This window comes from Camellia sinensis, chromosome 12 (assembly GCF_055761805.1).
Source record: "Camellia sinensis isolate YWXY chromosome 12, ASM5576180v1, whole genome shotgun sequence".
In the NCBI taxonomy this organism is placed as follows: Eukaryota; Viridiplantae; Streptophyta; class Magnoliopsida; order Ericales; family Theaceae; genus Camellia; species Camellia sinensis.
Genome location: NC_138972.1, coordinates 124,762,445 through 124,906,623, shown reverse-complemented (window position 1 = coordinate 124,906,623; position 144,179 = coordinate 124,762,445). Strand labels below are relative to the sequence as shown.

The 144,179-nt window shown below is 34.9% G+C and overlaps 8 protein-coding genes and 3 long non-coding RNA genes across 15 annotated transcripts in view; 6 read left to right on the top strand and 5 right to left on the bottom strand.

The window, feature by feature from the left end:
* The window catches only part of LOC114277090 (transcription repressor MYB5), a 1,877-nt gene extending 1,861 nt beyond the window's left edge, over positions 1 to 16 (bottom strand). Inside the window, exon 1 of the mRNA XM_028218910.2 lies at positions 1 to 16. This exon is cut by the window's left edge and continues 434 nt beyond it. The gene's annotated coding sequence lies outside the window, so the exon portion shown is untranslated.
* The window catches only part of LOC114277091 (uncharacterized), a 12,764-nt gene extending 12,705 nt beyond the window's left edge, over positions 1 to 59 (top strand). The window contains exon 4 of the long non-coding RNA XR_003634471.2: positions 1 to 59. This exon is cut by the window's left edge and continues 451 nt beyond it. This is a non-coding gene — a long non-coding RNA (uncharacterized LOC114277091).
* An 8,192-nt stretch (positions 60 to 8,251) lies between these two features.
* LOC114277089 (uncharacterized) lies at positions 8,252 to 17,938 on the top strand. Its single transcript, XR_014345666.1, has 2 exons — positions 8,252 to 8,515; positions 16,257 to 17,938. It is a non-coding gene; the product is annotated as an uncharacterized LOC114277089 (long non-coding RNA).
* Positions 16,011 to 17,572, bottom strand: LOC114277088 (uncharacterized). Its single transcript, XM_028218909.2, has 2 exons — positions 17,247 to 17,572; positions 16,011 to 16,996 (listed from the first exon to the last, which is right to left on the bottom strand). The coding sequence occupies exons 1-2, from the start codon at positions 17,570 to 17,572 to the stop codon at positions 16,267 to 16,269; spliced, it is 1,056 nt and encodes a 351-aa protein (XP_028074710.2). The 3' UTR covers positions 16,011 to 16,266.
* A 2,331-nt stretch (positions 17,939 to 20,269) lies between the features above and the next one.
* LOC114302524 (Peptidyl-tRNA hydrolase family protein) lies at positions 20,270 to 32,389 on the bottom strand. Of its 4 annotated transcripts, none has more exons than XM_082897633.1 (9): positions 32,319 to 32,389; positions 31,461 to 31,615; positions 31,271 to 31,355; positions 31,067 to 31,134; positions 23,512 to 23,562; positions 23,347 to 23,420; positions 21,241 to 21,299; positions 21,070 to 21,146; positions 20,270 to 20,584 (listed from the first exon to the last, which is right to left on the bottom strand). In XM_082897633.1, the coding sequence occupies exons 2-9, from the start codon at positions 31,587 to 31,589 to the stop codon at positions 20,471 to 20,473; spliced, it is 657 nt and encodes a 218-aa protein (XP_082753759.1). In that variant the 5' UTR covers positions 31,590 to 31,615; positions 32,319 to 32,389; the 3' UTR covers positions 20,270 to 20,470. The 4 variants fall into 4 exon arrangements, with proteins under 4 accessions (XP_082753759.1, XP_082753760.1, XP_082753758.1 ...); XM_082897634.1 differs by having other exon boundaries at positions 32,315 to 32,338; XM_082897632.1 differs by lacking the exon at positions 32,319 to 32,389 and adding an exon at positions 31,834 to 31,921.
* Positions 32,390 to 40,714: 8,325 nt separating this feature from the next.
* LOC145803855 (uncharacterized) lies at positions 40,715 to 41,161 on the bottom strand. The gene has a single exon (XM_082897232.1). The coding sequence runs from the start codon at positions 41,159 to 41,161 to the stop codon at positions 40,715 to 40,717; it is 447 nt and encodes a 148-aa protein (XP_082753358.1).
* A 42,524-nt stretch (positions 41,162 to 83,685) lies between these two features.
* On the top strand, positions 83,686 to 86,728 carry LOC145804075 (putative serine/threonine-protein kinase PIX13). 2 transcript variants are annotated; one of them, XM_082897631.1, is made up of 4 exons: positions 83,686 to 83,848; positions 85,384 to 85,519; positions 85,630 to 85,772; positions 86,442 to 86,728. In XM_082897631.1, the coding sequence occupies exons 2-4, from the start codon at positions 85,483 to 85,485 to the stop codon at positions 86,694 to 86,696; spliced, it is 435 nt and encodes a 144-aa protein (XP_082753757.1). In that variant the 5' UTR covers positions 83,686 to 83,848; positions 85,384 to 85,482; the 3' UTR covers positions 86,697 to 86,728. The 2 variants fall into 2 exon arrangements, with proteins under 2 accessions (XP_082753757.1, XP_082753756.1); XM_082897630.1 differs by lacking the exon at positions 83,686 to 83,848 and having other exon boundaries at positions 84,888 to 85,519.
* A 2,148-nt stretch (positions 86,729 to 88,876) lies between these two features.
* LOC145804076 (uncharacterized) lies at positions 88,877 to 92,984 on the top strand. The gene is made up of 4 exons (XR_014345665.1): positions 88,877 to 89,757; positions 90,258 to 91,195; positions 92,122 to 92,283; positions 92,637 to 92,984. It is a non-coding gene; the product is annotated as an uncharacterized LOC145804076 (long non-coding RNA).
* Positions 92,985 to 103,144: 10,160 nt separating this feature from the next.
* EMB2734 (ARM repeat superfamily protein) lies at positions 103,145 to 118,382 on the top strand. Its single transcript, XM_028207439.2, has 20 exons — positions 103,145 to 104,650; positions 104,878 to 105,081; positions 108,875 to 108,979; positions 109,084 to 109,149; positions 109,235 to 109,399; positions 109,743 to 109,817; positions 109,921 to 110,075; positions 112,106 to 112,241; positions 112,334 to 112,403; positions 112,495 to 112,622; positions 112,728 to 112,784; positions 114,421 to 114,606; positions 114,724 to 114,816; positions 115,028 to 115,113; positions 115,204 to 115,270; positions 115,354 to 115,420; positions 115,503 to 115,639; positions 116,288 to 116,379; positions 116,483 to 116,549; positions 117,726 to 118,382. The coding sequence occupies exons 1-20, from the start codon at positions 103,421 to 103,423 to the stop codon at positions 117,888 to 117,890; spliced, it is 3,351 nt and encodes a 1,116-aa protein (XP_028063240.1). The 5' UTR covers positions 103,145 to 103,420; the 3' UTR covers positions 117,891 to 118,382.
* Positions 118,383 to 121,682: 3,300 nt separating this feature from the next.
* Positions 121,683 to 123,358, top strand: LOC114266541 (ethylene-responsive transcription factor ERN1). Its single transcript, XM_028207441.2, has one exon. The coding sequence runs from the start codon at positions 122,286 to 122,288 to the stop codon at positions 123,213 to 123,215; it is 930 nt and encodes a 309-aa protein (XP_028063242.2). The 5' UTR covers positions 121,683 to 122,285; the 3' UTR covers positions 123,216 to 123,358.
* Positions 123,359 to 125,334: 1,976 nt separating this feature from the next.
* On the bottom strand, positions 125,335 to 129,123 carry TUA5 (tubulin alpha-5). Its single transcript, XM_028207440.2, has 5 exons — positions 128,783 to 129,123; positions 128,020 to 128,234; positions 127,728 to 127,927; positions 126,605 to 127,113; positions 125,335 to 125,871 (listed from the first exon to the last, which is right to left on the bottom strand). Exons 1-5 carry the CDS (start codon positions 128,893 to 128,895, stop codon positions 125,559 to 125,561), a joined length of 1,350 nt encoding a protein of 449 aa, XP_028063241.2. The 5' UTR covers positions 128,896 to 129,123; the 3' UTR covers positions 125,335 to 125,558.
* Between the last annotated feature and the right edge of the window lie 15,056 nt (positions 129,124 to 144,179).

Below are 144,179 nucleotides of genomic sequence, written 5' to 3'. Positions count from 1 at the left end.
GTTAACATTGCATTTGAATAGATATAAATGATGATGGTCCTGTTATACATTTTTAACCATTATACACCTCTTCTATGTATTCTGTTTTTTTTTTATTATTTTATAATTATGACTATTTTTTTTTTTAATTATGATTTTATTTTATTTGTGACTTGATTATAATTTTTTTTAGTTATGATTCAAAAAATATAAAATTATATCATTTTCTTTTTTAATTATAAGGTACATACGGTACACCAGTAACTAAATGGTGTGTACCATATATACCTTATAACTAAAGGCTGTGGGAAAGTTTAAAGGATGCGTACCATATATACCTTATAACTAAAATATAAAATTATATAATTTCATATTTTCTGAATCATAACTAAAAAAAAAATTCATAACCAAATATCACAGGAGGTATAATCAAAGATTTCATGAGTTATAAATATTATTATAACTAAAGAAAAATAACATAATTAGGTATGTATATGGTACACAATTTTCAAATGGTGTGTATAGTAGAATTTCTCATAAAAAAAAATTATGAACAAAATTAATATAGAGAAAAATATTTTAAAAAATAATGTATGATTTAAAATTCAATTTGTACGTGGTGAATCGACATATTCCAATAAATTTGCATCACACATTGACATTTTATTTGGTTTGATTTTCAAATTTTAGTTTTTTTATTTTAAAAAATAAAAAAATCCCACCCACCACCCACCCCCCAAAAAAAAATTCTATGAGTTCTTCTATTTTAAATTTTTTTTATTATCAAAGTTTAGATTTTTAATAAAAATTCAAAATTTTAAAAACAAAATAGAAGTTAAATAAAAATTTTGAATTTTTTCTATTCACAAATTTTGTGTTTTAACATCACTCACAACAACAAAACTATATTTTTAAAAATATAGTTATAAATTACAATTATTTTAGGCGTGGTCCACGCACTTTTCAGGTAATTTTCAAGACAAATATCATGTTTGCAACAAAAAAGAATATGTGATAATTCTATCTCTTTATATATTTTAATATGTTTTTTCTTCATTTTTTTAAATCTTACCGACGCCATTTGTGGTTAGCAATGCTTAATTATTGATGTGTTGTATGCATGTTATATATTCTTGTGTGAAAAAATTATCAGTAATGCTGGGACCCCCAGTGGGGTGACCCCAGCACCCCCACCTCCACGTGGGGTCTGTGGTAGCAAGGTTTAAAGAAAACAAAAAAAAAAAAAAAATTTGAGCAATCCCGTTATGTCACATCAACTGGGGGTCACTGGGGGTTGGAAGGGATTGGGGGCAGGAAGCATTATACAAAAATTATTTTGCGATTCTAAAGTAAGTCCAATAACATTAAGGCCTGTTTTGGTAAATTGGTTAAAAGTTAATTTTTGTTTTTTGACTTTTTTGATTTATTTTTTTAAAAAAAAATTCAAAAAAAGTCAAAAATAGCCAAAAATATCAACTTTTAACTAACTTCTCAAAACAATTCTAAATTTGATATTACTTATTAAAATATATATTTTATTTTATTTACCTATTTTTAAAGTAAGGGAATGGTACACAAATTGTAATTAGTTGAAAACGGGGTGCACAATTTTGGATGCTTTTCGAATATATGGAGTCTATCATTTTAGATCAATCATAATTTTATTTTTTTAAAATAATAAAATTAAGCATTTTTGTTGGATTTAAAATATATGTATATATATATAATAGTATCAAGTGATAAATGGCGTGTGCCATTGATCTATCACCATCAATAACTTCCCTCGTGTCTAGAGTTGCAAATGATCTGAGCTGAGTTTTGCTAAGTTTGAACTTAACTCATTTGTTTGTCGAGCTCGTTTATTGAGTTCGAGTTTGGTTCGACTCGTTAATATTAATGAAACTCAAACTCGACTTGATAAAATTCTTTTTATTATTATTTACATATATTTATATATTATTTAGTATATAAATAATATATTTATTATATAATTTAAATAAAACTAAATGAGTCGAGGTTATTTAAACTCGAATCAGCTTGCAAATAAGAGTAATGCTAGAGACTCCAAATATTCTACCAAAAGTTTTACCAAATGTCTCACATGGGTGTGGGACCCACACAATGTGGGTCCCATGCGGGTCCCACACCCATGTGAGACATTTGGTAAAACTTTTGGTAGAATTTTTGGGACCTCTAGCATTTTTGCGCAAATAACTTACTCGTGTGTGTTGGTAGGTGCAAAGCTTTAATAGTTATTTATGGGAGTCTAAAAAAACTAAAAAGCAAAAAAAATGATATACCTCTTTTGGATACACAAAAAATAAGTTAGCTTATTGACTTTGGCTACACATTAGCTCTCTATTTTTTGAAAAATGATACAGACCATTAATTAGTGATTGCATTAGGGATGTGGCAGTGGGTCCCACTTACTGTCACATGTATTTTGTGTCTTAGTTTTTGTGTTTTTTTTTTTTTTTACTTGCCACATCATTAGTGATGGTGTTAGTGGTAGAAATTTAGTGATCTGTAGCATTGTTGCTATTTTTTTATACGTTATTTTCTAATAAGTAAAAAAAAACAACTTATAAATCATTATCGCATCATTTTTTTCTTTTTTCTTTTTTTGCATATCTTCTATAAAAAATCAAAAAAAAAAAAGGAAAAGAAAATAAGCAAACCCCACTCGACCACTTAGAAAATAATACACAAGTTTATTTTTTTTTTTATCTATTTTCTAGACTCGGGGCAAGTTTGGAAAAATAAAATATTCAAAAATCTAAAAAGTCACTAACTACTAAAAATTCGTTTGATTTAGTTTTAAAATCATAATTTGAATGTGAAATTGTGTTTTAAAAAATAAAATTTTAAAATGAGTTTTGAAAAGAGAAAACTTATTCGGTTATAAGTTTTGAAAAGTGTTTTGAGTTTTAAGTTGTATTTTAAAATTGTTTTGGGTTTATTTTTTAAAAATATTTTTAAAAATTCTTAATTTTATTTTTTAAAAGTAAATATTTTTTATGTAAGGTCCTAATGTCCCACATCAGGAATGAATGGGGAGTTCCTGTGTTATAAAAGTAAAAACCTAGACCCTTATATAGTATTGAGTCATTTTTCCCGAGTGGTAAAATCCGTAGCAGAACTCCCCAGTTAAGCGTACTTAGGCGGGAGTAGTTCTGGGATGGGTGACTCACTGGGAAGAACAAATCCGTGCGAGCGTGACCCAAAGCGGATAATATCGATGACATGTAAATAGTTGGGATGTTACAAATGGTATTAAAGCCGACTCTCCAGAGTACCGAGTGTGGTCCCCTGATCTCTCGATGCATGTGGGCAGACTTGTGAGCTGACAGGCTACTGTATGGGGACGTGTAGCCCTAAGGAGATGGATTGTAAGGTCCAAGTGTCCCACATCGGGAATGGAGAGGGAGTTTTTGGATTATAAAAGTAAAAATCTGGACCCTTATACAGTGTCGAGGCCTTTTTCCGAGTGGTGAAATTCCTAGCAGAACTCCCCAATTAAGCGTACTTAGGCTGAAGTAGTTCTAGGATGGGTGACTCACTGAGATAAACAAATCCGTGCGGGCGTGACGCAAAGCGGACAATATTAATGACATGTGAAGGGTTAGGGTGTTACATTTTATTGTAAATGTTTTTTTTTTTAATATGCGATGTATTTTGTGTGTTGTATTTTTTAAAATATTTTATTTTATTTATTAAATTTTTTTTACATTTTTTAATTTTTAAAATTTTTTAAAAATTTTGGATCACTCATATATATCTAAATAATAACAAATTATTTGGTCAATGCTTAGAAAAATAGCAAAAATATTTTTTTGAAAAAATAAAAAAAAAATGAAAAATATTTTTCAAAAAAATAAAAAATATATCTTCTGGAAAAAAAAATTCACAAAAAAAATAATAATTTTAAAAAACGAAATATATTTTTTGATTTTTTTTTTTAAGAGTTTTGAAAAAAGTCTAATTAACAGTTTTAAAAAGAGTTTTGAATTAAGTGTTTGATTATGAATTTTGAAAAGAATTTTGAAATTTTCTCACTTTAATTTTTCTCTTTACTTTTCTATCCGTCTTTCCGTAAAAAATAAAAAAGTCAACTAAAATAATCCTTAATAATATGTAAAAGATATACTAATAATTAGAAAAAAAAAATATGAAAGAGAGAGTATGAAAGAGGGAGTTAATTTAACAATAATGATTCCTCCCTCTAAAATTAGAGTTCTTATTGAGCTCTAGTGAGGTGAAAAGGAAAAAAAAACAATAAAGCAAAAGAAAAATACTTGGGAGCACTAATTAGTGCTCCCACTAATTAGGTGGCAGTGGGTCCCGCCATTAATGATGTGATATTTTGGTCTTGGGGTTATATTTTTTTTTTTTTTTACTTTTTTAATGCATTAGTGCTATTAGTGGTGGTGTTTTTAGTGGGATGAATCATTGTTGAAAGCAAAAACATCACATCAAATGAGTCTTATATACACATTAGAGCTATTAAAACTCACAAATTACAACTCTAAAATATTTTTGTTAATTTAAATATTTCACTAACATATTATCACATTAGTAGAGAAGTTATTGGTTGGTTATACTATTTATTGAATGATAAATATTCAATTTTTTTTTTAGAAAGACACAAAAAAAGGTAATAAATCTCATTATTTTAATCAATAAAATCAAATTTAAGCACCACATCAGCATGCCCCGAAAACAATGAATAATTTCCCTTGAAAAGTTCGTCCTGCAGATAATGTAATTCATGAATTATGTGAGCTCCCATCCCGATAACGAAAAATTATGTTTATTTTTAATTTTTTGAAAACACTTTTCAAAAAAAATTGTTTTCTTATTCTTTATATTTATTTTTATTAAATTTTTTTAATATTTTAAATAATATTTTTAATTTTTAGACACATAACACAAATATACTTAAAAAATATAATTTTCATAAAAAAAATATTTAAAAAATTCACTAAATACCAAAAATATAAAAAAAAATATAAAAATTCAGTATATTTTTTATATTTTTGTATATTTATTAATTTTTTAAAATATTTTTTCATAAATATTTTTTCTTTTTAGATATATCTAAGTAAGGTGCATCTAAAAAAATTAAAAAAAAAGTTTAAAATTTTAAAAATATTCACTAAAAATAAAAAATAAATAAAAAAATTCAGTTTTTAAAAAATTGAATTCAAAAAATTGAAACCAAGCACACTGATTAGTGGGTTGCATCATTTTGTCATACTCTAGACCAATCACAAATTTTCATATCTTTTCATATTTCTTAATTATCTAATATAAAATTATAAATTCTATTTTCAACACTAACCACAATATATATATTTATATATTTATATAGAATGCCACGTAGCATTCCCTGAACCAACCAATAACAGTTGAGAATTTTGTGTGGCTATGTTTCTAAAAAAAAAAATGTAATGCGATATGATTCTTTATTCTATTGTTAAAAAAATTATTTGGTACTTTCAGTGCATCATGTAGTGATACTCCTCATCAATCACAATATATATGTCTTCTATTATTTCTTAATCACCTAATATAAAATTGTAAATCTCACATTCTCCACTAATTATAACACTCCTAAGATACCACTTGACCGATCTTACCCAAGACCATCAAATAATTTCTACTTTTCACATTTTGTATCAATCCTTTGAAACTTGGCTCGAAATGGCACACCATAGTAATCAACAAGTTATCTTTATCAAATTGGTCTAATTTTTAATATCGATAAAATATATAAAATATTTAACAAAATAAACGTTTTTAATTATCAAAATAAGACCCATATAAATCCCACAAGCTCAAATAACACCTCCTAGTCTAATTTTTGGACTAACTATGCTCCTCCTTTAATTAATTGGAGCTAGATTCCCCGCCGTTTCTAACGTAGATTGAAGGATGCTATTTGTAGAGTCTGCCGTTAGTCACATTTTAAGCTTTTTCCAAATTTTTTAACCTGTTTTTTTTTTACTATTTTAATCTGATTTAAAAAGTTTCGTTTATAATGAACTTTTGACATTTTTATAATTTTGTGAGAGAAAAAAGAGAAATTATTATAATTTAGATGTGACATTTTATTTTACTAAGTTTTTAACCTATTTTATGTTTTAGTAGACTAATAGTCTCAACCATCTTGTCAAACGGTCCGAACATATTATCGTATTAGGCATTTTGTGTATTTTATTTATATAAAAAAATTATATTGATCCGATAATCGTAATTTATTTGATTTGTCATTTTTGTCACACACAAAACAAAAATAAAATTAGATGATTTATTTTTAAAAACGCAAATGTTATTCATTTTTTTAGTGACAAACACAATAAATATAAATTACAATTATCAAATTGGATTAATTTTTTATGGATAAAATATACAAAATACGTAACAAAATAAACAGTTATGATCATTCAAACAGAACCCATAATAGATCTTATGGACCCAAACAAACCCCCAATCTATAATCCGAAATCCTACTCATCAAAAAAAAAAAAACTCTATAATCTGAAATCGTCCTCACCTTACCCCAATTAGTTTCAATGGCAGAAAATTGCTCCCACCACGCCAAATAGGGAGTCTCTATTTGAACACCACAAAAACTCTAATCCCACACCAATTTTCAATTTTCTTTTTAATTACGAATTTGCCACTCAAGAAAATTGCCAAAGAGGACAAATATTCATCCATTCAAACTCGTCGGTGCCTGCGCTGACTATACCATCTCCAACCCTCGCAGCACCTCCCCAATGCAGCCCTTATCCCTCACCACTGCCAACCTCCAACCACCACCGCAACCCCCTTCTCTAGCCACCGGTGACTCCGAACAACCCTACTCTGAACAACCCTACTCTCCCTTCGCTACTGCTAACAGCCTCACCTCCACCCTCACCATCGCAGTCAACCCCGTCGCCCAGATACACCATCGCGATCCATTTCTACCTCCATCTCAACCCTTCATCCACCGTAGAGAGACGAAGACAGATCGCGAGCGAGAGAGAAAGAGAGAGATCGCAATTGAGAGGTAGCGGTGGTGGCAGTGGACGTTAGGGTTTTGAGACGAGAGAATGGGAGTTGGGGAGGGTTTTGCGACTGAATGGGAAGGGCGGCAGCGAAAGAATAAGTCGATGGCGAAGGGGCTGCGACGCAAAGGAAAGGAAGCTGCGGAAGAAGAAGCGGGGGGGGGGGGGGGGGGGGGAAGGGGCGAGTGGTTGGGAAGAGGGTGGCAGCAGGAGAAGGGGTAATCGACGCTAGTTAGGGTTAGGGTTAGGACTTCGGTGTCGAAGCCGGTGATGGAAGCGGCGGCAATGACAATGATTTGGGGTTAAGGTTAATGAGGATATTTTAGGAATTTGGTGGTGTGAATTGAGAAATAAATATTTTTAAAAAATGTGTGTGTGATGTGAACTAAGTAATAGTGTGGTATGAGAGTTTTGATTGTGTACAAATAGAGGCTCCCCACCAAATAACGGGAGCTTCTATTTGCACATCCACATTCCCCTCTTTGCATACACTTAATAGAAATTATTTTTATTATAATTTTATTTTCAAGTGAAATTACTATTATGGACATCAGATAAACACATTCGAAAGTTGAATGTCGAAAAAATGATAAAAATTGAGAATTCTACTTCCGAACCAATTGTTTATTTTCGAAATGCTACTTCCGAACCAATTGTTTATTTTCGGAATGTTACTTCCGAAGCAATTATTTATTGAAAAAGATGTATATAGAGTGTAATGGGTGTGTGCAAATAGATGCTACCCCAAATAACTAACAAGGAATACTTAAATGACAGAAATAGCCTTCAGCCGAAGGGCAGAAGGATAGGAATGGAAAAGAAAGGTTGGTGGAATTGGTTTGGTCTGTCTAACATTTTCTGACCCTACCCTAGTACTGCTGCTTAGAACGTTTGGTTGGCCCATTAACTTCTCCATTTTCATCCCCACCACAATGACAAACAGAGAAAGAAGCTACCAGTCAAGCCAAACAAACTGTAAGTTTTGATCCCCTCCTCACCCAATACACAACATCCACGTGTCCTTAATTTAAAAATTAAAAAAAAATAAAAAAAAATGCTCTATACATATATCACTCATTTTTTTGTTACCGTTTCATAATTATAATTGATTCTTTATTTAACAATAATTTTTAAAAATTAATAATAGAAACAAATAATATATATTGTTTTGTAATTTAGTGATATATAAAATACAAAGTGCTCTTTAAATTGAAACCGTGTATGCTGGGGACTATATATAAAATATGTCTGAGCCTTCTCATATGTAAAACTCTGCTTCTCTCTGCTCTCATGATTTCTGTTACTTTTTTTCTTTTTCTCTAATAAAATCTTTATGTAATTTGCCCAAGTGAGATTGCAGACCCCATTCTATCATTGTATTGTATCATTATCATCTTACAACAATGTAATCAGCAAAAGAAACCAAACAATCATTTTATGCTTTTCTTCCATGCACAACTTTTTCGGCTTCAGGTTTCCGGGTAAGATAATACTCTTCTTCTTCTTCTTCTTCTTCTTCTTCTTCTACTATGCGTTCTCCCTTTGCTTCAAACATGATATATATGCCTGTTTATGCATATTCAGGAACATGTTTTTTGTAATTTTTTTTAATGAACTTTAGTGGTTGAAGTTGGTGAGTGTAACATATAATCTAGCAAAATGACTATACAGTACTTGTTAATGTGTTCCTCTCTCTGTTTCTCAAAATTTGAGTGCTTCATGTCTGCAAAGCCAAACATGGCCTTAAGCGGTTCATCTCAAGTTTCTAAACTTCTATCAGACTTTGAAAAAATAAAAAATAAAAAATAAATAAAACAACGTTGTGAAAAAACCAAATTTTTCACGACTATTTTTGTATTTTTGTTTGTTTGTTGGTCTGTTCCTAGGATATTAATCATTTGAGAGGATTATGAGGTTGTTCAAGATTTTACAAGGACATGCATGCTTTGTTTTCTAAATTATATATTATTTAATAAATAATATGTACAGTTCAACCACCCATGGACACAGAGTTGGAATCTTCTCTCTGTTTGAGTTTTAGGGGATGCACTAAAACAATCTAAACAAGTAATAATGTTGTGATCGTCACATTATTGTGTTATTACATTTTGTTCATTTATGTAATAAATTTCACTACTTACATCTATTACCAACAATAATTGTAATGATTTAAAATTTGTTAGAACTTTGTCATGTGGAGGCTCACATTTGTTGAAAACTAGCTTTCATTCTATCGCATGGTATAGAAGAGTAGTTTTAGATTCTTCAAACTATGGGTTCATATATCTCACATATCGGAAAATTATTCAATAACTCAGATGGATGATTGTGGCGTATACATATAATGGTTCTCCTAGCCAATGAGGCCGAGCAAAACAAAATCAATGAGGCTGATGTTATTCCGTTCTTCTACTTGCACATAAATCAATTACAAAATCGGACACAATTATTTCACATTAGTATGGAACCCACAAAAAGGTGCGATTCAACTCATGTGAGAAATGTTGTGTCTAATTCTATATTTATTTTATGTGTTCTTAAATTTTTTTTGACTATATCTCCCTTCAAGCCGACCAAGATGCATAAGGTTAGTACCATTCATCTCACAACTATCTTGTTCTTATTTGCTCAAAAATATTATATGAACTTGTTAAAGTGAAGCTGCCAAGTAAAATCGAATCGTGTAAATTGGATATTGCGGTAACTTGGTCCACCACTAGTATGTAATGTACCACAACAAAGTGGTGCACCTTCTTGTGCATTTGTCCATATATATAAACATAATTACCAAAATGTCGTGGTGAACTATTGAAATGGAAAGTTTGTCACGTATGCCAAACAAAAGCTGTCATATTTGTAAAAATTAGATCAAATTGTAAACTCATTGATTCTTAAAATGAGAACTCATCCTAAGCATAACACTGTAACACATTCTAAGAAGGTAAATTTGAGATTCAAAGACCACCTTCTAAACCAGTGAACCAGATAGAATTCTTTTAATTATTTCGTATAACTGTCACCTTGACGAGCAAAAAGATAAATACATTCCAAAAAAAAGTTTAAAAAGTGTTTTGAACTTTAGAGACAATTAAATACATATGCCATAATTTGTCTATTATGACACCCTATGCAATACCCAATATCAATAACATACGAAGTAAAATTAAAGTTAACCCCCAAGGGTTGGTGTAGTGGTGTAGGTTTGGGACTTAAGAGTTTATTTCTCCTTAGGTTGCAGGTTCAAAACCTCTTAGGTACAAAACCTCTTAGGGTGATCAATTCTTATGTTGGGTCAGTTCATATGGAACTTTGCTCTGGTTTTAAATAGACCCTTTGTTAGGTTCAAAACCTCTTAGGTGCAAAACCTCTTAGGGTGATCAATTCTTATGTTGGGTCAGTTCATATGGAACTTTGCTCTGGTTTTAAATAGGCCCTTTGTTAGTAGACGGTAGGATTGGTCCCTCAGAGATTAGTCGAGGTGCGCGCAAGCTAACTATCAATTGGGTCAGGCCATACGGAGCTTTGTTCTAGCTTTAAATGAGCCCCCACTAGTGGAAGATAGGATTAGTTCCCCAGAGATTAGTCTAGCTCGAACATTCTGAGTTATCAAAAAAACCCAAAATAAGCCTGATATAATTAGTTTAAACCATCAAATTTTCCCAAGTTCATTGTGAGGTGAAAGAAAATACATTAAAAAAAATTTGCACAGAGTCGGTCATAATGGTAAGACGAAGAAATGAGATTCACATGTGTATGATAGAAAATATAAATAAATAAAAATTATATATATGCTTATAATTACAATAGATGCAGAAAATATAAGGAAATGAAAAGGTCAAACAAAAGTAGCAACTTGGGCTATTTTTAAAAACGGGGTGTGCAACAAGTCAACCATCTACCAATCACCACGAACTAAAAATGACTGGTAGCTAAGTTTGTGTTGAAAGTCAGATGTTATGAACATCTAAAAGTTCTTTTGAGTGTTTTTTGGGGAAAGATAAAAACACGGGAAGTTACAAAGAAAATAATTTTTAATGTAGTACTACTTGTTAACGTCAACGATTTTATACCAATTTTACCCAAAACATTTCTGATTACGGTTGATTATTTATTTTTAAGAATTCCTTTTTGTTGACATATATTTTTATGATATATGGTAATAAGAAGTTTACAATGTACATCATGTTGCATGAAATGTCTAGCCTTTTTTTTTTTTTTTTTTTGATCGGTAAAGAAAATTTTTATTGATGAAAGTATACAAGAAGGATACAGGACATCAATAAAGAGGAGCTTGAAACTTACAGAAGCTCCAAGGTCTAAGGAATTTTATAATACACAATTTTATAAAGAAATTTGTGTATTGAAAACTTTAAAAATATCTCAGAAAGTCATAATAAAATATAAAATACAATTTTAAAGGCCAAAAAAAGATAGAGAGGAAAAGTAATTAGGGGGGGGGGGGGGGTTTCATGTATTAGGTAGGCAATATGAAGAGAAATGGGGACATTCCACCTCAAGAGTAATTTTAAAAAATAATTATAAATAAATAATAAATTTTATAACTATTAATAATAAAAAACATAAAAGAAAAAAAAATCATAAATTTATAATAATTTTTAAAATTACCACTAATTAGTAATTTTTCCAAAAGGAGTCTTCTTGGTCCCACATGGAGCACTCAGGCACAGAGATGTGGACCACCCAAAAACTAGTACAAAATATGAAAAAGACAGTGGGTATGTTTGGTTTGTGTTTGAGAGATGTGTTTTAGAGATAAAAAGTACGAAAAGTTGTTTGGTTTGATTTTTTTCAAAAGATGTTTTGGAAAATTATTTTGAGAGAGAGTTTTGAAAAAAGTGATTGATTTGATGTGTGTGAGAGAGAGATTTGTTTGGAAAATTTGTTTGGTTTACAAGTTTTGAGAAATTTTTTTGGGAAAATTTGTTTGGTTTGATTACTTTTAAAAACTTATTTGTAGAGAAAATTTCCCAAAAATTTTTCAGAAATACAAACCAAACGAACCCAGTGCTTCCCTCCGGTCTCATATTGGATTAGGAGTTATTGGATGTATGGACATCGGGTTTTATTTTGATAATTTAAATTGTTTAATGTGTAGAATTTATCAAGTATTATATATTTGTAAAAAAATTACGTAGATCAGATATTGATAACTATCTCATCAAATCAGTTTTCTGTCAATCATTTATTTTTCACCGTTCATTTTTTTATACAAAACTAATCTGATTACGTAACTATCGATATCCGATCAACTTGATTTTTTACAAGTCTATAGTACTCGACGAGTTCTACACAACGAAACGATTCAAATTATCGAAACAACATATGTGATAGGTCCCCATGGATTCGATAACACTCCTCAATCCGATCCGACACTTAAGGAAGCCAGGCCTATGATGGCCTATGAAAAATTATTTGATGAATATGAAGCTACCCAATAAGAAAAGAATTGTTGGGATCTATCTTATCTCTTGGAACCCCTAAAAGTTAATTTATTGAATAAATAAACTTATTTTTGTTAGAAAATACAATTCCTGAAAAGCGAGCAAGCATGTCTCTGTACATGGATCAACTTCAAATGAAGCTCATAATTCCTCATCATCATATTCATCATTTCCAATGTAACGCGTAATAATTAACTTAATGGTAGTACTACATATATCAATTAGTATACACATTAGTATGTTTACTAATATTATGATATTATTAATGATCTTATTTATTATACAAATTATAAATACTCAAAAGTTTTAAAATTATGCCACATCATCTGTTAATACACTAGTGTGTATACTAATTAGTACATATAGTATTATTCTTAACCTAATCGTCATGCATATAACCTATTTTCAACCTCCAATTAGAGCATTAATTAGCAATTGTTAGGGGCATCCTCTAAATAATTGATAAATAATATCTTTAAATATACAAATATTAACAAGTATTCTTAGGTTATGTTTGATTCACAAGATTAATAGTGAAGTATTAATAATTCTATTAAATTAGTGTGGTATTCATTATCCAATTGGATTAATATCCATTGGATTAATAATCCCACCCATACCCCATTACTAATAATCCTACAAATTTGTTGGATTAATTATCCATTGGATTAATAATCCTAAACCAAAATGTCAAAACAAACATAGGATAATTGGGCCCACGGATTAATAATCTCAATCCCATGCTCTAATCCATCCAATCAAACATGCCATTAGAGTACTATGTAATATTGAGAATTATGTAAAAAATGTTTTGTAATTGGTGAAAATGTTTCCCAACAAAAATTCAATTTTTTTAAATTCATGAAAATTATTTTGTAATTTTCTATTGTCTTTTTGGTATGCCTAGGGACAGTTATAAGTTAGCAAGACACCAAAAGTATAGAACAAACTATATAGATAGAGAATAGGATTCTTGAGCAGTAAATCACAATGTTGAATAGTTGTGAACAATGTGGAAATCACTCAGCTATATGGAATAGTTTTATAATCTCAAGAGGTTGGTCTAGTGGTCAAGCTTGGGGTGTACTCTCTCCAAAATCTTAGGTTTGGAACTTTTTAAGTGCAAATAATTTCTTAAAGTCAGTCCATAGCATTAAATGAGCTCCTTGTTAGTGAACGGTGAGATTGATTTTCAGATTAATCTATCTATTGGGCTGCTGGACCGAGTTATCAAAAAAAAAAAATGGAATAGTTTCAATTCTGTATGCTTGAGGAACAATTAATTTAGGAAACATTAGGGTTCCAATATTTTTTTCTTGAAAAGAATACATGAGAATCATGAAGAGTTGGTTATACCCACATCCGAACTAATATAAGAGGATTCAAACATTAAATATTTGAAAGGAAAATGAACTGCATGTCAAAACCCAAAAGTGTGGAACCAACAAACCCAAGGTGAACGAACTCTTGTAAAATTCAGTCTTCTATTTTACAGGCAATACATTTATATGTAAGTCCTAGAGTAGACTAACAGTTATCGTAACATCGTAAACACACAATTGAATGTTAATCATAATAGTGAAAAACTGAACGTTGAAATTTAGTATTAGCTCATGGTCAACAAATGTGAACCAGGTTTTAGACAAGGTAATATGTAATGCTAGTATAATCAAGCCTGTGCATAATGCTCTAGCAAGTAGAAGCGTAAGAGTCAAATTTGGATTAGTTTAGTTTTTTTTTTTTTTATAACTTAGGGTATCTGGGTTAGCTTGCACGCATTTTGACTAATTCTTTGAGAATCAATATTCCACCGTCCAGTACAAAAGGGTCTAATTAAAGTCAGAACAGAACTCTATATGAACTGATCCAACACAAGAATTAATAACATTTAAGAGGTTTCGAATCTAAGACTTAGAAAGAAACAAACTCTTAAGTACAAAACTTATACCACTAAGCCAATCGTTAGGGATTAGATTAGTTTAGTTATTATATATTGGAAGAAGCTCGTGCATACCATATGGATACAAGATTTGGAAGAAAAAACCACTAAGCCAATCCTTAGATTAGTTTAGTTACTATATATTGGAAGAAGCACGTGCATGCCATATGGATGCAAGATTTGGAAGAAAAGACATGCAAAGTGCACATGCTTGTATAATAAATACAATTTTTTTTTTTTTTTTTAACGGCAAAAGAAAACTTTATTAATGAGAATAGAATACATACATATCAATAAAGAAAAGGAAAAAGTGTAAAAAGTATCACAGCAAGTAAATCCTAAAATTCTTTTCTTGCTTTTTTGAGTCTTGATTCTCTTACTTTAAGAGCATATACTGAAGTTCCTAACTCCAGAAATGTCATAAGATTCATCAACCTCTTGGTGAACATCAAACCGTGAAGTTACGTGCCTGTTTTGAGGTCCATATATGAACTACTACTATGCATTCTACACCACATCTAGGTGTAGTAATTACTCAATTGTTTCCCTCAATCTGATGAATTTGAATTTTGCTTTGTTTAGCCCAACAAATTATACTGATACAATGAAATTTTAGTTCCATTAACAGCCATGATTCAACTCTAGTGATTATTTTCATTAATCTGTAGGACTAGGATATCCAGTGATTATTTTCATTGTTCCATCATCCTTATATAGCATTGGAAGATTGAATCTAGCATCATGAAAAACAAAAGTTGCTACCACACATGGCATACGTAAATGTTTTTGTTTCAGCCTAGAATGAGATCCATCTAATATGATTCCCACAAGAATCACATAAACCTAAGACTGTTGTCTCTCTTGTCTGCAAAAATTGAAGTTTCAACATATATACTTTAACATGCTCCTTAATTTGTTCATTCTACAACTATATGTATCGTACTGTAAATTCCTCTTGATTTTATTATTTTCTTAGTCTTTATTTACAGCCTTTGTTGATTGCCAATGCATTTACTGATTTCCAGCTTTGGAAGTGGATATAAATACACCAATTGGTTTTCCATATTGTGAGTTTCAAACATAAAACAAGTTACACAAATCATAAGGCCTAGAAAATTTTCACCTCCTTTGTCTTCATCCACCTGCTCCTTAGCAACCTTAATATAAAGAATATGTATATGTGCATCAAAATTGAACCCATAGGTTTAATGTCAAATAATGGAAGTTCCAAAAGATGCATATATGTAACCGATTAGTAGTACTAAAATTTGTACATAAACTCAGTACGCAATGCTATGACACGTTTTGATTTCAACACTCTAAAACAAATGATCCATCAAAGTAGTTTATATTGTCAAAAATATCATCATCCATCATTCTCATCTCTAAATTTTGTATAAAAATTCTATCATTTTCCTATGTAGCCTAGAGAGTAGTGCATCATTTTACTTCTAACCCTTTCCTTAGCATTTTGTTCCTTTGTATAATAATATAATATTGACACCATCTTGACGAGTACCAATTATTACTGAAGCAAAAAATTCCAAAGGGAAGAGGAAAATGAGAATAAGGTGATTTACAAACAAGAAAACTTCAATTCATTTCAGCTTATGCAAATAAAGCACACTCACACAAACATATCACCAGATTGATATATGTTTTGTTTACAATACCAACAACATAGTATAACCACAAGCAATACCACAACTATAAGGAAAGTGGAAGAGGAGCACTGTAGACAACATTGAAATTGACACACATAAAATAATAGTGCAAAGCAAACCCTAGCCACAAATTCTAAAATCAAGTATGTAATTGCAGGTTTGAGTTTTCAGATCTGCTTTTCCATGTGATCACGAAACCTTCTTGGATCATTTTGGTTAAAAGCAGACATGATTGGAGCATCCCATCCGGCAACAAAGGCCAAACTCTGAGGAGGAGGGTAGATCAAAGGATCAGAAGAACCAGCAGCAGCAGGTGCAATTGAAATCTCATTAGATTGCTGTTGCACTTGGACATATTGTTGACTGTTGAACACATCTTCGTTGATCAGTGAATTCAAGAATGAAGAGAACACATCATTCGTGCCATAGTCAATTTCATAATCATCGTCCTCATTGCTACCGAGACCATTGCTGCCTCCCAACCCTATCCCACAAATATCAGAGTTATTCTGGATATTAAGGACACCACCATTTCCTACTCCCTCCTCCTCCTCCGCACCATGATAATACTGGCCGAGGTTTGCTCCCTCAGAATACCCATTTCTTCCCTTGTTGATGAGAATTCGACGGCTACTACTGACCGGCTGATCCAAGGCAGGAGGAGGAGGAGTAACAAGATTGGGGTTAGGGTTAGGAGGCATCTGAATTTGAATCTGATTGGCTTTTGAGGAAGAGGGTTTGTCATCCGCCGCCGCGGAGGAAGAATTAGGGCTTAATGGCTTGTGGGTTCTGGGATCAATCCCTTGGCTGATCAACTTCTTGCTGAGGTGAGTGTTCCAGTAGTTCTTTATCTCATTGTCTGTACGCCCCGGAATTCTCCCCGCTATCAAAGACCACCTATACAGAGATACAAACCAAGTTTAGACGCAGAACAAACACTATTATTCATGAGAACAAGATCATAGTAAGATTGAAACAGGCAGATTTGCAGGTTTGTATTTGAAAGAGAATTGCTCGTATGTAGTGAAAAAAAACTAAAGCTGAAAGAGACAGATTGAGCTGCATAGTGAAACCCTAATTGACAAGTAGTAGAAGAAGAAAACAGTGAAACCCTAAATAACCAGAGAGAGAGAGAGAGATTGTAGACCTGTTGCCGAGAAGGCGGTGGAGGCGGAGAATGAGATCCTCCTCGTCGGGGGCGATAAGGCCGCGCTTGACGGAGGGGCGGAGGTAGTTCATCCATCGGAGTCTGCAACTCTTTCCGCAGCGGAGGAGCCCCGCCCTCTTGGGAAGAGTGCGCCACCGTCCCTCACCTTCCTTGTTTATGTAATTCGACAACAGCTCGTCCTCCTCCGGAGTCCATGGCCCTCTCTTCATTCCCACTTTGCTGCAACACGGCGTCTTGCTCGTCCCTGTCCCCTTCCCCCTCCCCTTTGCTGCTGCTGCTGATAATGATGACGATGGCTGCCTCATCTCTTTCTCTCTCTCTCGCTCTCTCTCTCTCTCTCTTTCTTTTTTTGGGTGAATACTCTTACTCTTTCTCTTTGCCTTTCTCTGTCTCCTCTCTAGGAAGTAATCAAGTTATCTGAGATTTTTGTGCTGTATTCTTATGATTATCATATTTTCAAGATTTTCTGTAAAAAAATATTTGGGAGCTCTAGATAGAGTTTTAATGGTGGGTCTTACTCTGTAATGTGATATTTTGACTTTTTTTTTTTTTTTTTTTGCTTTGCTATTTCAGTAGAGCTCATATTAAAATTTTATTTTTAGATCTTTGTATAATTGCTCTTTTCTTTATTATTGGCTAAATAAAAATTATTATATGCTCTAATTTTGAAACTCTAGGAGGTGCTCTAATGGTGAGACCTACAATGTGATCTGATGTGATGTAATGTTTATATTTGCTTGTTTGTGTTTTTTTTTTTTTTTCCTATGACACAGTACTAAAACTCAAATTAGAACTCTAGTTTTTGAGTTCTTAATCACTACTCTGGCTAAATTGTGTTTCTTCATTTTTTTAATTTCAAGAATAAAATTACAATAAACTTTTAACACTTTTTTCATTGATAATTATGGATAGGAAAATAATTTTTTCCTTTTTTATTTTTTTTATAGGAGTTGGTTTCTCTTTATGTTCACAATCCAATTTGATAGAGCATTTAGGTTTAGTAGACCATTGTGAACCCAATCTCAATGATTCTAATTGTTCACTTTTTAGTATTCGTTGAAAAAAATATTCATGTAAAAAAACAAGATGATTGGGCTATATGCTTGAATCACATTTACCTTAAAAAAATATATAGCAAATATAATTTCAAGAATAACCGTTCATTTTTTTAAGACAAATGTGATTCAAACATATAATTATCGAAATTTAATCAGCATAATTTTTTATATGAATACTTTTCTCAATAAATTTTAAAAAAATGAACGGTTTGGATTACCGAGATTAGACTTACAATTGACTCACTAAATCCAAATGCTCTCTCAAATTGGATCCCCAATATGAGAGAAGCCAAACTCTTTTTGTATTGAAATGTGTATTTCATCAATAATTAATTAATAGATAGAAAAATGATTTATGTTTGTATCTTTATATAATTTATATGGATGAGTTTGTCTTTCTGAAAGGAAAATAGATATAATTATGTCAATTTTTTTTTTCTCCAAATTTTTTTTAAAAAAAATCAATATAATTTATCAATTATGATTTCATGAGTTATCATTGCATATGAGTCATAAATAATGGGATCAAATAAGTCTAAGAACTTGTACTTATATTCATTCAGATTTTTTGAGTAGTGGGTGGCAGTACAATAGAGATTAAATTTGTATGGCATAATATGCATATATAGAATATCTTAAAACAATAAGATGATAATTCTTGATAATTTTTAGATAGTTAAGTCTGGATTCATAATATTATTTTAATGGGACATATTATACAGTACACTTTGACCCACTATATTTAATAAGAAATACTAAAGATTTGTGCATCAAATTGTATCATGTGATTTATATTCAATAATGATAGGTTAAAACTCACATATTGAATGAAATAAAATTACACATTAATACTTCGTTTAGCTTGGCTTTTAAAATGTATTTTTTCAGTATTTTAAAAAATATAAATTAATTTGATAAAATATATTTTCATCTCATAAAAAACATCATATGAAAGTTGAGAATGTTTTTTATTATGTTTTTACCATATTAGTTTTTAATTTAAAAAAAAATCAAAAAAATTAAAATGAAATCAAAAAGTAAAATTTTTGAATATTTTGAGTAAATTACACTGACTTCTTCGGATTCAAAAAAAATACAATAAGTTCCATAATTTTAATATAATTACATTTAGCTTTCTTAATAATTTAATTCACTTTACACTACACTCATTTTTCATCAATAATTAGTTAATTATATATAGTTCAAAAAATTTATATCATTTATTTAACAATGAAATGTATATGTTTTTGTTTATGTTTATATTTTTACACTATTGTATTAATTTTATTATTTTAACCGTAATAAAAAAATTAAAAAAAGTCAAAACTGTAAAATTACTAATATTTTCTTTAAATTTAAAAAAAATATATCAATAAAATTGTTCAATAATTTTTTATGTACACATTCCGTGTCTTACAGTTACTCATAGGAGATTTTTAACATTATTTATTTATTCCACTACAAACCCATGTGAATTGAACATTTAAAATTTTATTCGGCAATGATTTAGACCATTAATTTTGTTACTCTAATAAAGCACTAATGGCATAGCAATAAACAAAAAAAATAAAATAAAAATAAAGCAAAACCAAAACATCACATCACTGTAGGTGAAACTCACTGCCAACTCATTAAAACTACCTTTAGAGCTCAAAAATTAAAGTTCCAAAACATTTTTCAATTTTATTTATTTATTCCACTACAAACACATATCATGGTTGTTTACTTTTTCTTTTCTTAATCGCAAAGCATCCCATTTTGGAAGACGGTCAAACTTGTAATCACCTTTTTGGCTGCGGGACCTGCGAATGGGTCTAAACAAAGTACTTTTTTTTTAATCTGTCGATGTTTGAAATTAATTTTTTTAGTAATTTTATGATTTTTTATAAAAATTTTAAAAAAATGCGTGAAAAATAAACAGAATTATTTAACAATTTGCAGTGCTTTCTTTGGGCTAAAAACCCACTTTCCCAAACATTCATTTACTTTGGTAGCATATACATGTCAATAGCAATCTAGGCTGCTTGCTACTGTTTAGCTCATGGTAATAGTGTATACTATATAGAAGCTAACAATGAGTAGTGATACACACAAATATCAACAGTTACAAAATTGATTATACTTCTGTCATTGTTTGCGGTCTTACTACAGTATATGCTTATACTTCTGCTCTTTGTTGAAGCATCTGGCGCTTTCTGTCACTCCTTTGTACATCAGTTGTTTCAACATGCCAACCCCCTCTTGCAAACCAGCATCAATCTGATCAAAACAACAAATATAAGACTAATATTATCAATGCAGAGATACTTGCTCTGTTTGGAAATAATCAAAATAAAATAAGATTAATATATCATAACAATAAAGAATCTGTTGGAAGTGACCAAACCAAAGAGATTTAACCCAAAAACAGGAGAGAAGAAGGAACTTTCACAACTAATACTCAACAAACAGGCATTATGCCAGTTCAAGACAAAATAAGCTAGACTGAAAACAAATCGTTTTATGAATTTCAGTTTTTTTTCCACCAAGAAGATGTTGTAAACCTTTGAAAATTCAAATTGGACTCTAATCATGCAAAATGGATGAACTTTAAGCTAACGAATCTAACATAGTGACACAGTTCTTAGAAAGTCTTGCAAGATATGCGGTGATCTATTTCTCCGGATAAGGAAGTTTCCATCAGAAGAGATTTGGTTGTGAAGAAATATAAAATGTTTCACAATTTACCATAACCACAAACCTACCCGTTTTTGAGCTGTAGCATTGAACTTTTGGAGTAAGAAAGCTTTCGGATCCATTTGTCCGGGAGGCCTCCCAATGCCTAACAAGAAAATTACAAATAATTTTTTATCAGCACTAATGAAATACGCTACAGCAACAGAACAAAATGTGGAATTTTGGGATTTTGAACTAACCAATTCTCAGCCGAGGAAACTCTCTATTCCCACGAAAATGGTAGATGACACTCTTCAGTCTAGTAAAACAACAGAAACACAATCCAGTTGGTCATAAAGCAATATTTCATAATGAAGCTGACACTCCTAGATCTTTTCATCCATAATAGACAACCCACTACCTGTAATGTATCTGATACATACGCATACTTGTTAAATTATTGTAGGTTCTACAATTACAAACAACTAATTAAAATATTTTCATGAGATTTTGATGTGCATGCAGGGACCTGTGGAACATTGTTTCAAAAAAAAAACTCATATTAGTATTTTGGGGAAAAGAACATGCAAATAACCTTCAAACTAAGGTTCATACAAGAATTTTGGTTAAGCTGCAACTCCTTATGCCACAAACCAAGGATATCACAATGTAAGTTTAGAGTGTGAAAGCTATGCAACAATGAATCCACAATTGGCCACCCTAGTAGTAACTTGTGAAAAACTATGAAATTGGCAAAGTGAGTTTGCTTCAATTTAATGACAAAAACAAGAAAAACATAAAGAAGCCATAATAGTCAAGCGAGCTATCAACCAAATCATATTTCAATAAACCCTAAAATGCACTATCATGCCAATAGTCTTATGACAAGTTGATCCCACAATGATAAGTGTGCAATTTAATGACCATTGGATGAGATGAGACTCTTGGTGAGGTGTCTTGCTATGGAAAAGCCACAGCAAGATCACAGCACAACAAATAACAGCAGAGGATCACGTCCAATTCCGTATGGTGAATCAGAGAGCTGGATACAACCAGGAACCAATGTCTCTGGTCTTTAAAAATGTACTGGACTCAACACCTTACCTGAGGCATATCCATGCTTCCAAGCCTAATAAGGGAGAACCACTGGATTTCAAAAGGCTAATAAATTCTTTCTTTTTCTTTTTTCTAAACTCCTGAAAGTGCCATAATCTTGTAATTCAAATTTCAATAAACTGTTTAGAAGCCATCAAGTTGCCAGGCCAGCCACATATAATTGTTAAGAATTTCAACTCAAAAAAGCCCTCCATAAAATTATTTTGTTCCATATTATCCGCAAATATGTCAGCATGGGTACATTTATGAATGAAGGTACCCATGTAAAGTATAGAACAATCAGACTGCAACTAGTATGATCTTTAAATTCTACTTTCTTTCTTCTATCATATCGTGTTTTAATATCAATATTTTTGCCAAGTTCCCCACATTTCATTTGATGAAGTAAAATCATTTACACCACCAAATTCTTTATAACTATTTCTTCTCTCTGTCTTAAATCTCCTCATATATGCATCCACAAAAAAGACTAGCAGTATTTCAAGTGGCAACTCTAAGCCTGTGTCCTCGGATCCAACTGCAAGGTTCACTAGAGACAAAGAAACGCACCCCATCCAGGCGATCAAAAATTAATGTTACCCCTCCTGGTAATGTTGTGATGATCCTCACAAATTGTAAATTCTACCCTCCTAGAATGATAGGTATGCCTTCCTGCTGTTATGTACCCCATCTGTTCCTCGAGCGATAAAGGATTTGGATTTTGGAACATGAAGACTAAATAGAGAAACAAAGAATGAGAATTTCCTCAAAAGCATCGCCATGATTAGCAGACTTTGTTCAACAAACTCTATTTAGTTGCAATTGTACTTTAAAGGCAGCAAATGAAACAAAACCATACTCAGTACCAATTGTCAGTTATAATGGAGAGGCATTAAGGCATGATGAGACAACCAGCATGGTGGCCTAGCATTATTGACTGCCCACTCCACTGAAAACCAATGGTTCAAGTTTTAAGACTTATGGTAGTAAGCACGGCAATGGACCAAGGTTGGGGTTGAGCACCCTTAACAAATAAGGCACAACAGCTATTGAACAACACCCATTCTGAATTCCATTCACAATGCCTTCAAAACTAGATGTGCCATCACACACACACTGGTAATCGTAAACAAAAATACAAAGAACCTATAGGCAAATATGCATACAATATCTGTCATAACAATCCAATTCTATGCTGGAAAGAAAATGCACTACTAAAAATCCTTTCAATAGTTCTGGAAAAAAAGTACAAAAAGCTTATCAGTACATACCCATTGTGGCTTCCATGACCTCCTTTGTCGTGAAGCCTAAGCACCCCACATGGTAAATCCATGTCATCGTGAAACTACAACCACAACATAATACAGTACAAAGAAGAATAAGAGCAGAGTGTACTCAAAGAACCAAACTAAGAAAGAAAAGGTAAGAGACCATACCACGACCACATGATTAAGAGGTAGCCTATAATAAGCAGCAAGAGGGCCAATCTGCAATCAAAAGAAGAAAGATGAAAGTTATTCATCATATTACATTTCCACGCAAGTTTTTATAGGTTACGAAAATGTCACAAAAAATATATCATAAGGAGGCAAATAGTGGTCATCAAACATAAAGATGTACATATCATTTTTAGTTTAAGATGTCAAACAGCAAATATATGTGTGCATATATACATAGTTTCTAGTTCAAGAAGTCATATTCTAAATATAAAAAAGCAAACCACTAGAAAGTTGAAGAAGAATTATGCATATCTTCTTTCATATTAATAGTTGTATATAAAAAACAAAATGATCGATAAATCACAAAAATTCTATGATACCTAGTTTGACTCATTGACATCCAAGATCTATCAAGTAATTGATCCTCAACAAACAAAAGCATCCCAAACTTTTTGGGACAATGGAAACATAAACTTCCATAATATGAAATAAAGGTGTTCCACATGTAAAAATTATTAAATTAGCCCAACAGCAGTGTTAAGATAGTTGACAGAAAAAAGAAGGGAAAAAAAAAAGTGCCAGGGCCCACTCAATTGCTCATGAAATGGAAACTAGGACCCCAAAGTATTGCACAATAGGCACACCCCTTTAGGAGCACTGACCAGCAAATGTTTTCGCAAGGGAGCTATTTTTAGAGCAGCAGCAGCTGCAATATCACTGTCAGTTGAGCAGAGTCTGAACTCAAGGAGAAGGAATAAGTTCCTAAGTGAAGCCCAAGCTACTATGGAAGTCGGCAAAATACTAGGCTTGAATTGTGAAGGTAAAGAGCAGGAGGTGATTAGTAAATTAATTGAACTTGAAGAGAAGGACCTGGAGAAAATTGATGGGGAGGGCATTACTCCCTAGGCCAGGTCAGGAAAAGGAGAGGGGATTTGGGACCTGTGAACAGTTTCTGTATGATTATTCTATCCTGGAATGTTAGAGGTCTGCGACGACCTGAAAAGAGAAGAAAAATTAAAAACTTAGTTTGGGAGAGGAAGATTGATGTCTTGCTGCTGCAAGAGACAAAGAGGAGTAAAGTAGACGAAATGTTCCTTAAGTCATTATGGCCATGGGAGGAGCTAGAGAGCATGGAGGTGGGGGCTGAAGGAAGTGCTGGTGGATTGCTATGCTTGTGGAACCCACAAATTTTTGAATTAAAGGAGTGTTGCAGTAACAGAAACTTCGTACTTTTATCAGGTATGGGTCTTCATAATTTTAGCTGTGTGATTATTAATATTTATGCACCCAATGAAGTGTTGAAAAGAAGACAGTTATGGCATACTTTAGCACAGCTTAAATCAGCTTTCTCAAGTCCCTGGTGTATAGGTGGAGATTTTAACGAAATAAGATTCATGAGTGAAAGAAAAGGATGCTCGAGAAGGGAAAGAGGGATGAAGGACTTCAATGAATTGATTGAAAAGTTGGAACTGATTGATATACCAATGCTAGGCAGAAAATTCACTTGGTGTAATGCGTTGGATGGAGATAGATGGAGCAGGATTGATAGATTCCTTCTAGAACCTATGTGGTTGGAAAGATTACAGTTGAAACAATGGGGGCTACCTCGAAGAATTTCTGACCATTGTCCCATACTCCTCATGGAGGACGAGCGGGATTGGGGTCCAAAACCCTTTAGATTCATAAATGCATGGTGCTTGCACCCTAAATTCAAAGAAGCAGTAAAGAATTGTTGGGAAGGAACACAGGTCAGTGGGTGGGCTAGTTATAAGCTATTGAAAAAGCTAGGAAATCTGCGAGTACATCTAAGAAGATGGAACTACGAGGTGTTTGGTAACCTTGATGAACAGCTGAAACAAGCAGAGGATGAAATTCATGAATGGGATTTAAAAGCTGAAGAAAGGATTCTCCATGATTCTGAAGTTAAAAGAAGGGCAGAAGTTCGAAGTTTAGCCTGGGATTTGAGCAAGAAAAAGGAATGGTTGTGGCATCAAAAATCTAGAATGGTTTGGGCGCAAAATGGGGATAAAAATACCAGATTGTTTCATATAATGGCAAGTAAAAGGCAAAGAAAAAACTTATTGAACTCAGTTAATGAGGATGGAGTACTGCATGATCAGCCTGGGATGATTAAACAGGCTGTGGTTAGCCATTTTACTCAGCTGTTCACTGAAGGATGGAGGTGTAGACCAAAGCTGTCAGGTGTTTTTGCCTCAATTAGTCAAACAGATTCAACTGAATTATTGGAGGCAGATTTTTTAGAGGCTGAAATCTGGGCAGCAATCATTGACTGTGATGGTAATAAAGCCCCGGGGCCGGATGGTTTTAATCTAAAGTGTATCCAAAAATGCTGGGTCATCATGAAAGGGGAGATTGTGCAGATGATGAATGAGTTCCACTCCAATGGCAAGTTGGCCAAAGGAGTGAACAGTTCATTTATTACCTTAATTCCCAAGAAGGAAAATCCTGTGGATCTATGTGACTATAGGCCAATCAGTTTGGTTAGCTCCATGTATAAAATAATTGCCAAAGTCTTATCAAAAAGGTTGAGGCAGGTCCTACCCAAGATCATTAGTGAAGTACAAACGGCATTTCTAAGTGGAAGATACATTCTAGATGGAGTCCTAATTGCCAATGAGGTGGTGGATTGGTGGAAAAGGTCAAAAAAGAAAGGAATCATACTAAAATTGGACTTTGAAAAGGCATATGACTCAGTAAATTGGGAGTTTTTGTATTCAATGATGGCCAATTTTGGTTTTGGTGAGAAATGGGTGGGTTGGATTAAGACGTGTATATCTACAGCTAGAATTTCAGTACTAGTTAATGGTTCACCTACTTCAGAGTTCTCCCCTATGAAAGGCCTTAGGCAAGGTGACCCACTTTCACCTTTCCTTTTTAACATTGTTGCAGAGGGCCTTAATATACTCATGGAAAGAGCCAAAGAAGAGGGTTTGATTAGAGGAGTCACAGTAGGACCAAATGAGCTAAAACTATCACATTTGCAATTCGCTGATGATACTATTATCTTTTGTGAAGCTGATTGGGAAGAAGTCGTTGCGTTGAAAAGGATCTTAAGATGCTTTGAGGTGATGTCAGGACTCAAAATAAATTTCCATAAAAGCAAAGTGTGTGGGGTGGGTATTCAGGATGACTTAGTGAAGGTCTTTGCAAAGAAACTTAACTGCCTCAGCCAAAAGCTGCCATTAAACTATCTGGGTCTTCCGTTAGGAGCAAGTCCAAGAAGAAAGAACACTTGGAAACCAGTAGTGGACAAGTTTAAGAGTAAGCTAGCTTCATGGAAGAGAAGGTATTTGTCTTTTGCAGGAAGATTAACACTGATAAAGTCTGTTTTGTCAAGCTTGCCAGTCTATTTCCTATCCATATTTAAGCTACCAGTGGGGATTGCAAAATCTCTAGACAAAATTCAAGCCAATTTTCTTTGGGGAGGCTCTGAAATCCAGAGAAAAGTGCACCTAGTTAGCTGGAAGGAGATTTGTCTAAGCAAAGATCAAGGTGGGCTAGGTGTGAGAAACCTAAGTCAAGTTAATGAGTGCCTCTTAATTAAATGGTGGTGGAGATATGGTAAAGAGGATTCAGCTTTATGGAAACAAGTGGTTTGTAGCAAGTATGGAAGTTTGGGTGGCAGATGGAGCATATTTTTAGGAGAGGTTCAGCCTATGTCAAATTTGTGGAAGGGTGTACTTTCAGTGGCTGCAGAAAATCCTGAATTGCGAGATTTCTTTTTGCAAAATTTCAAGGTAATTGTTGGAAATGGCAGACGAGTGCGGTTCTGGATTGATAGGTGGATTAATAATCAAAGTCTGAATGAGGTATTTCCCAGATTATTTTCCTTGTCAGTTGAAAAGGATGGAACCTTGTTTGAGCATGTTCATAGCAGAGGTGTGGGTACAGCCTGGAATATTGAATTTAGAAGGCCTCTTCTTGCTTGGGAAGAGGAGGAAGTGTTGAAACTTAATGATTTGGTACAGAGAGCTCCTACACTAAATGATGGGGCTGAAGACTATTGCTATTGGTTAGCGCACCCTTCTGGAGTCTTTACTGTGTCATCAGTATGGAAGTGGGTGGTAGCATGTAAAGGGCCAACTATCCCAGTCACTAAAAGCATTTGGAATAACTTAGCTCCTCCCAAAGTACAGTTTCTGAGCTGGTTGGCTTGGAGAGGTAGGATTAAGTCCTATGAGTTTTTACAAAGGATTGGAGTATTGAATTCTAATGTTAGTGCACTGTGTGTGTTTTGTAAAGCTGAGGTGGAGTCTTTAAATCATGTCCTCCTTCACTGTCCTAGGATATGGAGAATATGGGCAAGTATTATGTGTTGGTGGAACTTGAGCTGGGCTATTCCTGGTTCAGTGGAGGCAGTACTCCACTGCTGGGTAGGTCCAATAATGAAGAAAAAGGTAAAGGAGATTTGGAAGATGATACCATTGGCAGTAATGTGGTCTGTGTGGAAACTCAGGAATGAGTGCTTATTTAATGAAGCACAACCATCTTTGAATGAGTTGGCTGATCTGGTTAAAACCAGAATTGCTATATGGGCTGTTTCTTCCTTGAGAGAGTTTAATTACTCGGTGCATGATGTGTTATATAACCTGAAGCAGGTCTGCAACTGTGTATAGATAAAGGGACCTAAGGTTGCTGAATTGTTGCTAGTATGCTGGTGCTGGTGAAGCACAACCATTTTTTTGGTATTTGTTTGATTGGGAGGGGTAGGACTGTATATGTAGCTTGCTGCTGGTATTGGGTTGTTTTGGATTCATCGGTCTTATGGGCCTTTTGTTTCATCAGTTCATATCTGGTATGTTGGGCCCATGTCTTGATCTGTGGAAGCTAATCTGATATGGTTTATCTGGGCTGTTTTGGCATTGTCAAAGTCCACTTCACTTTGCTTCATGAGTTATGTGCTACTGTGATCATGCATTATTCAGTGCATGAAAGCTGTGTTTTGGCTGAATTCTACTCTATAGGTATACAACAGTAGTGCCTCACTGCATCAGGTGTTTGTATTGGAGTCTTGGGGTCCTGCTAATGTGCCTAATTGCTCTGTTGCTGATCTGTATGCTATTTGGGAAGGCTCTTACTTGCTGCTGCTTTTGCTATTCATTGGTGACTACTAACTCAGGGTGGTTTTGGATCCTCACCCTTTTTGTTCATGATGGTTGTGAGAACAGGTGCTCTGTGCTGATATGTATGCTGTTTGGGAAGGCTGGTTTATCTGCTCTGGGCTGCTCTTGATTGCTGTTGCTTTTGCTATTGATTGATAACTACTAAACCAGGGTTAACTTGGCTGTTATGCTGTAGGATTTTGCTGTGGTTCTGCTTCTGGCTTCTTTATGTGATAGCGTGGAAGGACTATGGACTAATGGAGGGGGCTGCAGATACTACACTAAGGAATCTAAGGATAGGGTTGATAGTCACAAAGTTGATGCAGTTGACACAACAGGTGCAGGTGATGCTTTTGTTGCTGGATTACTGAATAGTTTGGCTTCAGACCCTACTTTGTACAAGGAGGAAGAGAAATTAAGGGAAGCTCTTGTCTTTGCGGATGGCTGTGGTTCATTGCCGACAAAAGAAAAGGTTCTCAAATTTCTGAAATAATGCCACAGCATGACAAAGATGAATGTTTTTTGCCATTGTGTTCAAGTGTTGATTTGCAGCCAAACAGACTGTCAAAGTTGCAGGTTGGTGAATTCTATTGATGTATGGTGCCATCTAATTCCCCCACTGTGAGGCTGATCTGTGTTGCTCTTGGCTCTAGGTAGGTTGTGCTGTTGTGCTTGGGGTATTGAGCAGCTGTGGGTTTTGAGTGTTAGTGTTTTTTCTGCAGTCCACCTGAACAGCCAACAATTGGAAGTAATGGCTTGAAGTGGTTAGGTTGACCATAGTGTGTTTCTGTGTTTTTGTTTTAGGAGGGAGCTTTTTCTCCGCTCTTTTTGTTCTCTCTCTTTTGTTGTTTGCCTGATTGGTTTCTCACCAATCTTGGGTCAAGTGCTAGCAAATGATTTTGCTTCCTTTGCGGTGCCAACCTAGTTGGGATTGTAGAGGGTAGCTTTGATGCTCAGTGCACTTCCCTGCTTTATTGATGTATTTTTGCTTGTATTTTGCTTTCCCATCAATAAAGTTTTCTTTTGCCGATCAAAAAAAAAAAATAGGCACACCCCTTTTAGCTTCTTGGTTAAACATACTGCTTCATTTGCTTTCTTAAGATTCGATGCACCTTGAACGCTATCAATCAAAGTAACAAAAACAATCTCAAAGCTCTCAAATAAAATACCCAAAACCTCCAAGAACCCTGCCAATCTAACAACCAATTAGCCATTGATAACATAATGACTTCTACTTATCTTCAGCCCAATAATGAAAAGGAGGAAAATGAAAGGAACCTCAGTTATCAAAATCTTACGATTCGCAATTCGATTCACAATTTGATTCGCAATTTTTGCAAAATCGATACGAATCTATGAGTGAATCTATTTTAGAAGTGAATCTCTAGTGAATCGCACAATTCACAATCGATTCACGATTCGATTCACTTTTTACGATTCATGCAATTCTTAAAACTGTTGTATCTGACATATTTTCAACTCTCTTTTTTTCTTCTTCTTTTAGTAAAAATGACATAACGTAACTTCTAATAACTTTTAATGCCAAAATAATTAATATATATACATAATTTGTTGTTATTTCATTGAGTTTTTAATAGAATCCAATCAGATTCAACTAGACTCAACATGATTTTAACCTTGCTTCTTATTTTTTCCTTTTAAAAAATCATAATATATCTTCTAAAGATGTTTAAAGATTATAGTAACTTACACCATGAATTATCTATTACTATTTTATTAAATTAAATATAGTTTAATATTACATGAGTGAAGTCAGTTATACCTTTTAAAATGTTTTATGTTTTAAAATAAAATATTCTAAATAATTATTTCTTATTATTTGGTCATTTTTACTTGGAAAAGTATGCATGCTTATTGTCTAAATATCAATATCGTTGTCAAATTATTATTACTTTAAAAATTGAGAGTTTGCCATTGTTTATTGTCTTTTATTAAGAATGGTTGATAAGAAATATTAAAAAAGAAAAAATGTAAGATGCCGATCTCATATAGGAGCCTTTGTTAACTTATTACCTATTAAACTATGCGATCATCATTCAAAATAACATTTTCATTGATCTAAGTCTGCATATTTCATATTCATAAAATAATGTTTAACATTCAAGTGTGTAGATATATTTTTTGAAGTAATTTAAAAAAAAAAAATTGTGACCGAATCTTAACGATTCACATTTCGATCCAATTCGCAATTCGGTATGAGGCCATTTCGATTCGCGATTCGAATCCCAATTTGACAACTATGCAAGAAACATCTACTTATCTGGATGATCTTTTACTATCTACAAAATTTGCACCAACCATCATACAATATTATAAATAAATGAACCAATTCCTGAGAAAAGGTAAAAATTTTGAAAATGGCAACATCCTCATAAATTTTAATTGAAGGAGCAGTCTCAATAACTTACAGATTCACCACTCAAATTCATATAAGTTTGGGGCTTTGCAAGAAATACAGGAACATCACCAACAAAACCTAAGAAATAATACCAAGAAAAACCCATAAACTTCCCAAGTAAAAAACCTATCTCTGTATCTGACTATATTCACCTCTATGTGGAAATTTATAAAACGAAAACAAGAAGATCAAGTTGGATAAAAAAATAACATGCCTTTTCCAAAGAGAGCTTTGCAATGAACTGTGTCCATCGGAATCCCTAGGGATTCAGCAAATGCATCAATCATTTCAAATCCTACCTGCTTAGAAGAAGAGAGAAAAAATTAAATAAGTTAGCATTAAAGAAGTATAAATTAGGGTTTTCCTTATTTGTTGTTAGGACTACCAAGCAAAGCAGACCATACATTGTGCCTTGTTCCTTTGTATTTAAGACTGGGATTGCCCAAACCAACAAAGAGCCATGGCTGAGACAGAGAAGAAGGATAAAGAGAAGGTGTGCAGAAGTAGCGCCTACAGAGCCTGTTAATTACCATCTCCAATCATTTCCTCCCCAAATACTCTGCCATCGACAACAAATTGGGGTATCAAAATATTAATCAGCACTCGTGATTGAGATTGAATAATTTTTTTTACTTTTTGCTTCTTTCTTCTTTTTCCACATCCGAAAATATACTTCCTAGGGGGGCATGATGACTATATAATAAATAAATCTGCAATCACTGATATCTGCAAATAATATGTTTTCGGCACAAAAATGATAGATTTCCCTCAAAGCACCTTAATTATAGACTTTTCTAAATCAACCAAACAAAAACAAAAAACAAAAAAATAGTTTCTGTTCTTAATTTCTTTTTCTATCTTTTCTCTCTTATTTTTCTTTAACAAAAACAACAATTTATTATTATTTTTTTTTTGGGGGGTAATGTTAAGTTTTATTCAAGAATCAAAGAAAACAAAGCAACCGTTTAAATCATTTGTTTGCATTATATTAATCATTTTCTAAATAAACTGTGTGAACTGAATTCAATAAGAGAATAGTAAATCTTAAAATGCATTGACATGAACAACTAAATTGAAAATGTAGGCACAAAAATTAGAGATTGGGACACACAAATTATGGCAAAGAAAATTAGTGAAGTGAACAGAATTTAGGGCAGAGAAATTACGGGGGGAAATAGGTCAACTACTTCTTCCATGAAAATCTGATATATATATATATATATATATATAGAGAGAGAGAGAGAGAGAGAGAGAGGACTTACTCACTGCCGGGTTGTTCCTCTGCTGCTTGCCGTCGATCGTCGGTAGCCGATCGTTCCCCTTTACTGGATGGATACAAGAGGACGCGGGCAACTGTGAGAAGTTTCTTTTATTTGTTCTCTAAAATCTGAATTTACGTTTTTTGGAAAAACGTACCCAAAAAATATGAATGCGTTTAATTTGAGTTTTTTAGATTACGTATTTTTTAAATTGAATTTTTTTGATTTTTATGTTTTTTTATTTTTAGTGTATATTTTTAAAATTTTAAATATTTTTTTATTTTTTTAGATGTAATTTATTTAGATATATCTAAAAAATAAAAAAATATGAAAAAATATTTTAAAAAATTAATAAATATATAAAAATATAAAAAATGTATTAAATTGTCGTATTTTTTATACTTTTGGTATTTAGTGAATTTTTAAAAGATTTTTTTTATAAATTTTTTATTTTTTAGATATATTTATATTAAGTATGTTTAAAAAGTAAAAAAAAAAATTGCTAAAAATATTTTAAAAATTCAAAAAATAATACAAAAAATAAGAAACTAAGATTTTATTCAAAGTGTTTTTAAAAAAATGAAACCAAGCAAAATAAATCACTAATGTCATTAAAAAATTTAGGGCCCGTTTCTTTCAATACTTATGTACCATATTATGATAATTTTTAAAATAAATTAATTAATTACATATATAATTTTACATAAATTTAAACTTAATTTAAATTATATTAATTCTGCCTATTTTATATGAATTCTATCTGACAAATATTTATTTTTATATATTTTTTATCTCCACAAACCCGATACTTATTTGAAAATTTGATTTATAAATCCCATAGTGAGTGATGATGATCCATTTAGTCCCAAACATTTTTTTATAGACCAATTAATTCCATTGATTTTGAAAATGTAAACTTAATATATTATTTATAAATTAAATTTACAGTTATACCTTTTATTTATATTGTATTTCCTTCTTTTTTTTTCCTTTTATACTAGAAATGTAATATACACAATTTATGAGAATTAAATTTAGGGAGACTTATTTATAAATCCCTTTTCAGACACTTATGGTAGGCTAAGTCCTGTGTAATTTCTTATAGAGTCTCAAGTCCTATTTAGATATGAATGTATTCCATAAAATCCTACATAAACGTAACGTGACGTGACACTTATATGAACGTAACGTAACATGACACCTATATAAACGTAACGTAACATGACACCTACATAAACGTAACGTGACACCTATATAAACGTAACGTAACGTAACGTGTCACGTTACATTTCACAAACTTAAATGAGTTTTTATTTTTTTAAATTGAATGTGAAAATGTTGCTAGTTTATGTTGGAGTCACGTTACGTTTCATATAAATATGATCTATGGCAACATTCAATTTCCTATATTGGAAATTGAATGTTGCTATAGATCATAGGTGTTACGTTACGTTTATGTAGATATGATCTATGGTAACATTCAATTTCTTATATAGGAAATTGAATGTTGTCATAGATCATAGGTGTCACGTTACGTTTATATAGGTGTCAAGTTACGTTATATTTATGAATGTGAAAATGTTGCTGGTTTATATTGGTGTCACGTTACGTTTCATATAAATATGATCTAGGAAATTGAACGTTGTCATAGATCATAGGTGTCACGTTACGTTTATGTAGGTGTCACATTACGTTACGTTTATGTAGATATGATCTATGGCAACATTCAATTTCCCCATAGATCATAGGTGTCACATTACGTTACGTTTATGTAGGAAATTGCATGTTACCATAGATCATAGGTGTCACGTTACGTTTATGTAGGTGTCATGTTACGTTACGTTTATATAGATATGATTTATGGTAACATTCAATTTCCTATATATGGTTTTACTATTATTTATGATATTAACAACTAATATTGAGGGTAAATGTGTCAACAAACTTCTCAGAGGACTTATGGGAGCATAAGTTTTTTAGTAGGACCATATGTTGCATAAGTCTCCCTAATAGGACTCATAAATAATTTTTTCTTAAATTTATGATGAATTTTTATATAAGAATCTTTTGTATTTTAAAAATATTTCAAAATGAGTACAAAAATGACTTGAAATATGAGATTCTGCAACCATTTCAAAATGATGTGGGATTCTTCAAATATTTCAAAAAGAGTATAAAAACTTTTTAATAAGTTTTGGGCAAATATATAATTTTAAACTGTAACATTCTAATGTAACAGTCAAACATAACACTTTAATGTAACACTACAAAAAAATTCTTAATGTACTTGTCTTAAACTTAACACTCCAATATATCACTCTAAAAAAACTTCTTAGTGTAACACTCCAGTATAACATACAAAAAAATTTCTTAGTATACTTTTTCAAGCATAACACTCTAATGTAATACTCCATAAAAAATGATGTGGGATTTTTCAAACTATTCCAAAAAAATGTGAGATTCTTCAAACCATTCCAAAATAAGTACAAAAATTCTTTAGTAAGTTTTGAGCAAAATATATTATTTCAAGTTGTGAGTGTTATGTTTAGAAAAAGTATATTAAGAGGTTTTTTAGTTTTTTTGTGTGTTATATTAGAGTATTAGACCATCTCCAACGGTTCAGCAAACCTGGCATTATATTTGAAATTTGGTGAAAAAGACACTTTTTGAAGCTCCAACGGTTTCACCAAATTGGTATCAAAATGAGAATTGAACAAAAAAATTATCAAACTGAGAACAGAATACAGATTTCACCAAATTACTGTGCGTGACCGTTGGAGGAGGAGACCAACCGGTCAACCAGCCTGTTGACCGGCCGATTGACCAACCGGTCGACCGAGTCATCAAATCTGTTTTGTTTTGTTCTCGCCAGGTGCAAACCAGAACTGGTCAAACCGGTTTATTTTGAAATAAAGATAGGCTATTTTGTGGACTATGAATAATTTGAAGGGTGATATAAATTTAAATTTTCATGAAAATATAATTGAAAATGTTACATCTCATATATATATTTCAGAACTAGCTGTTCCAATAATTTACCGTTTGATGGATAGAGTATTTTGAAAATTTACCGTTGCTGATGTGCTCTATAAAAAATATCTATTTTGTAATATCAAGTTGTGCATTTCAATTGGGTTGACAGAGTATTTCATTTTCAGAATAGCATTGCATTATATGTTGTGAATTTTGTTTGTTCTGTGTCATTATAAATTTTTTTCTCATCAGTGCACTTTCATTTATATTATCTGATTATAGTATCTGATTCTGAGATTGAGTGTATATCATTCTAATATTTTTCAGTAAGTTAGATATTGTATCTATTGAATTTGTTTCAAACTATGGAAGATTTTGAAATGTTTGAGGAATCACAAATGTTGGAGAACAACACTAATATTAGTTTTATGTCGGAAACTTCACGAGAGCAGAACACGCAGAATACTGATAATCATTTTATTTCAGAACCTTCTCGTGTTTCTCGTGGTAAAACGTTCATAATTATAGAAGATGAAACTTTATGTTGATCTTGGTTAGCAGTCTCTCAAGATCTCATTACTGGTAATAGTCAGACTATGGCTATATTTTGGGAACGAGTACTTGTTTATTTTAGTTCACAATTGAGCGGTAAATCAAATCGAAACCGTATTTCTTTGTCTCACCGTTGGTCTGGCATACAAAAGGCAATTAATAAATTCTGTGGTTTTCTTGAACAAATTCAACTAAGGCAACAAAGTGGAACAACTAAGGCAGACATGGTAAAATTTATTTGTGTTATTAAATATCAAATTTCTTTTCTAAATGTATACTTGTTATTGAAATTTTTGTAATTTTTTTTGTAGGTCGCTGAAGCGAAGCGGATATATCATGCAATACAGAAAAAACACTTCACATTTGATACATGTTAGGATATTTTGCGCCGAAGTTGTAAATGGGATGAATTTCGAACACAACCCAAAAGAAGCACGCAACATGCTTATCCATGTTCAAATCCACCAACTGAAGAATCTGAGGCATTTCAATCCAACCAGAATAATGCAGTGCACGAACAACCATCTAATACATCAACACGACCAATTGGTACTAAGGCTGCGAAAGAGAAGTTGAAGAATCAAACAACGCACGATAGTAGATTTGATGAAATGGCTGCCAACCAATCCAAAATTGTTGAAGTGTTATCAACTATCTCCGCTAGAACTATTGAGCGAGATGAACAAAAGGCGATCGGCTGTGAGCAGAAAGCTGCAAAGCGTCGAAGAAAGGCTGAAGATAGGGAGGAACAACTAAAACTCCTATCTATGATGAATGAAAGAGAATAACGATATGAAGATCATAAAATAATGTCAATGGACATGACAATTTTAAATCCTATGCAAAGGACGTACTACGAAGATCTTCAACGACAGATTTTATTTCGAACAACTAATAGATTGCCCTTAAGGGTTCTGTATTACTGGGTTTCATCTATTAGTTTCATTATTTAAAAATATTACATCTAACTTGTATTGGTTAAAAATATTACTTCTAACTTGTATTAGTTGTATTGGAATTATTAATGTGATAAGTAATCATGTAATCACAATTTTATTAAATGGAACATAATGATTTATATTTGTTAGATAATTAACAGATAAAAATAAATTTAATAATGTATGTTATAATTTTTTATTTATTGAAAACACCACGTAAACATTCCTTGGAAATCAAATTTTTTTATGTTATAATGCCAGACAAATTTTGAAGTAATTGTTGCCAGTAATGGCCATTACTTTTCTTATGTTAGAAATCATTCCTCGGAAACGAATTTCATGACAGAACAGAAACAATAGTGCTTGATGAAATAAGACAGCAATGATATATCTGAAGACTATTTTCATGTTATTGATAGGAATTTCCAAAGCATATCTGAACTGAGTTGAGCAGAATATAAACAAAGAACCATACAAATGCATCCTCTATGCTCCTATTTGTTGTCAATATCTCCTCATCACTGTGACAAAATGAAGCCAAATAATATAATTACAATCAAGTTATAACTGAGAACAACTTCATCCATAATACATAATACATCATTTCTTCTTTTCTTTGGTTACCATTAGACCTTTTAGAAATTTTCATAAAATTTGAAGTAATCAGAAACATTAATAAAATTCAACTAACATGGCATCACTGAAGCTCCAAAATATGGTGCACATGTATTACCAAGGCAATGTAAGTGAAAAACTAACAGAGGATTTTATATCAGATAATATGACAAAACCACTACATTTATAAAAGAAATTGACCCAACAAAAGGTTGTTAAAATAACAAAATACAAAACAATGCAAATACATAATGTGACACACATCAACAGTCATTATCTGGTGGTGGTGGAGGAGGGAAGCAGTGATGGTATATGTCATTTACGCGATACTCAATCCTATCTATGCGATTGCTTGCCACGTCATGACGTCTTTCAATGTCCAAACAGAACTCACCAAATTGTTGAATTAATGAGTTCTGTGCAGTGGCAAATCTATCAAACTGAGTACCCAACGAATTGACCTAATTAGCCATTTGATGTTCCCATTGAACGCGTTGATTATAACGTTGTTCTTCCATGGCCAAAAACTCAGTCCAATATTGAGGTTGTTCAGTTGATGGCATCACATTGGCAGGAGAATCTTCTGGAGCATCATCTGGTGGGACTTCATCTTCTGAATCTTCTGGAGCATTAACACTTGCCATTAAATTGGAGGCTGCACCAGCACGGGTCACTGTATACTGATTAATAGGTGAACAGATTTTGATCTCCATTTCATTTACAAGGTGAACCTAAAATGTTTGAAAATTTTTGTCAAGAGTACCCCAAACAGTAATGACCTCATCATGATGTCCTTTTTTCAGAGTGACATTTTCTACAATCCACCGGTGGAGAATCCGAAGATAAGGTTTTAAATGTCTTGCTTGTAGACTAGTCCCAGTAAATCTGTTCTCACATATAGTAATATATACATCAGTAGCATTACCAACAATATTAACTAACTCAGCCTCACTCTGAAAATGGATATTTTCATCACCTACCTCAACTCCAATAATGCTTACCAAAGTAGGAATATCAAACTGTATACCCTTTCCTTTCACATATGACAAAAGAGTAAAATTTCCATCTTCTTCCTGAGTATCTCTTAGGTGAACATAAAATAGAGATACCAGTCATGGATATACCTTTTGGGGTAAATTAATTAAATTTAGCCATCTCATTGCTTCAAGTTTACTAACTAATAGGGCATCACATTGATGTGGCAGATTTACTCTCCTCCCTGTTACAATAGGTCAGCTGGAGAAGTTTGGAAAGGCTAGTTCATGACTTTCACTGAGAAAATCATCAGTAGGATATGACTGATTTTGAGGCTGCTGTTCTTGGCGTCGTAGAGGGTTGGAACTTTCACCAACTTGTGGTCTCGCTCTTTTAGTTCTAGGCATGATATCAATATCTGTTGAATTTTAATGAAATTGTGTTACTTATGAAAGCTGAATTAGAGTTGGCTTGTTGTTGTTCTGGTGTTATGCTGAATATAAATATGCAGTGTTTGTGCTGTTATGCTGCATTTTAATAAACACTGCATTTTAATATGCTTAATGAAAACATGAACTTAGAATTCAAATGAATGTAGTTTTAATAAAGCATGCACACTGAAAGTTGAACAACATACTAAATGTAGTATAAAGCATGCACACTGAAAATTCACTACATAGTAAAATGAATGTAGTTCATGTTTTAATAAAGCATGCACACTCAAAATTCACTACTGTAGTTCATGTTTTAATAAACTACATTCATTTGGAAAACATGAAAGTATTCAGTATGCTTAATGGCACATTAATTAAAATGCATACTAATTGGTTTTGCAAAGTAATGAAAAATGCATACTAATAAACACTGCATTTTACTTCATGTTATGCAGTGTTTGTTGTTCAGAAGTGCATACTGAAATGGAAAAATAACATCAAGTAAAAATCATCATATGTCAGTGAATGTGTTCTATATGACAGAAGTTAATTTTTAAAATATTGAACATGAATGTAGTTTGATTAAAACATGAATTTTATGCTCTTGAGAAGGTTAAAGTTGAACAAATAAAGTATGCACACTGAAAGGCAAAAAAAAAAATGAAAGGGCCGGTTGACCAACCGGTTGACTCGTGCGATACAGCCTACTCTGTTTTGATGCTGCCTTGTTGTCCCTGCTGATGTTGGCTTTGTTGATTCAGATGGTTTGCCTTGCTGATTCTGTGGATTCACACTTACAATATAGTGAATATGCAGAGTTTGAGAATAGAATTTGGTTAAGCCGAATTTGAAGGTGGTGGTGGAGGGAATACAGTGAATGCAGATTATAGAGGTAATCTGTGGGTAGAGGTCTTCAGTGAATAGAGTGAATTTGGTGATGCCAGGTTTGTATACAATCTTAAGCTGATATAGAGGGTGAATTATTGAGATAGGTGGTGGAGGGAATTAATACTCAACTAAATTGGTTGAATAAATTCAATGAACCGTGGTGTGTGTAAAATGAGGCATGTAGGTGAAATGAATTCAATGAATGGTAGGTGGCGTGTGTAAAATGAATGGTAGGTGGTTGAAACGCATGCCACCTCTATAGTATGCCATGAATGTAGGTGGAATGCATTTATCCACTGACTAAATGAATGGCAACATTATTAAGTAGTTTTTAACTCTGTAAGTTGAATGCATTTCAATTGAGGCAATAATTGAATGCCAACATCAACATCAATAAATGAATGGCACATCAATAAATTCGTATAAATTTGTATATGCACAAATAATGCATGGCATCAATAAATGAATTGCACAAATAATGCATACTAATAAATTCGTATACTGAATAAAATCATGTGGAACATCAATAAATATGAATTATGAAGAAATTTATGTGGTATTATCATTTGTAACTGATTAAGACATGTTCATATAAATATGTAGTATTATCATTTGTGGTATTATCATTACTGAATTGAACACTGAATACTGAATTGAATAAATTTAAGACATGATTATTAAATTATCATTTAAGACATGATTATTAAATGTGCATAAATGGATGTGGTATTATCATTTGTGGCACATCAATATTGAATTGAACACAGAATTTAAGACATGATTATTAAATTTATGTGGTATTGTCATTTGTAACTGATTAAGACATGATTATTTTCATTTGTAATTCTCATGAATTGAACACAGAACAATTGTAAATATTAAAGATTGGTTCATCACAACAACACATCATCATATAACTTCTGAACTACTTGGTTAATATAGTGCATCATAATGAAGATTACAAACAAGACAACCTTCCGTTCCAAAAACTATAAACAAAATTACATGTATTGATGTGGTGAATTTAGTTTTCACCATGAAGATGCCACATATGTTCTATTAAATCATTACGGAGGGCATGATATGCATCCTTATCTATAATACCTAAATGACGAGACAAAAATGATTGGAAGTCATTGGTAGGAGTAGAGGAAAGTTGCACTGGTGTGTTGGTTGATGAAATTTCATAATCGAAATCAATGTGCTCCTCCCTCTCATCTTTGACAATCATATTATGTAATATAATGCAACTCTTCATTATGTTGGCAAGCATTTTCGGATCCCAAAAACGTACAGCACCACCTATAATTGCGAATCGAGATTGAAGGACTCCGAATGCCCACTCTACATCTTTCCTGGCAGACTCTTGCATCATTGCAAAATGTTGTCTATATGCTCCTTGGGGAGAAGAAATTGTTTGAACCAGTGTTGCCCATTGAGGGTATATACCATCAGCAAGGTAATAACCCATATCGTAACTATGTCCATTAATAGTGTAATGGACAGGGGAGCTTTACCTTGCGCAAAATCAAAAAACAAAGGCAATCGGTCCAACACATTCAAGTCATTGTGTGAGTCAGGCATTCAAAAAAATGCATGCCAAATCCATAAGTCATAAGATGCTACTGCTTCAAGAATAATGGTTGGCTTTTTATGATGACCTACGTATTGACCTTGCCATGCCTTTGAACAATTTTTCCACTCCCAATGCATGTAATCTAAACTTCCCAACATACCCGGAAACCCCCGAACCTCCTCAATAGTAAGTAATCTAGCAATGTCAGTTGGTGTCGGAGATCTCAGATATTCTACTCCAAAGATTTCAATTATTGAATTACAAAATTGTTGCAAACTTTGAATTGCAGTGCTTTCCCCGATACGTATGTAATCATCAACTGCATCTGCTATAACACCATATGACAATATTCTCATCGCTGAAGTCATTTTTTGTGAGGGAGATAATCCAACTACATGAGTTGCATCTTGTTTTTTAACAAAATATGAATTGTGTGCTTGGATTGCATTCAAAATTCGCTGATTCAAAGGATGACGCATTCAAAAACGTCTCTGAAATATTGTAAGTGAATACACTGGATTTACAGCAAACAATCTGTCATGACCCTGCCTTCTATCTATGCGTATATACTTATGGCCTACAACATTGAGCTATCACTTGACTTAAGAATCTGAAGCATACTAGCATTATTCTTCTCATAAGTCCCTAAAAGCGTGACCATATATTCATCATCAGACTCATCAGAGGAGGAGGAGGAAGAAGAAGATGATGAAAATGAAGTCAATATCATGGATTTGAAGGTATTCATTATATTCTGTTTTGTTTAAGCTATGATCGTATCAGTTGTTTGGAGTTGTCTGGCATATGGATAATGTGTTTATATGAGATTTTAGAAGCAAATCAGTGTTAAAGGTAAACCAAAACGACATATATATAATGGAGGAAAAAAGAAATAGGAAAAGAATTGGGAACAAAAATGGAGGAAAACCAAAAAAAAAAAAAAATGGCCTTACCGGTTGACCAACCGGTCGCCCCTCCCCCTTTTGATGCTCACAGTTGGAGCCAGTGGTATCAAATTGAGAAAATTGGCTTTTTTAACTCAAATTTGATGAAAAAATTGGTTAACCGTTGGAGATGCTCTTACATGTGTGATTACATTAATAGGAGTGTTACATTTAGGAAAAATATACTAAGGAGTTTTGTTTTAGTGTGTTACATTAGAATGTTACGTTATTAGAGTGTTACAATTTTGTTCATAACGTGAGATTTGTTCTAGAATGAAAGAAAATCTAAAACCTTTGTAGTGCAGATTGCCCAAATGTGTACTTTTACATTTGGAAAAACTCACTTTTATCCATAAAAAATTAAATCAAAATATGTAAGTGACTACCTTTTTGTGTAATTTTCACTTTAATGGTAACTTTAGGTTCATAAGAAAAAAATAGAGGACTACACAGCTTACAAAATCATATTTTTGGATTTACTAATGTTTCACCTAACAAATTTTGCGTTTCATGTTTTTTTTTTTCTTAATTCTTCTAAGGGTATTAAGATTTTTTTTAATGCTAAATTACCTCTTTTTTATTTTTTTTTTCTTATTTTTTCGTGTATTATTCTATATCCAACACCAATTATATATTATTCTATATTATCAATTTGTCGTTTAAATTTTATAGTAATTTTATATATGAAATTATATTTCATTTCCTATATTATTTTATATAATCACAATTTACAGAATGAAAAACCTGTACAATAATGATATTCTTGAAGAATCTCTAAAATTTGGATTTACTGATTGAGTTATTTTTTTACTTGTTGAACATTAAGTTCTTTTATATTTTGACATCATATTACAGATGATTAATCACTTCACACACTGAGATGTATTTATCGTTTGAATGTTTTCATTATTTTTTATTTTTGAGTTTAGATGTTGTTATGTGTTATTTATTGGTTAGTCGTCGTTAAATTTCTTTTACATAGTTGATATTTTAATTTAATTAAGAGTGTTTATTTCACAATCTTATAATGAAATATATATATATATATATATACTATATAAAATCATTATAGGTCTAACTACAACATATATATATATATATATATATATATATATATTTAATTTTTTTTAATAAATTTTATATAATTTATATTTATACATATTTTTATTTTTCAAATGTATATAAAAGAAAACTAAATAGTTAGAATTACTTTTAATTTTACATTACTAATTCTTCTTCTAATTTAACTATTATTTTTAATATCAAAATAAGTATTTATTTTATTATTTTATAATTTAATATATATCATACAAAACTATTATATGATAATTACACTTCTATATTATGATAGAATTAAAATTATCAAAATAAACAAATAATTTAACCAAAATTAATATACATAAGTATTCAAGTAATAATTTTATAAAACGATTGTGCAAATATTATCAAAATAAATAATTAAAAAGGAAAATTAGTAAAATATCTTTCTCAAACTTTGTGTATTAGAAAAAATCCAAGATTGTTTTTTATTAGCTAAGGTCTCTCAATATTTTTACAGAAAAATTTGACTCAGAGAAATTTTCTCCGATTCTGAGAAATTCCAGTCCAGACTCAAAAAATTTAATTTTTTACAGAAAATTTTTGAAATTTCTCCGTTGTCACGACTCAAACCCGCCTCTAAAAGTTTGGATCATAACCGACCAACAATCACTTGATTACCTACGGCCTCAAATGAACATTGAAAATAATTATAATAATTGGGCCACAAGCGGAAACAAACAACAAATGAAGAAGTCTATTGAGCTGTGTTAATATGAGCAAAATTATATAGCTTACATAATAACACATTCACATATTTACATGCCCATGCAAAAACTTATGTACCATAAGAAATTTCATACATATGGTTTATATAACCCAAGACCATAAGCAAAAGCAAAACAAATGTCATAGCATGATGTGAGTCAAAGACAAAAGCTCTAACTTGGAAACGTGACTCGATAAGTTCGCAAAATAGCTCCTGAAGCTGACCCTAAGGTTGGGCTTCATGTTGTTAATCACCTACATGTGCATACATAATGTTGAGTGAGCAAAGCTCAATGAATAATAATAGCGTAAAGAGAATCGAATGAATAATCTTGAATTAACAGAAAGCATATTATGTGAATACCTTTTCCAAATTTCATCCTTCATAACAGTAACCATAATCCTTCATAACATTATCCATAGTCACATTTACGGAATAGCCTCGGGCCCAACAGATCAAAACAGCCTTGAGCCCATCATATCAAAACGATCTCGAACCCAATATATCAAAATGGCCTCGGGACCATCATATAAAAACGGCCTCGGGCCCAACATATCAAAACGGCCTCGAACCCATCATATCAAAATGGCCTCAGGCCCAACATATTAAAACGGCCTCAAGACCAACATATTAAAACGGCCTCGAGCCCAACATATCAAAACGAAATGACCTTAAGCCCTTATTGCACATGTCATATAACGTTCACAAAACTCGTTCATTTCAATCAAAACACAATATCAGAATAAGTTATCATACCTGGATCAAAATAATTAATTAACAACATATATTTACAATACTACTACTCACAGTGTGTTTGGTCTTGCGGCGTTGCCTCCGGCACACGACCTACACAAAACATGTCACATACACATTCGATAAATCATTTGCTTCAATTCATACACCTTTCATTAATTTCTCTCCAGTGTTTAATGCTAATCTTCTCTACATGGGAATCACGTACAAGCATGTGCCAAAGATGTACTTTAAACAGCCCTAAATGTTCATGACTTAAATTAATGTTTCCTACAACAATTTCATACGTTTTTCATTAAAAATATCATGTTTACTTATTTGAGGTTTAAGGAAATAGCAAAAAGCGAAAGGAAACAAAGTTAGGGTAGGAAATGGCATGAAATGGTTAAAAGAAAAATAAACATCCTTCACTAATTTTAGCATATTTATTTGTGTACTTAGAATTTGGATGTGAGATCACCACCATTAAAAACTAGATTTTCAGGGCTTGTATTTAGGCTCAAGAATCGCTTAAAACGGAGTCTGGATAAAGGAGATATGCCATTTTTAAGTTATCGGGTATAAGTTAAAACAGGGCTGGCCGCACGTGCGTGCGGTGACTGGACCGCTCGAGCGGTGGTTTCAGTAGAATGCAAACCTTTATGCTTCTTCATGTTCTGCTCATACGGTCTGGGCAAAATCAGACAGTTCGAAAATGGTTCAAAGTGTGAACTTTCAAACCCAATTCCAATTCAAGATCTCAAGTAATCTTCCTTTAAAACATGAAATACTAACATTATACAAGTGTAATCCCAACTCAAACACATCAATCTTGCTTAGAGTTCAAAAATCAAAGTCTCATCTTGTAAGAACCCGTAGTTTTGTATATTAAATTATTTTGGTAATTATATTTAGCTATTTAAATTTTGTAATCAACATCTATAATCCAATTCTATAACAACATTTTGTGACCAAATTCTGTAATTAACTTTTCATTATTTAATTAGTGTAATTTTAATTTCCATATTATCATTATTATTGTTGTTGTTGTCGTCGTCGTCGTCACTTTTATGACTACACAAATCTAATTCTTAATATATATTATTCTGTATAAAGTTTTGCATTAATAATTTGTGCACATGAAAATTAACCCATGGAGATTAATTGGTTCAATCTCATGCCTTCTAGTTACATAAAATAATATTTTAATATTAAAGTGACTCAAAATCATATATATACAATAAATAAATAAAAAGAAGGAAATTGAGAGAATGGCCAGTCAAGGTCTTTCCCTGGGCTTTGTTGTGCATGCATGTGTAAGAGCATACTTCTCCAACAACACACACAACCTCATCAAAGGTGGACAAACATGCCTATAGGATGGCAATTCAAACCAATAAGAAATTTTGTTAAAGATAAAATAAAGTAAAATAATAAAATAAACAAATACAATTTAAACATACATTTCTCTTCCACAATGTCTACATAAGGACCCCATCTTCAGCCACCTTCAAATATACATGGCTGAACAAAGAGAAAAAGAGAGAGAAAGAGTAGAAAAGAAAAGAAAAAGAGAGGAAGAGGAGAGGGTGCTTGGTGGTCACTATTTCAAAATTAATTTTGAGAATAGTTTGTAAAAGCTCTTGAGGTAGGAATACTCAACCTCTATCCTCCTTTAGATAATTTTTTTTTAACTAGATCCATATATTAAAAATATGTAAGAGTGTGCATTGTTAATACATACATAGCAAGAATAGCTCAATGCATGTTTACATTTTGATAGAGTGATAATCTTATGATTATATGATTTCTATCCTTATTACAAGCATAGATTAGATGGTTTAGCTACTGATTTTATCTTCTTATGTGCTCAAATATTCTCTATTGTTCGAAATAATCTTGCATGGGGGTAAAATGAGATAGGGTTAGTTCATTTTTACTCAAAACTTATATTTCCTTTACTGTTTCAGATTTTATCGGAGGTAAAATGCTTTAACAAATTGAAAATAACTTGTGTCAAAAATATGTTGGTACTGAGAGTATATATAGGTGTTCTATACATGTGTAAATTTTTATAAAATCATTGGACACCATTTTCTTACCGAAATAAATATTTGTCTTAAGTGTTGTTCACAACACAACAGAAACTTTGACTCAAACAGATCCTATTTTCTCTACAAATGGTTTTTTTCTTCACGACCACTTGGGATAGTTAGATATAAGAGTTATCTTTCATTTTCCATTGATTTCACAAAAAATGGATAAGTTTAAAAGGAGAAATTGTAGTTTTACTAAAATGCGACAGAATCTGTCCAGTTTTCTTAGAAAAATTATTTGACCATCTTCCATTGGTTTTCAGTCTTCAAACTCTTCTGGAAAAATGTTCTACACTCAAATATCTAGCAATAAGTGCTGATCGTTCCTCTATTTGAAACTGTTTGAGGCCCCTTTTTATTTTTCAAACACAGATCACCTATGCTGGAGGTTACTGTAACTCACTGTCCCAGAAAAACCAATTTTCTTCCAAATTTTGTTTATCCATTTTAAAATTGTTTTTAGCTCTGGTATTCTTCTTGAAATATTTTCCTAACTCGATGAACTAGCACCAGTTAAAATATTGTAATGGTTGAACTTCGTTTGGTATGGGTTTCATATTTTTTTTTTGTCTGACCATACAGTACTGAAAGAAGAAGTGTGTGAATTCCTAAGAAGCTTTGTAATGATTCCTAAGACATTCTATCATATTTATTTTGATTGCCATACATGATTGCGTTGTGCTATATAAACATTATGTCACTGTGGTTTTCAAACTAAAACTCGCACATGCATAAAAATGTGAATTCAACAAAGTAAAGAAATACGAAATTGAACCGATGCATTAAAGTTTAAAAGTTGTGGGGTGAGCCTGGTTTTAAGTCTTGCACAAGTGAGTTTCGAACCCTAACATGGCACAGGAAGGTATTTCGGTTCTTATCGGTGTAGACGATATATTGGTGGTGCGAGTGTCGCAACATAGACCGTTCCCTTAGGGCAAACCATGATGTCACGACTCAGGTACGTAACCCTGGTGTGTGGGCATCATTAGTAGTTACAGCAAGTAACATTTGAATATTTCATCAAGAGGGAGTCAGAATTGCCCGTGGCCATTGCTTAGTTGTTGAGTAGAAATAGTGCTCCGCGAAGAGTTACTTAGACTTACCTGATAAACTAAACCTATGTGGCTTTAAAAGAAAAGTTGGCATTTTTCCTTATGATGAAATACTGCTTCCGTTTGCCATTGTTCTTATTATCTATTGTTATTACTTCAACTGATAGCATTCTTGTTACGCTTATTAAATGCTGCTTGTTATTCTGTTACTACACAGTATTCAGTAATTGTGAGTATTATTATCAGGGTGAGTATTTTCGGGTTGTAGTATCTTATTGAGCTCGTCGCTCATTGGCATTTCCATTGCCCTGACATTTCATGCCAAGTACCGAAGGAAATGAAGGAAACACCGAGGTGTTGGAAGGCAACATTCAGCGCTGGTTAGCTTGAAGCGTGCCAAAGTTCCATGAAGATTTTTTTCTAAGTTTTCTAGTTTTTCTCTAGTTTTCTTTTTTTTTTCTTTTTTTTTTTGGGTATTTGTGTCTATCTTTCATATACTAAGACTAAGACTTGAGTTTTATTGGAGTAGTAATTTAAGAACTTTTAATTTTTGTATTGTTAATTAATGGATGATGGTAAACTTAGTGGCAACATTGATGAGAAGTTCTTAATTAAGAAAATCGGTTTTAAGTTCTAAACCTTATTATGATATCCTCAAATTTTGGGGGCATATCAACATGGTATCAAAGCGTAAGGATTAGGTCTTACATGGAATCTATTGGGTGGTTGATATTTGACGGGAAAAAATTGATATTTGACGTTAAAAAAAATGATTGATATTTGAGGTAAAAAAATAAAAAAATAAAATCATTGTTTATATTAGAGAGCATAGCGAAACTGTGTAATTTAAGGAGTTATTAGTTATTAATTTTTGGAGTATTAGAGATTGTGAATTTCGAGGATGAAATTATTTAAGGGGAATAGATTGTGAAATCCTGTATTTTTGAGGTATTAATATTTTAGTGAGAGGTATTGGTGGCAGTTTGGTAGTGAGATTTTTAGATGAGAATCTAACTTATTTTCTTTATTTATTTTATCTTTTTTTTATCTCCACCTCATTATTATTCATCTCCTTTGTTTTTTAATTTTTTTTTTATTCTTGGGCACCAAATTTTCTTACTTACCAAGTAATCTTTTATTTTCTTTTAATTTCTTTAATTTTCCTTTCTCTCCAAGTAAACCCATTTTTCTTGCCCACCAAGTAAAGTTCCTTTTCTTTTGCCCCAAGTCTTCCTTTCTTTTGTACGAAGTATCCTTGCCTATAAATTGAGCTCACCTCTCAACTATTTCTATCATTCTTCTTCTTCTTTTATCCTTTTGTTTTTGCTTCATCTCTCTCTCTCTCTCTCTCTCTCTCTCTCTCTCTCCATTTGTTATATAGATTTAGAGTTTAAATTAAGAGTGTTTAGAGTAAGAGTAAGCCTTTTTTTACATAGAATGAGAATTGTAGATTTTATGAAACCTTACATACCTTATGGCTTAGACTTTGAAGATCCATGGAGAAATATCGAGATTCGAATGTTGGTGATGAAGGAGATTGAATTGAGGTAATTTAGATGATATGATTCTTTTAAATCTCTTTGCAAAGAGTTTATTTTAATTACTTCCAATTTGTAATCCTCTTAATTATTGTGGTCATTTGATAAATCCTGTGAAATCATTATCTGTTGACACGTTTGAGTACTCTGATCATTTGATAAGTTTTCTGAAGTTGTTCTGTGTAGTCAATGTTAATTTGTCTGGCTAAATGACGTGGAAATACTCCGTACATGGATCGAGTGGACCTTGCCAATAGCTTGGACTAATAGCCCGGATAAGTGGTTGTGCTTGAGTGAGGTGGGTGAGGCCGGTCACTGGTCATGTAACGAGTAGGACCGGGTATTTGGTCTTGGATGAATTATCATATGTCGAGTTGACTTGTTGGTGCAATTTGATAAATTGCTTGATTATCAAATCTAATCGGTTGTGTAATTGTTGGATCCCTGTTGATTTATTCTCTGTTAGAGCCTTGTTATTTATGTTGTATTATATATACTTCCCGAATTAATTTATTTTTCAGATGCAGAGGAATTTAGTGGAGATCGGATTTCAGGTTCTAACGAGATTATTTGAGTTGGAGATTTTTGGGGCCACAACTATATATTATTTTTGAAAATTTGTATAAATTATAAATTATAGACATTTGTGTAATTATTTTAGAGCGAATTTGTATTTTTGAGGTTATTAAATAATTAGAATTATAAATTTGAGGTTGATTTGATTTATTAACGGCCTGGAAGTTGGGGTGTTACACATCTTTTCATAGATTCATGAATTTCATATACAACCTCAATATACATACAAACATGGTGAATCTTTCAACAAATCTTGGATTTATGAATCATCTAGAGTCTATTTCGTAGACTAATCACAAGAATGAACTCAAAACAAACAAAAATGAAGAGATTATGGTGCATTTAGTTTGTAACAACCCCAACCTCTGATTAACGTTAATCCATGATTAATTATGCCTAATTAGCAATTAAGGTGAATTCTGCATTAAACTGCATGTGTGTGATGCATTGTTTGTGTCTATATCTGTTAGGCGTAGAAAGATCTGTTCACATTTTAGTTTCGGTTTGCGAATTGAAAGCCTTATTGGCATCCGAATCATAAATTGACTTGATTTATGTGCTAATTAGGATTTATAGAATTTTGTGGTAGGTTTAATTAAAATTCGGTTCGGAACAATTAAATTTGATTAAAATAATGCCATTTGTTTATTTTTGATCAATTACCACCTAAGGCCATTTTGACCCCACTAAGTTACCTTTTTCATTTCATTTCTTCCTCAACTTGGTGCTCAACATGAGAATGAGAGAGATTTGAGGGATTTGGGTCCTAGGTTCAAGAATTGATTTCACAAGGGGGAATTGGCTAGGAGATTGAAGATAATTTGAAGCTTTGGGTTAGGATCACACTTGAAATCAACCTTAGGTAAGGGCTATACTCTTAAACTTTGTATTTAAGGCATTAAGTAAATGAACTCATGCAAGGATAAAGCTAAGAATTGGTGAATTGAAGCTCAATACATACATGCATGTGTAATTCATGGCATTTGAGGTTGTCCTTCTAAAGAATCCTTGCATGCATGTCATAATTCAATCTTTGTTTTAGAAATTCTTCATGTTCCATGTCATATTGTCATAGTTGATCATGTTTTTGGGTTGAACATTGCATTTGGTCATGTTTTGGAAGACTTGAGTTCAAAGAATTGCATACAAGTCATGTACATGAATTAATTTCAAGTTTGAAGTTGAATGTTGTTCAATTGGCATACTTCTGGGCTTTGATTTTGTAAAATGATCTTCAAAACATGTTGTTTTATGAGTTTTCATGTATTTCATCAAGTTTTGGGCCCAAAAAATTGAGTTTGTTGCATTTGGGGTTGAATTTGAGCTTGGTGATCAAATCTGGAAATTCCAAAAATTTGAGGGATTTGGGTCCATGTCATAATTCAATCTTTGTTTTAGAAATTCTTCATGTTCCATGTCATATTGTCATAGTTGATCATGTTTTTGGGTTGAACATTACATTTGGTCATGTTTTGGAAGACTTGAGTTCAAAGAATTGCATACAAGTCATGTACATGAATTAATTTCAAGTTTGAAGTTGAATGTTGTTCAATTGGCATACTTCTGGGCTTTGATTTTGTAAAATGATCTTCAAAACATGTTGTTTTATGAGTTTTCATGTATTTCCTCAAGTTTTGGGCCCAAAAAATTGAGTTTGTTGCATTTGGGGTTGAATTTGAGCTTGGTGATCAAATCTGGAAATTCCAAAAATTTGAGGGATTTGGGTCCATGTCATAATTCAATCTTTGTTTTAGAAATTCTTCATGTTCCATGTCATATTGTCATAGTTGATCATGTTTTTGGGTTGAACATTGCATTTGGTAATGTTTTAGAAGACTTGAGTTCAAAGAATTGCGTACAAGTCATGTACATGAATTAATTTCAAGTTTCAAGTTGAATGTTGTTCAATTGGCATACTTCTGGGCTTTGATTTTGTAAAATGATCTTCAAAATATGTTGTTTTATGAGTTTTCATGTATTTCCTCAACTTTGGGCCCAGAAAATTGAGTTTGTTGCATTTGGGGTTGAATTTGAGCTTGGTGATCAAATCTGGAAATTCCAGAAATTTAATCCACGCTCGAGCGAGGAACTTCACGCTCGAGCGTGCACTCTGAGTACATGCACCTCCGCTCGAGCGTCGAGTTTTACGCTCGAGCGTGAAATGCATATATCTAGAAGTTTGTGTGTTTTGTAGTCCGCTCGAGTGAGAGAATTCACGCTCGAGCGAGGTTATGAGTCTCACACTCGAGTGGAGGTCGAGCATCTGTCGAGTGTGAAAATCATGCATCCAGTACTTTTCTCAGAGTTTACAGTCCGCTCAAGTGGCTAAAGTCACGCTCGAGCGGAGCTTCATTGTCTGCATGTCCGCTCGGGCGAGGAAACCCACGCTCGAGCGTGGACCTTATTTTCTGTAACGCCCTCGTAATTAACCCATTATATATCATTGACATGCGTTATTTAAAGAAAACAATATCTTAATCCATTCATCAGAGTATTACTAAATAAAGCATTACATGTAACATCGAATAAAATGCCCTACAGGCTTACATCTTTCCAAGCCAACACTTGGATACAAAAATATGAGTTCTAACTCAATACAAGAAAAAGCCCCAGGCTTGAATGTTTACATGTACTAATAAATAACAACTATTAACTAAAAGTAGTCTTCTTCAAACCAGAAGCCAAACCCTCCCAAGCTAAGTCCTTGGAGGTAGTTTATCACCTGAACCTGAAAATGATGTTCCCATAAAGGGTGAGCCACAGCCCAGTAGAAATATACTAAACCACATATAAGCAATGAATAAAGCAATAGCATTCAACAGATGGTTAACCAAAATAATCAATTACTTCATTTACAGTCTCATGACACTATTGCCAAAGATACGTTTTACTTTCCAATTTTATCAACATGGCTCAGAACCTGGCCAAACTTACAACAGTGAATCACATATATCATATTCACATCCTTCCGATATCAACAAACAAATGAGACTCAAGCTCAAATCAAACACTTCATACTTCCAGATTGATACACATTTTAGTGCTGTATCAATAAAACACTTCTATATAAATAAGCACACATAAAAGTGATGCTAATGGAGTCCATCCCCTATCTCCTCCCAAACAAAATCCGGTTTAGAGGTCCATCCCCTATCTTCCCCTAAACCGTGGAGTACATCCCCTATCTCCTCCCACACACAAAACAATATATGCAAATGCAATGCTCATTCAATACACATATTTTTTGTACCAATGCCATAGTCAAAATTAATTACTTAACCAATGTGATTAGTTTCAGTTATTCCTAATCCACATGCAATGTCTACAACAATCACGACTATCCTCCACCGATAGCCCAAAATAGTTATTTCTAAACTGAAAATAACTATGTCAACAATTCAATTGACAAATGATTCCAATTACCCAATTACGCTATTTAACCAATGAATTCCCCAATTCCATAAATTTAACCATCTTTTCCCAATTCCATGAATTACTTATACAAATTAATTCAATAATACAACTAGGGTTTTTCCCAAAATTTACCAAAGTGTCCCCAACATATCAAATTACCAAAGCTTAGAACAAAACCTATAAAATGGAGTAGGAAATCCCTACCTTGAAGAAAACAACACAAATGGTGAAGACCAAGATGAGTGCCCAAATACCAAAGTGCTCCAAATCGCCAAATGTTCAGATTAAATGAAAGCCCTCGACTCCCTCTATCTTTTTAATGAAGGATCTAGGGTAGAAACACACCCTAAGTGGGTCAAATCTAAGAAAGAAGGTGAGTAGGGAGAGAGAGAAGTCGGACCCAGGGTTTAGAACCAAAAAGAATAAGAAAAGACTGATCAAAACCCGTTGCTGTGTATATAAACTGGACAGGCTCGCTCGAGCGAAGACTTGGTCGCTCGAGCGACCAGACACAGAGAAACTACGCTCGAGCCAAGGAAGCCTTGCTCGAGCCAACAACTCAAACGCTCGCTCGAGCGAAAGAAAGCTCGATCGAGCGAAGAACTCAAACCCTCAGGTCTGCAACAAGACACACGCTCGAGCGAAGGAACTATTGCTCGAGCGAAGGACGAACTAACTCGCTCGAGCGAAGAAAAGCTCGCTCGAGCCAAGAATGCACAGCTACAGGTCCAAATCAAACACAACCTCTCGCTCGAGCGAACAACTCCTCGCTCGAGCGAAGAACCAAAAACCTGGACAGCAACACTAGGTTTCTAAACCCAACCAACCTGAAACAAACCTGCCCAACACATCCTATAATTCCAAATGAGAAAAAAAAATAAGGGACAACAACAACAATTATACAATGACAGAATCTACGGAACCTAAGTCCGGATACAATAATCAAGTGGGAAAAGACCGGGGTCGCTATAACCTCCCCCCCTTCAAAGAATTTCGTCCTCGAAATTAAGCATAAGTTTTTGAAAACAGATTTTTTTTAACAATTCATTAGTAAACATCTTGACCCAAAACTGGTCATTTCATCTCTTTATCAAGAGGCATCTCATATTAAATATATAACACAACATATATCTCAACCTGTATCATTATTATGCATTGTTCCTTTCAATGTTAACAATCCCCATATCATATTCAATTGCATGATATATATAACACACTCAGCAATGTAATCAACATATGCAATGCTATACTAAACTTCTATAATGAAGCAAGTTCCAAGATACACCCATTTACCAAAACATACTCAACGTTTTACAACTTAAGACATATGTAAAACTCTTAAGTTCAACAATATTACAAAATCTAAATACAAGATTACAAATGAATAAACATGTCCGGGTATTTTTCGCGGACTTCCAATTCACGCTCCCAAGTGGCTTCCTCCACTCCATGATGTTTCCACAAAACTTTTACCAAAGGGATGGTCTTGCCTCGCAAAACTTGATCCCGCCTATCCAATACCCGAACCGGTCTCTCCTCATACGAGACATCCTCATCAACCACTAATTCGGTCCAATCCAACACATGTGATGGATCCGGCTCATACTTCCGAAGCATGCTCACATGAAACACGTCATGTACTCCGGACAACTGCGGCGGCAAAGCTAAACGATAAGCAGCCTCGCCAATCCTCTCAAGGATCTCAAACGGACCAATGAACCGAGGGGACAACTTCCCACTCTTCCCAAACCTCATCAAACCCCGTCTAGGTGATATCTTTAGAAAGACATGATCACCCTCCGCAAACACCAAGGGTCTCCTCCTACGGTCGGCATAAGATTTTTGACGACTCTGTGCTGTAACAAGCCTCTTACGGATAAGCTCAACTTTCTCCGTCGTTTCCCTCACCAACTCCGGACCCAACAGAGGTGCATCACCCACCTCAGCCCAACAAACAGGAGATCTACACGGTCGGCCATACAAGGCCTCAAATGGTGCCATACCGATACTAGACTGGAAACTGTTGTTGTAGGCAAACTCCACCAACGGCAAGTGCCTCTCCCATGACCCACTAAAGTCTAGAACACAACCCCGAAGCATATCCTCAAGGATCTGAATAGTACGCTCGGACTGTCCGTCAGTCTGAGGATGATAAGCCGTGCTAAAGGTCAACTTAGTGCCTAAGGCACTCTGCAAACTCTGCCACAACCTGGCAGTAAAACGAGGATCTCTATCTGAGACGATCGTCACTGGGACCCCGTGTAACCTCACTATGTCCCGAATGTACAAGTCGGCAAGATGATCTACCGAATCTCTCACGCGCATAGAAATGAAATGCGCCGACTTAGTCAACCGGTCTACAACCACCCAAATAGCATCACTACCCCGCTGAGTCCTCGGAAAACCTACAACGAAGTCCATAGTGACATGCTCCCACTTCCACTCGGCAATAGGCAAGGGTTGCAACAAACCCGCTGGCCTCTGATGCTCGGCCTTCACTTGCTGACAAGTAAGGCACTTAGATACGAAAGCTGCCACTTCTCTCTTCATACCCCGCCACCAAAACTGGCGACCCAAATCCCGATACATCTTAGTGCCTCCCGGATGCACCGCAAGTCGTGAATGGTGGAACTCTCGGAGTACTTCCTCTCGGCAAGACTCCGGCACAAACAGACGGTCTCGGTATCTCACACTGAGGTCGGGATACACCGTCAAACCTTTCTCAACCTTTCCACCGGAAATCTTCTCACGGAGAGATTCTACCTCAAGGTCACCTCTCTGAGCCTCTAACACTCGAGTCACAAGCGTAGGCTGAACAACAACAGAAAACAAGACCGCAGCCTCAACGGATTCGCCTAGGCATAAATCAAACTCCCCAAGTGCACCCAACATCTCCCACTCTCGGATGGCTATACTAGCTATGTCACCAACAGGTTTCCTGCTAAGGGCATCGGCCACCACATTGGCCTTTCCCGGATGATAATGCAACTCAAAGTCATAATCCTCTATGAACTCCATCCACCTCCTCTGCCTCAAGTTTAAGTCTTTCTGTGTAAACAAATACTTCAAACTCTTATGATCCGAGAACACCTCGAATTTCTTACCATAAAGATAATGCCTCCAAATCTTCAAGGCAAATATCACAGCTGCTAACTCTAGATCATGTGTAGGATAATTCTGCTCGTGAATTTTCAACTGACGTGAGCCATAGGCAACTACTTTCCCCTCTTGCATTAACACACAACCCAGACCCTCTCGTGAGGCGTCACAATAGACTGTATAACCCAACCCTCTCTCTGGAATAATCAATACTGGAGCGGTAGTCAGTCTAACTTTCAACTCCTGAAACGACTTTTCACAAGTCTCACTCCATACAAATTTGACTCCCTTCCGAGTCAGTCTAGTCAACGGTGATGCTAATCTGGAGAAATCTTTCACAAACCGTCGGTAATACCCAGCTAATCCCAGAAAACTGCGGATCTCAAATACACTCTTAGGCTGTGCCCAATCCTGCACTGCCTCCACCTTAGATGTATCAACAGACACTCCTTCACCGGATACGACATGGCCTAAGAACTTGACCTCTTCTAGCCAAAACTCACACTTTCCAAACTTAGCATAAAGCTTATGGGCTCTAAGTAACTCAAGCACCACTCTCAAGTGTTCCTTGTGCTTCTCTTCAGAAGGTGAATAGATAAGGATGTCGTCCACAAAAACGACTACAAACCGATCCAAGAATTCCCGGAAGATCCGGTTCATCAAGTCCATAAAGACTGCCGGTGCATTGGTAAGTCCAAATGGCATCACCAGAAACTCATAATGGCCATACCGCGTTCGGAATGCCGTCTTCGGAATATCCTCCTCTCTGACCCTCAACTGGTGGTAACCTGATCTTAAGTCTATCTTAGAGAAACAACGGGAACCCTTCAACTGGTCAAACAGATCATCTATACGAGGCATAGGGTACTTATTCTTAACCGTAGCCCGGTTTAACTTCCGATAATCTATACAAAGTCTCAAAGCACCACCTTTCTTTTTAACAAAGAGGGCTGGTGCTCCCCACGGCGAAACACTAGGACGTAAAAAACCCTTGTCTAGCAACTCCTGGAGCTGAATCTTCAACTCAACTAACTCGGCTGGGGCAAAACGGTAAGGTGCCATAGAAATTGGCGCCGTGCCGGGCACCAGGTCAATAGAGAACTCAATCTCTCGATGTGGTGGCAAACCAACAAGATCCTCAGGAAAAACGTCCGAGTACTCACAAACCACCCTTGGCAATACGATCTGAGTCTCAACATCCTCACTAATCGACAGGTTAGCAAGTAGACCACTAAGCTCACTCCGTCCTCGTGGAACATACCCCGGTGGCAACACATCACCAACCCGGTCCCCCAGAAAATGAAAATACTCTCCGCTCACGGTACAACAAGTGACCCTCTGGCGGTAGCAATCAATAACTGCCCGGTATGACGATAACCAGTCCATACCCAAAATAACATCGAAACCCCTCATAGGCATAACTACAAAGGAAAATGGGATTCTATGATAATCAACCTCTATATCACAGCCCCTAACGCCTTGTTTCAAAATCAATTCACCCCCAAGAGGTGACACTACACAAATAGGAGATGCTAGCTGTGCTAACTCCAACTCCAAAACAGATGCAAATGCAGCAGACACAAAGGAATGAGATGCACCCGTATCAATCAAAACATTAGCAACCGAGTTGCAAAACAAGAAGGTACCTCTCACAACTGATGGTGCTGGCACAAGATCCTGCGCGGTAACAGCATACACGCGCCCAGATGACCTCTGATCAACCTGCTCAACCCTAGGAGCATAAGATTGCTGCACCGACTGAGACGATGAAGCCCCTCCCTGATTGGCCTTCGAGGCCTGACCCGTCTGAGCTGGCTGCTGACCCTGAATCGGCCTCAAACCAGATGCACCAGATGTGCCACCCAACTGCGGGCAATACCTCTTCATATGCCCTGGCTGACCACACTGATAACACGAGAGTGGCTGACCTCTACCCTGACTCTGGCTCTGAGATCGAGCCAAAGAAGATGCTGCTCTCTGAACTCCTCCCCTCTGAGGACAAACTGGAGACTTGTGGCCCAGCTGGCCACACTTGAAACAGGTAATGTCTCCCTGACTGCCTTTCCCCGAACTAGCACTCGGCATAGGAAAAGTCGATCTAGAAAAGCTACCCTGAGACTGCTGAGGATTAAAACCCTTCTGTCTCCTACCATCACTCTGACCATCCTAACTCCTCTTGGAGCCCTTCTGTCCTTCCTCCTCCTCCTGCATCATAATCTCCATGTGGGCTGCAGCATCAACCATACGCCCATAATCTCGAATCATAGTTCCCCCAACTCTCAGCTTGAGGCCACGCCTCAACTTCTTCTCAAACTCAATACAACGGCGTTCCTCAGACGCCACCAACTCAGGTACAAACCTGGATAAACTAGTAAATGCAGCCTCAAACTCGGCCACTGAAGAACTCGACTGCTTAAGCTGACAAAACTGGTCTCGCAGCTTCTCCCTGACAGCTGGAGATAAGAACTTCTCCTGGAAAGCATTCACAAAAGCCTCCCACGTACCTCCTATACGCCCCTTAGTAAACTTCCACCACTGACCTGCACCCCCCTTCAACTGGAAAGATGCCAAGGTCACTCTCAACCCCTCGTCTTCGATGCCAAGCATCTCAAACGTCTTCGTTGTCTGTTCGAGCCATTCATCTGCCTTAAGCGGCTCTTTTGGATCACCCACAAATTCATCCGGATTAGACCGGAAGAACTCCCTCTTCAGAAAGGAAGGTCCTGCATCAGCAGCAACAACCTGAGCTTGATTCTCAGCTCTGAGAATGCCTACTGACTCCCTGAATGCTCCTGCTATCTCTCGAGCTAAAGCGCCCATAGCCTGCTGGCCTACTGGCTCGGCCACATTAGCCTGACCAATTCCCTCTTGAACTGCCGGAATCTCTTCTGGCACAGGCACCTCCTGCCTACCCGGCCTACCACGCCTACCGCGTCCTCGTCCTCGTCCTGACATCCTAATAAAGGAAACAAAGACATTAGCACATTAATAAATGTGCCGAAGCTAAACACTCGCGTCCTAATGCAATGGACAACAATAATTCATTCCACGTAAGCACACAATCACATAAGCACCTACGAATTTCATTCCCGGATAATGATAGTCCCAATGCGTTACTATAGTTCCGGTTGGAAGCAGCAGTGATCAAGTGCCTTTCCAACAAGACTACTAGAAACTCAAGGGTCCAATCAACATCCCAGAAACTACATTCCATACCCACATAATCACATAAACATGTTATCACATAAGCATATAACATTACACTAAGTCTCTATCAAACGAGACGAACTCAATGTGATACTAATCACTTCCCACGTACCCAAAGTATTCAAACCCGGTACGCTCTGATACCAAGTTGTAACGCCCTCGTAATTAACCCATTATATATCATTGACATGCGTTATTTAAAGAAAACAATATCTTAATCCATTCATCAGAGTATTACTAAATAAAGCATTACATGTAACATCGAATAAAATGCCCTACAGGCTTACATCTTTCCAAGCCAACACTTGGATACAAAAATATGAGTTCTAACTCAATACAAGAAAAAGCCCCAGGCTTGAATGTTTACATGTACTAATAAATAACAACTATTAACTAAAAGTAGTCTTCTTCAAACCAGAAGCCAAACCCTCCCAAGCTAAGTCCTTGGAGGTAGTTTATCACCTGAACCTGAAAATGATGTTCCCATAAAGGGTGAGCCACAGCCCAGTAGAAATATACTAAACCACATATAAGCAATGAATAAAGCAATAGCATTCAACAGATGGTTAACCAAAATAATCAATTACTTCATTTACAGTCTCATGACACTATTGCCAAAGATACGTTTTACTTTCCAATTTTATCAACATGGCTCAGAACCTGGCCAAACTTACAACAGTGAATCACATATATCATATTCACATCCTTCCGATATCAACAAACAAATGAGACTCAAGCTCAAATCAAACACTTCATACTTCCAGATTGATACACATTTTAGTGCTGTATCAATAAAACACTTCTATATAAATAAGCACACATAAAAGTGATGCTAATGGAGTCCATCCCCTATCTCCTCCCAAACAAAATCCGGTTTAGAGGTCCATCCCCTATCTTCCCCTAAACCGTGGAGTACATCCCCTATCTCCTCCCACACACAAAACAATATATGCAAATGCAATGCTCATTCAATACACATATTTTTTGTACCAATGCCATAGTCAAAATTAATGACTTAACCAATGTGATTAGTTTCAGTTATTCCTAATCCACATGCAATGTCTACAACAATCACGACTATCCTCCACCGATAGCCCAAAACAGTTATTTCTAAACTGAAAATAACTATGTCAACAATTCAATTGACAAATGATTCCAATTACCCAATTACGCTATTTAACCAATGAATTCCCCAATTCCATAAATTTAACCATCTTTTCCCAATTCCATGAATTACTTATACAAATTAATTCAATAATACAACTAGGATTTTTCCCAAAATTTACCAAAGTGTCCCCAACATATCAAATTACCAAAGCTTAGAACAAAACCTATAAAATGGAGTAGGAAATCCCTACCTTGAAGAAAACAACACAAATGGTGAAGACCAAGATGAGTGCCCAAATACCAAAGTGCTCCAAATCGCCAAATGTTCAGATTAAATGAAAGCCCTCGACTCCCTCTATCTTTTTAATGAAGGATCTAGGGTAGAAACACACCCTAAGTGGGTCAAATCTAAGAAAGAAGGTGAGTAGGGAGAGAGAGAAGTCGGACCCAGGGTTTAGAACCAAAAAGAATAAGAAAAGACTGATCAAAACCCGCTGCTGTGTATATAAACTGGACAGGCTCGCTCGAGCGAAGACTTGGTCACTCGAGCGACCAGACACAGAGAAACTACGCTCGAGCCAAGGAAGCCTTGCTCGAGCCAACAACTCAAACGCTCGCTCGAGCGAAAGAAAGCTCGATCGAGCGAAGAACTCAAACCCTCAGGTCTGCAACAAGACACACGCTCGAGCGAAGGAACTATTGCTCGAGCGAAGGACGAACTAACTCGCTCGAGCGAAGAAAAGCTCGCTCGAGCCAAGAATGCACAGCTACAGGTCCAAATCAAACACAACCTCTCGCTCGAGCGAACAACTCCTCGCTCGAGCGAAGAACCAAAAACCTGGACAGCAACACTAGGTTTCTAAACCCAACCAACCTAAAACAAACCTGCCCAACACATCCTATAATTCCAAATGAGAAAAAAAAATAAGGGACAACAACAACAATTATACAATGACAGAATCTACGGAACCTAAGTCCGGATACAATAATCAAGTGGGAAAAGACCGGGGTCGCTATATTTTCAGCGAGTTTTAAGAAATATTTTCCAATGCATTCGTGCATCCTCATTCCATCCTAGGCATTCCTAGGCCATGTTTAAGACTTCATAATGAGAATTAAAGGTTAGAAACACACTAAGAGCCAACGAAGTAAGTTATGTACAATTAAAACGTGTGTTTCAAGTGTGTGTCTGTTATGTGTTATGTAGGTCACGTATCGCGTACCGTTTGACCAATCTGCTCCGTCTATCTGTCTCAAGGCCAACTGTGAGTAATAACATAATAAAGCTATGTTCAACTTTACTTATTTTCTGTGTGGTGAATTAAGATCTGTTTTCTGAAATGATATGTTTTGTACAATGAATGATTGTCCAATTTTTTATATGTATTCGTGGCATCCTTAGCATCATGTGATATCTGTTGGCTATTACCAGATATCGGAGGTTCCATCATGGAACTTAATATGTCTGAACTCTGTTACCTGTATCGGAGGCTCCATCAAGGGGCTCAACGTGTTTACACTCTGTTACCCGGATCCGGAGGTTCCTTTATGGAACTGGTTGTTCGTAACCCTCACGTGTCTGCCTCTGTTCTGTATCTGCTCTGTTAATGCTAATGGATGTATCACGTATACTTAAGTATACCTCATGATTTCTGTATATGATCTGGACAAATTATGAATTTGATACGAAACTGAATTATGATTTTTGAATCTATACGGACTCATTCATTGAAACCCCTTTACCCTGTTATTATTCACTAAGCTTTCGCTCACAGTTTATATTATGTATGTAGGTGAGCCGGAGCGTGATCAGGGCTAGAGTTGACGGCCTTCATTTATGTTTTTGTCAGCCAACCGTTGTGCCTCCAGAGGAGGTTCTGACCGAAGTCTAGTTACATGGCTGTTTTTATATTTATACTAGTCTCTGCCTGTTTTGTAAAGTCGGGTCCTGGGAATTACATTTTTGTAAATGTTTGTAAATATTGATGTCCTTCGATCGACACGCTTATGTATATGCAAGTTTTGGAAATCTTCTGTCCCATGTATGTTTTCACAGCTTATTGGACCTTGTCTATTTTGTATAATTTCTTCCGCAACCCCTTATTATGTGTTTATCTGTTAAGAGGCCTTTGGTAATCCACGGATTACTGGCCGGTTACGATACTAAACCTACAGGGGCGGGTTGGGGTTGTGACAGAGTGGTATTAGAGCACGTGTTCTACCACACACAGAGGTCCATATGAGCTTAGGATGTCCTAGTAAGAGTTAGGGGCATTTCATCTGCATGTGTGAGTGTGTGGTAATCCAAATGAATATGGAGACTTAATGTATGTAAATTTGAGCAAATGAATTGAAAGAAACGAATAAGATTACTCATATGTTTATTATCATTTGATGTATCTATAGTAACATGGACAATGCAAGGGGAAGTGATGTAAATGAATCTTCAGAGGCTCGCATGGGCCGAATGGAACAAATGCTTGCAGCATTGACTAAGACTTTGACACAACAGCGAAGATAACAACTTTTGCCCCCTCCACCTCCGCCGGCACAAGCCGAAGCAAATAATAATGACATCATCAACTTGACACAGAAATTCATGAATATGAAACCGCTGACATTCTATGGTGGAATTGAACCGTTGAAAGCAGAGACGTGGTTACTTGAAATGGAGAAGCTATATGAAGTGTTTCCTTGTTCTGAAGTCTAGAAAGTCCTCTTAGCCACCTATACTTTGAAGGATGAAGCTCAAAGGTGGTGGTTACTGATTCGAAGTGGCAATGGGAATATGACGTGGGCACAGTTTAATGCGATCTTCTATGATAAATATTTTTCCCAATGTTTCAGGGATCGGAAGGTGTCTGAGTTTCAAAAACTTAAACATGGAAGAATGTCTGTAGCAGAGTATGAAGCCAAATTAATCGAACTGGCACGGTTTGCTCCACATATAGTGGATACTGATTACAAGAAACCACGAAAATCTGAAGGTGGACTGGATTTAGAGGTGTTTGATCGGGTGGGTGTATTGAAATTGCCTACTTATGTGGAAGTTTTAGACAGATCCTTAATGACGGAAGCCACCATAGCCGCTATGAAACAAAATAAAGCCCCAGCAGCTATACAAACGGAATGGAAAGGCAAGAGGCCTGGGTTTGGTTTTAGAAGAGGTCGGTCTTTTGTCAGTAAGAAGCAAAACACGGGGTCTATAAGCAGCTCGAGTCAGAGTAGTGGGTCTATCCCTGTATGTTCTGATTGTGGTAGAAGGCATAGGGGTGTGTGCTACTGTAGACACCCCATTTTTGACCGTCCTCAAGACTTGGACGTCACCATTGGAACACTCGGTGATCCTCTTTGTTTGTGTTTCGTCTCGAGTTCCCGAAAGTCTTGGCTGCGCACCTTGCCTCAGGATCTCTCGACTTGACTGTTCCGTGTTTGGTTTTGGCACTAAACACTTGTGTTTCTGCCTTGAAGGGAGGGGAATGGCTTTTTGGCCATCCCCACATTCCACCGGCCTTCCCCTAGCATCACCGGCTGTTTGTGGGTGCCACCGGCCATGGTTTCTTAAAACCAATGGCCAGTTGGCACTATATTTGTCCGGCCGGCACTTTATTTTGCCGACGACCTCTTTTGCTGGCCGGTGTGACTCCTTTGCACCCTTGAGGCATGGTGCATGCCAGCTGTGCCAGCTGGAATGCACCATCACTCCTCCCCGTGCAGTTTTTGGTTGGTGTGAACCTTTGAACCCCCTTTCCTTCTAGAAGCTTGAACCCTTTGGCCAAGCTTCTTAGGGAAGCTTGGCCAGCTATTTTAGCTCCTCCAAGAAGCCAAGAACCCTTTACACCCCTTGGCCCCTTTCATCTAACTTCTTGGAGAAGCCTAGAACCTTGGCCTTTGCCTATATAAGCACTCGTCCTCTCCCTTTGTTGGGGGTTGGAGCTTTTGAATTAAAAACCAGAGCTTCTATATCTATATATCTGATATATCATCCTCTCTCTCTATATCTCCCTCTCTCTCATCCTTAGGGTGTGTTTGGAAGCCTAAAAGTGCATTTTGACCTTACTTTTGCACTAACACACACACCATTACACCTTGCTCCGAGATTGAAAGGCATTGAGGGTTGTTTGTTGAGGTTTTGGACTGATTTTGATCAGTAGAGAGTGGCTGGATCATCTGTTCTTCAAGGTTTCTTCAAGGGTGAGACATTTGCTTTAGTTTCCCTAATCTTGCACTAGTTTTCTACCTATCTTGCATGCTAATTTAGGCTTTGTGTATAACATGGAAAAGTCTTGTATTTTTGTGCTTAACATCTTTCATTAAGGGCGTTTTGGCATTGGGGGTCAAACTCCTCCCCTTAGGCCTCTTTTGGCCTATTTTGGTGCCCTTTTCTTTAAGCTTTGTTTACTTTGTTGTGTTGGTCTTCTCACCACTGAAATCCAGTGGATTTTTAGTGGTGATGGAGTGCTTTTGAAGTCTTGTGTAGGGGGGGACACCCCTCTCCCATTTGTCCTTCTTTCACCTTTGTTTTGGCTTAAAAGGGCAACATGCATGCTTGGTTGTTTTTGGTCCCATCTCAGAGGTTTTTGGGTGCCTATTAGTCATGTTATATCTCTGTCTTTGGTTGGATTTGTAGCCCTTAGCATGCATCTTGTACTTGCTTTGTAATTCCTTATCTTGCCTAGAAATGTGCCATGTGTTTAGCCTAGTATATCTTCATGATTTGGCTTAGCATATTGAAGCTTTTGGTCATGATTTATCATGCTTTAGGTCTGTTGGCCACTATTTTTGTCATGTTTGTCGTGGTTTACATAGCTCCTTTGCATTCTAGCATTTTGGCCTTGAGCGAATGAGTCATTAGCATGCTTTGGTTAGGTTATTTAAATGATTTGGAGTCAATTTTTATGCTATTTCAGCCCCTATATCATGCTTGTATGACAGCATTTATCATCCTTTTATGCCTTGAGGAGTTTTAGTTTTGTGCCTTGAAATGGGCATTGTGCATGCTTGTATGTTTAAGTCACTTGGGTTGCCATTCATGAGGGTTTTGGGGCGTGTTTTAATGCATTAAAACTCTGTTTTTTTTTTTTTGTTGTTCCATTCATACCATGTGTGGTTACGATAGTTGTGGTAGAAGGCTTCTTTTATGCCTTAGCCTTATGCTCTTTGGTATGCAAGTTTGCATGAGTATTTGCCCATCATTCCATCACTTTTGGCCACTGTTTTTGGGTGTGGCTGAGGGTCCTCCATCTTAGTGTAAGTCCATGGATCATATATTTGCATCTTGTAGTATGCTCATGACATTGCATGTTATGGTATCCTTATGGTTTGTGCATTGTTGCATGCCCACCTCTTTACATACTTGCCTATCTAGTGTGCATTGTAGTATTGCTTGTAGTGTTGAATGCTAGTGGCATTACCATGTTGTTTGCACGATAGTTTGCATTGCAGCACATTTGACATGTTTTGCATCTTAGCTTCTTGTTGCATTTTTTAGCCATGTTTGCACAACATGCATTGCATTGCTTGGTTTGGGGTGTCAAACCTAGTGTGAGGGTGAGAGGTGTTCATACTACAAGTGATGAAACACATCTCGACCCTCGGTCGCCGAGGCCCTTGACTTTGACATGATAGGGTCTCGGTCCTCATTTGTGTGTTGCATGCATTTTACATTGAATGGCAAGTTTGGTCCCTTAGGCCATCATGCGCAATTGATGGCCCAAGGATCAAGGACCATGCTCCCCTGAGTTCAATACATGATAGGGAACATGACCATGCTTACATGTGCTTGAAATTCTATGCCATGCACTACCTGTCCTCTGCTGCTGTCAAAAACCAGCTTCTGCAGGAAGTTTTTGCCGACCGGCACTGTAGAATGCCGACCGGCCTTATATTGGTGGCCGATAGACTTGAAAGCAGTCGATGGAAGTTTCCCATGGCCGATGGTCATTTCACTTAGCCTGTGATGTTATGCAGTTCTCATTGAAGATACCCTGAGACTTTGGCAATTTTCAGAGGAGTAGGGCAGCATTAACAGAGGCAGCAGTGGCATGGTACGGGTTTCCGGACAAAATGGACCGAGCATGCATCATTCACGCATCCCAAGGCGGGGGTTGCGGCCCTCTTCTCTTTGCATTTAATTTCTTAATTAGATTAGAAATTTTGTAATATTTAATTTAGTATTATTTATTCGGACTGTAATATTTATTTGGTCCCTCCGAGCGAGGGCAGATTTGTAATAAGTGTGGGTGCGTGTGTGCATGTCTTCCAATCCCACTTCTTTCTCCCTTTTACTTACCTGCTTTCGATGGTTAGTGTTAGGGCATATTTAATTTAGCATACCTTATGCTACGCATGCGTGCATCCATACATTTGTCTTGCATGTATCGGGCTCGGCGCATCATACTAACTGTATTGTACTTAAATTCCAAGTTGAATACATGTTAGTTGTATCATCATCATATGCCGTCTTAGAATAGCTGAGCCTGTCTAGATTGCATCTTTGCATGTGTTGCACTAGCCATTTTTAACATGAACTAGGATCATGCATGTGATTACTAACTAGTTTTTGTTTTGGCACGGAGTACGATGTAAGTATTTATGCTTTAGCATCCTTGCATGCGTGTGAGTGTTGCCATGATAGCATGATTACCATGAGGCTAGCTGCTTATGTGATATAACTGTTTGAATGCCTGTGGGTGAAGGTTGGATTGTCTGAGTTGGAAAAACTCGTTGAAATCCGTATTTTAGCCTACTTGCGAGTAGCAAATTCCAAAGTGTTTTTCAAGACAAACGGATATGCAATGCTTATTTCCAAATTAGGCAATCTAGTCTGTACTTGTTTGCCGTGCGCATAACATAGTAATTCTAGGCTAATAACTGGAATAAGAACATATAATGTTTTCAAAAACAGATATCATGATTAGTAGAGGCCGATCTTCGGATCGGGCGAGAGGGGGTGCTCATAGCTGACCTTCCCCAATCGTACCCAAGTTCCCAAGCCGAGGCAACTTTGGTGATGACGGACACGTGGCCTTTGGCACCGAGTCAGGGTTTCCTAAATTCCCCCAAAAATAAAATATTTAGGTGGCGACTCTGTATCTGGCAAAGCAGTCCATGTTTGGCACTTCTTTTTAAAAATCTGTTTCTCAAAACGATTTGCCGGATTTAGACTCTTTGGTTCAGATTAAGGACTGTGACACAAATCGAGTTCGAACTGTAGCGTGTAGCGAGGGCCCCTCGCGGGCGCGTGCTATAGCTACCGAGTATCCGGTGCTTGTTTCCGATGTGGCCAGTCAGGTCATGTAGTGAAAGATTGCCCACTTAGGTCTGAGAATACTAGCCGTCCTACGGCAAGTTCAGCTAGATCCGCCTCTATGGCCAAAACAAATGCAAAAGCAAATACTGGGAAAGAACCTCTGAGACAAGGTTGAGTGTTCGCATTAGTGTCCGGTGACGTACAAAACACCTATACTATGGTGTCAGGTACACTCTTTGTATGTTCTCAAAATGCATATATACTGGTAGATTCTGGTTCTACACATTCCTTTGTATCGCATGCCTTCTCTCGAAAATTGACTAGACCATTAGAACTTATGACATATGTGTTATCTGTATCTATGCTGTCTGGGGGTTCTATGATGTGTGCTCATGTTTATCCAGCATTTGATATTATGATTGGTGATATGATGTTATATGTTAACTTATTGCCCTTGAACCTTGATCATTTTGATTGCATTTTGGGAATGGACTGGTTGACTAAATACTGTGTTACCGTTGACTATGCAAGTAAATATGTTGTGTTTAGACCACCGGGTATGCCTGAATTTACTTTTACTGGGAATGGGGTAGTTCCTCCCCCATATCTGATTTCAGCTCTAAAAGCCATAAAACTACTTAGGAAGGGATGTAGGGGTTACTTGTGTTGTATACTGACTGCATCATCTGACGGAACTAATGTAGAAACTATCTTTGTTGCTTGTGAATTTCCCGATGTGTTTCCGAATGACTTACCTGGGGACTTAGTTAATAGAGAAATTGAATTCACTGTTGAGGTGTTTCCGGGAACACAACCTATTTCCAAGACCCCCTATAGAATGTCTACCTTAGAATTGAAAGAATTAAAAACTCAACTTCAGAAGCTGTTGAATAAGAAATTTATCCGTCCGAGCACTTCACCTTGGGGTGCTCCAGTCTTGTTTGTCAAAAAGAATGATGGATCTTTGAGGTTGTGTATAGACTATCGAGAACTGAACAAAGTGACTATCAAGAACAAATACCCTATGTCCCGAATAGATGACTTATTTGACCAACTTCAGGGTGCCCAAGTATTTTTCAAAATTGACCTCAAATCTGGGTATCACCAGTTAAAGGTCAGGGCTGAAGACATAGAGAAAACTGCACTTAGAACTAGATATGGACATTATGAATTTTTAGTAATGCCGTTTGAGGTGACCAATGCACCTGCTGCCATCATGGACCTTATTAATAGAGTGTTTAAATCATTTCTGGATGAATTTATTATTGTGTTTATTGATGATATCCTAATTTACTCCAAAAGCTGGGAAGAACATGAGAATCACTTGAGAATTGCTCTACAGATCTTGAGAGAAAAGAAATTATACGCTAAATTGTCCAAATGTGAATTCTGGCTTGACAGTGTGGCATTTTTAGGCCATGTAATCAACAAGGATGGTGTTTCTGTTGACCCTCAAAAAATTGAAGCTATTGTGGACTGGCCTAAACCGACAAATGTAAGAAGTCAGAAGTTTTCTGGGACTTGTAGGTTACTACCGAAAATTTGTGAAAGACTTCTCCAAGCTTGCCATGCCATTGACCCAGTTAACTCAGAAAAATGTGTCATTTTATTGGAATGAACAAAGAGAGGCAGCCTTTCAAGAGTTGAAAACCAGGTTAGTGACTGCACCAATTTTAACTTTGCCCAATGGTACTGCTGGGTTTCAAGTTTACAGTGATGCTTCCTACAAAGATTTGGGGTGTGTATTAATGCAAAACGGAAAAGTGATTGTCTATGCTTCTAGACAACTCTGACTTTATGAAAAGAATTACCCGACGCACGATCTCGAATTAGCAAATGTGGTGTTTGCTTTGAAAATCTGGCGTCACTACTTGTATGGGGTAACTTGTGAAGTGTATACCGATCATAAAAGCTTGAAGTATTTCTTCACCCAAAAGGAATTGAACATGAGACAGAGACGATGGTTAGAGTTAATCAAAGATTATGATTTGCAGATTTTATATCACCCAAGGAAAGCTAATACCATAGCAGATGCCTTGAGCCAAAAATCCAGTGCAAATTTGTCATGTTTACTGTCCAATCGAAAAGAACTACTAGATGACCTGGAACAGAAGGAGATTGAGATTGACGTGCGAGAACAAGGTGGGATTTTAACTGTTATTTCCGCTCAACCTACAATTCTTGACGAGATCAAACAAAAACAATGCGAAGATGAATACTTGAAAAAGATCATAGAGGAATTTGATTCAAAGCCAAGGCCGGGATTTGTGTTTGAGAATGACGTGCTGAAATTTCAAAACCATCTTTGTGTACCCGATTGTTGTGATTTGAGAAAACGTGTGATGACCGAAGCTCACAGCAGTAAGTTTGCCATGCACCCGGGGAACACGAAAATGTATCACAATTTAAAACATAATTTTTGGTGGCCTGGAATGAAAAAGAGTATTGCAGATTTTGTGACCAGGTGTCTACATTGTCAACAGGTTAAAGCTGAAAATCAACGATCCGCTGGTTTGCTACAACCACTCCCAATACTAGAATGGAAATGGGAGCACATTACCATGGACTTCATTGTGGGATTGCCTCATTCTTCTCGAGGTATGGACTCTATCTGGGTCGTTATAGACCGTTTAACTAAGTCTGCCCATTTTCTACCTGTCAAAACTATTTATAATGCGGATAAATTGGCTAACTTGTATGTGAATGAAATTGTGAGATTGTATGGTGTACCAATATCTATTGTGTCTGGCAGGGACTCAAAGTTTGTATCAAGATTTTGGCAGAGTTTACAACAGGCTTTGGGGACTGAACTAAGGTTGAGTAGTGCCTATCACCCACAGACAGATGGACAAACCGAACGGACTAACCAAACTTTGGAGGATATGCTCAGAATATGTGTATTAGACTTCTAGGGAAATTGGGAGACCTATTTGCCATTAGCTGAATTTGTGTACAACAACAGTTACTATTCAAGCCTTGGAATGGCTCCTTACGAAGCTTTGTATGGTAGACAATGCCGTTCTCCGATATGTTGGGCTGAAGTAGGTGATAGACCTTTGTTGAGACCGGAACTTGAGCAAGAAACAACCGAGAAGGTGAAACTGATCCAACAGCCTCTGAAAACTGCACAGAGTTGGTAGAAGAGCTATGCTGATGTCCGAAGAAGAGATGGGGAATATGAAGTTGGGGACCATGTGTTCATAAAGGTGACCCCGATGAAGGGTCAAACTCGGTTTGGTGTTAAGGACAAGTTGGCGCCAAGGTACGTTGGACCTTATGAAGTTCTTGAAAAGATCAATCCAGTAACCTATTGGGTAGCTTTACCTCCGGTAATGGAACACATGCATAATGTATTTCATGTATCGATGCTTCGAGAGTACTTGAGGGATCACTCCATGTCATTGAGCCAACACACGTGCTTTTGAAAGATGATTACACCTACGAGGAAAGACCTATCCAGATTGTGAACCGCAGGATCAAAAGATTAAGAAACAAAAAAATACCGTTGGTAAAAGTTGATTGGCAAAACCACGGAGGAACCTATGCAACCGGGGAAACCGAAGAAGACATGATAAGAGGTATCCAGATTTGTTCCCATTGGACCCAATGTTGTTCCAGAATGAATGTAATTCGAGTTTGGAGGACCAAACTTTTTTAAGGGAGGAAGACTGTAACAACCCCAACCTCTGATTAGCGTTAATCTATGATTAATTATGCCTAATTAGCAATTAAGGTGAATTCTACATTAAACTGCATGTGTGTGATGCATTGTTTGTGTCTATATCTGTTAGGCGTAGAAAGATCTGTTCACGTTTTAGTTTTGGTTTGCGAATTGAAAGCCTTATCAGCGTCCGAATTAGAAATTGACTTGATTTATGTGCTAATTAAGATTTATAGAATTTTGTGGTAGGTTTGATTAAAATTCGGTTCGGAACGATTAAATTTGATTAAAATAATGCCATTTGTTTATTTTTGATCAATTACTACCTAAGGCCATTTTGACCCCACTAAGTTGCCTTTTTCATTTCATTTCTTCCTCAACTTGGTGCTCAACGTGAGAATGAGAGAGATTTGAAGGATTTGGGTCCTAGGTTCAAGAATTGATTTCACAAGGGGGAATTGGCTAAGAGATTGAAGATAATTTGAAGCTTTGGGTTAGGATTACACTTGAAATCAACCTTAGGTAAGGGCTATACTCTTAAACTTTGTATTTAAGGCATTAAGTAAATGAACTCATGTAAGGATTAAGCTAAGAATTGGTGAATTGAAGCTCAATACATACATGCATGTGTAATTCATGGCATTTGAGGTTGTCCTTCTAAAGAATCCTTGCATGCATGTCATAATCCAAGCTTTGTTTTAGAAATTCTCCATGTTCCATGTCATATTGTCATAGTTGATCATGTTTTTGGGTTGAACATTGCATTTGGTAATGTTTTAGAAGACTTGAGTTCAAAGAATTGCGTACAAGTCATGTACATGAATTAATTTCAAGTTTCAAGTTGAATGTTGTTCAATTGGCATACTTCTGGGCTTTGATTTTGTAAAATGATCTTCAAAACATGTTATTTTATGAGTTTTCATGTATTTCCTCAAGTTTTGGGCCCAAAAAATTGAGTTTGTTGCATTTGGGGTTGAATTTGAGCTTGGTGAACAAATCTGAAAATTTCAGAAATTTGATCCACGCTCGAGCGAGGAACTTCACGCTCGAGTGTGCACTCTGAGTACATGCACCTCCACTCAAGCGTCGAGTTTTACGCTCGAGCGTGAAATGCATATACCCAGAAGTTTATGTGTTTTGTAGTCCGCTCGAGTAAGGGAATTCACGCTCGAGCAAGGTTATGAGTCTCACACTCGAGCGGAGGTCGAGCGTCCGTCGAGCGTGAAAATCATGCATCCAGTACTTTTCTCAGAGTTTACAGTCCGCTCGAGCGGCTAAAGTCATGCTCGAGCGGAGCTTCATTGTCTGCATGCTTGCTCGAGCGAGGAAACCCACGCTTGAGCGTGGACCTTATTTTCAGCGAGTTTTAAGAAATGTTTTCCAATGCATTCTTGCATCCTCATTCCATCCTAGGCATTCATAGACCATGTTTAAGACTCCATAATGAGAATTAAAGGTTAGAAACACACTAAGAGCCAACGAAGTAAGTTATGTACAATTAGAATGTATGTTTCATGTGTGTGCCGTTATGTGTTATGTAGGTCACGTGTCGCGTACCGTTTGACCAATCTGCTCCGTCTATCTGTCTCAAGGCCAACTGTGAGTAATAACATAGTAAAGCTATGTTCAACTTTACTAATTTTCTGTGTGGTGAATTAAGATCTGTTTTCTGAAATGATATGTTCTGTACAATGAATGATTGTCCAATTTCTGATATGTATTTGTGACATCCTTAGCATCATGTGATATCCATTGGCTGTTACCCGGTATCAGAGGTTCCATCATGGAACTTAATATGTCTGCACTTTGTTACCCGTACCGGAGGCTTCATCATGGGGCTCAACGTGTTTACTCTCTGTTACCCAGATCCGGAGGTTCCTTTATGGAACTGGTTATTCGTAACCCTCACGTGTCTGCATCTGTTCTGTATATGCTCTGTTAATGCTAATGGATGTATCAAGTATACTTAAGCATACCTCATGATTTCTGTATATGATCTGGACAAATTATGAATTTGATACGAAACTGAATTATGATTTTTGAATCTGTGCGGACTCATTCATTGAAACCCTTTTACCTTGTTATTGTTCATTGAACTTTCGCTCACCGTTTATATTACGTATGTAGGTGAGCCGGCGCGTGATCAGGGCCAGAGTTGATGGCCTTCATTTCTGTTTTTGTCAGCCAACCGTTGTGCCTCCCGAGGAAGTTCCGACCGAAGTCTAGTTGCATGGCTGTTTTTGTACTTATGCTAGTCCCTGTCTGTTTTGTAAAGTCGGGTCCAGGGAATTACACTTTTGTAAATGTTTGTAAATATTGATGTCCTTCGACCGACACGCTTATGTATATGTAAGTTTTGGAAATCTTCTGTCCCATGTATGTTATCACAGCTTATTGGACCTTGTCTATTTTGTATAATTGATTCTGCAGCCCCTTATTATGTGCTTATCTGTTAAGAGGCCTTTGGTAATCCACGGATTACTGACTGATTACGATGTTAAACCTACAGGGGCGGGTTGGGGTCGTGACATAGTTCTAACTATTACATATCTCAAACCCTAACTCATAATTCTCAATTTCTTCTTGATTTCAAGCAAAATTTGAGATACATACAAAGATTCCAAGTATATTATCATACCTTAGTTTAAATCTAAGGTTTGCCCCTGAAATCTCTTCTGAATCCCTAGCCTTTCCTCTTCCTCTCTCTCTAACTCACTTTCTAGAGCTCTTAACAAAAAAGATGAACACAGGAGCTAGAAATATATAAATTAGGCTAATTAAAATATTACGAATCGTAATTTTACAAAATTTCACCGTAGGTTCTAAAAATCATGCTGATCAGAAATATGAAATTGATTTTGGTTTATCGCGCTTCTAAGGCTTTCAATTTTCAGTTCAAGGCTCCAATTGCAACAAATTTTCCTACATTCAACAAATATAAATCCAAAGCACATAATTCACATACTTAAACTTGCAAATTCATATCAAACACAATCATATACATAATTGCCCAAAAAAAAGAATATAAGTACCAAGAAGATTTGTGCATGTAAATGCTGTGGATGTGTTACATTTCTGCTCATTTTGGCATAGCTCAATGGACTCACTCTTTTGTTGTATACTTCTGTTTTAGCCCCATTACTATAAATGCTCTGTATGTTTGTTTGAGGCCGAAGGTAATCAAGTGATTACCGGTCGATCATAACCCAAACTTTTAGGGGCATGTTCGGGTCATGACATCTGTGAAATCAGAGAAATTTCTCTATGTTGGGGCCAAATCTCTGTAAGTTAGCCAAAATTTATCTGAGTCAAATTTTTTCTATGAAAATGTTAGGAGACCTTAACTACTATGAAAATATTGTACATCCTTTACCTTATAAAATTTTAAAATTACGAACCTTAAAAAAATATAATTTAATTTTAATTTTAATTTTAAATTAAAATTATTCTTTTATAACACAAATTGCACCATCAATTATTTTTTGAAAAAAAAAAAGAACATGCATTGCATGGGTCAATTGTTAGTTTTAGAATTATAATTTGAGTGTGGAGTTGTGTTTTGAGTTTTGAGGTTTTGAATCATAATTTAAAAAGAGAAAATTTGTTTGGTTGTGAGTTTTGAAAATAGTTTTAGAATAATTTGTATTTTTTATTTTTTATTTTTATTGATTGATGTATAGAATGTGAGATGAGAGAGGATAGATAAAAAGTGATTGATTGATTGAATAATAATAATTAAAAAAAAAAGAAAAAAGATAAGAGAAGAGTTTTGAAAGTAATTTTGAATTATATTTTAAAAATATGTTTGGTTAACATGTTTTATTCAAAACATGATCCAAAAACAAAGTTAAATTTTGAAAAGTAAATCAGACGCTGCCTTATAAAGTTAATAAGCTGATTTTTATTTATTTTTATATTTTCCCCCCTCAAAACAGGCCTGGATTCAATCTTTTATTTTATTTTATTTTTCCACAATTTGAACATATATATAAGAAGGAAAAAATAGTAATAATAATGGGCCTCATTGTTAGATTTGGCCTCATTATTGGAGGTTATGTTGACATAACTAGATTCTCTTCAATGCAATTTTAAAACTATTGAGCCATATAAATACCGTATAAGGTATAATTTAAATTATTTTAATCATAGTCAATATTATAATAAATCATAATTATCATTACAATTAGTTAAAAATCATAACTGGATGTATGAGGGTGTTGTTGTATAAATTATGTGATAACATAAAACAAATAGATTCATATGGAACAAACAATTGGAATTTCATAAACATGAACATGGTGGAATTTACAGAAATTCATAATAAAATAAAACTAGCAAAAGGAAGCAAACCGAAACCTGCACTAGACAGTGTCTTTAAAACAGATTCGTCGCCTTACTAGATGGACGCTGGAGGTTGTTCGACGTCTGTCTCCCAAGATACGACGATTGGACTGGCTATGCAATGCACCGACTGAATAGCTTCGGCGAACAAAACTTTGCAGCACTCTCTCACAGGAAGAATATAATATAAAACTGAAAGAAACTGTTGACAGGAAGAGCAATAACTTTTTTGGTGTAGAATGCTGAATAAGAGGGCCTCCTTTTATACACATGGAAGGAGAGAGGAAAAGGCTCTTGCAACAAATGCAAGAGATTTAATTTTGCAAAACTCCCAATTGATGGCAAGACTTAATTTTGCAAAACTCCCAATTGATGGCTTTAATCCATCATCATTATAGAGGAGTTACGCCCATTTTATACACATGTATAATGTGTATAATTCTGCAGCCACCTTTTCCAACACCTCTTTCATGAGGCTAACTTAATGAGTTAATTTCTCATTCAAATCTAAATGGTTTTTTGGTCATTCTTTTTGTGGTGTAAAAATTTCATCACAAAGAACCTAAACCCATTTTAATCTACCTTAATTGAGGATTGACACCCACTTTAATATTGCATTAAAGTCACTAAAAAATCATTATTTTCTAACAATCCCCCACATGAATAAAAATTGACCAAATAATAACAAACGGACAACGCTTAATAATAAAGACTCAGAGAGAGTGCAACGGAATAACCCGACATCGGAAAATGTAGCTTTGGGCCTTGAACCCCTCCTAGTGAAGTCTATCTAATTTACTGGCTGTCTAGTGAACACGAAGTTTTGAACTGTTCTGCCGTTTACGTAAACCAAGACAACAGACCTCACATAGAAATTACTCCAACCATCATTCTGTTCTTACTGTTGTGTCCGGTTTGGCACTGGAACACTAGCCTGGATCAGTGAGCAGTTTAAAGAATTAGGCCCTATCAATTCTTATAAAAGCCGCCCCACTTCACACTCACATAGGTGACTCTACTTAAATATCCTGCTATACTCAGCTTAACACACTAGAGTCATTAAAAGCTCAGCTTAAGCTCTACACTCCTAGGTATCACTGATAAAAGGAATGGCTGGAGATTTAACCTCTTCAGTGACATACTACCATTATATGTAATTAGGTTGTCCCATTGAACCTAGATCTTGGGATCTCCAGTCAACTAGGTTGGGTTTCTATTCCGGTAACACTTTACACTAAAGGCCTTAAACACATTCCTTCTAACAACTTCTCTACTAACACTCGATTTAACCCTTTGGTTGGCGGATCCGCAATATTGTCCTTAGACTTTATATAGTCTAAAGTGACAACTCCATTCGAGAGTAGTTGTCGTATGAACTTATGTCTACGACGAATATGTCTAGACTTTCCATTATATATATTACTTTGTGCTCGTCCAATACCCGATTGGCTGTCACATTGAATACAGATGGCTGGCACAGGTTTCGACCAATGTGGAATATCCTTAATGAAATGGTGAAACCATTCAGCTTCTTCAGTTGCTTTATCCAAAACAATAAACTCAGATTCCATCGTTGATCTCGATATACACGTTAGCTTGGAAGATTTCCAAGACACGGCTGTCCTTCTGAGGGTAAACACATAACCACTAGTGGATTTGGAGTTATTTTGCATCAGATATCTAATTAGCGTCATTATACCCTTCTAGTACCGCTGGGTATCTAGTATAATGCAGCCCATAACTCCGGGTGTAGCGTAGATAACCTAACACTCGCATAATGTCCCTCTAATGAGTAACATTCGGATTACTCGTGTATCTACTAAGCCTGCTTACCGAGTAGGCTATATCTGGCCTTGCACAACTCATCAGATACATCAAACTTCCAATGGCCTGAGAATATTCTAGCTAGGAGACACTCTTACCATTATTCTTGGTCAAATGTAGACTTACGTCTATCGGTGTCCTAGATACACTTGTATCTGATTTACCAAATTTCTCAAATATCTTCTCAACATAGTGAGATTGAGAAAGTATAATACCATCAGATGTTCTGGTAATCTTAACAGCCAGAATTACATCTGCAAGGCCCAGATCTTTCATGTCAAACTTAGAGTTTAACAATCTCTTGGTAGTTCGAATCATCGAATCATCTCATCATTACTACCAACAATGAGTATGTTATCTACGTATAGACACAAAATGACATAACCTTTGTCAGTATTTTTGACATACATGCATTTGTCACACTCATTGATTTTGAACCTATTTGACAACATAACGTTGTCAAACTTTTCATGCCATTACTTGGGAGCTTGCTTCTAACCATAGAATGATTTGATAAGTTTACAAACTTTCTTATTTTGTCCTGGAGCTAAGAACCCCTCAGGCTGCTCTATGTAGATTTCTTCATCTAAATCTCCATTTAAGAAATCTGTCTTTACATCTATCTGATGTATCTCCAGATCATGTAAAGTTGCTATCGCAATTACCATGCATATGGATGTAATCCTTGTCACAGGTGAATACGTATCAAAATAATCTAGGCCTTCGCGCTATCTGTATCCTTTGATAACTAGTCTAGCTTTATACTTATCAATTGACCCATCAGCTTTCATCTTTCTTTTAAAGATCCACTTACTCCCCAAGGCTTTACTGCCTGGGAGTAGATCAACCAATTCCCAAGTATGGGACTTTCAAGTGAAGTCATAGCTTTATGGAAAGTTCGAGGTTCTCCCTCTAACATATAAGTCAAGAAGTCCGGACCAAAAGACCCTCTGACTCCTTCTTGGCTCATCTACATCCTCAATTTGATCATCATCTTGATCATCTAACTGATCATCTGTTTGATCAGCTATGTGATTATTGTCACTTTCAACCTCTTTTATGGAACTTGGAATCCCTTCTTGGATATGATAAGGAAATACATTTCTAAAGAAAGATGCATTTCTGGATTCCATGATAGTATTCTTGTGTGTATTTAGAATAGTAGATTTAAACATAAGAAATCGACATGCATGCTATATTGTGCATAACTGTTGAATATAAAGTCAACGAATTTTTAGGCTTATCCTAACCCTCTTGGATTTAGGTATTACCACATTTTGCATGACACCCCCACATTTGTAGAATTTATACAAAGCCTTTTAGCCTTTTTTAAAAATTCAGACAGGGTCTTTAAACAATTCCTTATGTCACAATGATTATGATACTCTCAAAATCATATCACAGTAAATGCATTCCCAGAATGCCATCAACCGAATTAGGCACCCAAACATATTTGGTCCAACCTATCACTCTGAAGCCAATAGTCTTACTATTAGGAAACAAAAGTCCAGTGTTTAATAGTCTACTATTCGAAACTTCATAACATGGCCAGTAGTCTTATCACTAGGAATCACTAATTTCTCAGCATATGGTCAGTAGAATTTCTACTACTAGGAATCATAATATCTTAACCTGTGATCAGTAGTCACTTTACTATTAGGAATCACAACGTTCTGACATAGGATCAATAGACACTTTCATTACTAGAAATCATCTTGTCTTGACATATGACCAGTAGCCTCCTCACTACTAGGAACCATCATGTCTTGACATGTTATTAGTAATATGTTCACTACTAAGAACCACAATCTCACAACTGTGTAGCCAGTGGTCTAACATCTCCTAGGAACCACTAGTTTTCTATCTCTGTGATCAGTGATCTTGTATTCACTAGGAGCTGTCAATTTAAGAATATGATTGGAATTTTAAAATTTTAAAAATATATTCACCCACCTTAACGGGTTATCTCATCTTTGCTTTCAAGCAAAGTCAATCATATATGCTATAATTGACACAAGGATGACATACTAATCACCTCTGATTAATTCAGAGATATTATCATACAATCTTATAATTTCCTTTAATGACACTTGATCTCTTTAGATCTTCTTTTAAGAACTTTGCAAGACTTAAGGCTAGTAGGTAGAACAACATTTCTGTTGTCACCTCTTGAAGCCATTTCTGAAAAATCACAATCAGTGTGTTTGGTTTAAGTTTTCTGAATTTCATTATTTTGTTTTTTTAGACACTAAACTTAACATTAGAAAATCCAAAGTTTGAAATTTAATTCAAAATTGATCTCACCACCTACCCTAGAATCAAACACGGTTAGGAAAGTTTCCAAGAAGACTGGAGGGGTCACATTGGTCCCACTTATGACCCAGTTAACCTTAGACAAAACTTTCAAGAGTATGTTGACTTCTAATTCATGGGAAACAAATTTAGAATTAAGTTTTCCAGGGGATAAATCAAGTTAAAACAAACCAATTCCGAAGCAAATAATTTGCTACCAAAATCACACAACTCATAAAAGTTAACCGATACTTGTGAAACTGAACCCATTATTTCTGAATAAAATCAGAAATATTTTAGTTAATGCTAAAATTTAGTTTCTTTTCTCAAAACCAAAATACTTTTGGAAATAACCAGATTATAAATCAAAACACTTTGGAAATAATTAGATTTATAACTAAAGACTTTCTTCAAACTTAGTTTTTAAACACTTTGGGAATAAAATGATTAGACCCAAAGACTTCATCAAACCCCAAAGGTTTGAAATCAAATCCGTTTTAGTTGTCATTTCTGAAAAAATAAGAACTACTCTTTAGCGAAGGTTAAACACTTTAGTTTCTATTACAGAAAACTAAACCAAGTTCCAAACTTACAAGCAATTAAAAAAAAATTGCTACAACAATACAAGCAAATAAAATGCTTTTACATATTGGTAAAAACCATAACAATATCTCAAGCAAAACAATTGCTTCAAAAAATAGTCCAAAAGTTTGTTTTTACAACCCAAATCTATTCATTTAGTTTTGTCTATATATATATTTTTCCCAATCCTTTTTGCATAGGTATTCCTGTAGAGAAAGTTAGTAAAAAAACAAAAAAAACAACAACAAATAATATAGGCAGAAAATAAATATAAAAATTAACTAAAACCATCTAACAAACTAATTAATAATAAAATTAACTGATCAATTAACATACTAGATGAGTTACAAAAATTAATCTATAACTCTAGAAATTAAATTAAAAATTAATAGTCAAGAGTTCTACAAATTATTACAAAGGTTACAAAGCATTACACCTCCTAAATAATTAAAATTCTAGCCATGAGTTACAAATCAATTCAATTCACAATAATAAATAAATTAAATTAATATGCAAGAGTTACATATAAAACTAAAACTCCAAAATTTTAAATTAAAATTAATAGGTAAGAGTTATATATGAACTTATTACTAATGAGTTACAAACATAAAAATTATAACTTCACAAATAAATTAAAACTAAAAAAAAAAAAACCAACAGTTATGTAAAATCATTACAAAACAAGGATCATGGAATAATTCTAGCAATTAACATGCAAATAATTTTAAAGATTAAAATATGGGAAAAACCAACTAAAACCTAGAAAATAATTAATATGTCCTACTTGCAAACACCCATAAGCATGCTGTTTTGTGTTTACCAAATAAATCCAATGAACAAAAATCAAACCATGACTTCCATAAACAAACAGTAGCCTAAGAAAATAACTAATATATTAAACAATAGCCTATATGCAATTGTTGGTACGTTAAAAAAAAAAAAACTATATTAGTGCACAATGCACACGGTGAACTATGTATATAAGAGTATTCTATTGAAGCCATAACATTGCATTAATTTACATATGAGATAGAAGTAAATTGAATTGAATATTTAATAATAAAAAAACCGAAACAGTGGACTACAGGGTTTCAATGGTTGAGAAAGCAAACATGAGCATGCATATTTAGGTTTTATGACATACCCACAAAACAACATATAGCAACAGCATATAGATATTTATACAATAGCCACTGTTTTCATGTTAGGAGAGTAGTGTAGATGCATCAAACAAATTCAAGAATTTATTGTTTTCATGTTAGGAGAGTAGTGTAGATGCATCAAACAAATTCAAGAATTTATCAAATAAAATAGTAGCTCGAAATTCATGCAATCATCGAATGCAACAGTGAGTTATTGTATAGAAACAAAACTACTCGAATTATATATGAACCTAATTATGTAATTTTATGGAAAAAAAATATTAAATCTGTTTTAAATTTGTTGTATAAATTGTGTGATAACATAAATCAAATAAATTCATATATTTAACAATCTGAATTTCATGCTGGAAATTATACATAGATAGAACAAAAATTCATAGAAATAAAATTGCAGGAGAAAACAAACTGAAGCTTGCACTAGACAGTGTCCTCAAAACAGATTCGTCGCCTCACCAGTTGGGTGCTAGAGGTTGTTCAACGTCTGTCTCCTAGGATACAATGGTTGGACCAGTTATGCAATGCATCGACTAAATAGCTTCGGCGAACAAAACTTTGCAGCACTCTTTCACATGAAAAATATAATATAAAACTGAAGGAAATTTTTGACAGGAAGAGCAACAACTTTTCTGGTGTAGAATGCTAAAAGAGAGAGCCTCCTTTTATACATATGGAGGGAGAGAGGAAAAGACTCTTGCAACAAATACAAGAGATTTAATTTTGCAAAACTCTCAATTGATGGCTTTAACCCATCATTATTATAGAGGAGTTACGCCCATTTTATACACATGTGTAACGTGTATAATTCTGCAGCCACCTTTTCCAACACCTCTTTCATGAGGCCAACTTAATGAGTTAATTTCTCATTTAAATCTTAATGGGTTTCGGTCATTCTTTTTGTGGTGTGAAGATTTCATTACAAAGAACCTAAAAGCACTTTAATCCACCTCAATTAAGGATTGGCACCCACTTTAATATTGTATTAAAGTCACAAAAAAACCATTATTTTTCCAACAGGCGTTTGGGAAATCAATTTTAGGATTTTTTTTGGCTAAAATCTATAAAAAGACAAAATAGGCTAAAATAGTCACACTACAAGAATTTACACATTTTGCGACCACTTTTGCCGACCAAAAAAATTTTTGTCGCAAAAAAATGACATTTGGCGACCAAATTTTAATTAGTCGCAAATGATCATTATTTTTGGCGACCAAATATTTTTGGTCGCAGAAGGTTATATTTTGGCGACCAAAAAATATGTTGGTTGCAAAAAGTGGTATACTTTTGCCGACCAACTACAAATTTGGTCGCGAAAGGTCACATATTTTTTTGCGACCAAAAATTTGGTCGCGAAAACCTTATTTTCAGCAACCAAAAAAAATTAGTCGCCAAATTAGTACTTTTAGCGACTAATATTTTAGTCGCCGTTGATTAAGATTTGGCAACTAAAAAAATTTGTCGGCGAAAGAACCTGTTTTTGCGACTAATTTGACGTTTGGTCGCCAAAAGTTTGGGGGGAAATTTGATTTTCAGTGGGGGCGGGATTTGAATTTTCTTTCTCTCCTTCGGTGCCCACTCTCTCTACCAAGCCTCACTGCCAAGTCTCAGCCTTTCTTTCTCTCTTTCTCTCTACCTAAGAATCCTCCTCCACATCTTCTCTTTCTCTCTCTCAAAAAACCCCCATATTCAGTTTTGTATGGCAGTTCGCTTGCTAGCATACGAGGTAGCCGACCTCTGCCTAGGCAAGTCGCCTCTCAAATCTCTCTCATGGTCGATGTCATTTGCTACCTCTGCAAAGACGAAAACCTCTCTTCTCCTTCCTCTGCTCTCAAATCCCCTGTTTCTGTCTTGCTCCCCAAACTTCCTGGTCTTGTCAGGCACGTCGAACCCTCTTGCAGGTATGGCTCTCTTTCTCTTTCTCTTTCTCTTTCTCCATTTCCCTGTTCTTCCCCATCATCTATCTACAAAAGAATACATGATTTAGGGCAATCCATTTGCAAAAAATGGGTTTGTGTACTGAAATTGTTCATTGGGAAATTGATGATAGGCACTGGGTATAAACCGTTGATGATTTATTTGAAGCTATCAGATCTGAGGGCGCATCATTGTTTCATATTATTTTTTTTTTGTTAGTCTGTATTTTCATGCTATTTGTGTATATTTAAAGCTGCATTCGATACTTTTTTTGGGATAAAAAATTGGGTTTTGGGTTTTATATTCAGTATTTATGCAATGTGCCTGGTAGATTGAGTGATTCACTTTTATATTTTGTTGTATTTACTTTTATAGATTGCTTGATGATAGGTTTTTCAATGTGTAGAGGGGTTTCTCCAATGTCCTCTACATGTTCGATAAATTGCCTCAAAGAATTGACCCCACAATTCCAGCCAAGAATCTATGCATGTTTTATATTATGTGTTATTGATTGTGTGTGCAGCTTTTGTATTTGTTTTTGCCATTAAAGTGGTGACATGGGAAATGCCTTTTTAATGATAAGAAAAATTGCTTAGGTAAATGTCACTGTATTGTAAAACCAATTTGAGGTCTCTACTTTATTAAATGTCTTGATTGAAGGATTTTTATTTTATTTTTTGGCCAGATTGTTTGATGGACATTGTGTCTATTTCTATATCATCTTTTAGTTTGTTTTAACTTGTCTGTGGAAGGTTTCACTTGGTCCACCATTATTTACTTGGCTTTGTTGCGAGTCTTGGTGGCTCTGTCCAAAGATCTTTTAGTAAATTTTCTTAGATATGATAACAAATCAATGGATGAGAATGTAAATATATAATAATTACATCTAACAAGCATTGCACGAGTTGTTGACAATGTCATTTAGTATTCTCCTGCTCCATATTTTAATTCAATTTATAGGTGACAAAATTCTACCTTTTGCAGTCAAGTGGCCGATAAATATAAATGAAAAAGGAAGATGAAACTAAGAAAATGAAGATTTTCTGGTCACCTTCCGTGCGAAAAGAATGTAAAGCAATGCCCTCTTTCTTTCTTCTTTCTTGGTTCTTTTGCAGGTTTCTAAACCTTTAAGCTTGCAATGATGCAGGCTTGATATTCACCTTGCAGCTTGTATCCAAACCTATGATTTTTTCGGTTTTGTGTTAGGCCTAACAGTCTTTGGCTGTGACTTGGGGCCTCTTATTTTTGATTAATTATACTCTAGATGAAAGTTAATGAGATCTTTTTTGGTAAGTGATTTAATGAGATTTATTGCCCTAGAAATCAACATAGGAGTTTTAAGGGAAATGTAGAATATATTTTGTTTTTGGATCAGTGTTCCTAATGGTTCATGGAGATAGTAGTAGACTCGTGAAATATCTATTAAGTGGCTACCTGTTTTAGAAATTTTCCTTGATCTTCATCTGCATAGTAAAATCAATTTTAGTGAATCTAATGGTCTGTTTGTTGGAAAATTCAGTCAGAAGTGAATTTTCTGGGAAGGCTTTCTCATCCGAACTTAGTGAAGCTGTTTGGGTACTGTTGGGAGGATCAAGAGCTGTTACTTGTATACGAGTTTATGCAGAAGGGAAGCTTGGAAAACCATCTTTTCAGACGTAAGAACTTTAGCAAAGAACAAAAGAAAAGAAAAGAAAAGAAAAGAAAAACTAGCTGTCCATGGTTATATTGCGTTGAATTGATTGCTGGATTTTGAACGGTTGTGCAGGGAGTTCTGCTGTTGAGCCACTTTCTTGGGACATACGGCTCAAAATAGCCATTGGTGCAGCACGGGGCCTTGCTTGCTTGCACACATCAGACAAGAAAGTCATTTACAGGGACTTCAAAGCATCTAATATACTGCTTGATGGGGTGAGAATTTATATGATCGTGCCTCGTAAGTTAATGAGTTGGATTTTATACTTGTGTTCTGAAAAGGCACTGACAATAAGAATAAGTAGGAAAAGGAACTTTGAATATGGTGACTATCTTGGAATGGAATGTGTGTCCTCTGTTTGAGTGACAAGGGAATGTAAGAAAAGAGTTGAGTACATTTTTTTTTGGGGCGGAGGAAGGGGAGGGGAAGTTGATCCCGGGGCTCGAACCTGGGTTTTAAGCTTGGCTTACCCCTAGGTATCCATATTTTTTTTTTTGCAAAAATTTGTATCAATTAGAGGGGGAGGGAACGTCAAACTTGTGACCTCCTCCTAGTGAGGAACGAATCATGAATTCTGGCCAGTACTTGTTATCTGTGTTTTCTTAATGACAAGGTCTATAATAAGGTCTCAAGACTTGGGAGAGTGACTTGAGCACTTATCTAGAATACAGGGACTGCCATTTCATCTTTTTAAATCATTCAACAAAACAAGTGGTGTATCAACATCACAATCATGTATATAGATATTTCCTCTAACGGCATTCATGTAATGAGATTCATCCTGTGCATTTTCCATTGAAACAAACATGACCTACGATAAAATGGGGCAAACATGGAAAACAATTATTCTGAAAGCTTTTGTGTGTTTTGTTTTCTTTTTACAGAACTACAATGCAAAAATCTCAGATTTTGGCTTGGCGAAATTGGGGCCCTCAGGTGGAGAATCGCATGTGACAACACGAGTTATGGGCACATATGGTTATGCTGCTCCAGAATATGTTGCAACAGGTAAATATGAATCCTTTTTTGTTAAAATGTTTAGAGAATTGAACCATAGAAATTATTCCCAAAAGACATCTTCTATGAACAAGCACATGAGAGGCAAAGGTTCCTGCTTATATGTTTTATTTGGTCGATAGTTCATATGATCTAGGTCGAAAAATAAAAAATAAAAAAACCCGTCCCTTGTGGTAAAATGAATTAGTTCAAATTTTCAACAAGTCATTTATATGTGAAGAGCGATGTGTACGGTTTCGGTGTTGTGCTGCTGGAAATGCTGACAGGTTTGCGGGCACTTGATTCCAAACGCCCCAGTGGGCAGCATAATCTGATTGATTGGACAAAGCCCTTTCTCTCCAACAAAAGGAAGCTGAAATCAATTATGGATGTGCGGATAAAAGGGCAATATTCTTCAAAGGCAACGTTGATTGCTGCTCAACTCACTATACAGTGCCTGGAATCAGAACCTAGAAAATGCCCCCCCATGAAAGAAGTTGTAGATATCTTAGAACAGATTGAAGCCATGAAGCAAAAACCAAATGATCACATAAATTAGCTAATTAAGCTGCAAAAAACATGATATATATATGGTTCCGTAACTATGATCTGATCTCATAGAGCCTTTTATGCTAAACTCTACTTCACAAGATCTAGATGTACTTAGCTAATTCCAACTGATTAAGACAATCAACCTGATGTGGTTATGAGGTCATTGTTTCATAAAATAGAACTTAACAATCATATGATCACATAAATTAAAATGGATGTTTGTATTTAACATACTCCAAGGAAAGAACAGAGCACCACTGAGAATAAAGTGAATGCCCTCAGGTTCAAACCCCCAACCTCATGATGATAAGCTGTGTTTTCAACAATTGAACCTGTACCCCGCCTTATTCTTAACTAGAAATCAGCATACAAAAAATAGTGTGGCATATTTAGAACTTGCACTTTTTTTCTAACCGATCCAATGCATGAGACAAGTAGACCGTTGAGCCTTAGAGATACACTTTTACTTAGTTTATCACAATATGATTTTTTTAATTAGCATCCTACACTGGTACTCCATCCAAGCACCTAGAAAAAAACATTTGACTTGGAATAATCACACTGATTGGTGTTTAAATTTTTTAATGAATTATGCAACTATAGTTATGTATTCACTTCTATGAGAAAAAAAATAACAATAATTTACTTTACTTTCTTGCTCGGCAAATATCATTAGGAAATAGAAAGGTAAAGGAGCAAATAAACAATGTCCAGTGATTCTTCCGAGTGTGGAATGAGTAAAGAATCAAGCTATACTTGTTGCACTCATCTCTTTTCCTTTCTTGATGTAATGAGTTCTTTGTTCATCAATAAAAGTTTTATTTTGCCAATCTAAAAAAAAAAAAAAAGGACCTAAAACAGTTAAATATTGTTTTAGTTTGTGAGAAATTGATTTTAGGTTTTTATACTTATAATTGGTCTGTTATAATTTGTAGAATCTATAATAATTTATATTTTAATTTAAACAGTGGCTAATTACAATTTGGTTGGGTGTGAATGTCTAGCATTGGTCTATACTGTTTGGGTGCTTAACTGGCACTTATTGAAACACTTTGTATTACATATATTTTGTAAGTTAACATGATTGAATAGAACATAAGATAGCATGGGTGTTACTGTCATTCAATGCCTTTTGTTATTGTGATACATTCTTTCCTATAATCAAATAAATGTTGTGACTTTTTTATTCATATACTCGTGCTTATATTGACTATAAAATTATTATCCAATTTATTGCTATTATTCTATATTCTTAATTTTCTGTCCAGGTATATATTCTTCTATTGTTTATTGTCATTCTTATGATAATATGTGCACTAATATTATGTTCATTATTCTGTATCATTTATTTCACTTCTAAGCATTGCTGGACACCTTGCACAAATGAAACAAATTAAGGTAATAAGAGTTGCTATTTTCTCTTTTATGTTAACTTCAAATTGCCAATATGTGGTTCATTTGCACATAAGCTTGTATTTGACAAACTTGGCTTTAAAGGGGGCTCTATTTGGTCATTCATCCTTGGCATTTAAGGATGTTCTGAATAGTTCATGAGTGGTGCTGACACATACATATAATAATTATAGTACATACCAAGGATCAATGATGATTTAATATAACTAAGGGATGATTAAGGGAGTTGGATTATACCAATTTTCCATATGTGTTTATATTCACTATTATATGCCTAAATCACTGTATAGAGTAGCAATTGGGATTGCCATAACCACCTTGACTTAAGTGTTTTTTTTTTTTTTTTAAAGGCTTAGTTATCTATCATGTATGCTAATGAGTGCAATTGTGTTTTTCAGTTTATTATCGATCATCTATACAGAGGGTTGAGTGATGAGAGCATATATGGAGTGTTATAATACTAATGTTGGTTGTTACTGTACAGGATTAGCTGGATGTGAGATTAGAGAGTTCTCCAAATTGTGGGTTGAGTGTTGTGAGACCATAAACATGTGGGTTTACACTAACACTCTCTTGCCTATCTTTATGTGTAATTTCTGTAGGTACAATAGGAAGCATGAGTGTTGTGATGTGTATAGTAGTTGGTTGAGTGAAGTGAGACCACAAATTGAGTGTAGCTTGTCTCATTACCTGCTTTTCTTGATGAGTGTAATGTATATATGGGGGTTGAGTGATGTAGGAATAAATTGTGTTGTGAGCTTTGTTAATGCAGGTTGTGTAAAATCTGACTATGATTCAATACTTTTTGAAGTGCCATTTTTCAGGTCCTACGATGCTTAATGGTGATGGAGGAAATAGAAGACAAGGAGACCAGGCTGCAAACTGCACCAATCTTGTGCTTCCCATCCTGATGGACTATAGTTGCTTTTACTTTTTGTTGTTTTTTGGAATAATGGCTGCTTGTATTACAGTTACTTTTGATCGTCAATTTGAGAGTGTTGTGCTTATTTTGTGTTGCTGCGATGTTCAGCTATATGCTGCTTGTACTGAGCTGTTCTGCTGGTATGGCTGCTAGGCTATTTGTTGAGCAGCTTTGCTACTGTACTGCTCTGTCACCAAGTGTTCCTGCTGCAGCTTTCTGTGCTGCTGAAATACGTGATTTTGGATGCTACAGTTGGCTGCTACAACTTCTGCTACAGCCCATATGGATGCCTCTATTTGGATTGTTGCAGAATTTGGGTAAGACAAACTGCTGTTTTGGGGTGTGGTCCTTATTTTATTTTAATTTTCTTTGTTTTTCTGTTTGTGTGGTCTTCTCCTGTACAGGGTCCCTTTTACCATATAAATGTATTCTACACCACTATGCATCTGTGCCAATTAGTGGAATGAGTTGGATGGCATGGTTACATTTAGATAGTAGGGTTCACGTTCTTATGTGGTGTTTTATGATTGGATAGCAGGACCACATATGAACGATGACGTGATATCATTGTTGCATTGAAGTTTTACTCAGTAGCCACGTCATTCTTTATATGGACAAAAAAGCTACAAAGCCATAATAAGTAGTCCGAAAAATGGCTAGTGTCTGGATCAGCTTCACTTTAGATGTGACTCACATCACGTTAAATTTGAATCTTCAATACTCACTTCTATTTTTGTGAATTCTGTATGGCATCGCATTGCATTGCATATTGGAACTTAGTGAAAGATGCTAATATCCTCTTTATTACTGGTTGCAGGCATGGGGTTTGGACTGAGATTTGGAACATAAAGATGAGTATTATCTATTGTTTTACTGTACAATAAACATTGTGTATTGTTATTATTATTATTATTATTATTATGATTATTTTTGGGGTTGACGTCGCGCTAGTCGGAGAATTTGTTGATGCAGAGGAAGATGACAGTGAGTGATACCTCAGGGTTACTAATCTCTTTACTGTCATTGGGAATTTAATTGTCTGCAACTTCTGCTGAAAGCAGAGGCTGTGGATATTTCTTCAATAATTAGAGAGAAGTCGCAAGAAAATAAATTGGTTTGATATGGATTTCATTTTCTTTTCTGTTCTCATATTTTTTATTTATTTTATTTAATTTTTTTGGTTGAGAACACTCAATTTTTAGAGAAACACTTCTAGGCTGTTTTTAGGGTAAATTACACTTTGCACCAAATCTCATTTTGGTTCCTACATACGAAATCATGATAATCAACCTCCTGCACTTATAGTCAAATCCCATTTTGATCCTTACACATAAAATCGTGACAATAACTGGACCATGATTTTTTGTTCACCGGCTGCCCAACTACATAATGATAGCAACTTGTATTCAGTCAGAATTAGAGAGTAGTATAGTATAGTGTAACCTGTATTCAGTCAATATTAGATTGAGGAGAGACAATGCCTAAGAAGGTATGGTTTTGTAGTTAATAAAATGGAGAAAGATTCAAAAGAATGTTGGACTCAAATCTAACTCCATTCACAAAGACATTAATTGTTATTTTACCTGTACTCGATCTGATCATTATATGTTATTTTACTTGCTGCAATTTGGACACCATTAATTTATGCATTTGTAATTTTAGGCACAAAGTGATAAGAACAAAGCAAGTCGTGCAGAGCGAAAGTATAATCATACAACTGGAACAAAAAGTTTTCCACGTGTTCAAAAGGAGCAGGTTAATTCATCTTTTCATGTTGTATATTTAATATGATAAGGTATACATAATGTGACAGAATGATATAATTTATATTTTGGAATATATTATTTTGTAGAAAAATAAGTTGGGAAACTCTCCAACTTGTGCTCACATGTTTAAAGTATGTTATACAAAGGAGATTGGAACCCCTGAGGCAACGAAAGCAATGATAGTATGTACCAAATAATTATATGTCCATTTGAACTTGTAGATTAGTTAAAATTTCCACATTATAATGTTGAGTTATTGAAATGTATATATTAAGTTATGTTTTTTGCAACCTTATAGGATGAAATGAATGAGAGGACAACCTTAAATGCAAATTTATCGAATAAGGGCCCAAATGATCATCATGGATTGTATAGAAATTGAGAAACTTCTTGATTTTTAAATATTGTGAAATTTCTAAATTTCAAATGCTACACATTAGAAACTCACCCAGGAAAAAGTGCACAAATCATCATCATGGATTGTGGGCCTTATTCAAGATAATATAGTACTGAGAACACCATACATTTTGTTGTATGAAAATGTTAGTGTTTGTATTTATTTTGATGGAATATGATCTTCAGGTGGTGATGTCAAATGACATCGTTATAGAAGAAAGAATACAAATTAATAGTCAACTATATATGGTGGTGACTATCAACACCAATTCATAGTTTGTATTTATAGGTGACAGTCAACTATCAATACAAAGAATTAATGATCGATGTATCAAATTTATTAGAGAGCTGTTATATATTATTTGCTTGTTTTAAACATTTTTTTTTATATCACTGATCAATACATGCATGATAAATATAAAGTAATATATTAGTATTTGCTTTTTCTAATACTTATCTCTAAATAAAAACGATTAGAAATAAAACTACCCAATAGTCACAAACTTAACTTTTTTGCAGGTATAAAAAGTTCCGTTTTACAAGTAGATTGCCTACCTCCCCTTTGAGGAGTGAATTGGTTTGGTTAATCAATCGAACAGCCTCTGGGTAGTCAAGTGCCACACCCATTATCTGATCTTTCGGCATTGGCATCTCCCTTTGCATCAGTTCCGATATTGCCATGTAATGAAACATGTTCATCATCCATTCATTCATTATTTATCAATCTAGATATATAGGTTGCCAAAATAGGAGTTTAATTTAATTCACATGAAAGGTTCATTGAGGAAGATAGGAGTTATTGACAATATGGATCAATTTTAGTTGCCGTGTTTGGTTTCTGCTGTGTGGCACTATATTGGATCTGGAATGGTGGCTGATCCAATTTATTCTATAGACATAAGAATGCTATTGTTTTATTTACAATTTGATAATGGTAGTCATTTAATTTGCTAATGTGACCTTTGCTTTTCATGGACATTTTTCATTATTTGTCCAATTTTAACTGACATTATTTATCTTTTTCTTTGGTACAGATGGATGAACTCGTGCACAAAGCTAAATTGTACAGGACAAATTGGCACTTTTTGCATTTTTGGAAGGATTATATATTTTTGTATAGATGTATATGGAAAATATTAGGGTAGACTAGTAGTTATATTTTTGGATACACTACTAGTTATAATTTTTGATGGGTGTGTATAGAGAATATTTGGTAGACTAGTAGTTATTTTTTTGGGTTGATGTACATGGATAAAAATTTCAAACATAATAACAAGTACTTGTTATGTTTTAAATTTTATGCTAGATGAAATATGTAGTTTCGAATTATTTGTGGATGTAAACTTATAATAGTTGCTGACTTTAATTAAACAGGTTCAGAAATGGTTGATATATATATTTTGTTGAATGTTGATGATTCAACTTATTTGTTGGTTTGAATGATTTCTTCTTTTTACAGATTATATTGAATAAATTTGATGGATTATTATAAATTACAGGTTTATTTTGTTGGATGTTGGCGACCAAAATTTGGTTTTGTTTTTATAGTTTTGGCGACCAATTGATTAGTCGCGAAATGTCACAATTGGCGACCAAAAAAATTTTGGTCGCAGAATGTCACAATTGGCGACCAAGTGATTAGTCACGAAATGTGACAATTGGCGACCAAACAAATTTTGGTCGCAGAATGTCACAATTGGTGACAAAGTTTTTTGGTCGCAAAATGTCACAATTGGCGACCAAACAAATTTTGGTCGCAGAATGAGACTATTGGCGACCAAAATTATTGGTCGCGAAATGTCACAATTGGCGACAAAAAAATTTGGTCGTTGAATGTGCTAATTGGCGACCAAAATTATTGGTCGTGGAATGTGACAATTGGCGACTAAGATATTTGGTCGGCAAAAGGCGACTTTTCGCAACCAAAATGTTTTTGCGACAAAATAGATTAGTCGCAGTAATGATATATTTAGCGACCAAAAATTTAGTCGGCAAATCCAACTTTTCCCGACCAACGAAAATTTTGGTCGCGAATTACTTTTGCCGACCCTCAATTGGCGACCAAACTAGCGACAAAAAAAATTGGTCGTGGATAACTTTTGCCGACCAAAAATTGACTTTTAGCGACCAATTTTTTTGTTGCCAAAAGTGTTAATTCTTGTAGTGTCAATAAGACAAAACGTCATATCAAATTCATAATCATTTTATTTTTTCTCTCACAAACATCATACTACAAAAAAATTCAACTCTCTTCCAAAACATAAATATTTGAGTCTACTAAAATAGTTATCTTTCCAGACGAGGCCATACAATTTACCCATTATTAGATTAGGCATTTTATATCTATTAACATTACAATGAGCCAAAAATCATAACTGGGAGTAACATTGAATTTACACATTATTACATTAGGCACTTATATATATATATATATATAATAGACTAAGAAAATTGAAAGTCTTATATTAAACCAGAATTTGGAGGCACAAGCCTTTTCTTGACTTGTCCCATAATCGGGCTTGGATATGTATTTATGTATATATATATATATATATATATAGAGAGAGAGAGAGAGAGAGAGAGAGTTAGGGAATTTTAGGCTGTGTTTGGTGTGGCTTTGAAATCATGATTTCATTCCTCCATTTGCATGCACTGTTTGGATGGAGTTTTGAAAATGTGATTCCACCACACATTTCAAAATAGTTTTCTCTTTCACGTTTGGATGGAGTTTTCAAAACATATTTCTCTTTCACGTTTTGAGTTTTAGAATTTTGAGTTTACTCGGTCATTCTCCCGGATGTCTCCCCGGACATCCGGCCGATTGACCGGAACAAGTCCATTGTGGCAATAACGACGAACAAAACTTGATGAAAGGAAGCCAATGATAGGCTGAAACCATTAGAGACAAGAAACCGGCGACTAGGGACGGAACCAAGAATTCATTTGCGGGGGAGGCCAAGACATAAATAAATTTTTTTATATGAATTGATATAAATTACTATTTTTTTTAATTCAAAAAGTAAACTAAAATTTAATATTAAATTAGTACGTAAAAAATAAAACCATATATTTAGTAAATTATTAATATATGAATAAAAGCAAAGTCATGTATTAAAAAATTATTTGTACAAATTAACTCAATCATCAATTAAAGTGGAACTCGACGTTCTTTCATATCTCAAAAGTTTTTAATGATTGACTCTGTGGTAAAATTTTCAACAATTTCATTTTCAATGTACACAAGCAAAGAGTTTGTAAGAAATTTATCTCCCATTTTGTTGCGAAGTCTACTTTTGACAATTTTCATGGCTGAAAATGATCGCTCCGTAGTTGCAATAGAAATTGAAAGAGTAAGAACAAGTGTAATCGCTCTATAAACAAGTTGATAGATTGTAGATTTGTTTGTCTTTACCAACCACTGACACAATTCATAAATAGTAGACAATTTTATGTAATCTGCATACTGGACTACATTATGCTCGTAATGGTGAAGTTGCATTCTCAATTGTATTTTCTCTTAATCTTCGAAGTCTTGCAGATAAAACTTTTCTACTAACCGACAAATATCGTCGATTCTAAACGTTTCAGACACATCTCGAGGATCTAGAGCTGAGCTAAGATTAAGCAACTCTACTGCATGTTCATTGAATCATCAATTTAATTCTTGCAGTAGTGAATCTATTGCAGCATAAAAAATATCTACTCGATAATAATGCTCAACTGTAAAGTCATCTTGATGATCACGAGCTCTACCTCTTCTCCTAATATAAGGAGCATTCATATTCAGGATATCTATGTTACGTACCTTGTAAAATGATTGCACATTGGCTAGTAAAGCATCCCATTTGTCATCTCTAAACTTTTGCAGAAGTGTCTTGGTAGATGAAACTAGATTCATAGCATTTAAGATGTCTTGAGATCAGCATTGCAAAGCTTGACAAAGTAAATCAGTGATCTCCAACATTTCTTTCATGAGATGCAAAATAAAGACAAACTCAAATGAAGTCAATGTTTCATAAGTTGAGTTTGCATCTCCTCGTTGGGCAGAAGTCGTTCCTTCATTAATGATGTTAAGAAGAACTTCACATGTTGGATTGAATATTTTTATTAAGCTTGAAACTGACTTGAAGTGAGAACTCCAACGAGTATCTCCAGCTCGTTGTAAAGTGCCAATCTGGTTAAGTCCCTTTCCAGTCTCAAGCTCATCAACGTCAATCATATGCTCAATTTCAGCAGCTAGCGCAACTTTCAATTCATCATTGCGCTTGCATGAGGCACCAACAATATTGACAACAAAAGTCAATTTAGGAAAAAAATTGTGAATTGGGATAACATCTTTTGATGCTGCCACTAAAGCCAACTGCAAACGATGTGCAAAACAATGAATATAATAAGCATATGGACAATCATTCAAAACTAATGCTTGTAATTCTTTCCACTCACCTCCCATATTGCTTGCACCATCGTATCCTTGTCCTCGAATATTCTAAATATCTAAATTGTGATAAGACAATACAGAATATATTCCATCTTTTAGGGTTGATGCAATAGTGTTAGAGACATGAATAAGCCCAAAAAAACGCTCTCTCACAAAACCATCTTTGTCAACAAATCTCAAAACTATAGCCATTTGCTCCTTCTTTGACTCATCACGAGCTTCATAAACAATTATGCAATACTTTGCATCGCCAATTTCTTCACGAATTGCATTATTCACTTTGGTTGAAAAAATATGAAAAATTTCTTTTTGAATCTTTGGTGATGTGTAAGAGGCATTTTTCGGAGCTTTATAGCAACATTATCATTATATGATCCCAACAATTTCACTATTTGAAGAAAATTTCCACGATTATTGAATTTGGCCTTTCATCATGACCTCTAAAAGCACAACCTTGAAATGCAAGCAATCGGATTGAATCAATTGAGACCTTCAATCTTAGTCGATTATCTACAATTTGTTCATAAGTGAAATTGTCCAATACCTTTTGTATATGTTGAAATTGATTCATCAAGTCTTCACATGATCTCTCGGCAACATTGTGAAAAGAATTAGGATCTTTTCCTATATGATTTAAAAAAGCACATTTGCTCCATCCCTAACTCTCTTCCAATTCTGAAATCCATCAATAGTGAATGCTTGCTGCCCATAGTATCCAGATCCACATGGTTTATAAAAAAAAAGCATGGTAAACAAAAAGTTGCATCTTTTGCAGGTGAATATTCCAACCATGACGGAAATAGTTTGAACCATGATGGTTGAAAGCTACAAAGATGAGTTGTTGATCTAGATTTCGGATACTTTGAAAGTATAGGTTGGTACAGACCAGCCTTAATATAAACTCGTAGAATTTCATCGTGTTGATTAACATGATAATCCCAAATTTGTATACGTAATCTTGGATCTCGCTCCAATGAACCAATATCAATTTCTTTAACATCAATTTTTTGAGATTTTGTGGAAGGATTTTCAGGAATATCAACATTGAAAGTTGGCAATGATGTATTGTTAGCATTGACTTCTGAGGAACTTGCATTTTTTCTTTTAAAAAATCTATCAATTGTACATGACTTTCCCATAATAATCTACAAATCAAAATAGAATTCATTACATTCATGGTTAATATTCTATTAGAAATTAGAACCAATTGCTAATGTAAAATATATATATATATATATATATATCACAGGACATAGAAAATTTTTGTGCCTAGAATAATAAATGTAATTAAAACAAATTTCATATAAATTTAAAAATTCAGAATTCAGATTCAACACATAAATTTTATACAAGTCTCAATTCATTTTAATTTTGAATTTATAACACTTAATCTGAATAAAATTAAATTTATCCAAATATGATTATAAAAAAAAACCCTAGTAATTGAAATCATACGTCCTAATTCATGATTTTTTTTCTTGATATGTAAAATTTAAAAAAAAAATTGCAATTGTATCAACATGACATTAAAAAAAAAGATAATAAAAGTATTACAAATTGAAAACAACAATAAAAAAGAATATGAATCACATACCTGTAATAATGAAAAGATTAATAGCACAAGCAATACTTTTTCTTTTTTTTTTGTATGTATCCCAAGTTGATTTAACTCAAAAAAAAATCCTATGCTTGCTTTCAATAAATTAAGACGGCGTAGAGCAAGTGATAGCAATTAGGTTTTCTTTCTTTCTTCTTGTTGTCTTTTTCTATTTCTATTCAGTTTTTTTTTTTTTTTTAAAAAGAAGACACATGGCCCTGGCCATCTAATGAATAGATTGAGCCCAGCCCACAAAACAAAGCAGGGGCCATTTTATTATATTATTAATACATTATTGAAAAGATATATATATATTAGTAATTTTTTTTTTTTAAGCGAGGGGCCGTGGCCCCTGACAGCCCCTTCATCAGTCCGTCCCTGCCGGTGACGAACCACTGCCAGCGAAACTCACCAACGCCGTTGGAAAGTTGAAGTTGGAGGAAAAAGATCGGAGAAAAAGTTGTTGGGTGTGCCCTCAAACTCTGAAAATCTGATTTTTTAGAGTGAAAAAGTAAGAAAACATAGACGTAATGACCTTGGCCAAGGAAAACACTCTTCGATTTGTTTTGGATCTATCTTCATTGCATTCGTATCTTTAATTCATTCATTCCATGCATGTCGATTGTGTTCCCAACTTTCTTAATTGTCTCTGATTTTTTTTAAAACCTTTTTTTGGTGTTGTTTGGTTGCTGAGAAAAACTACAGAAGGAAGAAGAAAATGAGATTGAACGTACTTTTTTTTGTTAATAATTAATTTTTTGAATTGAATTTTTAAAAGAGTTTGGTTATGAGTGTTATTTTTTTGTTAATAATTAATTTTTTGAATTGAATTTAAAAAAAAAAGTTTGGTTATGAGTGTTATTTTTTGTTACTAATTAATTTTTTGAATTGAATTTTAAAAAGAGTTTGGTTATGAGTGTTATTTTTTTTGTAAATAATTAATTTTTTTAATTGAATTTTAAAAAGAGTTTGGTTACGAGTGTTATTTTTTTTGTAAATAATTAATTTTTTTAATTGAATTTTAAAAAGAGTTTGATTACGAGTGTTATTTTTTTTTTAATAATTAATTTTTTCAATTGAATTTTAAAAAAAGTTTGGTTATGAGTGTTAATAAGAATTTTTAATAGAGTTTTGAGTTGTGTATTTGGTTATGAGTTATAATTTTTTTGAATTACGTTTTAAAAACTCTTTTTAAAATTTATAACCAAACAAATTTTCTTACATCACATGTCATATCAAATATTCAAAATTCAATTCAACACTCGACTCAAAACTCAATTCAAAATCTTTTTAAAACTCATAACCAAATAAATTTTTTACACTCAAATCATAATTCTAAAACTCACAAACTCAAAATACAACTCTATTCTCAAATCATATTTCTAAAACTCTACCAAACACTATCTTACTCATTTCTGGTGAGAACTTTTTTTCTTTTTTTTTTGTTACAAGAAAATCCTCCCCACCCTCTCGCAGGTCCAAGGCAGCGCCCCTTGCAGAAATCAGCGCCCTTTGCAGAGATCATTAGGTTGTCCTGTTAGCCGTCCCGAGCGAGGAGACTATAACTTGGAAATTTGCCCTGACCTCCCAAGACAAGTTCTGCTTAAGTCAAGACTCGCACAGTGGGGGAGTATTGAACCCACACCAAGTGCTGATTAGACAACTTGAGGTCCAACTTCCTAACTAACTGTGTTTCGCCCAGAAGATTGGCCCATGGGAGAGGGAATTGAACCTGTAACCTTGGGGCTTAAACCCCAAGCCTTAATCACAATGCCACCCATCCCTGGGTTATCTGGTGAGAACTTCAGTCAGCTACAAAAGCGATGTCTTCTTCGCTTCACCCAAATCATCAGTTTGTTTGTGCGAAAATATTTGGTGAGAAATTAGGCAAGTGATAATACCATGACTAGACTCAACTTGTCACTTCCACACTTTTTGTATTATGGCTTTGTTTGGGGTATACTAATAAGTACACATTTTTTATCTTTTTATCTTCTTTCCATCACATCACCTCTCTACTTTTCTGTACATCTTTTCGTAAAAAGTCAAAAAGTACACTTATTTAGATCATCACAAATCACTCCTATAAAATGGAACATATGCCGTTTTATAAATTTTGGGGTAGTTTGGGGTGTCTTAAATAAGTGCACTTTTTGTCTTTTTGAAATAAAAAGTTGAGGAAAAAAATATGAACGTTTGGGTTAACTTTTTGATTTTTTATGAAAAAATGTGTATTAAAAAATTGTATAAAGAAGTGTGTAGGAGAAGATTAAAAATTTGGGTTCGCAGCCGTACAATCTGTGCAATTGAATTGATGGTAAGAAATTATTGGCCAATGTTTGGGCATTGCACTGTACGGTTTTGTTCGGCCCATGAGGGCTATCACGGGTCCCATTTTGATAATCCGAACAATTAATATGTAGAACTCGTCGAGTACTATATACTTATAAAAAATCACGCTAATTGGATATCGATAGCTATCTGATCAGATTTGTTTTTTTTCAATCGTTAATTATAACACCATCAATTTTTTATACAAAATTGATTTGATCATATGGTTATCGATATTCGATCAACGTGATTTTTTATAGTCATATAATATTCGACGAGTTCTACACATTCAACGGTTCAGATTATCAAAACGGGACCTGTGATGGGACCCTACTGGCCGAACAACAGTGTGTTCAATTGCACCCAAACAGATCAGATTTGTTCAGTCACACACAGCACAGAGCAGTGATTGCTTACATCACTGAGTTGTACTTGGTTTGAAAAATTAATTTTTTAATTTTTTTTTTTGTGAATAGTGATAACTTTTAAATTTTTTAAGTAACTTTTTGACTTTTTAACTTTTTGAGGAGATGCCAAACTTGGCCTTTATCTGCTATATTATAAATAGGTGAGACAATGATAAAATAAATGTACTATATACGAAAATATTTTTTTTATATAACTTTGATACACAAAAAAAACTTGTACCATACACATAGGAGACTTGCATCACCATAAAATTTGAATTATTTATTCACCGGTTCACTAAAATTAAATTTTCCCTTATGTTTCCCTTTATGTGACAGTTGATTTGGATTTTGTAACTTGAAAAAAAATATATATATATATACCTTTTTTCTTATTATTTGTATTTAGATAAATTATAAATACACCTATAAAATTTGTTTAAAATATGAATTACACCTATAATTTTAGATATTACATCCTGCCCCCTGAAGTTTTTAATTTTGTAGCAAAAATCAATCATTTTACTAATAAATTATCAAACTAATTAATTGCTTTTAATGATATCAAAAAATTATTTTAATTAATAATTCAATTAATTTTATTATTATACAGCAGAATAATTACGAATTTTATTTTTTCAATTAATTATGTTGAATACAAAATTATGATAATAGAATATTTATGATTTTTCAAACACATAAAATAATTTGTATCTTAAATAAATCCCAATAAATATATTTATAATTTACTCTTTTAATTTTTATCTTTTCATACTTCTATAAGTACAACCACAGGTCTTCACATCCCCTACTCAAATTCATCCCTCATCATTATTTGCCACTTGAAAATACTTTCACACCCGCTCTCCCGCCCTGCTCATTTGCCCAAACTCATTATAATCATACCAGTGACATAAGGGGTATTTTCGGAATATGATCCAAAAAAAAAAATATTATTTTTTTTTCAATATGTAAAAAATAAAAAAAGATGATATGAGTTAAAATAGATTAAAAGTTAGGAAGCGATTTTTAATCAATCTCCCAAAAAAGTCCTAGTGCCGTTTTGGAAACAAAATAAAAAGTTATGTTTTTAAACAAAATATCCAAAAATGCACATGCCAAAAACGCAACAAAAATGACCCAAACCAAAATCGTTCAAACCCCTGCCGCCTGTTTCTGTTGCGACTTCACACCTCTTTTTTCTGCTTCTACAATTTGTTGTTTACAAATATGTGGTATATGTTCATGTGCAATAAAGAAGTGTACGCAGTCTCATACAATTTATCGTTTACACATGTTACACTTGCAAACAATCATCATAATTGAGATTAATAATTATTTAAATATGTCTCATTAAGAATTAGTTATTTTTTGAAATTTTCACGTTTGAACATATTGAGGTGATCCTTAATAAGGCTATGTGAAATATCATTAAATCTGTTAAAATTATATCGATTTACATAAATTCAGACCGCTCTATTCGTTAACCGTGATTTAAATTTTAAATTTATAATTCGCCTTCGAAACCGTTTTGCTCCGCTATAGCTAATACATATATATTTTTTAATCTATAATAAAATATTAAAGTAAAAATGAGTGTGAGAGATATTTAATATGTAAAATTTATTATAAAAAATATTATGTAGAATTAGTTTGTGTTATATATTATGCAAATGTTTGATAATTAGTTAGAATATTCTTCAATCTAACAATTTATTCAAAACCACTAAAATCTAAATTTTTCAATCCGTTAATCCACTAATCCACCATTTAACTTATAATTTTACTTTTAAACTGTCCGAATCACACCATACACACTCCTAATCCTTAACCCCAACTAAGAATTTTAGAAATGAAGGATGCAAATTGTCACCGTAAATTTGCCAACGTAGACATAGCTGGATTAGTACCATTATTATAGTCACTTTGAGGAAATAAAAAAAATATCAAATAAAAATAAAATATGTAGCATTGGGTTTAATGATAGACACTTACAATATATAATTTAATGAGATAACAACGCACTCTGTATATATAACACTAATATTTGTTTCTAAAAAAAAAACAAATATTTATAATGTTCCACGTTAAATAATAAATGCTAGTAATAAAACAAGCAATATCAATTTTCATTATGGTAAATTATAAATACAGTAATTAAAATTTATTTAAAATATAAATAACCCGTTGTGGTTATGAAATAAATGATAATTTGACTCTTCTTTACTCAATGACTAAAATAATTAATTGAGATCACATTAAATTTAATGAGTAAAATATTATTTTTTCATCGAATTTATTTAATGAAAATAGACAAATAATTTACATTGAAAACAAATTAAAAAAATGAGAGTTAAATTAATAAAATAAAAAATTAAAGGTTTATTTTGTTACAACACTTTTTTTTTTGGGGGTAATCATCCTTAAAAATAAGCAATAGCATTTTTTACAAAAAAAATAAATAAATTATAAATACACTTCTTAAAATAAGAATTAATTGTTGTAGCCATGAAATAAGTGCTAATTTGAATAGTCTATATTTATATTTATTTTTTAGTAGTGCTACATGTATAAATTAATACACAAATTAGTGTTATGACATTATTACTGATCTCATTTATTATATAAATTATAAATATTTAAAATTTCTAAAATAATGTCACATCATCTATTGATAAACTAATTAGTATATTAATTGATACATATAACATATTATTCTTTATTTTTATTTTTATTTTTGCTTTTCCTGCAAATATTAAGTAATATGAGATGTACTCACAAATCACAGCTAATTATCCATTTGGATAAGTGCTTCGCTTGATTAGTCCTACTCAACAATCTTATTTTATAACCCCCCAAACAAGCCCTTGACAGGAGCCCAAATCAAACCCTAGTACCCTACCCTCTTCTTGCCCTAAACACAACCGCTCCTTTTTTTCCACTCCAAATTTCCGCGAAGAAGAGAAAAGGGCGAGACAGAGAGAGAGCCACCACATCTGCATCTGCTATCGCTCTATCGAACATCAAAAACCCTAATAATCGGCGATGGATTCCGAGTCAACTCAGCTCCAACAAGCCCAACTAGCGGCGATTCTCGGCCCCGATCCTGTTCCCTTCGAAACCCTACTTTCTCATCTGATGTCGTCGTCGAACGAGCAACGATCACAGGCCGAACTCATCTTCAACCTCTGCAAACAAACCGACCCTAATTCCTTCGCTCTCAAACTCGCTCAACTCCTCCAGTTCTCCACCCACCTCGAGGCCCGAGCCATGTCCGCGATTCTACTCCGAAAACAGTTAACTCGTGATGACACCTACATATGGCCTCGCTTGTCTCCTTCGACTCAGTCCTCCCTCAAATCGATCTTGCTAGCTTGCGTCCAACGCGAAGAACAGAAGACCATAATCAAGAAGCTCTGCGACACCGTTTCCGAACTTGCTTCCGGGATTTTGCCCGATAATGGGTGGCCCGAACTCCTTCCTTTTATGTTCCAGTGTGTGTCCTCCGATTCACCCAAGCTTCAGGAATCGGCGTTTTTGATATTCGCTCAGTTGTCGCAGTTCATGGGTGACGCTTTAATTCCTCACATTAAACATCTGCACGCGGTTTTTTTGCAGTGCTTGACATCTTCATCCAACTCCGATGTCAAGATTGCCGCGCTTAGTGCCGCGATTAACTTCATTCAATGCTTGTCCAACTCGAGCGATCGCGATCGGTTTCAGGATTTGCTGCCCGCGATGATGCGGACGTTGACGGAGGCGTTGAATTGCGGGCAGGAGGTTACTGCGCAAGAAGCGCTTGAATTGTTGATTGAATTGGCCGGGACGGAACCTAGGTTTTTGAGGAGGCAATTGGTGGATGTGGTGGGGTCTATGCTGCAGATTGCGGAGGCCGAAACCCTAGAAGAGGGAACAAGACACCTCGCGGTTGAGTTTGTGATCACACTTGCTGAAGCGAGAGAAAGGGCTCCTGGTATGATGAGGAAGTTGCCACAGTTTATCAGTAGGTTGTTTGCTATACTGATGAAGATGCTATTGGATATGGAGGATGATCCTGCTTGGCATAGCGCGGAGAGTGAGGATGAGGATGCTGGAGAAACCAGTAATTATAGCGTTGGCCAGGAGTGTTTGGATCGGTTATCTATTGCGTTGGGTGGAAATACAATTGTTCCGGTTGCATCGGAGCAGTTGCCAGCATATTTGGCTGCTCCTGAGTGGCAGAAGCACCATGCTGCTCTAATTGCACTTGCCCAGATTGCTGAAGGATGCTCTAAGGTATTGACTGCTTCATTTGGGAGCTTTCATCTTACATTACAAACACATTTCTGTTATTGTAATCATTTGCTTGATGGTTCAAACACATATGCAAGTATAGAGTAATATATGCTAATCAAATTGACTTGTATAGTTTTTTATTTGTATTTTTTGTCTGGTTATGTTTCTTATCAAGCAAAATATCAGCTTTGATTGGTTTCATTTTCATTCTATCTTCATCTTTGCAGGTTATGATTAAAACTTTGGAGCAAGTAGTGAACATGGTTTTGAATTCATTTCAAGATCCTCATCCTCGAGTGCGATGGGCAGCTATTAATGCAATTGGACAGTTGTCTACAGATTTAGGTCCAGATTTGCAAGTACAGTACCATCAACGTGTGCTACCAGCTTTGGCTGCGGCTATGGATGATTTCCAGAATCCTCGCGTACAGGTTAGCTCTTTTGGTGCTTTGCCAATTGTAAATTTTAGATGGTTACAATTGATTTTCTAACTGGTCCTTGGTCCTGCAAATATCATTTGCATGATTATTTTGGCTTATGCATGTGCTGAGCCACCTTTAGGTATTTTGCTTTTACTTGCTACTTATATTTTTTACTTTCGAGGATTCATATTGACAAGTTTGGTAGTCCCTATATTCCCAGTTTGGATTTTATGTTTTTTGATATCTATTATTATGGATCAATGTGATTTTGGTTGTTCACCAGTGTTTTGGTGATTTAAATGAACAAACTCTGAAATACTTCTATCAGCAATGATGAGGGCTTCGTTCGAAAAAACTTCGTCGAGAGCCAAAAGTTTGAGGTACTTGAGAACAAATTTTTTCCTATGAATTGTTGTATCCACACTACCAAAACTTCCTATTCCTAACCTTGTATAAGCACCATGTAACACTAGAAGTGTTGCTTCTCATGCCCTTTTTGTTGCTACTACACTGTTGTCGAGTGTTGCTTCTTGTGCTACTTTTGTTGATTCTACCCCATTAACGGTAATAAATAAATGCCATAACTAGTCATTTTTGGAATAAAACAAAGCTAAGTGACTACCTAGGCTGTGGGCCTTTCTGTTTTTGTGGGGAGTGTTATTTGTCGGGTTGAATGGCTACAAACTAAGGTCTCGTTTGGGAAGTAAGAGTTTTAGCCTAAAAGTCAAAAAGTTATAAAAGAACTAAAAAGTCTATAACCTATACTAAAAAGTCAAAGATTTCATTTTCTTTCTACTTTTTGCTCATCTTTTCGTAAAAAATCAAAAAGTCATTCCAAGAATACAAGTTTTTTTTACCTCATATTTTAGCCAAAAAGTCAAAAAGTTACTAAAATAACATGTTCTCAAACGAGGCCTAGGTATAGAAGAGAATTTATTTGAGTAGAAAACATAGAACTTACTCAAATTAGAAAACCAATAATGTTAACTGCGACATTTCATGGGTAGATCATAGATGAACTCTTTCATTTTCTTAGCAATTTTTTGAGGATTATAATTGGTTGTCCATCTAGAGGAGATTCGACAAACTTTATAGAAGGTTCAGAAGCAACATTTTTTGAGAAAGGGAATGGCCTAGAGGTGGCCGATAAGCGACACACCCTAGAGAAAGGGAATGGCTAGCCAATAGATATACAAGATATGTCACCACTTAGAAAAATAAAGGACTCCCTAGAGAAAGGGAAGAACATGCCTAGATATGGCCATGGAAGGACAACAAGAAGCCAAGTCATTTGTTTTCTTTTGCATGATCAGTTTGCAACATGACAACCTTAGAAATGGAGGCAGCCGATGGAGATATTTCCATCCGTCTAAAGCTCGACTTGAAAGATTAGCCTCTAGGGTGGCCAAGCGGACCTGAGATGAATAAGGGATGAGCATGACCAGCAAAGAATGAGCATGCTGAGTTAAGCATGACCAAAATAGAGTGGTTAAGCTGATCATAGTGGCCGAGTCGACCAGAGTAGAGTGGGTGACCAGAGTGACCGAATCGACCATATCAAAGTGGTTGAGCCAACCAGAGTTGAGAGACCAAGAGACCCAAAAGAGTCCACACGGTAAGTGGATTAGAATTGCTCCTAAAATCATGCATGCCATTGTGCCCATAATTGTGCCATACAAAATCAACTAGTGGCTAAAATCAAGGGAAGGTTTTCCTTGACTTTCATAATCATTTCCTCCTGTACAAGATGTAGACCATCAAGTAAGGCCTCTCTATTTTTTTTTTTAATTATTTTTATATCTGAACTCACTATGAATACTTAAATGATAGAATAGGCTAGACTCTAGCTTCTTTTATTTATTTATTTAATTTTCTTTTGGGCCTCTTACAAGTGGTCATTCTCCATCTGCGAAATTCGAAAAATTGCATCAAGTTGCATGTTGCATAAGTCTTTAGACACCTTGCAATGGATTAAGAGGTGATTACATATTGTGGGTGTTTGGGTAGTAGCTATTTTAGAGGCTTTTTGGCTATTTTAGTTTGTGTTTGGGAAGATAGGATGAATTTTTATTGTGTTTGAGAAGATATGATAGATTTTTATTTGAGTTGTATTAAAAAATGTGTTTGAAATGATGTTTGAAATTGAAATGACAAATTTACCCCTAGGCTTGCTTTTTTCAAAATTGGTCTACAAGGGCAAAATTGTCATTTTTGCCTATGGGGTAGGCTGGCAAAACACTGCAGCGGCACCGGCTGCTTTGTTTGTTGTGTGTTTTTTTTTTTTTTTTTCTTTTAATCAATGGGTATAACTACTGTTGAAGCTTTTGGCTTTTTTCACACTTTGAGGCTAAAATAGCCTGTAGCCCCATTTGCCAAACACCGCCATTACTTAACTTTGCACATGCAATGCCAATTTAGTACATAGGTCTAGAGCTACTGTAGTGAAAGACAATTCAGAATGTTTTTGGTCAAGTAGGTTCAAGACGGAATAATCTATGAAAAATCAATATATCATAATCAAGCATATCATCCACTCCACATAATATCGTGGTAATAGGGTAAATAATATGAACATAGCAATATATGTTTGGGACACTAACTGCCATGGAATAACCATGGGCGACCTTGAAAGAAATCACTAAACAAGAGTTTTAAGTACAAAACTCAACTTAAACAAGTTACTTGGCCTTGGATTTGTTTAGTCTTGATGTTTCCTTGTCAATAAAACTAGGCTTTGACACCACTATCAAACTTCTTTTTGTTCGGATATCCGCTCCCAGTTTGACAAGATTAACCAATGTGCAGTGAATGATGAAAAGTATTGCAAATGATATGTGGGTACAACTCGAAATTTTCTGTTATAGGCTGGTATGTCTGGTATGGTCAAAAAAATTGTCTGGTACAGAATTAAAAACTCATTGTGATTTTCCTACCAGTATGGTATTCACTACAATGGTGCATGCAGGCTCAGCAAATTAACTTGTGTGGATATGTACATAAAAATATACCACTTTGATTTACAATATTAATTACCCAGTTTGAGATGAACTCTCTTCAATATTTTTGTTCTTATGTCATTTATTCCCATGTACGAGCATAATTTTGTTTCTTAGTATGTTCTTCTAGTAATTAAATATTTAATTTTCTTCTTGGCTGAACTTCTTAAATTTGTATTTTTGATAATTATCATTTGCAATACATTAATCATTCTCCACTGGTCTTACAAAATGGGTTCCTGACTTGTGAATTTACAATGAATATCAATATATAGTGGGATGAAGTGGTTTATTGTGGACAATGAATTTGAATAAAATCCTCAGAAAACATCTTAGGATGAAATTTTTGTATTGCTTGATACTTTCATCTTTATATTATTAAATAGCCTGCAATCTGTTTTATGACAACGATAAATTTATTCCACTTCTTGCCTGATATTATGTCTTTTTTTTGTTGTTGATAAATAATCAGACTTTATTAGAAAAGCATGAAGATGATGCAAAGAATACAAAAATTCACCCCACGGGTCCAAACATGACTAACTAATCAAATCCTCCATAAAATCTACAAAAGCCAATTTAATACTTTGTATTATGTTATTTTCATTCATATTAAATACTTAGCATTTTTATGTGCACAATTTGTTATTGTTTTTACTCATGTTGTTTTCTTCTTCTTCTTTTTGTTACTTTAATGCTAATATCCCAGTAGTGTTCATGATTATATTGTTTTGATAATATGTTTATGAATTTTAGACAAATGGTTATGGTTTATTGGTTTTTCTTCTCTATTTGCACTTTTACAGGCGCATGCTGCCTCAGCTGTGCTCAATTTCAGTGAGAACTGCACTCCAGATATTTTAACGCCCTACTTAGATGGAATAGTGGGCAAACTGCTTGTACTTTTACAGGTATAGCAGCAGAAGGGTTACAACTGTGTTCTTAAGTCATAAATAAAGACTAACGCACTCATTAAAAAAAATCCCTGGGTCCTAACTAATAATTTTTTATTCAGAATGGCAAACAAATGGTGCAAGAAGGGGCCTTGACTGCTTTAGCATCAGTTGCTGATTCATCTCAGGTATATCATTTTAGACATGTCCTTGAATCGTTCATTCCCTGGCTCTGTTATGAATGGCTCATTCTAACTTTTTGTGCATCAATAGGAGCACTTCCAAAAGTACTATGATGCAGTTATGCCTTACTTGAAAACTATCTTGGTGAATGCAACTGACAAGTCAAACCGCATGCTTCGTGCCAAAGCCATGGAGTGCATAAGTTTGGTTGGAATGGCAGTTGGGAAGGAAAAGTTCAGGGATGATGCTAAACAGGTAAGTTATAATAATTTCTTTTCCCATGTTGAGAGAACAGAAAAAAGGAAGCCAATTGTTGCATCTCAAATGACCATGGTGGTGAGTGCGTGCATGCACATGCACATAGTCATGCCCATTTGCACATTTTTGGTGTTGGTGATCACCCTTTCATTTTTATGATTTCTGGTTGTTTTGCAGATTGCCCTTCTCTAAACTCATCTAAGTTTTGTTATATTGTTTCCTCCCTTTATGTATCTTGTGTTAGTTTTTCTTTAAAACCATGTATTTTGGTTGAGTGTAGCACCTTAATTTTCATTAAATATTGGCATGAATTAATATTTCAATCATATTTTTATGCAAGGTTATGGAAGTGCTGATGTCATTGCAAGGATCTCAAATGGAGACTGACGATCCTACTACAAGTTACATGCTACAAGTATGCTTTTACTATTGAATTATAAGCTGGAAGAAACATTTGTTGTTTTTTACCCTTGTATGTTTTAAGTTATTTGAATGTTAAAATTTTAATTATGTGCTAGGCATGGGCCAGACTCTGCAAGTGCTTGGGACAGGATTTTCTACCTTACATGAGCGTTGTCATGCCCCCATTGCTTCAGTCAGCTCAACTTAAACCTGATGTAACCATTACATCTGCGGATTCTGATAATGAAATTGATGAATCAGATGATGAAAGGTTTGTCTTTTTTCTTGAAGTTTATTTTATATGTTAGGCAATGCTAGAAGATTTGGCAAGTACTAAAGGTTTGTCTTTTTTCTTGAAGTTGCCCTGTTTTTTTTTGGGGATGAAGTTATGCCTGGAACAGGTTATGATGAAAGCTCAAGTATTTTTATATTAAATTTAGTATATAGCATATTGCAATGCTTGAACTTGATTCTACACATGATGCTCATGTGTGTATATAACAGTGCTTGCATGGCTCCATATCTATACCAATATAGGTATTTTTGGCAAAAGGTATGAACGCATATGATTCACTTCCAATGTGTAGTTATGTAAACCACTGCATTGTTGTCCTTTTGAGGTTTACTGGATCTGATCTCTGCGTAACCTGGACAAGGGAAACTACCAACTTAAACAAAGCCATGGTCGTTGACCATCTCAGCTTAAACAAAGCAATTCTCATTAATGGGCAAAAGGGAATGAAATAGTTTCGGGTGAACAGAGGGAGAGAAAGAAAGAGAGGATGACAGTGGGTTTTGGCCATGGCGATCTAGTTTTTTAGAGTGAGGGGATGGTGGGGGCTTAAGTTGGTTGAAGTGGGATTAATTTTGTAGAGAGAGATAGAAAATTAGAGGTTTGAGAAAGACAAAGAGATGGTGGTGGGTCTGCAGATAGAAGAGACTGAAGAGGTGGGTTTGTGGTTGGGCAAGTGGGGGTCAGAGAGGTGAGGAAGATGAAGGTGGGTGAGGTTTTGGAGAGAGAGAGAGAGAGAGAGAGGGAGAGAAGAGAGGTCAATGGCCGAGGGGGAGGTTGCCAGTGGTGACAAGGGTGGTAGTGGTCAGAGATGGAGAAAAAAGGTCGTGGATGATGATGGGTCTGGTGATGGTGGTTGGTTGATGGTGAAGCAGAAGAGGGAATAGCAAAAGAGAGAGAGAAATTGGAAGGTGAAGATGGGTGGTTGCGATTGTGGAGAAGGCATTAGTTGGTTTTGTTGTGAAGGATATAGAGGGAGCCAAAATAGAGGAGAATGAAGGATGTAAATGGCTGTGGCAATGAAGGAAAGAGATGGTGAAGAGGGTTATTAAAGGCGCGTCTAGGCGTACGCCTACGCCCAAGTCCCATCCAGGCCCAAAGTTTGAGCCTTGTAGTGTTCCAAGCCAAGTGACTTCGATAAGGTGCGCCTAGATGTGTGCCTGGGCCCAAGGTTTGTTTCTTGTAGTGCTCCTGGTTAGACGGCTATGATAAGGCGCCTGATTGGTCCAAGGCTTGTGTCTTGAGGGCCTTTTTTATTGTTGTTTTAATTGGTTTTGTTTAAAATCTAACCATTGATTTAATATGGTGTAGCTACAGAAGATCCCTACCCTTATTATAGATGCCAATACATTGGACATTCAACCCCAAATCAATGATAGAAGAAAAATTAGCCCTAATTCCTAATCTCCAAAAAACACTAAATGTTTAACATTTCATTTTGTTTTTGTTGAACCCTAAGTTATTAACTTATATTAAATTATATATTTTTTTCGGTATAAGAAGCTTGCGCCTCGCCTTGCGCCTTGAGCCTATGCCCCAAGAGACCTTGGCTCCTTGGTGCACCTATCACCTTTAATAACACTAGTGAAGATGATGGGCCTGGCTGGAACCAAGGAAGGAGGCAATGCCTGTGCTGATGACTAGAGTTGTGGTGGTTAAGCTGAGACCCCCATCTGGTTTTGGAGAGAGAGAGAGAGAGAGAGTTGGGGCAGTTATGGGTTGTCAGACATGGAGAGATGGTGGTTGTATGTAAAAAGTAATGTGTCACTCTTACACTGTTAGTTTGGATAAAAAAATCTAATGATTTCACTTGACACACCAATCACAAGGGAGCTTAGTGTCACTAAACAAATGTTAAAAGAGGGCTGCATGTTTTTGGGTCTAATCCCAGGAGGAATAAAGTGTAATTTACCTTCTTTTTTTTGTTTCTTTTTTTCCCTCGATGCTAATGGTGGTTATGTTGCTGAAGAGTATTTGTGATTTTGATGAGGACTGTATGTCTGTTGCAGTATGGAGACCATTACTTTGGGGGACAAAAGAATAGGTATCAAGACTAGTGTTTTGGAGGAGAAAGCTACAGCTTGTAACATGTTATGTTGCTATGCTGATGAGTTGAAGGAAGGTTTCTATCCATGGATTGATCAGGTTGGTCTTCATGTGACATGAGTTTTTCTTTCTGTCTTTCTTTTTATGCGGTTTTAACCAAAGTGTGATACTAAACATGCACCATTCAACAGGTTGCCCCAACTTTAGTTCCACTCCTAAAATTTTACTTCCATGAAGAAGTAAGAAAAGCAGCTGTTTCAGGTATACACTCGAGTCATAGTTTCCCATTTTTCTTTGTTTTCCATTATTGTTGGTGTACTGAATATCTTGAGGTGAACTATTATTTTTCAAGCCATGCCGGAGCTATTGCGTTCAGCAAAATTAGCTGTAGAGAAGGGGATTGCTCAAGGTCGTAATGGGTCTTATGTTAAGCAGTTATCTGACTACATTGTTCCAGCTTTGGTGGAAGCTTTGCATAAGGTGTAGTTTGTTGTTAAATAATTATGCTGTGGTGACATAATTCTTGTCACTATATTATGCTTCTGATTTGAGAACTGAAGTTTTTCAATGGGCTTCATATTGCAGGAGCCTGATACAGAAATATGTGCAAGCATGTTGGATGCGTTGAATGAATGCATACAGGTTTTTCATTTTTATACTGTGGCTATTTCAAATAATTTATCTGCTACAAATGGATAACATATGGATCCCATACTGTCGTATCTTTGAAACCATTTTCTGTGTCAAATCTAATGAAATGGTTTTCATTTTACATTTGGATCATAGATTCTTATTTTTCTCTTTTTTTATCCTTTTTTTAATAGAAAATGATTTTGTAATTCAATGTGATTCATTTGTGAAGAATGACACTCATAACGCTTCTGCTTAGTAACAGATTCTGAATGTTGGTTCATATTATTAGATAATAACGATGTGTAATTTCCACAATACATTTGTATACTTTGGGGGTTGGAATTGTACTAGGTTGAAGTTGAATGGATCAGCAATGATCCAGACCATATGTAAAGAGTTCTTACCACAATCTGGTAATCCAATGGATCACTATGAATTCAATATGAATATGATTCTGTTAATTAATGGATTCTTGTTCTGAAAATTTGATTAAATCTATAAACTTGGTGACACGCTGTATACAGTTTTACAATCCTGGAACCTGAAGTTTAGACCTTTAACAAATTAATAATTTCATGAGGCAGGGATGAAGAGGAAAACCCAAAATAAAGTCCCCATGGCTGTACTACCTTTTATTAGTCAAAAGTTCATTTGGATAAGAGCTAAATGATAGTCTTTGGTTGACTTGTCTTGGCTCAGCTTGGCTAGTTTTCACTGTTAAAACTTGCTTCTGATTTCCATTGAATAAATTTCATGGGTTGTGTTGATTTCTGAAAGTAAAATGTAGATGCTATGTTTTTCTTCTTCTTCAGTATAAACTTATAATTTAGTGTTGGAAACAAATTGTTTTGGAATGGGTTTATGCGTATGTACTTATGCTGTGCATTGTTTTACTTATTAAATTTCTTGCACTGCATGTATCTAATTAAGCAATTAAGCTTCATAAAAGATCACTCACTCATGTCTTTAAACTGGAAGTGAATCTTTGTTTCTTAATTCTTTTATGCAAATTTCCTGAATCAATTGTTTTGAGGAGAGGGTTTAGCATGTTATTTGGAATGTGGATCGTTCCGATACGTGGAACGGGAACGTGGTACGCTACATGCTCTAAAATGTGGTACAATAGGGGTAGACCTGTCTATATTATACTTAAGAATGTAAGGTACTTCTAGAGTAATTTTCTTTTAACTATTAGGTATCCAATAAAATGTATTTTATAATATTTTTTTTGTTCATTTTTGATATTTTTGTAAACTTAACTCACCTTAGATTTTAGCTCATAATTTTGATTTTTTTTTCCTCTTAAGGTAACATTTAATAATTTTGATTTTTTTTTCCTCTTAAGGTAACATTTAAGGAAATATATTAAAAAAGATTTTTGGGATCATTTCGGATTACTAAATTTACCATTTTTGGAACGAAAGTGTACCATGTTTCGGAGCAAGCATGCATACCAATACGTAATTTGCTTGGGTATTAGCGTTTTCTGGTAACACATAGCTGTTGACATTATCAAGTTATGTAAATTTGTGATGTACAGAACACACAACCTTGTTCTTTGGTAGTGAATTAGTTGTATTTGTGCTTTCTTATCTTGTACATTTCATTTTGAAGTTTTCAATTGTATTTGTACTTTTGCTTTCAGATCTCTGGACCTCTCCTGGATGAAAGCCAGGTCAAGAGCATTGTGGATGAGATAAAACAGGTGATCACAGCCAGCTCAAGTAGAAAGGGAGAAAGAGCAGAGAGGGCCAAAGCTGAGGACTTCGATGCTGAGGAGGGGGAAATACTAAGAGAGGAAAATGAGCAAGAGGAAGAAGTTTTTGATCAAGTTTGTCTTCCACCAACCATTTTTTAGTGTCATGGATCACATGTTCATCTTTTTATTATATGGTTCTAATAAAATTTAATTTCATTTTTTGCCTCACAAACGGATTTCCTGATTCAGGTAGGGGAAATCTTGGGAACTTTGATAAAAACATTTAAGGCCTCGTTCTTGCCCTTCTTTGATGAGTTGTCATCATATCTTACGCCTATGTGGGTAAGTTCTGCTTCAAGCTACCCATTCATGTTTTATGTATCTTTTGTGTTTAATCTTGCTTTGATATTTGATGCTCATGGGTTTGTTGTAGGGTGTACCCATATGATAGTCTTCTGTAACTCTTCTATTCATCATTCTGTTAATGTTGAATTTTGTGTGAGCAGCTCTGTTACATCGTGCTTCATTACTTGCCTACTCGTCTCAATTGCAGGGGAAGGATAAAACAGCTGAGGAGAGAAGGATAGCAATTTGCATCTTTGATGATGTTGCAGAGCAGTGTCATGAAGCAGCTCTGAAGTAAATGTTCCATTCAGATCATTTATGTAGATGTACTGATTGCTATTGTGGCCATTTATCCAATATAATTTTTCTACATGTGTTGAACAGATATTATGATACATATCTTCCTTTCCTTTTGGAGGCTTGCAATGACATGAACCCAGATGTTCGGCAGGTCTGCACAAACTACTCAATATTAGGGTTTAATCCCTAAGTTTTTTTTGCTGTTGATCACTTTTGAAACATGTTTATTTTCAGGCTGCTGTATATGGACTTGGCGTTTGTGCAGAATTTGGTGGTTCTGTTTTTAAACCTCTTGTTTTAGGTACAATCTGCTTCCACATTTGGGGAGTTGATTTCCTTCATATTTCCTTTGAGTTGATAGTTTCTCTTTATACCTTGTTCAGAGGCTCTTTCAACGTTAAATGTTGTGATAAGGGACCCTAATGCCTTGCAACCTGAAAACATAATGGCATATGATAATGCTGTTTCTGCTCTGGGAAAAATATGTCAGTTCCATCGAGAGAGTATAGATTCAGCTCAGGTAATTCCTCAAGCCTATTCAAGCACAAATAATTCTGCAAAATGTGGATTCTTTGATTCTTTTGGTTCACCTTGAAACTTGAATATATTGCGCAGAATGACTTTTAGTTATCTTAGGGTGTGTTGTGGGCTACCTTGCACCTTTTAAACTAACAAGGTCTTGACTCTTGATATGTGATTTGTTAGGCATTTATTAATCAGTATGTGTATCTTAAGTATTTAATGAAATACTAGAGCTCTGAAATGGATTATTTATTTACTTGTGTTCTCATATACTCTCTGCAAGAAAACAAGATGATAAGTGATAATCAGTTGGTAACTTGTGCACAATTTGCTTATGCTTTTTCTTTAGTGGATGCTTCTTTAATAGGGGGGATTTTTTTGTTTGTAGTGGCAGTTTCATTAATTGGTTCAGTTTCTTTTCATTTGGGGATGGTCTCACATTTTTCACCTTTCATGATTTCTTGGTTTAAGAGGGCATTACTTGATTCTTGTAGAGTCATTCTTGCTGTGTATGATCTTTTACAAATATCTACTTATAGTTGATGCTCCTGAAATGGTTGAGTTTTTTTTTAAACCTTAGTTCTTATGAATACTTGTAGCTTTTGTTGGCACTTCCTCATGCTATAACTGCTGAGATTTTTGGCAGGTTGTTCCTGCGTGGTTAAGCTGCTTGCCTATAAAAGGTGATTTGATTGAGGCCAAAGTTGTCCATGACCAGCTATGTTCAATGGTTGAAAGGTTGGAGCTTCTGTCTGCACTTTTAGCATCACTTACCCATCTTTGTCATTTTTGGTTTCTTTTCTCTGATTCACCTTACAATTTTACTGATGTTCGTCTACAGGTCAGATAGGGAGCTTTTGGGTCCCAACAACCAGTATCTCCCTAAAATTGTTGCAGTATTTGCAGAGGTTAGTTTTATGTACAAATTGCTTTAGCATCTTTGATGTTTAGTTATACTCAACTAACAGGCTTTAGTCCTAGTTACATGGGGTTAGCTACGTGGATCTATTTTCTCTGTTTTTTCTATAAAAATTTGTATCCTAAATTAATAGATATTTTTTAATTCCTTTGGAACCTTCCACCTAGATCAAATTACTGTTCCTTACAAGTGGGTTAGTTCGTCTATGGTGCAAACCACCATGCCATCTCAAATGACTTCCCTCATTTTACCTTCAATTGCTGCCACTTCTAACTTTTCCCAATTATATTCATTCCTTATTTTATCTTATTTCTGTAACATCATTCATTCATCTCAATATTCTCAATTTAGTTAAATCCGTTCTAAAACATGTTTAATTAGCCAGCCAACATTCTGTACCACACATCATATTACAAATTACATTTTTGTAAAAGATAAGACTGGATAATTCTTTGGCGGTGTTTGGGAACAAATTTTTTAGGTTTTTTTTGTTTTTTTTTTCACTAAAGGACAAATTGGTTACAAACTCAAAAAAAACAAACCCAAACAAAATATCATATCAAACCCCATAATCATTTTACTTTTTCTCTCACAAACATCACATCCAACCACAAAAAAATTCAACTATCTTCCCAAACACAAAAAAAAATTTCTCCAATAATATCCTACAACCTAAAAAACCTACAAAAAAACCCACTTCCCAAACGCCCACTTTGTTAATCCACGTAAAAAAAAAAAATTACTGATTTTAATAGGCAATTGTATGTGTTTGTTTGCTCTTGTGGGCATTGGTGGCATTTTTATTTGGTAATGACTTACAATTTGGGGGCATATATCAATATAAATAAGAATCAAACAAACAATGGAGAAAATGTATTCTAGTGAGAATTATCAAGGTAATTTACTTTCTAGGAATGAATTTGAGAAAGTAAAATGGTCGAAAAACCTTACATCATGGAGGGAATAATTTTGAAATGTTTGATTATTTCCAGCAATTTGGCAATCACATTTCTACAGTTTTGCTTCGTTGACTGTTCTCATTAATAAGTGTGTGCCTACTCAATCTTGTTTTGCAATTTTGCTCTGTAACCACTTAAAGAGTTATGCTACATGATTAAGCACACATTTCTGCAATGTATTTTAATGGATATTACTGTTGCTGTAGGTTCTATGTGCCGGAAAGGAACTTGCAACAGAACAAACAGCAAGTCGAATGATTAATCTTTTGAGGCAACTTCAACAGACACTACCACCATCGACCTTGGCTTCAACGTGGTCGTCCTTGCAGCCCCAGCAGCAACTTGCATTGCAGTCCATCCTCTCATCATAGTATCGTGGCATCTTGCTATTCATGAGGGCACTGCTTTTGTCTGTGGTTGGTTTGTGTCTTTTCACATATATATTTATTACCCAATTCTTTCCCATAAGATGGATGTTCCTGTCATTCATTTTTTGCATCATGATATGCTTTTACAGCAGCAACCTGGGGTTTGGTTGTTTGGTCTTGAGAGTGAATGTCGATGTGATTGAAATGAAAACCATTTTATTTGTGTAGAATGTGTGTATATTACAAGCGTTATATTTATTTAGGGCAGTATAGTGCCCATTAGAAAGCAAAGGTCAGTCAGTAATTGTGGTTTGTGAGGGTCCCTGTTTGGTAAAATGGGTATTGATGTTTGAGGGTTTGTCAGTAAGGGCAGTTGCCGTCACAGTTTTGGTCGTGTTATGTTATATTTTTTGTTTTTTAATTTCAGTTTTCTGTTACTGCTGATAGTACAAGGACCAAGTTATTTTTATGAAAAAAAGGGGGGTGATTCTTTCATTTACTTGGATATCTATGGGCCTGTGGTATGAACTTGCTTTTGTTGTCAATTTGAGATTCTATTGTGTTGTAGGCTTTGACATCCATATTATTAATTGTTCTTTGATGATCAATGAATGACTTAATTGGCGGTCTTTTTTACTCTGTTATAGTTACTTTTTATTTCAAGATTAATGCCTTGTTTGTCATAACTTAAAAAAGTCAAAAAGTCACTATTCTATTTAAATTATATAATTTTATTTAAGTTTCATCATCTCTCTAGCACAGTATTTTAAACACAATTTATATTTCATAAAAAGTCAAAAAGTACAATTATTTAAATCATTCTAAACGACCTCTAAATTATGACACTACATAAAAGGACATAATAATCATCTGTCTTGGTATTGAAAACATTTTACATCTTCACAATTGTCGAAGTCTATTTATCAAAAAAAAAAAAAAAAGGCCAAAGTCGCATGTAATATAATTTTGGTTGGCCCTGATAAATGCTGAAATTGGTCATCAAGACGGTAAACTTGCAGCTGTAGTGGGAGGGAGGCTATAAGGCAGCACTGCAGTGCCGTAGCTGAAGTCTTTTTCAGAGTGATTTGGTTGTGTTACAGGGTTAAAGAGTGTTCACTGCATTTTTTAAGGGAAAATTATTTAGAGCTCCTAGGGCAAGGCTATGGGCATGAGGCACTCTTAACTTGGGATTTTTATTTGTTTAAAATAAATAGTTGAACCCAATCACTTATTTTTGTCAGTTTTTTGAACCCCAGTAGCAATGTGGTAAGATCACCAAATAACCTCCTCTATTGCTTTTTGTAAGTGGGGTGGGGTGGGGTGGGGTGGGGTGGGGTGGTTGGGGTGGGGGTTCAAAGCAGTGTTGGAGCCACCAATACCCTACAACTAGACTAGATTAGTAGTTTAATTTGGAAATTGAGTTTGCATCATCAAACAAGACTAGACTAAAACAAACTGAGGCCAACTGATTTAACAAACAACTGAACCTGAATTACATGATACTACTTTGCATAGAGCACATGAGGTAGGTAGAGGATCTTAAGAAAATGAGAGCCAATTTTACCTACCAATGATGATGATGACAATAGTTAAATTAATCACCCAAAATTTCCATCTTAAATTATCATTTGGTCAAACCTTTTTGCCATATAGAGAGATATTAAAGAGGGGGGAGGTATTGGTAATATTTGGTAGTTTATGGGGAAGAGATTCCATTAAAAGCAGAGCATGCACGATAAGATTCCCCACCCAAAACTGTCACCAAATCCTACACTTCTAATTCATAACACACACCAAAATATATTCCTCAATCTTCCAAAGATAAACTAGTAGTAAGGAAAATTTACCCATAAGTCCTAGTTTCTGAAAAGTTGAACCATTTAGTTCTAAAAGTTTTCTTATGCTCCATTTAGTCCTATTTGCACATCAATCTAATGTTCGAAACATTAATCTGATGTTCGAAATCTAATGTTCGAAACATTAATCTGATATTCGAAATTTAATGTTCGAAACATTAATCTGATGTTTGAAACATTGTAATGGGACCTTTTAGTCTATAAGAAAACTTTTAGGACTAAACAGTGTATAAGTTATTAATTTGGGATTTATTGGTGCATCCCCCTAGTAGTAATTACTTTGTTTAGTTTCAGTTTTCAAAATTCACTTTTTAAAAAAATTTAATTTTTTATTTTCTCGATTTTTTTTGTTGTCACTGAATTTTTTTAATATTTTAAATATTTCTTTAATTTTTAGACACACTTAATATAAACACACTTAAAAATATAATATTTTGAAAAAATCTTTAAAAAATTCACTAAATATTAAAAATACAAAAAACAAAAACAAAAAAATTCAACATATTTTTTATATTTTTGTGTATTTATTAATTTTTTAAAATATGTTTTCATAAATATTTTACTATTTAGATACATCTAAATAAGGTGCATTTAAATAGTAAAAAAATTACTTAAAATTTTAAAAATATTTACTAAAAATAAAAAAACACGAAAAATAAAAAATTTAATTTTTAAAAAATTAAATTCAGAAAATTAAAATTAAACATACCGAATATAATTCTCAATCTTCCAAAGATAAATAGTAGTACTAGTAGTAATATAATCCCCAATACTCCTCAATCTTCCAAAGATAGTAGTATAGTAGTAGTAGTATGTGGAGTCCGGATTCCCTCCTTACAATTCCTTCTTCATCTCTTCCTTGCAACAGTTGAGATCAGCCGTTGCACATCCAACGGCCATAAAAAAAATAAATAAATAAAAATAAAGAAGGAGGATGATGACCATTGGATGTGCAACGACTGATCTTAGCCATTGCAAGAAGGAGATGGAGGAAGAATTGCAAGAAAGGAATCCGAACTCGTAGTATGTGGGGGTGGAGATACCTAGCGTGTATCCAAGTGGCAAGCCTGCTTAACTCCAAACATCCTAAACCATTTTATAAATAAAATAATAATAACATATATATTAAAATGGGAAAGCAGGGCAGGCCGCAGGCCTTCCTCTTCGTGGAGCCAAGTTTGTTTTTTTGTTGACCATTTGACAATGACATATTATCATATATGCATATAGAGAACAAAAGATGAGGCAAGGCCTACTCATCAGGCCTCTAAATAGTTATTACAAAAATACAATTAGACCTCTCATTTGACTTTTGTCTCTTACTTTTTATATTTGTATATATGTTGCTTTTATATGATTAGAATCATACTTCATCTAGTTTTGAAATGCCTTACAGGTCCCCCTCTCTTTTGAATTTGTATTTCTTCACATATAATATAACTCCCTCCCTCTTTAATTATGAACTTGCAACTACCTTTATCTTTCTTTCTTTTTTCTTTTTTTCTAAGTGGGGGTGGGGGTGGTCTACATATTCATGCTTGAATATGTACAATTGTAGTTTCATAATAATAAAAAATTGTACAATTGTAGTTTCGCAAAATCCATAAATGAAGGATACAATTTGTCTATTTATTTTTACATGAACCGCTTTTAAGATGGTTTTAAAATATTGTACATAGTTTATTATATTAATTTTTAAGTTTTTTAACATATACTTTAAAGGCACACGTTAATATATTTTTCTATTGTTTGGTAGTGATTAACATATAGTAATACTTCATAATCTTGTTCTTTGATTTACTTTTTACACGTTAATTTAAAGGGATGAAAAAAGGGAATTATGCATAAAGTTATTTTTGGTTCAGGTAATAGCAACATTAGAAGAAAGAGAAAGAGGAGAGGAAAAAAAAAGGGGGAGAATTACACTGACATAGTGTCAGTATAAATTAATGAAAAAATTCTAATTTTAATTATTAAAATTGATAATATTTCTCACATTTTTGTAATTACTTTGCCTGGTTTTTGTACGTTATTCCCCTCTCTCAAAAAAAGAAAAAAAGAAATAGAAAGTTCTAGAAGTCAAAGTTTTTAAAACAAGGGGCAGAGAGGCCATTTAACTAACAAATGGTAACGAAGGGCAAGAACGTGTCTAGCATTAGGATGTTTTTATTCATCTCTTTGTTGAATGTGTATGTGGGAAGCATAAAACAACAAACACAAATAAACAAATTCCAAGAGCACTTATTATTAGTGATGACACAGTCTCAACTCTCCCCAACATTGAGAAATCAGTCAACCATAAACCAGGAACAAACTCAACTTCACATCCAAACAAGGGCATAAGGACGAGCAACCCACTATCCATCAGACCTATATAAAAAAACACACCCATTGTATTCTCTTCAGTCAGAGCCAAGAGCCCCCCAAACCCACTCCTCAATTCTCTCTCTCTCTCTCTCTCTCTCCCCTTTTTCCCTTCTTTTATTCTCTTCTCTTCATTCAGCAAATACATACACACACTTTTAACTTAATAATTTCTATAATGGAACTTCAGTTCCAAAAGCAGCAAAGAGAAGGTTTCTCAGGTGCCAAACAGAGCAGCAGCACATTCAGAAACAGAGGTGGCAACAACAACAAAAGCAAGTTTGTAGGGGTAAGACAAAGGCCTTCTGGGAAATGGGTAGCAGAGATCAAGAACACAACTCAGAAGATAAGAATGTGGCTTGGCACATTCGATACAGCTGAAGAAGCTGCTCGAGCTTATGATGAAGCTGCTTGTCTTCTCCGCGGTTCCAATGCACGAACCAACTTCGTGGTGAATCACGGTGGTCGACCTGCCAATGCCAATTCTCCTGTCTCTTTGAAAATTAGAAAACTCCTCAACCAGAAGAAAGCTACAAAACAAAGCACCAGCCTCTCTTTCACTCCAACAAACACCACAAAAACCACCATTGAAACCAAAACTAGTAATCCTCCTCATCATCATTATAGTAGTAATAGTAGCAGTAGTAGTAGATTTAGTGGTAACAACAGTTATGGTTACAGCAGCAATAGCAATAGTAATAGTCCTCCTGTCACTGTGTCTTCTCCTAGTGGACTGAGGCAAGAAGAAGTTAACAAGATGTTTGATGATGCATATAAACCAGATTTGAGCAACTGCATTAATGGAGGAGGATTGGAAATGGTGGGTTGTTGTCATTTTGATCACCCATTGACTACTAGTACTGAATTTGATCACATTCTCTTAGCTGAGGATGGGTTTGATGTGCCAAAACGCATTGGTTTCGTGCCACATGAGATTAATGAGCCGCCACGTGATATTCCAGAATTTGAACACATGAAGGTTGAAAGACAGATTTCAGCTTCACTTTACGCCATGAATGGGGTGAATGAATACTGGGAGAATGTTCATGATTCCAGTGATAGTTTCTGGGATCTTCCCATGCTCTCTCAAATGTTCTGCCCAACTTGATTGTTTTGTTCCTCTCTCTCTCTCTCTCTCTCTCTCTCTCTCTCAATCAATTTTGAATGAGTCCTGCTTATGATTTCTTGTAAACGCAGTAAGTGGGAATATTCCCTAATATACCAGTGTTGTAGTTTACTGCATTCTGTGCATCACCAAGTCCCTTTAATACTTCCTAGCAAATTAAGTTCTCTTCATGTGTCAACTCTGAACTCCCCTGTGCAAATTCATCTAGCCTTTCTTCCTTTTTCTCTTCTTCTTCAGTATATTATTGTTTCTTGTTCCAACTAGAGCTGTAAAATGAATCAAACTACTCATGTTTGGCTTGTTGAAAGCTCATTCGAGATTAGTTTGTTATGTACACAAGTTAAGGTTGAACACATTTTAAAACTTATTAAGTTTTTAAGCTTTGCTCAATTATTTTATATGTACTATAAAATTGTATTAAAAAAATCAAATTACTTGAGTTTGGCTCAATCTGAAATATAAACAAATCAAGCTAAACACATTTTTAAGTCCATTTAGTTAACAAACCAAATTTGAATGACCTTTTGCTCGTTTACAAGCCTAGTTCTAAAGTATCATTTTTAACAGAAATAACTAATGTTTTAACAGTTTGTTATATGTTTTCAATGTTGAATTGTTTTAATGTGTGCGCGTGGGGTGTGAAGTTTAAAAAGATTATTTTGCATGAAAGTACATGTAATAAAGGAATAGTCTTTTAAAACTATCTCAACATGTGTCCCAAGAGCACACATTAACAAAGCCCTTTTAACATACAAGACAAAATTGAAAAAGAAATAAAGCTATTATTATTCTTAGTAAAATTTAATAGTCAATCTTCCTTGTTTTCTCAACCAGTCTCTAAAGTTTATATTTGGTTCCACTAGAATCTTGGAGAGCTAAGCTTCTTTAGGAAGTGAACAACTTGCAATCTCGAGTAAGAAACCATGGAATTAAGGGAACAGTAGTTGAAGAAAAATACAAACAAAACAAAACAAAATAAAACAGAACAGACATGTATTCCTAGCCAAACTAGGTATGATCAACGAGAGATGCTAGTGTTTGGATGTTTTTCCTAATGAAGGAATAATTATACTTGATGGGGGTTTTGTATAATTAATTACTCATTAAAATTTGAGGGTTTTTAATAAATTTGGGGGGCTAAGCTACAACCTAAGGCCCTTATAAGAAAGTTAGGTAGCATGTGGCATCTTCTGAATTTTTATCATTTTATATGCATTTTATTGCCCCCCACCCACAGCCTCAAACAACGTCAGTCACTTTGACATATAAAAGTGTATATTGCACTCTTGCCATGCCATTACATTTGCATTTGCATCTGCATCTGCATCATCCTCCACTCACTTGTACATAATAAAGCGAACTGACTGAATTGGTAAATTGAATGTGCTGTCCTGTCCCCTCTTCTAGTTGCTTCATTTTGAATATTTACTCTCAATTCTATTATATACATTAATTCTATCTACAACAAATTTACTTACCTCTACCTGCCTACCTAAGTTTTAAGGATAAAATTGTGGGTCTGTATTGCAGCAAACATTTCTGAATCATCGACACACTATCCATCTATCTATCCATCCATCTATCCATCTAATATATAACTTCATTGGCATGCATTGAAACTTGAAAGACACAGCACTTCCCACTTCCAAACCCCTCGGGACAAAAAAGGAGCTGCAACGGGGTCTCCATCATTATGGTGTATCTCTCATCTATCAATAATATATGAGAGAAGGAGATGAACAAGGGAAAATTCCAATTTGCATTTTTCTCCCTTAATATATGAGAGTTAATCCCCTCCAGAAACCCCCGCCCAAACAAGAAAAAATGACTAATACTGCTTGCCAATCAGGAATATATATATATATATATATATAATTGTAACTATGCAACTCTGCACTATTGAATACAACCCAACTCGTAGTGTGTACTAACATTGCACTTTCTGATGGGGAGCTCAGAAAATATAGGCCTCCTGCAACTATCTGTTTGTTGAACTAACTCAATTCTCAAACAAATGTGACAAAATAAAAAAGAAAAAAAGCAACTTTGCGATCTAAAGACATGATAAATGGAAAGCACTTAAAAGGAGGAAAAAACAATATAAAGGTAACAAAAAGAAAATCATCATACAAAAAGGAAAATACCCAATTATTTCATAGCACATAGCACAGAAAACACTTCCCATCAGAACATTGCAAACACAAATTTTAACCACTTCATAACATCAAGACAGAGAATGGCAATACACGAGAAATAGAACAACACAGAAAGATACAAGAGGGTCGAACTAACCAATCATCCAGACAAATCCCCTGCAAAACTACCTCAATAATCTTCGCCATCTTCTTCGTTCTCCACAGCTTCAGCACCAACTTCCTCATAATCTTTCTCGAGAGCAGCTAAATCTTCACGGGCCTCAGAGAACTCCCCTTCCTCCATGCCTTCACCAACATACCAGTGTACAAATGCCCTCTTGGCATACATCAGATCAAATTTATGATCAATGCGCGAGAACACCTCCGCCACTGCTGTGTTGTTGCTGATCATGCACACCGCTCGCTGCACCTTGGCAAGATCACCGCCCGGTACCACTGTTGGAGGCTGGTAGTTGATACCACACTTGAAGCCGGTAGGACACCTGCGAGTTAAAAATACAGTAATGTTTCAGATTACGCATAAATACACTACAAAAGGTCAGGGTACAAGGCATTAAAGCATCTACTTCCCACACAGGAAAGACAAGCCAAACAACAGATACCTGTTTCCCTACAAATTTCATATATAGTAGTAACATATTTCAATATATCCTTCAATAGAGGTCTTTAAATCTATCATGGATGGATGAGGAACTAATCCTGCACCCAATTATAGCTCCTAAAAAGGTTGCTAAATAAATCTTCAAGCACAAACTTTGGATAGTTGAACTCAGCTCCTAGCAAATAGAATTTACTTATCAACTACCATTCGCCTAGCTAGCTTTGCACTTTCAACAGTAGCTGATTTTTAGAAGTGTTTTTGTGTTTTGTGTCTTGTGTATATGTAGAATTAATGGCACATGTGTAGACGAACATATAAATTCAGAGGCATGTATATATAGATGTTCCAACCCTAACGTGGTTGTAACCCTATTCCTATTTATATCATCTGTCCATCTTCCATTTACTCAGACTACATATTTTAAACTTGAAAGTGCAACTTGGTAGCTTTTTTCAAATAAAAAGCAAAAGTACTTCAAGATGGTTTAAGTTTAAATTTTTAACTACACGAGTATCTTCAAAGATATTCTATAAACTACATGAAAGTAGAATATTTTATCAATTGTCATTCGAATTAGGTCTAATTATTTGCATATTTATATGCATTTTTCTCACCAGTCAACAAACTGTACAGTCCGTTTGGTCTTGATAGTGGCAACGGCTGCATTAACATCCTTTGGAACAACATCTCCACGGTACATCAAGCAGCAGGCCATATATTTCCCATGCCTTGGATCACATTTCGCCATCATGCTTGCAGGCTCAAACACTGAATTTGTGATCTCAGGTATAGATAGCTGCTCATGGTATGCTTTCGCAGCTGAAATTACAGGGGCATACGAGGAGAGCATGAAATGTATACGGGGATATGGTACAAGGTTAGTCTGGAACTCTGTAACGTCTACATTAATGGCCCCATCAAACCTTAAAGAAGTTGTCAAAGACGATATTATTTGGGAAATCAATCTGTTCAAATTGGTATAAGTTGGCCTTTCAATGTCTAGGGATCTCCGGCAGATATCGTAAATGGCTTCATTGTCCAAAAGCACAGCCACATCTGTGTGCTCGAGGAGAGAGTGCGTAGAAAGAACACTGTTATAAGGCTCCACAACTGCAGTAGAGATCTGCAATGAACAAAGTTAGCTGCACCTAAATCAACAGAACCATAGCTAGAATGACAATGTTTCTAGTCACAACTTTGATGCACATATTGAGCAAAATTCATGCCATTTTTAACACGTAGCAGAAGAGCTTTTTTTTATTTATTTATCAACCACAAGTATTAGAAGTGCTGATATTTCACAGAAACTCAAGCCTTGTTTGGGAAAAGGTTATTTTAGTAATTTTTTGACTTTTTGTCTAAAATATGAGGTAAAAAAACTAGTATGTTCGGAATGATTTTTTGATTTTTTACGAAAAGATGCAAAAAGTAGAGAGAAAAGAGAATCTTGGACTTTTTAGTATAAGTTGTAGGCTTTTTTATTTTTTTAATAACTTTTTGACTTTTAAACTAAAACTGTACCATGCCAAACGAGGCCTAATTAAAAAGAACAATAATTTTCAACTTCATGTTAACTTAACTAGTATTATTCTAGTTTTATGTCGATTAAAACAAATAATAATGCTATAACAGGTGTCACTAATATCATGACTGCCATAACTACTCCATATGAGGTTTGTATGAGAAACTGAAGAATCTAGCATTGATAAGTTAACAACTGTAGACAACTGTAGACACCTGAGGAGAAGGATAAATGGTGAACCCAAGCTTTGACTTCTTTCCGTAATCTACAGACAAGCGTTCCAACAACAAGGACCCTAAACCAGAGCCAGTGCCACCACCAACAGCATTGAACACTAAAAACCCTTGCAAACCAGTACAGTTATCAGCTAACTTCCTGACTCGATCAAGGCATAGATCAACAATCTCCTTCCCCACTGCAGAACATCACCAAAAAGAGGTTTAAGCCCCACAAACAGAAACGTTCCGAGAGCTGGGTGGTGAATTCTATGAACAGTGAAGATTTTACCTGTATAATGCCCTCTTGCAAAATTGTTGGCAGCATCTTCCTTGCCAGAAATAAGCTGTTCGGGATGGAAAAGCTGGCGGTAAGTCCCTGTCCTAACTTCGTCAATAACGGTTGGTTCCAGGTCAACAAATATAGCTCTGGGCACATGTTTTCCTGCACCTGTCTCGCTAAAGAAGGTATTAAAAGCATCGTGTGCGACACCCACTGTTGTGTCACTGCACAGACATGATAAATTTTGTAAGCAATTCGTACAAATCTCGATGTAAACACCCTCCAGCGAAGAATAAAAGGCACAAATCTACAAGACCCAAAAAAACAAAAACAAAAAACAAAAACAAAACGGAGCAAAATTCCAAACTGAAAACTAGTAATTCAGAATGAATGAGATCTAAGATAGAAAAGTGAAATGCACAAATACTAAATTTAGATATAACTAACTATGTTTAACTTGAGCAATGCATTTCATGAGAAGAATTCAACGGAAAAAACAAGATGGGGGCGTTATTTATGAAACAATACTTGGATCAATAAATCACTCAGAATTTCAATTCAATTTAGTTCAATAATGTCCAACAAATTACGATCAGAAAACAAGGAAAGAGAGGCACAAATGAAACAATACTGGGATCAATGAAATTATAAGAAACAAACTAAATAGACATATTCAGATTCACAGATCAATTTGCATTTTGACATAGATGGATTGAACGCATAACATAGATCCACGCAAGAAAGAAGGAAACAGAGAGAGAGAGAGAGAGACCTGGGCATCATGCCATCGGGATGAATACCATGCTCGAGGCAATAGAGCTCCCAACATGAATTCCCAACCTGAATACCTGCTTGCCCTATGTGTATGCTTATGATTTCTCTCATCTCTCTCTCTCTCTCTCTCTGTGGAGAAGATGTAGTAGTAGAATAGTTGTAGTAGTAGTGGTAGTAGATGATTTAGATCTCTCTCTCGATCCAAGCCACTAGATCAACAATGATACCAGACGGCGACCACACCCAAGACAACGCTACCCCCCTCCCTCAGATCCAGTCTCCAATAAAAGCCAAAAGTCTCGCTCTCTGTTTGGGCCTAATTTGTAAATAAATCATTTTAGCAATTTTTTTTTTTTACTTTTTAATTAAAACATATAATTACTGGACGATGCCTTAATTATTATTGGGATAAATTGTAAATACACTAAATTAAAATATGATATTTTTTGTAATTTTTAAAAGTATATATATTTTTAAATTTTTAATCGCATAACAAATGAGTTTTTTATTAATTAGTTAATAATTTTTAGAGAATTTTTTTTAAGGTCCTTGGTATTAAGATTTTATAGTATAAAAGACACTTAATATTTTCATAATGTCTAAGGTCCCTCAACATTGATCCAGAGAAAATTCAGTGAAGAGAAATTTCAAAATTTCTCTGGACACATCACAGAGAAATTTCAAAATTTTTTTGGACTCTCCAAACCCAGAGAAATTCTCAGACAAACATTTATAGAGGTTCTCTCACTCAGAGAATTTCTCTGGACTCCACAACCCAAAGAAAATTTTCAGACAAATATTTCCAGAGAAATTCTCTCAACCCAAAGAATTTCTTTGGGCATGACCAGATGCAATAGCTGAGTTGAAATACGGTAATACAGTCACTCTGCCGCCAAAGTATGCTTGAAGATGCAACAAACTATCTTGAATCACTGCTTAAACATAGAATTCATTGGAACATGATAACTTAATTTTTTGTGTTCGCTAAGAATATGCATCAAATGAAAAACCTGTATGGCTGCCCAATCAGGATAAACATGAATGTTGGTATGATCCTGTCAATAGAAAAGGAATGATCAATACTCAGTAATCAACATCAAGTGGTGATAACAGAAAATTGTAGACACCCAACAAAATAAGGAAGTCCAAAACATTTGCCCTGAAACACTTGCTTACCGATGGAGGTGAAGATGATTTCTCGGACTTAGAAGGCCTGGTCTCTTCACTATTTCCCATGGTCAAGCACCAACATGAAACTCTTGAGAGATTCAGAGATGAGGTAAAAATATTGTTTTGACAGCTACCTCTTTTGTTTCTCTGAATGAACAATCAGCCAGCTGCATTAATGATGGCCATGTCAAGCAGTCTGACAAAAAGGTTTGCAATGTCAACAAAGAAAACTTCAAAAAAAAAAATATATATATATATATATATATAGTAGTCACATGTATTTAGACAAATGTTTCAATTCAAAAGAACTTCTCTCATCACAAAATAACTTAAGCCCAAAACAATTCCAAAAAATTAAGTCCAGTTAATGCTAGGGTCCTCAACCTAGAGAAAATCCCAGAAAGTAGGATCTTACTTCTCTCTCTAGTATCTAGATAGAGAAAGCTCCCCCCGTTGGTTGGCTTGTGATTCATGGTGGGTCTGTGATTCATGGTTGTTCCATTAAACCAGTTTGTATCCATGATCTAGTTATTTAGTCATATGAGAGAAGTTGGTCTAGTGAGAATTGAAACTCTTCTTCTGATTCTGATTGCGTTTCCTCAAACTCAAATATATCAATGCTCTCTACAGCCTTCAAATCACTCTTAGACTCTCTAATTCAAGATCACTATCACAAACAACTCTAAACTTAGAGAGACAGAGACAGAGATGTTGGATCTCAACGTTGATTCGAGTTGCAATAAGGTCAAGACGACTAAGATCACGAGGCTTCCGAGAAGTGATGATTATTCCGAAACTGCGATCTCAGTGAATCAAAGAGAGGGAAGAAGAAATTGTTGCGTAGAGGAAGAGGAAGTGAATTTTCTCTGTGATATGTGGGTGTAGGGTTAAAGGACCTTAGACATCACAAAATAATATTGTGGATCTCTTCCATCACAAAAAATAAAAGAGGGACCTTAGACTAATTTTTCCTAATTTTTAATGATATTAAAAATATATTTCAATTAATAATTCTAATAATTTTATTATTGCATATGAAAACAGTTAGAAATTTTATTTTTTTGTTAATTCTATTAAAAAAATTCTAAATATAATTTTTAAAATTATAAGAGATAATTCGAATTTTAAAAAATTTCAAATAATATAGAGGCACTTTTTCATAAATCCTTTTTCACCTACTTATATTCTATTTAGTCCATATTATTTTCTTATATTCCAATAAATTCTATGAGTGACATAATTATCAAAATACCCCTAATAATATTCATATTTATAGTATGAATGTTCTGTGATGTGAATGTTTACACCATCAATGTGAATGTTCACGCTGTCAAGATGAATATTCACATTATAAAACATGAATGTTCACATCGCCAAATTGCTAACCGTTCAAAAAATATTTGTAGGAGTATAAATTTCATAAAATATTTTAAATATAAGAATTAGGATTTGATAGATCAAATGTTCAAATAATAGAATTTATTAGAATACAAGAATATCTTATAGACTAATTGGGATACAAACACTTAAAAAATAATTTTTTAATAAACCTCCCAATTATATAATCCTAATTTACCCTTATTTGTAGAAAAGTAGTAATATGACAAAACACCACACCACTCCATGACATTTCAAAGGACTTAGGCCTTGTTTGGGGAGTAACTATTTTAGTTAAAAAGTCAAAAAATCATTATAAATTGTCACATCATTCTGTACATCTTTTTGTAAAAAATTAATAAAATAGCATGTTTCCAAATGAGGTTTGAGTCTCAAGGGGAAGTCATGTATTCAACTTATGGAGGATGAGTTAAATTAGGAGCTAATTGCAAAGGTAAAGATGCTAACTCCCATAAATATTAATCTAATGACTAACAACTAACAACTTACTTTCATTAATAAAAAATAAATAAAATTATTGCAACATATAAACTACACTATCGCATCATTGGTCCCTACTATTTTGGTGGTATTTCACTTTAGTCTCACAATTTTAACCTTTCACTGTGTAATCCCTCCCTAGCACGTTCTACTCACGCAAGTAATTTTAGAGAAATTTGGCCATAAACCCCTCCTAACTTCCTGTTCTTATTAAAAGGATAATAAAAAATAAAAAATAAAAAATAAAAAAGAAAAGAAAGAAAAAGTACTTTCAAAACCCCCTCATAATTATAAAGTCCTGTATGAAGGATAAAATTTGTTATTTGAATATTTTATTTGATCATTATACCCTCTCTTTCTTTTATAGCTCTCCATCTCTCTCTCTTTCTCTCTCTCTTCACCAACTCAGGGGCTGTTCATCGTCTTCACTATCTGTCATCGTCTATTAGCGTTGTTCATCCTCATCGTCGGCTGACAACCACCATTTTTACCATCAAACCCCACCATCACAAATTTAATACCTACGAACTAATATTTGAGATCAATAACTTCATATCTGAGATAAAAATAAATAAAAAAAATAAAAAATAAAAAATAGATTTCACAAAAAAATGAGAAATCGAGATATTAAAATGAAAAATCAAGAGTTTTTTGTTTGTTTGTTCGTAGATCTAAAAGTAAAATTTGACTATAGTTCGTTCATTTAGTATGTACTCTGTTTTTGCAATAGTAAAATTTTATTTTGATTAACAACATGTTAATCTGTTTAACGACAGTAAAATCATAGTAAATTTTACTCTGATTCAAAGTAAAATTTTACTCTTTTTTTTATTTATTACAGAGTAAAATTTTACTCTAAAACAAGCTACGATAATGGCTTTATAGAAGAGTGTTGTGTCATAAATCAGAGTAAAATTTTACTGTTAGAATAACAGAGCATATGAAAAGAAGAAAGAGAGATAGAGAGACAGAGTTCAAAAACAGAGGATCAAAAGGAGGAGAAGAAGAAGAAGAGAGAGAGAGAGAGAGAAGGATCTCAAATTTGAGATTTGTGAACCGTTGCAAATCGTCATTTTCCAGCAATGACGACTGTGAATGATCTCAGATCTGAAGTTGTGGATATGACAAGTGATGGAGATGATAATGACGATAAAGAAAGAGTTTTATGGTGAGCGGCGATGGCGCCGATGATGAGCAACTATGATAAGAACGAGACAGAGAAAAGAGAGATTGAGATAAGAGATAGTGATTGCAATCTGATACACACGCATATATATGAGGGTATTATAGTAAAAAAAAGTAAGTTTTAGAATACTATAGGGTTTTGAAAGGATTTATATAATTCTTATTATTTTAAAGGACAAATTAGACACTAAGGGATCTATCACAAAATCTCCCAAAATTTTACAACTTTATAACAATTTAACAAAAAACAAAAAAACACATTACATAGAATTGATGATTATAGTTTCACTTAAATTCCACCTAAATTTTTTTTTTAACAATTTCACACCTCCCAAAAAAATAAAATAAATGATGAGTTACATCATTATAGTTTCAGTTAAATTCCATTTTTTTTTATTTAATTGGGAAACATAATAAACTTTGTATTTTAAATCAAGTATTAGTCAATGAATAGATAAGGTCGGATTCAATTATCAGCCAGGCCTAAAACAAAATCCTAATTGTAACAGTAATTATATAGTCTTCTTGGAACATTACATCCACGACGTGCCGGTTAATAACAAATGTTATGTATTTAGAACATTTTCATTTATTCATTAGACATTTCATTAAATTTAAATAAAAATTTAAGTAAATTTTGATTTGGTATGATGCACTATAATATTTTCATCAAATTTAGTTGGTTGATCGACCGATCATCGGTTGAGAGTAAATTTTCATCAAATTCATCCCAAAATTGATTGTCCGAGAGGACGTTCACCTAACAATCAGTCACCTACAAATTTGATGAAACGATAAATACTCCCTACATTTGATGAAAAAAGTACTACTTTTATTTGTTACCAAACTGATGAAACGATTGGAATACCGTTTTTATCAATTTTTCATCAAATTTAAATTTGATAAAAGATTTAATGAAAGATTGGAGATGGTCTTATATGACTCTCAATAATAGAAATAATATAGGATAGTCACAAAACATTATTGATGGGGTACAATCATATAAATATTTATTAACTTTTTATATTTAAATAAATATTTATTAACTTTTTATATTTTACTTTATCTGTATAATTTATTTTTCTCTTTTTTAAATAATTTTTTTAGGGTTTATCAATACCATTTATTATGGGAAAATTATCAGAAAGTCTCATATGAAAATCAATTACTCTAATTAGTACCATGGATTTTCTAATACACTGATAGGTCCCGTTTGTTTTAGCAACCTTACTGTGAGATCCTATCTTAAATTTTGATATGATTTGGTGGACGTTTCTACCCTTCCTCATTGAGAGATGCCATCTTAGGAAGTTGGATCCAATTTTTGGATCACGTTTCTGTCATTCTATTGTAATATTCAAACGTAACACTTTAATATAACATTCAAATGTAACACTAAAAAAAACTTCGTAGTATATTTTTTCCAAACGCAACACTCCAACACCTATGAAGTACGAGTACTCAAATAATGTTATCGTACAAGTACCGAGTATGGCAAAAACGTACCAAGTATGTTTTATACAGCCTGTATAAATCTAGTACACTTCGGGTATACGGTGGGTACTCTATTGGTACGCGATACACTAGGATAAAAACATAATTTCCAAAAAATTTTAAGGGGCATCGGAGCAATTATTTTTGCCCATTTTGAAAAATTAGATAAATTTGGGGTCTTTTGTAATAATAAAAAAATAAAACAATTAGGTTTACAAATCTATCTATCGCTTCTCTTATTCGATTGATCTGGGTACTCCATTCGAAGAACAGAGTCAGCGAAACAACTCTCCATCGAAGGCGAAAGTGCTAGTCGGCAGTAAAAGCTCGATTTCTAGTGAGCTTTTTTTGGTTATTCTTCTTCTTTGATTTTTTTTCCTCTTTTTTCTTACCTAGTGAGTTCTGTTTTTCAGATTTTTGTTTCTTTAATTCCGGCGATTCTTGCTTTTCTTCGATTCTTTCAGATTCTTCTTCATCTTTCTTTGCTTATTCTTTCTCTTCTTTTTCATATTTAGGTGAGTTTCTCTCTCTCTCTCTTTCTCTATATATATATATATATATATATATAATAGAATAGAGTAGATATATCTATCCTTTCACAATTTTAGTTAGTTTGTTTTTTACATATCTATTGTTTCCTCTTTCTTCTCAATTCTTCTTCTTCTTTTTTCCCCTCTTCTTCTTACCGTGTTGTAGTAGATCAAAATCATATAAAATAAAATGATAAATTTTTTTAATTACTTTCATCATAGTATTAATGATTTTAAATTTTTATTTGAATATTTACAAATTATATATTTGAATGAAGTGACAGAATTCATAAATTGTTGGTATTGTTGGTAATTAATGACATTAAAATAGCTCAAGACTTACTTTAGCATTGTTGGTATTGTTGAACAATGATTTATTTTTTGGTATTGTAATTTTTCTTTTAATTAATTATGGTACTGAACTTTGATTTCTATATTGTATGTTTAGCTATAAATTAAAAATTGTTAGCCCCAAGGTTATTCGATTCTAAATTTCGATTGATTTTGATTATGAATAAATATTTTGAACTTATTTTGTTATTTGAAGTTTTCAAAATAAAAATATAAAAATTGTGCTTTATAATTTCTAGAAGTCATATGACTCTAAAGTATCATTTTTAATGATTTTTGGGGCTTCAAAACATGAGCATCAAAACTTAGTTGCAAACTCTATCTATACTTAAAACAGGTCTAAATGTCAACACCAAGATGGAAAGGGTCGACACCAGAATGGGGCTCAAAATGCATAAGTGTTCTAGCTACAAAGGTCGACATCAAGATAGCAAGGGTCGACACCAAATTTGATAATGTAATTCAGCAGCAAGGGTCGACACCAAGAACTACAAGGGTCAACACCAAATTTCAGAATGCATCTCAGTAGCAAGGGTCAACACCAAGAAAGATAAGGGTCGACACTAGAGACATTTGAGACTCAACGCAAAGAAGAGAGAGAAGCAAAGGGTCAACACCCAAATCTGCTAGGGTCGACACTTATAATATCTGTGTTTAAAAATTCAACCTACCAAATCAGATCCAAACTGTTGTAGATAGTTTCTCAGTCACTTTTTCAGAGTTCTATGCATAGTATGTCATCTTTTCTGACCTTTGAACAGATCTTCTAGAACCATATCCCCTCCAAGAAGTTAACCTATGAAGAAGAGCATTAAATAAAAAACATGTGCATTAAATGATCCTTTCCTTCTCAAGACCTGTCCACAGTCTGCAACTTACCATACTCTGACCAAATAATAGCTGGAATATATCATGTTTGATCTTCTTCAATGGCTAGAAATTTCAAAACCTCTCTCTCTCCAACTGTGAAGTCATTAATGCTATAAAGATGAAGCTCTTCCTGTTCATTCAATACACTCTTTGAACACATCAAACCTAGTGCATTCAAGAGAAATCAAGAGCTTTTATTATACTCTATTTGTACTTCCATTTTCATATCTGAGTGAGACTTAAATTACTTGAGAGCTTACACTTTCATATCCATCTCTTGTGAGAGAATATTTGTAAAAGATGACAGTTGTACCTCTTATTCTTGCTCCTTATTTTTTGAGTGACACACCTGTAAGGTGAGGCATTTAGTTAAGAGGTCCTCAACAAATTGAAATAAGTCCTTATGAAATCCACAAGCTAGTTGAAGCTTGGTGGTGCATCTATTCATAGTGAAGAAATTCTCAAGAAGGTATCTTGAGGAGTGGACGTAGGCCGATGAACCGAACCATTAAAAATCCTCGTATCAAGCTCTTATTTCATTTTCTTTCATTTTTTGTGCATTCATTTATTATCATCTTTTTAATCACTTAGTCTTTGCTAATTTATTCTTGGACCAAAATTTTAAATTACCCAATTCACCCCCCTCTTGGGTTGCCTACCTAAATAACAATTGGTATCAGAGCCTCGTCTCTAGTATTGTGACTTAACCGTCTTAAAGTGATCTATGGCAACCCCTAGCTCCTCTCTTCCTGAAGGTCAAGCCTCAAACATACCACCTTTCTTCAATGGCACAAATTTCAACTATTAGAAAACTCGTATGATTATGCGTATTCAATCTATTGACTATGAGGTTTGAAAAATCATATGTGATGGTCCTAAAGTCCCCACTAAAACCATAAATGGTATGTTAGTCCCCAAACTTGAAAGTGAGTGGACTAGTGCTGATTACAAAGATATTCAATTTAATGTCAAAGTTATTAACATGCTATATTGTGCACGTGATGCTACTGAATTTAATAGAATATGCACTTGTACAACTGCAAAACAAATTTGGGATAAACTTGTTGTAACTCATAAGGGAACTACTCAAGTCAAAGAATCTAAAGTGAGCTTACTTGTTCACAATTACTAGCTCTTCAAGATGAAACCCGATGAAAATATATCCCAAATGTTCACTCGATTTACAGATATCATAAATAGTCTTAAATCTCTTTGGAAGACTTATACTAATGCAGAGATTGTAAGAAAAGTTTTCCGATCAATGCTCAAAAGTTGGGAAAACAAAGTTATTGCAGTGATGGAAACAAGAGACTTGTCAACTTTGAGTCTTGATGAGCTAATGGGATCTCTCCTAACCCATGAAATCATCATGCAAGAAGGAAAAGAAGAAAAAGACAAAAATAAGAAGAAAGGGATAGCTTTCAAGTCTACCTCAAAGTTTCAAGAGGAAGAAGAAGATGCTTCAGAGGAAGATGAAGAAATGACTTTCACTACTAAAAGATTCAAAAGGTTTGTAAAGAAGAAACAAGGTGTAAGAAAGTTCTTCAGAAAAGACTTCAACAAAGATCTTCAAAAAGGAGAAAGTCACAAAAATCTGAAGTTACTTGCTATGAATGTAACAAGCCGGGACACAACAAATCGGAATGTCCAGAGCTCAAAAAACAATTCAAGAAGGATAAGAAGAAGGCCATGATTGCATCTTGGGGAGAAGATAGTGATGACAACGACTCGAAGACGGATCATTGCAAAAATGAAGTCGCAAATCTATACTTGATGGCACTTGAAGATAAGGTAAATGATAACTCTTTCACTTTTGATGAATTGCATGCTGAATTTAAAAAATTAAGTATGAAAAGTAATTATCAAAAGAAAATGATCTCAAGTCTATCTCAAGAAAAAGAATCCTTAACTTCTAAGATCAATACTTTGGAAAATAAAGTCTTGACATTGGAAAAAGAGAAAAAAAATTCAAAGGAAAAAGAATTCTTCACTTTAGAAGAAAAAGTAGATGATTTGCAAAAGAAAACTGAAATTTTGAAAAAGGAGAAAATTGTTTTAAATGAAAACATAGAAGATTTAAAAAATATTCTTTCAAAATTTACTCAAGGTAGAGATACCTTAGATAAAATTCTCAAAAGTCGAAATCAAACATTTGGAAGAATGGGAATTAGCTATTAACCTTTTTCAAAAGCAAAAAATTTCAAAAGGACCTTTGTTTATGCATCATCCAACCATTCTCATCTCGCATGCCATTATTGTGGAAGAAAAGGTCACATCTCTCCTTCTTGTCCTACTAAGATAAATTCATTTGATAGAATGAAAAAGAATTGGGTCCCCAAAAACACTTCAACTCCTAAGTTTCATGGACCCAATAAAGAATGGGTACCAAAAGGTCAACAAAAATCTGATTTTTGCAGGTGTGCTTTAGGTCAAAATCTAACAACAACCGGTGGTACCTGGACAGTGCGTGCTCAAGGCACATGATCGGAGATAGGGTAATGTTCTCAACCCTTAAATCCAAAGAAGGAAGGCACGTGACCTTCGAAGACAATAGTAAGGGAAAAATCATCGGCAAAGGTAGTATTGGTAAAACTGCTTCACCCATCATTGAAAATGTATTGCTTGTTGAAGGATTGAAACATACCTTGCTTAGTATTAGTCAAATGTGTGTGTAGACGTCCCCGAACGCCCCGGGAGGGTTAGCTCCCGTTCTGTTCATTTGGGGTCACTACAGCTCGGACTCTTAAAATGTCACGGTTCCTAATCTGAACCAAAGAGTCCAAATCCGGCAAATTATTTTGAGAAACTGATTTTTGAAAGAGTAGTGCCAAACATGGACTGCTTTGCCAGATACAGAGTCGCCACCTAAATATTTTATTTTGGGAAATTTAGGAAACCCTGACTCGGTGCCAAAAGGCCACGTGTCCGTCATCACCAAAGTTTCCTCGGCTTTTGGAAAATTTAGGAAACCCTGACTCGGTGCCAAAAGGCCACGTGTCCGTCATCACCAAAGTTGCCTCGGCTCGGGAACTTGGGTACGATTGGGGAAGGTCACTTCGTGAGCACCCCCGCTCGCCCGGTCATAGACCGGCCTCTACTAACCATGATATCAATTTTTGAAAACATTGTGAGTTCTTATTCCGGTTATTAGCCTAGGTTACTATGTGATGCTCGCAGCATACAAATATAGACCGAGTCGCCTGAATTGGAACGAAACATTTCATGTTTGTTTTTGAAAGTGGTTTGCTACCCGCAGGTAGGCTTGAAACATTTGATGATTTATTCCAATTTAAGCAACCCAACCTTCACCCACAGGCATTCAGGCAGATATATCACATAAGCACATAGCCTCATGGTAAGCATGCTATTCATGGCAGCACTCACACGCATGCAAGGATGCTAAAGCATAAAACTCACCGAGTACTCCAAGCCAAAATAGAAACTACATTAGAAATCATGCATGATCCTAAGTATACAGAAATGCCTAATGCAACACATGCAAAATGCAATTATAGCAGGCTCGGCTATTCTAAGATGGCATATGAAATGTTACAACTATCATGTATTCAACTTTGAAATTGAAAGTACAATGCAGCTAGTATGATGCGCCGAGCCCGGTGCATGTAATACAGATGAATGAATGCAAACATGCTGTCATACTGTATGCTAATTTAAATATGCCCTAATCTAACCATCATAAGCGGATAAATAAAAGGGAGAAAGACGTGGGGTTGGAAGACATACATCACACTCACGCACACTTATTACAGTTGTGCCCTCGCGCAGAGGATCCGAATAAATATACAGTCCAAATATTACAGTCCCAAATAAAAGAATGTTACAGTCCAAAATATTACAGAATCCTAATTAATTAACAAATTAAATAAGAAAGCAAATAAAACTGGCGTGCAAGCCAGGGACTGCCTTGCTTCTGATGGATGATGCATGTCCGGGTTGCCTTGCGCGGAAATCCACCGGAATGCCCCAATTAGCCTCTGTTTACACCTGTTCTTGAAATGCGTGCCAAGCCCCAAAAGGTTGCTGATTCTTCGTTTTGCTGCAACAGAGAGCAGGAAAGGGGCATAGCAATGTATTTGCACAGATATATGCATGTCTCGATCCTCGTGCCACCAATCACGCATACCGAGGCATGATGGCCGAGGAGTCGAAATGCACAACTCAATATAGGATGAATGCACATGAAACTACAGCTAAAACCTAACTCCATCATGGATAATCCGGAGTGTCGGTGACTGGGGAATTGAGACACATTTCGTCACTCGGAGTACGAAATGTACCTCGTTTCCCGTGTCCGGGCTAACTCCTATTCCGGACACGATGCAATATGCATGATATGCATGAAATGCAACTAAGATACAATCCTAACATACACAATGCTATAGAATGACATGTCTCGAAATGCGTGCACACGGGCACGCAAACCGAGAAAATGACAGAATGCTATCTAAGATACAACCTAGTATGCACTATGCTATAAAAATGAGAGGCCTCGAAATGCGTGCGCACGGGCACGCAAACCGAGGCAATGCAGAATATGATGAAAATGAGATGCCTCGAAATGCGTGCACACGGGCACGCAAACCGAGGCAATGTTAAGATGTTATGAAGATGAGGCGTCTCGAAGTGCGTGCACATGGGCACGCAAACCGAGGCAATAGCAAATACAATGAAAATGAGATGCCTCGAAACGCGTGCACACGGGCACGCAAACCGAGGCAATGGTATGTGTAATGAAAATGAGGTGCCTCGAAATACGTGCACACGGGCACGCAAACCGAGGCAATGGCGGAATGCTGAAGTAATGACATGAAAACACGATATGGGCTTATACCAATCATGAGTGAGCCTCAGCCACACTCACATAGGATGCCGGCGGATAAAAAATGAAATGCCTCGAAATGCGTGCACACGGGCACGCAAACCGAGGCAATGCCGGAATGCGATGAAATGGCATGGAAATGACAAATGGACTTATACGAACATGAGTGAGCCTCAGCCACACTCACATAGGATGCCGGCGGATAAAAATGAAGTGCCTCGAAATGCGTGCACACGGGCACGCAAACCGAGGCAATGACGGAATGCGATGAAATGGCATGGAAATGATAGCAATCACTCTAATGGAATTTCAGCATTAAAATACGGGGGAAAACAGTCCCAAAATGAGGCGAAATGACATGAAATGCAAGGAAATGTCCCGAAATGCGGATTTAGGCGCCTGAAATGGCCTATAGCTATGCCAAACATGCACAATATGGACATGCAATGCAAAGACAGAAGCTAGAAAGTCCCAAAATATGCACTTTTACAGTTATAAATATGGCCAAACAGCAAGCATAGGTATGGGAAAAATAGCATGCAAGAATAGGGGCCAAAAGAGGGGTAATGAAGCAAGTGGCATAAGCAAAACCCAAACTGAAAAATTTCCTTCTACAACACTGAATAGGGCCTAAAAATATGAATATTTACAGTATATGGAAGCCTCAAAATCAATATACAAATATGCTAAAAATGTGATGCAAAACAAGGCTCAAAAGGTGCTATAACATGAAGTATATAAAATAATCACCAAACAGAAAAAAAGTGTTAATGAAACAAGAAGTATAGGCCAAAATAAGGCCACTTTCAGTTCGGACCAAGGTCCAAAAACAGAAGCAAAGAGGGCTGCCAATTTATGCAAAAATGGGGCCAAATAAGGGATATAACTACAAGTGACACATGGAGGTACCAAACAATGTTGAGCCCTTCTCCAATGTTGAAGAGGGGCTCAAAATAATCCTTATACCAGTTTACAACATGCTCAAAAACAGATTGCTCATGGGCCAAAAATAGCATGCAAAAATATGACATACAAGAGGATCAATGAAGCAAGTGTATTATAGAGAGCTCAAACAGGGTTGAGCCTTTAATGAAAAGTGAAGATGAGCTCAAAAGAGGGTCCTTTTCAGTTAGGGCCGGAGCTTGAAACCAAAAGGAGGTGGGGCTTAGAAATAGATCAAGAAAAAGGGTCAAAAGGGTAAAAGTGTTACTTACCCTTGAAGACTCAAACTTTTGTTGCTTCTTGGATGGATTTGCAGCTTCTTTGGCTTTTGGGAAACCTTCCTTGCTGCTGGAAATGAGATGGTGGTGGTAGAGCTTGGTGGTGTAGAAGGAATGATGGTTAGGGGCTTAGGGTTTTTTGAAGAATTGAGAAGGATGGAGATGGAGTTGGCTATGGAAGCTTGAAGGAGAGTTTTTCTAACTCTAACAAAGGACGCCACCAGCTGGTTATAAAGGTCCAAAAGGGGGTGTAAAGGTGTGGGAAAAGGAGAGCAAAACTCCCCCACAAAATATCCCCCGGATACAGATAATATCTGGGGGATATTGCCCCACAGCTGTAAAGTGCACAGTGCGAGGAACACGGCCGGCCTATCACTTTTGTTGGAGGTGGCCGGCCGGCCACACCCCCTAGCCGGCCGGCTAGGGGTCAAAAGGTTCAATGAGATTTTCTGGCCGGCCAGCTATTGGGGAGGTACTCCTATGTGTGTACAACACAACCATGTGGTTAAAATTTCAAGAAAGTGGGTCCAAGGGGTTCAACATTAGCTTGGAAAGAGGGGTTCAAAAGGGTCAATTTGAATTACTGGCCGGCCATGAACTTTTAGTGGCCTCTCATGTGTGTAGATCACAGATATGTGGTTCAAAGTTCAAGAAAAAGGGTCCAAGGGGTTCAACATTAGCCCGGAAGAAAGGGGTCAAAAGGGTCAGGTAACCTTAATGGCCGACCACCAACTTTTAGGGGCCTCCCAGGTGTGTAGATCACAGATATGTGGTTGAAAGTTGGCAACACTAACCCTAGGGTGTTCAACATTAGCCCGGAAGTTGGAAAAACGGGCGCCGGGAGGCTCCGGAGGAGAGATAAGTGGTTGCTGCAACAATTGCTGGCCTCCCACCCTTCAGTGACCTTCCCAGTGATAAAACAGAGGTACCTGCCAAAAATGAACGAAAACCGTTGCAAAACGAATGCTCGGGGACCAAAACACGCAGTTCGGGGTCCCGAAAATGGGCTGTTAAGCACCGAAAATGGCGTTCGGCCACGAAGTGGGTTTCTCAGCCCCCAGTGTCCCTCAACAGGGAGCAAATAGGAAGTATGCCAAAAATTAGAGCAATAGGAGATGGTTAAGCGGTCCCGAACCGAGGCACACGGCCTACGGTCCCGAAAACCGAGAATTGGACTCCGAAATGGGCAAAATGGCCTACGGCCACCAAATGTAGCCTACGGACATTGAGAGATGGTCTACGGGACCTCTCCCTCCCCTCAGGAAAAGAAACAGAGAAAACCGAGTCTGGTTCGCAAACCGAGATAAGGTACAGAAAAGGGTTCGGAAGTCCGGAGGCAGGGCTCACAGCCGCAACTCTGAAACTTCTGAACAAGCACATTATGCAACATCACCAAGCGCTCAATCGGTGACGTCTGAGTCTTAAGGTCGGTCAAAAATGGGGTGTCTACAGTGTGATAAAGGAAATCATGTCACTTTTGAAAAATCCCACTGCACCATTAAAAATTATGCTGAAAACAAAGTGCTTTTTGTTGGTTATAGGCATGAAAATGTATATATATTTGATTTGCATAGTTTATGTCCTAATCATGATGTTAAGTGTTTATCTTCTATGAATGAATCCGGTTGGCTATGACATAGGAGGCTAGGACATGCTCATATGGATCTGCTTTCAAAACTCTCAACACTTTACTTAGTTGTAGGCTTACCAAAAATTGATTTTGAAAAAGATAGACTTTGTGATGCTTGTCAACAAAGAAAACAAACGAGAGTTTCTTTCAAATCTAAAAATATTATTTCCACTTCTAGACCTCTTCAATTGTTGCATATTGACTTGTTCGGACCTTCTAAAACTTTA

What these genes read in the sequence shown, in the direction of transcription:
- LOC114302524 (XM_082897633.1), bottom strand. Translation starts at nt 31,589, where the DNA reads ATGGTAATTAACAGGCTCTGTAGGCGCTACTTCTGCACACCTTCTCTT. An exon ending in ACAAAGGAACAAGGCACAAT is followed by an intron (nt 31,356 to 31,460) that starts GTATGGTCTGCT and finishes TCTTCTAAGCAG; the next exon opens with GTAGGATTTGAAATGATTGA. An exon ending in CAAAGCTCTCTTTGGAAAAG is followed by an intron (nt 31,135 to 31,270) that starts GCATGTTATTTT and finishes ATTATTTCTTAG; the next exon opens with GTTTTGTTGGTGATGTTCCT.
- TUA5 (XM_028207440.2), bottom strand. Translation starts at nt 128,895, where the DNA reads ATGAGAGAAATCATAAGCATACACATAGGGCAAGCAGGTATTCAGGTT. An exon ending in CCATTTATCCTTCTCCTCAG is followed by an intron (nt 127,114 to 127,727) that starts GTGTCTACAGTT and finishes TGTTCATTGCAG; the next exon opens with ATCTCTACTGCAGTTGTGGA. An exon ending in ACTGTACAGTTTGTTGACTG is followed by an intron (nt 125,872 to 126,604) that starts GTGAGAAAAATG and finishes TTTAACTCGCAG; the next exon opens with GTGTCCTACCGGCTTCAAGT.
- LOC114277088 (XM_028218909.2), bottom strand. Translation starts at nt 17,572, where the DNA reads ATGAGGCAGCCATCGTCATCATTATCAGCAGCAGCAGCAAAGGGGAGG. An exon ending in CACCGCCTTCTCGGCAACAG is followed by an intron (nt 16,997 to 17,246) that starts GTCTACAATCTC and finishes ATCTCTGTATAG; the next exon opens with GTGGTCTTTGATAGCGGGGA.
- LOC145803855 (XM_082897232.1), bottom strand. Translation starts at nt 41,161, where the DNA reads ATGGGTTATTACCTTGCTGATGGTATATACCCTCAATGGGCAACACTG.
- EMB2734 (XM_028207439.2), top strand. Translation starts at nt 103,421, where the DNA reads ATGGATTCCGAGTCAACTCAGCTCCAACAAGCCCAACTAGCGGCGATT. An exon ending in CGTTGAATGAATGCATACAG is followed by an intron (nt 112,785 to 114,420) that starts GTTTTTCATTTT and finishes TTTTGCTTTCAG; the next exon opens with ATCTCTGGACCTCTCCTGGA. An exon ending in TTGTTGCAGTATTTGCAGAG is followed by an intron (nt 116,550 to 117,725) that starts GTTAGTTTTATG and finishes CTGTTGCTGTAG; the next exon opens with GTTCTATGTGCCGGAAAGGA.
- LOC114266541 (XM_028207441.2), top strand. Translation starts at nt 122,286, where the DNA reads ATGGAACTTCAGTTCCAAAAGCAGCAAAGAGAAGGTTTCTCAGGTGCC.
- LOC145804075 (XM_082897631.1), top strand. Translation starts at nt 85,483, where the DNA reads ATGCAGAAGGGAAGCTTGGAAAACCATCTTTTCAGAC. An exon ending in GGAAAACCATCTTTTCAGAC is followed by an intron (nt 85,520 to 85,629) that starts GTAAGAACTTTA and finishes ACGGTTGTGCAG; the next exon opens with GGAGTTCTGCTGTTGAGCCA. An exon ending in CTAATATACTGCTTGATGGG is followed by an intron (nt 85,773 to 86,441) that starts GTGAGAATTTAT and finishes TTCTTTTTACAG; the next exon opens with AACTACAATGCAAAAATCTC.